This window comes from Neofelis nebulosa, chromosome X (assembly GCF_028018385.1).
Source record: "Neofelis nebulosa isolate mNeoNeb1 chromosome X, mNeoNeb1.pri, whole genome shotgun sequence".
In the NCBI taxonomy this organism is placed as follows: domain Eukaryota; kingdom Metazoa; phylum Chordata; class Mammalia; order Carnivora; family Felidae; genus Neofelis; species Neofelis nebulosa.
In genome coordinates, this window is record NC_080800.1 from 118,093,743 (window position 1) to 118,237,921 (window position 144,179).

Consider the following 144,179-nt stretch of genomic DNA (forward strand, 5'->3'; position numbering starts at 1 on the left):
CTCTCTCTCTGCCCACCCCCCAGTTGTGCTCGCTTTCTCGGTCTTTGTCAAAGTAAAGTTAAAAAAAGAAAACCACTATATGCCACTCACTCTTCCCAGGCACTTTGACAACTACATATCCCCACACGTTCCTCTCTTTTCTTCTCTTTTTTTTTTAAGTGTATTTATTTACTTTTGAGACACAGAGAGACAGAGAGAGAGAATCCCAAACAGGCTGCGCACTGTCAGCTCAGAGCCCAACCTGGGTCTCGAACTCACAAACCATGAGATCATGGTCTGAGCTGAAATCAAGAGTCCATCACTTAACTGACTGAGCCACCCAGGCACCCCTCTAGTCTAGGTCTTAGTATCCACGTAAAATGTGACCCTATTCCTCTATCGTCCATTAAACACCCTGAATCTGGTTGACGGTGACCCACCAGCACCCCCACCGCCCGTGCACTCTTCCGTTTCCCACTGGTCTGGCCCTTGTTCCGTGCCGCTGTGTGGTGGTGTTCTGTGCGAGCGAATGTTGTCACTACCCTCTGGAATATCCTTGCCTGACATCTTCTGCCTTCCAAACCCTTCCTTGTCCTCAGCCTCCTTCTTCAGGAAGCTTCTCCTGACTGTAAGCCCGTGACAGGGCCCCTGCTTTCTCACGGCACCGTGTGCACCTCCGTCTTGGCACCACTCACGGTGTGATATGCCCGCCTGGCTCAGTAACTCTGCCCCCCGCTCCACACGGAACTCCCAGAGGATAGGTTTCAGTTTAATTTGCTTTCCCGTTTTGATCTCAACACTTGTCACAGACGCTGCTGCTTTATCAGCTCTGTAATCTGCCATTTGGTTGGCCTCGTATGGTGCCAGAACTCACGTGTTTTCGGCTTTGCAAATACACCGAGGATCCTTTTGCCTATGTTAAAAGGATGATTCTGATGCCTAAATATAAGATAAAATGGCTTCATCCCCCTATAGAAAGTTTTGGTGGAGGGGCAGAGGGTTGTAACGTGTCGAATAAAACTAATGTTTCGAGCTCCTCTAACATGAACTAAGTATTACTACTTTTACACATTGTTGCAACACACACACACACACACACACAACAACGGAAACAACAAAAAATCCAAAATTTATCTTATTAATCCTTATTAAAAGAGAGAGAGAGAGAGAGATTTTAACGTACTGGCCCACACAACCGCAGAGGCTGACAACTCTGCAATTTGCAGGGCAGACTAGCAATGTAGACGATCAGCGAACATTTGATGTTGCAACTCAAGTGCAGAAGCGGTCTGCAGACAGAGGGACCTTGGTCTTTTTCTCTTAAGGCCTTCAACTGATTGGATGAGGCTCACCCACTTTATGGGGGTAATTTGCTTTAATGATTTAAATGTGTGTGTGTGTGTGTGTGTGTGTGTGTGTATATATATACATATATATATATACATATATATATACATATATATATGTGTGTGTGTGTATATATATATATATATTCTCAAGTTAGCTAATATACAGTGTAATCTTGGTTTTTGGGAGTAGATTCCAGTGATTCATCACTTACATACAACACCCAGTGCTCATCCCAACAAATGCCCTCCTCAATGTCCATCATGCATTTTCCCCACCCCCAACCCCCCACCCCCATCAACGCTCAATTTGTCCGCTGTATTTAAGAGTCTCTTATGGCTTGCCTCCCTCTCTGTTTTTATAATGATTTAAATGTTAACCACATCTAAAAAATGCCTTCATAACAACATCTAGACTGGTGTCTGAGCAAATACGTGAGTAATGTGGCCTCGCCAAGTTGACACATAAAATTAACTATCACACTAGGTAACACCAAAGAGTAAATCCTAGCACACTCATTTTTTATAGGACCTCTTCTAGGCACCTCTTTTATCTTTTGACCTTAAAAAAAAGGTTTTGGGGCACCTGGGTGGCTCAGTAGGTTAAAAGTATCCGACTTCGGCTCAGGCCATGATCTCGCTGTTCGTGAGTCTGAGCCCTGCATCAGGCTCTGTGCTGACAGCTCAGAGCCTGGAGCCTGCTTCGGATTCTGTGTCTCCTTCTCTCTGCCCCTCCCCCACTCACACCGTGTGTGTGTGTGTGTGTGTGTGTATGTGTGTGTGTGTGTCTCAAAAATAAACATTAAAAAAATAAATTAAAAAAACTAAAAAAAAAAAAAGGTTTTGTGATATGAGCCTACAAATTCTGAATCTCTACCTGGGCCGAGATAGGGAGTGTCTCACTATCAGGCAAGGGAGCGGGAGAGAGACATGAGATGGGCCCTCTGTGGGGGGGGGGGGGGGGGGGTGGGGAGCAGGACAAAGAATGGGAGAAACCCTCCCCACACCCTCATGAATTCCTAGAAATTCCCCCTTTCTGAACCTCCTCCTCTTCCACTCCCTGTCCTTGCCTGAGACTCATGTGAAATTCAGCGACCCATTAGGATAGGTTTTGAATGCATCTAACACCCTGTGTGATTTGCCTAATAGCCACATAATCTCTCCTAGTTACGCCCCAACCTTTAAAACTATGGAAACTTGTTCTTCTCCCAATCAGAATCCGTGTTCTTCCTTTGCTCCTTCCAGAATATATGCTAAGAGAAAGCAAGAATGTTCCTACAGAACATAAAGAGACCCCTACTTGCCCTTTATCCCTCCAGTATAAACAATGGACCTGATAATACGTGCTACGGTTGCCAATGTGTGTAGCTCCTTCACATTCATCATCGTACATGACCCTCAAAAATTAGATAAACAGGATAACGGCTACTGTCATTTCAGACTTCATATATAAAGCTCTAAATAGCAAGTAAGTTGAATATATTATATATTATGAAGGAGAAAAGAAATAATCTAATTTTCTTTTGTGGCCCAGAATTATTCATGAATATTGTTACTCTCTGAATCACAGGCCTAGAGTAGACACAAACTTGGATGACTTCCCAGGTCACAGAAATTTCCCCCGAGGTCTTTGCCATTGCTGCACCCATGCTCTTCTTTGAAGGAACCACTTCTCCCCCTTTGCCCCAACTCGTAGTCACCCAAATGGGAACTACTTGACCCTATCTCCAGAACCTCCAGGGCTAATACATTGGTCATCTTACCACCCTCCCCCAACCCAGTGATTAGCCCAAGGGAGGGACAGAAGCCTCAACGTGTAGTAACTGAGAATTTTCAAAGTGAAGATTAGAGAAGGAAGCGTGGTTTCACCTCTGGCATGGGTAGGTAAGACTGCAAACCCAGAAGCTAATATGGACAAGATTTCCACCCTACAATGATAGACGGCCTGAATGAACAAAGCTATTACTAGAGACCGGCAAAGGCATGAGGTGGCCAGAGAGGCTGAGGAAATCACGAAAGTGAGAGAATCCCTGTTCTAGCTCTGTCTCCTCCTCCTGCTTAGTTCATTGAGCCTCGGTTACTTACTTACTTTGCACCTAAACCAGAAACCAAAGGAGGGAGTTCTTTGAGAAGAACAAAAAGTTTCTTATCGATTATCTACATACTCTTCTAAGCAACTGAAGATAAATCCCTGAAAGTTTTGTTAGCTGATTAAAATTACACATACGTCGCCAGACGGTTTGCCTCCTGAAATTGTTTTAGTGGAGCTATATTATTTTACCCCTTCCCATCCAATATGCAGAAGTGTCCATAACAATGTCAATTTCTTTGTAGGAAATGTTTTAACTATATGGGCAATTTCTTAATAAAAACCAAGTTGATTTTATAAAGCACCAAAGTATTTAGTTAATGTAATATTAAACAGCTAATTCTGAAGGGAAGCATCTAAATGGTAGTGTGACATTGGAGACTTAACAAATAATGTTTATTTTTTCTTTGAATAAATTTCTTTGGCATTATTAATGCAATACTTGTGTGTAACAACAGAAAGCCAAAGTTGTTGGAGGACTAGTGATTGGAGAAAATGAGTAATGGTGTGACACTGAAATAACTACTGTTGGGGTGCCTGGGTGGCTCAGTCGGTTAAGCAGCCGACTTCGGCTCAGGTCATGATCTCAGGGTTCACGAGTTTGAGCCCCGCATCGGGCTCTGTGCTGTCAGCTCAGAACCTGCAGCCTGCTTCGGATTCTGTGTCTCCCTTTCTCTCTGCCCCTCCCCTGCTTGCACTCTGTCTCTCTCTCTCTCTTTCAAAATTAATGAATACATTTAAAAGAGTAAAAAGAAACAAATACCCATTGATGACCGATGTAAAAAAATGGAGATTTTCCAGGTAGGTTTCTAACTGCGCATTTGTTTTCATTCTAACAAAATGTCATCAAAAGCAGCAACACCTTCTGCCACCACCACTACCATTATGTTACTGAGCTGAGACAGAAAATACAAACAGGAATGGAGAAAGAAGCCCTGTGGGATGTTTCACAGAAACTGCACTGCGGAAGAGTACACCCCCTTGTGTGATAGCATTTCATATATGTTAGAAGTCAGAGCTAAACCTATAGAAATATGGGCGAACAACTGAATAAAGAGAAGAAGAATCTTCTGCAAAATCAGCTCTGATATATGGACATCCAGAACAATGCCAACCAGCACGGGGCGCGCAGAACAGCGTGCGACCCAGAGGCGCATCAACAGACCACACAAACATGGGTCAACTCTATACGCTATATATAATTCTCATTCCAAAATCATCCTCTTGGGACGCCTTTGTGGTTGGTATAAAGTTCCAATTTAAAGAAGTCCTCCAGGTAATATTGAAGACAGGGGCATGGATTGGTAGACCAACTAAAAAGAGTGAAGATGTTAATGTCTAGGGAGAGCACAGCAGGTACAGGCCTCCATTCGCCATGGCCCCATCTGTAGGTTCGGCGTGCCACCATGCATAATGTAATAGAAACAATGCTTTCTTTTAAGGTTGAAATGAAATCTTTACCTAATAAATTAATTGTTTTCACCTATTTTCCAATCAGTTCCAAGTTACTAGCTATTTATAAGGCCTTCCCCCATAGCATAGGGCCTATACAAAATGTACTTTTTATTGTTTTGCTAGGCTGATGGGAAGTACAGAAAATACCGAAATAGCCAGGAAGAGTAAATAACAACCACAAGAAAATGTGAGCTGAAACCTAATCAGAGAGCAGTGAGCAGACACAAAAGATCTGGGGTGATCAGCAAAGGAAGTGGAGAAGGTTAAATGAACCTGAGGCTCCTTGATTAAACTGGGGAGCTTAGCAGGGGCCTAGAGTGGTGCCAGGTTTGTAGCTGCCTCTGGTGATGGCAGACACAATGCAAATCGTGTCTGGAGGAAACCTTCCTCAACCGTGATGGAAGAAAACAAAGATCTCAGTAAATGGAAAGACATACCCCATTCACAGTACTAAAGCACTCACAGTATTCATAGTAACACTCAGTATTGGAGACTCCAAATTGTGAAGACACTGACTGTCCTAAAATTGACACACAGGTTCAACTATATTCCTTTTGATATCCCAGCAAGATTTGTAGAATGTAGACAAATTTATTTTATAATTTCTACAGAAAATCAAAGGAACTAGAATAGTACAATTTTGAAAAAGAAGAATAAAGTATAAAGGGTGTAGAACCAGCCTATTCAATTTCAAGACAATACATACATAGCTACAATCATCAAGAGTGGGTGGTATTGGCAGAGGAATAGATATACAGAACCATGAACTTATTTGACAACTCAGAAATACACCCATACAAATATGCCTGATTGGACTTTGACAACGAAATCCAATAAATCCATTTTTACCAAGCAGTGCGGCAGCAATTACATGTAATAAGCAAAAACAAAACGAAACAAAAAAACCCCTACATGGCTTAGGTATCACACTTGCACAAATATTAACGCATAATAAAATGCAAAAAGTAAAACTGTAATGCTTTAGGAAAAAATAAAAACTTCAAGACCTAGGGCTAGGTAAAAAAAATTCTTAAATTGGAAACCAAAAGCACAATTCATAAAAGAAAAGGAGAATAAATTAGACTTCCTCAATATTAAAAGAAAACAACTTTCCTCTGCAAAAGATCATGTTAAGAGATTACAAAGACACGCTAGGGACTTTCAGTTCCAGCTTGGACATGTAAAGACCTTGGAAGTCATCACTCCCATGAAAAATGTTGAACAAACTGAAAATCAACAACTCTTCTTAGATCCATCAAAGAATTAAGGCCACAGAGTAAATTGTTACCCCCAAATCAGAAGAGATAGATGAAGACAGAGAATTACAGCTTACCAGGGTACAGAAGCTTCTGTAGGCAGTAACAGAGTAGGAATACCTAAACAAGTTATTTGAAAATTGTTCGAGGTTGAATGGTGCCTATCTTGAGGGTTAAAAACTCCTGGGGACCCAGTCTTAGAGGTGTCCCACATTTTCAATAGCTTTACCTCTAGGAACCCCACCACATTCTCATGGTGAAGACTGGAGCAAAATTCCCTCATGACTCCATCAGGGGAAAGGAAAAGTAACTGTTTTGAAATCTGACCAGGGCATTCTGTTCTCAGTCACAAAGGCTCATCTCAAGGGAAGCCACATTACCAGAGATTGATCTGATGTGGGATAAGGTCAATTAGACAAGGAGACCTGCCTCTAGCTTTCCTATCGTAAAGGGAGAGAAAAAAAGCTAAGAGACTCTTTTCAAGGTCACAGTCCAGAAAAACAGTCCTACTAAAAAAATCTCTGAGATTCAACCTTATGATTCATAGAGAAACTCTCTTCTACAATACTTCACCTCCACATCAGCAGGGCTCCATTATAATAATAGTGAATTAAAACCAAGAGAGCTATAAGACACAGACTTTGAGAAGTAGTTTCTAGGGAAAGCCAAAGAAAATAAGACAGAGAAAAAAAGATACTAGAGGAAACCGAAGACTTTGACAACAAAGCTATAGCAAGTTTTAAGCACAGCCTAAGATTTAGCTAAATAAACATAAAGCCTCATACTAAAGACTTATTTATTTTAATTCCTATGACTCCATACACTGTTATGGGATTTCAACAAAAAAAATCACAAGACATGTTAAAATGCAAGAAAAACTACAACCTGAAGAGATAAAGGATCAGAAACAGAAGTAGATATAGCAGAGATTTTTAATGCTCAGATTAGGAATTAAAAAAACCAATTAATATGCTAAGGACTGTAATGGAAAAAGTAGACCAATGCAAGAAAAGATAAACAATATAAGCAGAGAGAAATTCTATAAAAGGCACTAAAAGAAATGTAGAAATCAAAAACACTGGAAGAGAGACAAACAATGACTTTGGCGCACTCATCAGTGAAACAGACTCGGCTGAGGAAACCACACTGAGATTGAAGATACATTAATATAAATTTCAGCAACTGAAAAGCAAGGAGAAAATAAATGCAAAAAAAAAAAAAAGAGAACAGAATATCTAAGAACTGTGAGGCAATTTTAAAGCATGCAACATATGTATAATTAGAATATCAAAAGGAGGAGAGAGGGGTGCTGGGGTGGTTCAGTCAGTTAAGTGTCTGACTCTTGATCTCACCTCAGGTCCTCAGCTCAGGTCCTAATCTCAGGGTTGTGAGTTCAAGCCCTGCATTAGGCTTTTTGCTGGGCATGGAACCTACTTTAACAAAAAAAGGAGGAGAGATAAGAGAAAATAAATATCTGAAGTGATAATGGCTGACTTTTTTTTAAAGTTAATGACAGACACAATACCACAAATCTAGGAAGTTCACATCCAGGAACACCAAGCAGGGTAAATACCAAACAAACTAAACTTAAGCACATGATATTCAACCTGGAGAATATAAAAAACAAAAGAGAAAATGTGGACAGAAGCTGGAGTGGTGGAGAGGGGGCAGATACCACACCTGTAGAGAAACAAGGGTAAGAATTATACATAACTTCTTTTCAAAACCATGCAATCAAACAGAGAGTGGCATGAAACATTTAATGTGTTAAAGGAAAAAGCTACCAACCTAAAATTCTGTATCCAGTGAAATTATCAATCAGAAGTGAAGAAGAAATAAAAACTTCTCATACAAACAAAAACTGAAGGAATCTGTCACCAGTAGACTTACTTGCCTTACAAGAAACGTTAAAAAAAGTTCTTCAGGGGCACCTGGGTGGCTCGGTCAATTGAGCGCCCAACTTCGGCTCACAGCATGATCTTATGGTTTGTAAGTTAGAGCCTTGCCTTGGGCTCGCTGCTGTCAGTGTGGAAAAGGACATGAGGGAGGCACTGGGAATATTCTGTCATAAAACAGCTGTATTTCTCATGAAGAGATACAGTGCTATCTGATTGTGGACTTAGATTAGTTGACATGTTTACTGAAAACTCTATAAATAATGTTTAAGTACAGCTGATTAATAGAGAAGAGAAAGCAGAATCCTATAAAATGCTCCATTAAAACCAGATAAGACAGAGAAATAAGGGGGGGTTGGGTGGAAATAAAGAACAAGCACAAAACAAATAGAAAACTGTTATGAGTACAGTAGATAAAAATCCAAAATTACCAATAACCACTTTCAACATAGGTTAAATATACAATTTTTAAAAAGAAAGACTAACAGTGAATTAAAAATAAGACCTATAAATAAGAACTATATGTCATCTACAAGCAACTCATTTTAATGACAGAGATCAATTAAACATAAAGAGATGGGGAAACATATACTATGTTAACACTATTCAAAAGAAACTTGGAGTATCTATATTAATTCCAGGCAAAGCATACTTCAGTACGAGGAATATTATGGGGGATAAAGAGGAATATTACCTAACGATAATATCGTCAATTCTCCAAAAAGACCAGACAATCTTTAATGTGTATGCATGTAACAACAGAGCAGGAAAATATGCGGGGCAAAACCCAACAGAAGTGCAAGGAGAAACAGACAAACCCAGTACTTTAATTGGGGACTTTGACACCCCTCTATCAGTAAGTCACAGATGAAGCAAGCATAAAATCAGCAAGGACATAGTGAAGCAGAACAGTGCTATCAATCAAAAGTGTCTAATTGACATTTATAGACTACTTCACACAACAACAGCAGGACACACATTTCTCTCAAACTCCCATGGAACATTCACCCAGATACATACTGCGTTCTAGGCCGTAAAACACATTCTGACAAATTTAAAAGAACAGAAGAGCATATGCTGTCAGACCACAGTGTAATTAAACTAAAAGCAAATAACCAGAAAGACAGAAAATAAAGAATACTTGGAGGCGAAACAATCCACTTCGAAATAATCCATGAGTCGAAAAACGTCTCAAGAGAAATTTAAAAACGTGCAAAACTAAAGAAAAAGAGTATCTAACGCTGTGGGATGCAGAACAGCAGTGCTTAGAGGGAAATTCAGAGGGCAATGGATGGCACTGAATTCATATATTAGGAAATAAGAAATATCTAAAATCATTAACCTAAACTCCCAGCACAGGAAACTAGGGAAATAAGAGCAAATGTAAACCAACTACAGATGAAAGAAAAAAAATAACCATCAGAGCGAAAATAATCAACGAAATTGAAAACAGGAAAACGGGAGAGAAAACACACCAAAACAAAAGATGATTCTTTGAAAAGATCATGACATTGATAAAATCTCCAGCCAGGGTTACCAAGTGAAAAAGAGAGAAGACACAAACTCCTAATATCAGAATGGAAAGGACGCATCACCACCACTGATCCCACGGACACTAAAAAGAATAAGGAAAAAAATATCATAAATAACTCTCTGCCCACAAATTTGATAAAGCAGATGAAATAGACCAATTCCTTGAAAGACATAATCTAACAAAACTCATAAAAGGAGAAATAATCTGAATAAGCCTATATCTATTAAATAAATTGAATTAATAACTAATTGTCTTCCAAAAAAGGAATGGTGAATTCTACTAAACATTTAAGCAAGAAACGATGTCAATTCTCTACAATCTCTTCCAGAAAATAGAAGCAAAAGGAAGTTGCTGTAACTTATCCTTTTTTTAAACTTTTTTTTTTTTTTTGAGAGAGAGAGAGAGAGAGAGAGAGAGACAGAACGTGAGCGGGGGAGGGGCAGAGAGAGAGAGGGAGCTAACAGAATCTGAAGCAGGCTCCAATCTCCGAGCTGTCAGCACAGAGCCTGACGCGGGGCTCGAACTCGTGAACCGCAAGATCATGACCTGATCTGAAGCTGGATGTTTAACCAACCGAGCCCCCCAGGAGCCTCTGTTCTAACTTATTCTATGAAGCCCACATTACAGTTATACCTTCTGGTACAAAAACATTATAGGAAGGAGAACTGCAGACCAATTTTGCACAAATGGAAAAATCCTCAAAAAATATTAGCAAATCGAATCCAACAATGTGTAAAAAGAATTATTCAACATGACTAATTGGGTTTGTTCCCCCTAGGTATGCAAACCTAGTTTAACATTCAAACATCAATTCATGAAATTCATCACACTAACAGGTGAAAGAAGAAAAATTCTTATGATCCTATCAATAGTTCCAGAAAAAGAATTTGACGAAATTCAGCATCCATTCTTGATTAAAATCTCTGCATAAACTAGGAATGAGGAGAACATGATTAACTTGAGAAAGAACATCTACAAAAATCCTACAGCTAACAGCAAACTTCATGGTGAGACACCACACACTGTCTCCTGAAGTTCAGAAACAAGGCAAAATATGTCAACCCTCATGACTCCTATTCAATACTGTACTGCAAGTCTTAGCCAATGAATAAGACAAGAAAAGGAAATTAAATGTACACAGATTGTGAAGGAAGAAATAAAACTGTTTTTGTTTGCAGATGACATGATTGTTTATATAAGAAAATCACAAATAGAAAATAAAAAACCTCCTGGAACAAATAAACAATTATAGCAAGGCTGCAGGTTACAAAGTTAATACATAAAAAAAAAAATTACTTTCTTATATATCAGAAGAGAAAAATTGGAATTTTACATTATAAACTCAACACCATTTATATTGGCATCAAAAATAAAAGAAATACTGGCCACCTGGGTGGCTCAGTCAGTTAAGCGTTCCACTTCGGCTCAGGCCATGATCTCGCGGCTTGAGCCCCGCAATGGGCTCACTGCTGTCAGCGCAAAGCCCTCTTTGGATCCTCTGTCTCCCTCTCTCTGTACCTCCCTTGCTCGTGCACACACACTTCTCTCTCTAAAATAAATATTTATAAAAATAACATAACTTAGATATAATAAAATATGCATAATTTCCATATGAAAAAAATCTATGAAGTATACAAAAATCAAAGATCTAAATAGAGACAGAGTCCACGTTAATGGGCAGGAAGACTTATTGTTAAGATGTCAGCTTTTCCCAACCTGATCTATGGATTCAATACAATTTCATTCAAAATCCCAACAAATCATTTTGTGGCTATTAACAGACTAATTCTGAAGTTCATATCAAAGGCAAAAGACTCAGAATAGCCAACGCAATACTGAGGAAGAATAACATCAGTATGCTTGTACTACCCAACTTCAAGGCTTGCTACAAAGCCTAGGAATTAAGACAATATGGCATTAGCAAAAGAATACACACACAGATAAATGCGCGTATCATACAAAAAAGGGAACCCCAGAATAGATCCACACAAATATAGTCCACAGACCTTTAACAAAGAAGCAAAGGTAATTCAACGGAGAAAGGATAAACTTTTCAGTAAATGGTACTAGAACTGGATATCTACATCCAAAAAAGTTAGTGAATCTAAATAGGGATTTCATACCTTTCACAAAAAATAGCTCAAAATGGACCACAGACCTACATATAAATACCTGACTATCAAAATTCCAAAAAAATTTAACGGGAAAAATCCAGGTATCCTTGTGTGTGGTGATGACTTTTTAGAGGCAACACCAAAAGCATCATCCACAGACTGAACAATTGATAACTCGGATTACATTAAAATTTTAAAAATCTGCTCTACAAAAGATACTGTTAAGAGAATGAAAATACAAGTTGCTGACTGGGAGAAAATATTTGCAAAACACATATCTGATAAAGGACTTGTATCCAAAAATATACAGAGTACTCTTAAAACTCCAAAATAAATGAAAGAACAAACCAATTTTAGAAGTTTAACTAAACTGTGTATAATTGTCAAGTTCAAAATATAAGGAGACTGGTGGAACAGCAGATTAGATGCAGCCCACGACTGAATTACTGTTCTGGAAATACAGCTGAAGAAATTATGGAGAATGAAGCATAGAAAGAGAAGTAGATGAAAACAACAATAAAGAGGTAATACATAAAACAATTATAAAGACTAAAATATGTCTATACATCCTTACTGGGAAAACAATGGATGCTAATGGAGACACATGAAAAGAAACCCACAGACTTTGAAACGTGGTAGTAAAATTTCCAAAATTAAAAAAAAAAAGAAAAAAACAAGGCAGGGAGAAGGGTTTAAAAGCTGCTGAGAGTAAAAAGAGGGAGGCTGTGGGACTGAACATGGAAGGAGCTCATGGGTGGTTGCAACAACATGGCTAATGATCCAGTTGTGAGCTGGACAGTGATTTCATGGTTATGCTTCATAATTTTTATATGTGATCAGCACTCTGTACTATCAAAAAGTACATAGTAAAAATCATTTTAAACTCTTTCCCACACATTATTTGTTTACTATACCCCTCTGAGGCAAGATTTCCCCACTTTATGGTAGGGAAATTGAGACATGTTGACACTTCCAAATGTTACAGATCAGGTAAATAGGGAAGCGAACCCACAACCAAGTATCCAGACTTCTTGTGCAGTTAAACTTCTTGTCAATTAAACTGCATTGCCTCCCAGAGAGAGATCATAAGAGAGAGAATTCTTTGCCTTCTACCTCCATATTCAAATCTCCAATAAACATACATTGATAAAACTGACTGAAAGGAAAAACAGTCATTCCGGCTACAACCTGACACTCAAATTCTCCATCCTATTAAAGTAAATTATGTTCAATGTGCTGACACAGCCATAACTGTAGCAACGATATCTCTGCTTTGAACGGTATTCCACTTTGACTAAGAATTAATGGGCTGTGGAGAATGAATTACAATCTAAAACGTGCACCGTTGGAAAACCTGAAGAAAAAAATGTAGAATCATTATTATAAACAACAAAGCAAAATAATTCAGCTTACAAAGAACTTAATATCCATTTTTATTCACTTTTTTTCATTCTTAATTCACTGAAGTATTTACCTACACATCTTCCATTTGTAATCACACATCTAGGGAATGGCAGAGTTAGATTCAAGGTAACACTATGGAATGTTGGCAGTGTGGCTCCTACTTAGGTAACTTTCTTTTGTGCTTCTCTAAGGAGCAAAATATATATATATATATATATATATATATATATATATTTTTTTTTTACTAGTGGTGGTGTTTAGTAGTGATTTTTCGTTATAATTAGCTTTGAAAACAACACTCCTACTCCCCTACCAGATAAAAGCAAAAGCATTTTGAGAAGTTTTGTCCTTCTCACATTTGTGAAAATTCTTAATTCTCCTCCAGAATCCTGGTTTTGAAAGGAGCTGCGGTTATATCTATCAACACAAAACAAGGCTGACTTTAAAAATAAAGCAACTCAAATTATAATTCTAAAAACAATTCATTGAACTGCATCAACCAATTGATAGCCATTTGTTCAAGAAGCCCATATTTTACTTAAAACTAATTAGTGAGTGTAGACACAGATAAGTAAATTTGACATTATTAATTATCCCTTGTACTTTATCTCAGAAGAGAAAATGTAGTGAACACTGAGGTACTCAACAGGCTGAATGATTCCATGCAACACACACACACACACACACACACACACACACACACACGCTGAAACAGGAGACTGTATCTTTTTTAAATAGCCTAATGTGATAAGGAAAAATATGCTTCAATTTTCAAAAGATTAAAATCACAATTAAGTTCATGTTGAGGCTTAAACATTTCAAACTTATCATTTAAGGGATCGTCAGTTGATTCAAATTAGAAAAACGTTTAGTCCTTTAGGTACTTGTGTTCTATTCTCAGGCTTAAAAACAAGCCAAGGTAGAAAGAGTTTATAAATTAAAGGATGACCCTGAGACAACACTAATCCAGAAACCATGCTACCTCATAATTTTACCTTATAGAAATTCCTAAATAAAAAGCAAAAGATTCATCCATAAGTTAATTTTGTATTCCACTGAGTTACACATTTGCAATTCAATATATACAGATTAAACTGATTTTTTGGAGCTGTGCTTTATTTAAGGTATTATGTTAGATTTTTAGAATCGGCTTTTGGAGGTATTGTTAATATGGCATTATGGCATCACTTTACTAACACAATATCAATCACAAACAGCAGACATTCGCCACTAACATTTCTTAACCAGTATATCTGTTGCACTTTGCATTTGACTTAATGAAGGTGGATAAAGTGGAGATATGGAAAGAGCAAGTCAGAGGGCTTATATTCAAGCTCTGAATGTGTTTCTTACTTTTCAGGGCTTGGGAAAGTCATATATCTGTATCTCCATTTCCCCATCAGTGAAATTGGACTAATCACTAGCTACCCTTGCAGTCACCAAAGTTGACACATAAAGTCACGAATGTGAAAATACGTCAATAAAAGAAAAATTATATTCAAATACATCACAATCATCAGTTGCAGTATCTGATTGTCCTACCTTTACTTCGGGGGGAAAGTATTTATGGGATTTGGAAAAATATGAAGAACCTCAAACGCCATATGCGTTTGGGAAAAAATTGGCACTATTACCACTTGCCTGTAACCATGTCCCTTCAACGTGACTTTCCAGCACTTCTTATCAAGGGATGAAATCTGATTTCTCCATTTCTTGAAGCCAGGCTGGCCTTGTAACTGGCTTTGGCTAATAGACAGCGGTATGCTGATAAATGGTCAATAATCCACTCTGCTAGGGAAAAGAAGTCTTCATTTGTACCATTTGCTGGTTTCTGAAGTATAAATATTCCCCTATGACCGATTTCAAGGTATCCACATATCCTTAGTGCTTCCGCAGCAATTGATATGATCATATGATTTTTTTCTTTAGCTTGTTAATATAGTAGATTACATATCCGCTCTCAGGATTTGGTATAAATTGGCTCCAGTATGCCAGTGCAAATGGAACATGGTGGAAACGATAGTGTTCCACTCTGACCCTAAGCCTAAAGAGGTCTTATTGCCTATTACTGCTCAAGTTTTTTGGATCCTGCCCCACTGTCATGGTAATAAGCGGGGAAAACCTTCTACAGGAAGAGAGACAGCTGACCCAATTTCTCTCATTGCCCCAGCCAATAGCTCACCCATCTCCAAAGCAGACACCTAGCTGACTTACAGCTGACTGCAGATTTATGAAGGAACTCAGAGTAGAATAGAAGAAACACTGAGCTGAGACAATCCCCAAACACCATGAACCCACAGGCAACTATTCCAAAGAAATATTTGTTGTCTTAAGCCACTAAATTTTGGTGTGGCTTGTTACACGTCGATAGACCCACACTATTATTGAATATTACTTCACGGTATTGAGGATCAGCTTCCTGTACTCTTCAATTATGCAGATAACCTAAAATATGTACGTGTATAACTTGAGCTAATAGCACATTCAATAGTGATATATACACTTAAACCAGAAGCCCATCTTTCAGTTAGGACACATGGATACTAGAGTATTTGCCATTACTTCTTTCTGTTGACTATTCTGCAATAAAATATAAATGACTGTAAAACACTAAAGAGAAAATAAAATATGGTAGCCAAGGGTGTCAGAGGGTAGCTCTCCTAATTTTCTGTATACTCTCTCCAACTCTAAGAGTTGACAACTAGCTGTGAGAACCACTCAGCTCAAAGATATAAATGATCACATGGAATTTATTCAAAGAATGAATAAATGAAAATGAACTCTATAACCAAACAAAGCATATGTTTCCATAAAGTTTTCCAATAGCAAATGCTTAGAAAATATTCACTTTCTCTCTGTCAACGATATGGTAAAAAATGGATAAAAGTCTACTTTTGCTTTTTTATTCCTGGGAATACATAATACACAAAAATTCTTAGAAAGCTTTTTAAATTGGGTTGGCAAGCCAGCTTCAGAAATTCAGTTTGGTGGACCTTTGTTCCAAAAGAGAAAAAACTAGTATGCAACTTTAATATCTATTGATATGTTTTTCATCTGTAATATAGAGACCTTTTGAGTGAAGACTTTCTTTGAAAATTACCAGGATACTTTTCTTCCCATATACTAGAAATGTTAAAAGATATTGCCACTTAAAACAACCGGTTCAACATGATCAAAGTGGACATTTTTGCCTTGTGGCCAGTCTTAGAGGAAAAGTCACCAGTAAGTACAATGGTAGCTGGCTGTGTTTTTTGTAGACAATTTTTTAACAAGTCCAGGAAGTTCTCTCTATTCCTATTTTTATGAGAGTTTTTATCATGAATGAGTAAATTTTGTCAAATGCTTCTGATTGGTTGATATGATCATAGGATTGTTTTTCTGTACCTTGTTAATATGGTGGGTTACATTGAATGACTTTTGAGTGTTGAACCAGCCTTGCATCTCCAGACGAAACTTCAGTTGGTCATAGTGTATAATTCTTTTAAGGTATCACTCAATCCTATTTGCTAATATTTTGTTAAGAATGATCATGTCTAGGGGTGTCTGGCTGGCTCAGACAGTTAAGCAGCCAGCTTTTGACTTCAGCTCACGTCATGATCTCATAGTCATTGAGATGGAGCCTCACGTCAGGCTCCATACTGGCTGTGGAGCCTGCTTAAGATGCTGTCTCTCCCTCTCCCTCTCCCCCTCCCCCACCCAGGTCTCGCTCTTTCTCTCTCTCTCAAAAACTAAAATGAGGGGCGCCTGGGTGGCGCAGTCGGTTAAGCGTCCGACTTCAGCCGGGTCACGATCTCGCGGTCCGTGAGTTCGAGCCCCGCGTCGGGCTCCGGGCTGATGGCTCGGAGCCTGGAGCCTGTTTCCGATTCTGTGTCTCCCTCTCTCTCTGCCCCTCCCCCGTTCATGCTCTGTCTCTCTCTGTCCCAAAAATAAATAAAAAACATTGAAAAAAAAATTAAAAAAAAAAAAAAAAACTAAAATGAAAGTAAAAAAGAATGTTTATGTCTAATTCATGAGAGCTATTCACCAAGCTCACAACTTTGCTTGTTTTGGTACTGCCTTTGTCTGGTTTTGGTGTCACTGTAATATAAGCTTCATAAAATAAATTGGGAAATATTTTCTCTTTTTTCTAGAAGAGATTGTGTAGAATTGATGTTAATTCCTCAAGTATCTGGTAGAATTCTCCAAGGAACTCATCTGGGTCTGGAGATTTCTCTTTTTTTAATTAAAAATTCAATTTCTTGGGGCGCCTGGGTGGCTCAGTCGGTTAAGCATCCGACTTTGGCTCAGGTCACGATCGCGGTATGTGAGTTCGAGCCCCGCGTCGGGCTCTGTGCTGACTGCTCAGAGCCTGGAGCCTGTTTCAGATTCTGTGTCTCCCTCTCTCTCTGACCCTCCCCCGTTCATGCTCTGTCTCTCTCTGTCTCAAAAATAAATAATTGTTAAAAAAATTTTTTTAAAAATTCAATTTCTTTTCTATTTATAAGGATATGCAAACTATGTATTTCATATTGGGTGAGTTGTGGTAGCATGTGCTTTTTGGGGAATTGATTCATTCACCAAAGAAGATATACAGATGGCAAGTAAGCACATGAAAAGATGTTCAACATCATCAGCCATCAGTGAAATGCAAATTAAAACCACGATGAGGTTATCACTTCACACCTATCAGAATGACTAAAATTTAAAAAAGCAATGACAAAACCAAATGCTGGTAAGGATGCAGAGAAACTGGATCATTCATGCCTTCCTGGTAGGAATGTGAAGTGGTACTGCCACTCCAGAAAACAATCTCTCAGGTTCTTAAAAACCAAAACATGCAACTTCCATATAACGTAGCAATTGTATTCCTGGGCATTTATCTCAGAGGTACGGGCAAACAAAAACCTGAATGCATATATTTACAGCAGCTTTATTCATAACGGTCCCAAACTGGAAGCAACCCAGTCATACTTCCACGAGTGACTGGTTAAACAAACTGGTACATTCACATCACAGAATACTTCCCATCGATATAAAGGAAATAACTAGTGGTACATGCAACAACTTGGATGAATCTCTAGAGAATTATGAGGAGTGAAAAAAAGCCAATCCCAAAAGATTACACAAGTATGATTCTGTTTATATACATTCCTAAAAAGACAAAATTGTAGAACACATTTTGGGCTTATCAGAGCTTAAGGAAGCGGTGGGGGCAGGAGGGAATTTGGTGTAGATATGAAAGGGCAACATGAGGGATCGTTGTGATGATAAAAATGTTCCATGTCTTGAATGTACCGATGTCAAAATCCTAATTATGATGTTATAGTATAATTTTGCAAGATTACCACTGGGTAAGGGTACAAAGTATCACTCTGTATTATTTCTCACAACTTTATGTAAATCTATAATCACATTAAAATAATAAACATTTTCTAAAACAATAAGACTGGTTCAATTTTGGCATCAAAATTGGCAAAGATGAAGTCAAGCTGTCACTCTTTGCAGATGACATGATACTCTACACAGAAAACCCGACAGACTCCACCAAAAGTCTGCTAGAACTGATACATGAGTTCAGCAAAGTCACAGGATATAAAATTAATGTACAGAAATCAGTTTCATTTTTATACACCAATAATGAAACAATAGAAAGAGAAATAAAGAAACTGATCCCATTCACAATTGTACCAAGAATCATAAAATACCTAGGAATAAACCTAACCAAAGATGTAAAAGATCTGTATGCTGAAAACTATAGAAAGCTTATGAAGGAAATTGAAGAAGACACAAAGAAATGGAAAAACATTCCATGCTCATGGATTGGAAGAATAAATATTGTTAAAATGTCAATACTACCCAAAGCAACGTACACATTCAATGCAATCCCAATCAAAACTGCACCAGCATTCTTCTCGAAACTAGAACAAGCAATCCTAAAATTTGTATGGAACCACAAAAGACCCCGAATAGCCAAAGTAATACTGAAGAAGACCAAAGTGGGAGGCATCACAATCCCAGACTTTAGCCTCAACTACAAAGCTGTAATCATCAAGACAGTATTGTATTGGCACAAAAAAAGACACACAGACCAATGGAATAGAATAGAGACCCCAGAATTAGACCCACAAAAGTATGACCAACTCATCTTTGCCAAAGCAGGAAAGAATATCCAATGGAAAAAAGACAGTCTCTTTAACAAATGGTGCTGGGAGAACTGGACAGCAATATTCAGAAGAATGAAACTAGACCACTTTCTTACACATTCACAAAAATAAACTCAAAATGGATGAGGGACCTGAATGTGAGACAGGAAACCATCAAAATCCTAGAGGAGAAAGCAGGAAAAAAAAACCTCTCTGACTTCAGCCGCAGCAATTTCTTCCTCGACACATCTCCAAAGGCAAGGGAATTAAAAGCAAAAATGAACTATTGGGACCTCATGAAGATAAAAAGCTTCTGCACTGCAAAGGAAACAATCAACAAAACTAAAAGACAACCGAAGGAATGGGAAAAGATATTTGAAAATGACATATCGGACAAAGGGCTAGAATCCAAAATCTATAAAGAACTCACCAAACTCCACACCCGAAAAACAAATAATTCAGTGAAGAAATGGACAGAAGACATGAATAGACACTATTCTAAAGAAGACATCCGGATGGCCAACAGGCACATGAAAAGATGCTCAACGTCACTCCTCATCAGGGAAATACAAATCAAAACCACACTCAGATACCACCTCACGCCAGTCAGAGTGGCCAAAATGAACAAATCAGGAGACTCTAGATGCTGGCGAGGATGTGGAGAAACGGGAACCCTCTTGCACTGTTGGTGGGAATGCAAACTGGTGCAGCTGCTCTGGAAAACAGTGTGGAGGTTCCTCAAGAAATTAAAAATAGATCTACCCTATGACCCAGCAATAGCACTGCTAGCAATTTACCCAAGGGATCCAGGAGTGCTGATGCAGAGGGGCACTTGTACCCCAATGTGTATAGCAGCACTTTGAACAATAGCCAAAGTATGGAAAGAGCCTAAATGTCCATCAACTGGCAAATGGATAAAGCAGATGTGGTTTATATATACAATGGAATTCTACTTGGCAATGAGAAAGAATGAAATCTGGCCATTTGTAGCAATGTGGATGAAACTGAGAGTATTATGCTAAGTGAAATAAGTCAGGCAGAGAAAGACAGATACCATACATTTTCATTCGTACGTGGATCCTAAGAAACTTGATAGAAGTCCATGGGGGAGGGGAAGGGGGGGAAAAAAGTTACAGAGAGGGAAGAAGGCAACCCATAAGAGACTCTTAAATACTGAGAACAAACTGAGGGTTGATGGGGGGCTGGGGGAGAGGGGAAAGTGGGTGATGGGCATTGAGGAGGGCACCTGTTGGGATGAGCACTGGGTGTTGTATGGAAACCAATTTGACAATAAATTATATTTAATATAAAAAAATAAAACTGGTTCAAACAAAATACATTTTTTTAATGTTTATTTACTTAATTTGAGAGAGAGAGAGAGAGCGCGCGCGCATGTGTAGGGAGGGGCAGAGACAGTAGAGGGAGAGACAGAATTCCCAGCAGGCTCCACGCTGTCAGTGCAGAGCCTGACCCAGGGCTCAATCTCATGAATCATGAGATTGTGACCTGAGCCAAAGTCAAGCGTCGCACACTTAATGGACTGAGCCACCCAAGCATCCCCAAAATAAATTTTTTATACACACCCAGCAAATTGTTGGCTACTCTGATAGAGACATGTGAAATGAATAGTCCAACAAAGGCAAGACCTCGGCCCTGAATAAACCATTTAGGGTTAAATTGTTTATCACCTACTCATTCAATCATAAAACCTTACATTAACTGAGTGACAAACAAGTAGTTACTGTAATTACTGTAGTTACTGTAAGTAATTCATTGTAATAAAATATGTAATGATATTATGACTTAAATTAGTGATATTAGATATCGTTTATCATTTGTAATACTGGATAAGTTCATCTGACATTAAAGGAACTTATGATACACAAGTACTACTTTACTAATCTGTTCACGGATAAATGAAATGCTTCCTCTAACGTATTTCAATATGGCTTCCCATGTGCCAGGGAAGTTCAAATACTAGGTACCAAGGGCTCACAGAGGACAGTTTTAATGAGCTATGGTGAAGATAAATGGGATAATCAATCAGAGATGTCTAGAACCAACTAGACTAATTTTCAAATGAATTCTGAGTTAAGTAACATTTTTGAGTACCTACTATGTGTCAGGAATTGTACAAAGTGTCTTCACATATTCAATTTCATGGCAGTGTATTATGTTATAGGTGAGCGAACTGGGGTTCAAAGAGTCAGGTGTCCCCTAGCTTAACAGAACACTTATAGATCTCAGAATGTGGCCTGATTTCTTGCAGCCTTCCCCCCCCCCCCAATTTAGCGACCTTTGGGGGATCCTAATGAAAATAAACATATATATATACCAGTAATTTTCAGCCTAGAAAACAATAATTGCTTAGCAAATAATACAGAAAATCTTTCTTCTACAGAAACCTATGACTCTCCCACAATTATTTATTTTTTTTTTCAACGTTTTTTTAAATTTATTTTTGGGACAGAGAGAGACAGAGCATGAACGGGGGAGGGGCAGAGAGAGAGGGAGACACAGAAGCGGAAACAGGCTCCAGGCTCCGAGCCATCAGCCCAGAGCCTGACGCGGGGCTCGAACTCACGGACCGCGAGATCGTGACCTGGCTGAAGTCGGACGCTTAACCGACTGCGCCACCCAGGCGCCCCGTCTCCCACAATTATTTATATATCTAAACTGCATATACTCCCCTATTCCATTTTTTCACCATTAGGAAGCCACTGAAGCAGAGGAAAAATGTGACTGACATTGATAGGTGCCTGCAGAACAGGTTTTTCTGGAAAATTATAATGTCTCTTTCTTTTTGAAGAAAGCATCTGGGAATTATGAAAGATTGATAGCCTTGATGGCTAAAATTTTTAGCATATTCACCAAAAATGCAAGAAGGGTTATATATTTCTTGGAGCTCTCCTTAAAAGCAGTTTATTTTGTTCTTCTGTCATCAGGTTTCATTAAGAGGTTGACTGATGATTCAATAAGCACGGCATTAATACCACCAATTGTTCCCGAGGCCAGATCTATGTGTTCAAAACAACCAGAAGAATATGATGAAGGCAAGCGAAAGACTCCTCCCATCAGAGGCATAGGTGGGCATCCCTGCTGGGCTAATACGACAATAGATATCGACACGATTATGAGAAGAAGTGCAAAAGTTCCATAGATCTGCCTGGGGGGCTACATGTATGCTATGTCTGTGATACCAAATTCTAAATAAAAGTCACAAACTTTGAAAGGTATTCAGATGCTCTGTCTACACAGCATAAGCATCTCAAACTTCAGAAAACTTTTTATTGCTTATATTATCAGTCAGCTTCATTCAGTGACCCATAGTAATACAATGGAAACTCAGCATCCCAACTTGGTTGTTCGGAGCCACTGAAGCACACTAAGTACCCTATCGCTAATACACATAGGATCCCTCTAGGGGAACTAGTAGTTAGATAATACCTGGTGAGGAAAGGCAGGTATTTATTTCTCTCTAATCTTTTTTAATGTTTATTTATTTCTGAGAGAGAGGGAGAGAGAGTGAGCACGAGTGGGGCGGGGGCAGAGAGAGAGGGAGACACAGAATCCGAAGCGGGCTCCAGGCTCCGAGCTGTCAGCACAGAACCCGACGCGAGGCTCGAACTCATGAACTGCGAGATCATGGCCTGAGCCGAAGTCAGACACCCAACCGACTGAGTCACCCAGGTACCCCTTTATTTATCTCTCTATGGGTGCCAACAGATGATGAATGAGGAGAAGAGTCTGTATTTCTCCCAGATGGAAAGAAAGCCTACTTGCATAGTAAACATAAGACTGTTTTAGCCAGGGGCCTTACTTCTGAGCTCCATGCCTCTACCACGGAGGTTCCACCTCAGATGCCAGTGGAAATAAATTGCCTAGGAATACAGAATTTGGAGATGCTGTCAGAAATAGAAGGCAGCAAGGCAGCCCATTCCTCTGGTTTGTTTGGTTTTTTCCAGTAAGTCATCTGATACACTTAGGAATAATTTCACTGATTCTGAATGGATCTCACTGTATTACAGCTGACTTGATCTGACAAAAAAAAATAGCTGGGTCCACTTCAGTTAGGTGTAGTCAGGAACCTAGAAATGTCTACTTGAACCATTCAGGTGACTCCCTTCTTAAGAGTAGAATGAGGGGCGCCTGGGTGGCGCAGTCGGTTAAGCGTCCGACTTCAGCCAGGTCACGATCTCGCGGTCCGTGAGTTCGAGCCCCGCGTCGGGCTCTGGGCTGATGGCTCGGAGCCTGGAGCCTGTTTCCGATTCTGTGTCTCCCTCTCTCTCTGCCCCTCCCCCGTTCATGCTCTGTCTCTCTCTGTCCCAAAAATAAATAAAAAATGTTAAAAAAAAAAAATTTTAAAAAAAAAAAAAAAAAGAGTAGAATGAATGACACCTAATAGATATATATCGGAGAAAGAAAACACACGTGAGCAGGGAAGAGGGGCAGAAGGAGACAGAATCTCAAGCGGGCTCCATGCTCAGTGTGGAGCCCAATGCAGGGCTCAATCCCACAACTCTGGGATCATGACCTGAGCCAGAATCAGGAGTCGGAAGCTCACCTGAGCTGTTGGCACCCCAAAAGCCAATATTTTAATGGTGAACTATTCTCACAAATATCTGACTTGCCATTGCTCTCATAAAAATCCAAACTCTTTACCATGACTTAGGGGCCCTAGATGGCCTAGCTTTTCCCTGCCTCTTCAGCTTCATTTTCCGTCATTCCTCCTGCCGTTCTTTCCACTCACATCCACAGAGAAGGCCTTCTTAGAGTCCCCAGAATCCTGCCTCATAAACTCACCTATATGATTTTTTTAAGTTTATTTATTTAAAGAGAGTGCATTCACATGCAGGGATAGGCAGAGAGAGAGAGAGAGAGAGAGAGAGAGAGAGAGAGAGAATCCCAAGCAGGCTCCACGTTACCAGTGCAGAGCCCGATGTGGGGCTCAATCACATGTGTCATAGACTCTGGGTCTGGAATTCTCTCTTGTCCAGCAAGAAAGTGGGACGCAGGATTAAAAATGCAAGAGAGGCTAATGTCCGGGAGGAGACAAGAGCCTCCAGTAAGGGTCTTTGCTCCATTTTTATTAGGATGAGAAGGCTTACAAACGTGGTGATGGGCATGCACAAAGAGACAATGAAACCGTGAACATTAACTCATGGGCATGAGGGAAAGGGGGTTTTGAAGATATGCGGCATTAGGGGTTTGGGTCAATACAAAACAGGATTCTGGAGCCAGGCAGAAGGTTGTTTACAGCAGATGTGAAGCCCCACCTCTGTTCACCGAAACTGGCCTAGGGGACATGAAAGACAGAGCCTGCTCCCTCAGGGTCAACAAGGCACCTTTCTTTTGCTAATCAGCTTCCCTCTGGACCACTTGCCCTGCTGTGGTCTATAGCCCTATTTACCTGTTTACCTAATATGGTCCTTCCTTCCTGTGAAAGCAGCTTTCTGCTACTGTCCTATGACTTTGTCCTATACCGGGGGCCTTTGCCCCATTTGTCCTATCCTGGGGGCCTTTGCCCGTTTACGTAATCTTGTTTACCCAAACTTGGGTGTGTACATCCTGTGGCTTTCTAATTATTTATGCCTTTTTAACCCATGGGCACAAGCTCAGGGAATGCCCAAGCTTATTCCCCACACCCATCAAGAGTTGGGTACTTAACCAACTGAGCCACCCAGGCTCCCCTTACCTGCATGACTTTAATCTTCCCCTTTGGTAATGTTACCACATTTGTTTAATGTCCACCCCCTCCACTAGATTATAACTTCCTTAAGGCCAGAAACGATATCTTAATTCCCACTGTCTCTTTAGCAGCCAGTGCAGAGACTGGCACATAATAGCTCTTTGGTAAATACTTCCTGAAACTGTAAATGAGTGAATCCATGAAGAAGTGAGTAAAATTGAGTTCTGCTTTATTTTAAGAGCAAACAAGAATATAGGGTGACAAACCATCCTGGTTTGCCTGAAATTGAGGGGAATCCTAGAAAATGGATCTTTCAGTTTTCAAATGGGAACAAACAGTTCCAGGTAATTTGGGATGAGTTGGTTACCGCAGACATGACCCTTGATTTGTGAGGGTAGAAATGTTGAACAGACACTCAGATTGTTGTATATACATTCTTCACAGATGTTCCCGATTGTTTGCCCACACAAAACCTAAGTGAACCAACTAAACAACCAAAAAAAAAAAAAAAAGAACCAAAGAAACAAAAACAAACAAAAAACCTGGTTTTTCCTTAATAGCGGTTACTTTGACGTCTTCGTTTCCTAAGTAATTACAAATTAAGCAATCAGTCATTCTTCATCTCTCCTGGATAACAGTAAAGATTTGTGACTATCTACTTCGTAATTCTTTCAGCTTTATGCTCGGATTCTGTGGAAATCTGGGGTTGGAGACCCATTCTCATTTTGTCTCCACACTGACCTAGCTTCTATGGTATTGGAAATCACAAAAGTCATTTTCTGTCAAATGTGTTAAAAAGTGACTGGCTTTTTTTTGGTCTTAGAAAAAATAAGCTATATGGATCGATAATACAAAATCACTTCCTTAAACCATCTTTCTGGCAAAAAGAAGGCAAAATAAATGGCAATTTTGATTTCAAGGACTCTAACTCTACAAGTTCTCAGACAACAACAATATATTTTCTGAAATTAGCTAAAATATTCTTGACCCATAATTTTAATTCATTTTAAAACACCCCTGTTTTACTAGTAAAATTATTTGCTGCTATTCTATAGATTTTAAATTTCCTCCAGTAAATCGTGTATGATAGGTTTCAGTAGTCAACTTGGTTTAGGTTGAAGAATTAGATTAGTTACATTACTTAAAGTAAAGTAATTCTGGAACATTTTAAAAATCTCACATGTAGAGAAGCAAGAGGAACATTCTTAGCCATCAATTAAGCCATCAAGGATAAATTACAATATGCTTCATTTTACATAGTAATTCTAAAAAATCGTAATTTGTAATTGGAAAAAACCAATGGTAATATGATCGAATAAACTTCTAAGGAGAGTTATATTTATAGTCTCCTTATTTACTACTTAAAACTCCAAACTTCATGAGGCAAATATCTGTAGTCTTTTAGTTGTCTTTTTCTGGGCCGTAATTCCAACAGATTTAAAGCTTCAAGGGTAAGATTAAATACTGTTATCAGGAGACTTTAAAAAACTGAAAATATGAAAACCTGCAGGTAATAAAGCATGTTCTTCAAATAAAAGACAGAAACCATATCATTCTTTTTTTTAGAGTACATCTTAGAAAGAAATGCAAACAGCTGCTAATTATCCAGCAGTTAATCCCAATATTTGCTACAAAGCAGAATTATGTGGCGAACATGTTGAAAATACACATGCCTGGGTTCACCCTAGAACCCCTGAGTCAAAATCCTTAGAGCTACTGTTAATGTGCGCCCCTGGTTAAGCAATACTGCTCAATACTGCAAAGCCCTGGCCTCTGTGAGGAAGGAAAAAAAAAACCCAAAACACTGAAAAGACAAAAGAAAACAAACAAATCAAAAAAGCAGGTCAGTAATGCGTTTAAACAACCAAGTTACTAGCCCATTCTTCTCTGCTCAGTGGTCTTCGTTGATCATCCTAAGCAAAGGAGTGTAGGATGATGAGAACTGAGAAACCTCTGTTAGATACATAATTAAGAAGCCTTCTGCCACCTTGAAGGAAGCAGCTTTAGAAATTGATGAGGGCTGACTTCCAATTGCAGAGGACAAGAGATTCAACGGGAAGGGAAGAGGTAGGAGGCAGCGAGAATAAACCTCTAAGAAAGACAGAAAACAAAGAAATAAGCTCAGAAAGGTTTCAGGGCTGAGAGAGTTGCTTTTTTAGAATCATGGAAACCAAACTCAAATCTGTTTGTCAGAATAAGGAAGGAAAAGAAAGGCAGGCAGGCAGGCAGGCAGGCAGGAAAAGGGTTCTGAATGTTGGAAATGCACTCTGGAGTCAGGCCCTATCACCAGTAGCATCAGCTATATGGCTTTCAATAAATTACTCTCTGAGCCTCAGTTTCCTCACTTATAAAATGGGATTTAAGGCAGCATATGTCACGTGATGTTGATATGAAGATGAAATAAGGTCATTAATGTAAAATTCTTAGTGTAGCGCCTGGCACATAGACATCACTCCATAAATGTTCGCCACTCTTATAAATGTTATTGATGTCGCTCTTGTTCTGGTCTCGGTGAGTATTAGCACAGATCCTTAGCTATCTCTGAAGAGATACGAGTTGAATAAGTAAGTGTGAACAACCAGCCCCGTCAGAGTGACTTCTTCCCGCTTTGAAACAAAAGGATAAGAGCCCCTTAACTTAAAGAAATGCTGTGAGAATGGGTAAGACGATTTTTGTGAAGCCCTCAGCATAGTTCACAGATGTAAGTGTCGACTAAATATTATATACCATTACTATTATAAACCCAATCTTTTCCACGTTACTCTGAAAAGACTGTTTAAAGAGCTGTTCAGAAACCTATTAGTAGCTATATTTGGTCTGCTCCTTTCCACAGCAACACTAATATATTCAATGATACTAATATACTGATAAAGTTATTAGAGTAATATGTGAATATTCACACATGTATACCCACACATAGAACTCAACATAGAGGTGAATAAATGAATATATACATACATTTCTCAGGCTGATGGTTCTCAAACACACATAGGAACGATCTAAAGAATTTATTAAAAGTATAGAAAGTCTGAAACACGTTTTGCAAAACTAAAATTCCAAAGAATACTGGGGAATGCAATGTTTAGTTGATTGAATCTTAACTTAAAATACTTATCCCCTCGGGGCATCTGGGTGGCTCAGTCAGTTGAGCCTCTGACTTCAGATCAGGTCATGATCTCACGGTTCAGTTGGCAAGTTTGAGCCCCACATCAGGCTCGCTGCTGTCAGCGTAGAGCCCGCTTTGGAGCCTCTTTTGTCTCTGCTCTCCCCCTTCCACTCTCTCTCTCTCTCTCAAAAAAAAAAAAAAAAAAAAATTAAAAAAATACTTATTGGCTCAGTTTACTCCAATTCCTTTTTTCTGTTTTTCTGTTTTGTTTGTGAAGGAAAGTTAGGTTTGCCATGCTGCGTGTCCAGGATATTACTATTATTACGTGAGCTGATTCCAAGGATTGCAAATAACCTAGAAAATGTTTGAAAACATTGCCAGACTACTCCCTGCTGAATATGTTATCAGAGGCTCTAAAAACAAAACTGGGCCATGCAGACATTTAAGACTCCGTATGGCCCTCAGTTTGTTTACGGAGGTGCTCTGCTATGACAGTTAATTCATAATTTGAATGTTAATGAATTTTGGCATAAATTCCTGATCTTGGAGAATAGATGTCATGTTTCCTTATTTCTATATTCACATGAAAATGCATTCTTGCTTCTTCTGCTCAAATCGTGATGGGAAATGTGCCTTGAAGCACTCCAAACTACATCGGAACTGAACTCAATTGACAGTTGAATATTAAATAATAAGGAACCCAATGTTTCACAAAATGGCCTCATTGGTGGCTACTGTTTATCCCTACAAACTGTATTTCGGTGCATCTGTTCTGCTACCTTGGTTGCCCCCAAAGACATCTCATTTAGACCAATTTCTCTTTTTGCAATGGACCCCCTCAAAAACGAATGAAATATAAAAATGATTTTGAAATGTAAGTGTTCTTAAAATCTTGTATCCTTCAGTATTTCCTGCTACCCTCTGAGGTGTCTCCTCCACCTCTGTGACCCATAAGTTTGGGCAACTTGAACTAAGAAGAGTGCTTCCTGGGACGCCTGGGTGGCTCAGTCGGTTAAGCGTCTGACTTTTGATTTCAGCTCAGGTCGTGATCTCACAGTTAGTGGGTTTGAGCCCCACATCGGGCTCTGTGCTGACAGCATGGAGCCTGCTTGGGATTCTGTCAATCCCTTTCTCTGTCTCTCCCCTACTTGCGCTCTTGCTCTCTCTCTCTCTTTCTCAAAAATAAATAAATAAACTTTTAAAAAATTAAAAAAAAAAAAAGAGTGCTTCCTTCAGGACAGAAGGAACAAAGAAGTCAGTTTCAGAGTTTCAAAAGCAAGACAATGACCTAAATAAGATTTGGGAAGACATGCTTTGGTATGTCCGCCCACCTGCCCACCTAGGGAGTGAGTCAGTGGTAAAGTTCAAAGAAAGCTTAGACGAGAAATCAGTAGGTGAATAGGAAAGTCTCAAGGCCTAGAGAAGCAGCAGGACTCAAGTGGTCATGAAGTCAAGATACAGGAGCACAGAAGATGGGGCGCCTGGGTGGCTCAGTCATTGAAGCGTCTGACTCTTGATTTTGGCTCAGGTCGTGATCTCATGGTTTGGCAGCTTGAGCACTGACAGCACGGAGCCTGCTTGGGATTCTCCATCTCCCTCTCTCACTGCCCCTCCCCCCCACCAAAATAATTTTTTTTTTTTTTTTTAAAGGAGGACGGAAGCAGGGATGAGGATGTGTCAGTACGTGCCAGTGTTCAGAGGGCAAAATGCAGAGCTGTGCACACCTCAGCCTCGCTCTCTTGGCACAACATAAACTCTCTGCCACTTAGATGAGGAAATGGGGGAAACCCCAAGTACACTTTTCTGACTCTGCTGAATAGGGGCTCACAGTAGAGAGTGAAAGAAGATTAAAAAAAGCTCCCCTTATTTTGTGGAATTGAGACTATCATCTGTTAAAATCAAATGAGGGAAGTCTTTTCTCAAGTCTTATAACAAAAAAAGCACATAAGAATAGTGCCCAAGAGTTTCCAAGTCCTCTCCGGTGGCAGATTTTAAGAATGATTTTATGTTAAGTGTATTCTTTAAATTGCAAATTTTAAAAAGAAGATGTAAAAAAGGCCAGTCTCCATGATATTTCATGTCCCTTTTGAACTTGAATTAATGACTTAGCCATCTGTAAATAACTTGGCAGCCTGGTGTTGTAAAGAACAAATGCTTACATTAGCTATAAAGTGGTGTGAGTCGACCATAGAATTGTTAACTCCAGTTTTAAAATCTGTTCTGCAAGTTTGAGCAACAGAAGCTTAGACTTCTAGAGGATATGATGCTTCTGATTCCAAAATCCTTTATTCCCAGTCTTTCTGCTTTCCCAGTCATATCCATTACATGCACTTTTTTTTTTTTTATTACATGCCAGGGGATGGTTTGTGACTAACAAATTATTCTGCAGTAAATATCACATTTAAATGATAGTTAACATAAACCTGGGTCAGATGCAAATAATTAAATTCTCTTCCTTGTCCTCATCAGTTCCATAAGTCACCTTCCCTGTCCACTGCCTTAATGGGGCTTAGTGGAGCCCCTGGGGCTGTACAGAACACATCTTAAAAAAAATAGTGCTCTAAATTTCACTTTTAAAAAAAGAGAACAATATTTTCAGGGGCATACCATAACTCAAATTAGGAAAACAAAATGTTGCTCTGTACAAGTCCCTTGGTGAATATATAAAGCTTTATGTAATATATTCTTTAGGCAGATGACTTCATGTAAAAAGCTACCTGGAGAGTGGCCAAGGATACTGGAAACAATCTAGTCACTTCAACAGTTTCAACACTATCCCTCTTCCAGAATTTCTAGGCTAATCTTTTCTTCCTAAACTCAGTCCAAACATTTTCCAAAAGGACTGCTGTGATTTTATAATCCAAAGAGGCAGCTTTCTGCTTTTGCGTCTAGAGAACGACTTGTATTTAGAACTGGGCTCCACTAGTGGGGTGCCAAGTGGCTCAGTTGGTTAAGCATCTGATTTTTGATTTCGGCTCAGGTCGTGATCTCACGGTTCATGGGTTTGGGCCCCACGTCGGCCTCTGAGCTGACTGTGCAAAGCCTGCGTGGAACTCCCTCTTTTTGCCTCTCTCCATGCTGGCTCTCTTCTCTCTCTCAAGATTAATAAACATTAAAAAAAAAAAAAAAAAGAACTAGGCTACATTATCAACTGTACTTAATACAGCTTAAGTTGTCACTCTTTCAAGTGCTCTCAATTAATAACTAATCCCAAGATTAGATTCTATTTAGAACTCACTGATATTTCCATGGGTAAAAACAACGAAAACAAAATGCCGGTTCACAGCTTACCACACAGTCGGCTTGACAGAGGTACCTGCAGGTTCTCCTTCAGGCATAAGGGTGACAGAAATTTCCCTAGGGGCCAGCCGCTCTAATGAGAAAGTAGCCCGAGTATGGACAATTAGGATTACTTGATGAACAAAAGCCAGTAACTAGGAGTAGCCACTGGCTGAGGGGTGGGTGGGAGAAAAAGGACGTTGTTGTTTAATATGGATGAAGACTCAGTTATATGCCGAAGGAATAAATTCTGGAGATCTGCTCTACAACACAGTGCATAGAGTGAGTGATGTAGGATTATGCACTTCGAAATTTAAAGGGATGTATCTCATGGATTTTTTTTTGCCTGTAATTCATTTTTTCCAGATTTACTGAGATACAATTGACATATAACACTGCATGAGTTAAGGTGTACAACATGATTTGATATACATATACATTGTGAAATCATTACCCCATTTGACATACGGATACATTGTGAAATTATTACCCCAACTAGGTAAGTTAACATATCCATCACCTCACACACTTATCCTTTTCTTTGTTTTTCTTTCTTTCTTTCTTCCTTTCCCTTCCTTCCTTCCTTTCTTTCGTGAGAATATTTAAAATCTGCTGTCTTAACAACTTAACGACACTACAGTATTATTAACTGTAGTCACCCAGAACTTACTAGCCTTATAACTGGAAGTCTGTATCCTTTGACCAACATTGCCCCATTTCCCCCACCCTCCATGCCCTGGCAACCAACAATTTACTGTTTGTCTCTCTGAGTTCATTTTTTTTTTTTTTTTTAACTTCACAGGTATCATACAGTATTTGCCTTTCGCTGTGTGACTTATCTCACTAGCTCAGTGCTCTCGAGTTTCATCCATGTTGTTACAAATAGCAGGATTTCTTTTTTTTTAAGTTTTGTTTTTTATTTATTTTGAGAGACAAAGACAGTGTGAGTCAGAGAGGAGCAGAGAGAGGGAGAGAGAGAGAATCCCAAGCAGGGTCTGCACTGCCAGTCCAGAGCCCGATGTGGGGCTCAAACTCGTGAAACTGTGAGATCGTGACCCGAGCTGAACCAACAGTCGGACACTTAACCGACTGAGCTGCCCAGGTGCCCCAGGATTTCTTTCTATTTAAAGGCTGAATAATATTCCACTGTGTATACGTACCACATTTTCTTTATCCATTCATCTGTCAACTGACACTTAGGTTGTTCTGTGTCTTGCTATTGTGAATAATGCTACAATCAACAGAGGGGACAGATATCTCCTGGAGATAGTGATTTCATTTCTTGTGGATAAATGCCCGGAAGTGGGATTATAAAGTCATATAGTAGTTCTATGTTCAATATAATGAGGAACTTCCATACTGTTTCCCATAGTGGCTGTACCAATTTACATTCCTACCAGCAGTATACAAGGGTTCCCTTTTCTTCATATCCTTGCCAACATTTGTTATCTTTTTTTTTAATGTTTTTATTTATTTTCAGGAGAGAGACACAACACCAGCAGGGAAGGGGCAGAGGGACAGGGAGACACAGAATCAGAAGCAGGCTCCAGGCTCTGAGCTGTCAACACAGAGCCCAACATGGGGCTAGAACTCACGAACCATGAGATCATGACCTGAGCCGAGGTCAGGCACTTAATGGGACTGAACCAGCCAGGTGCCCCTATCTCTTGTCTTTTTTAACGACAGCAATTCTATCAAGTGATACAGGTGATATCTCATTGTGGTTTTGATTTGCGTTTTCCTGATGATTAGTGATGTTGAACACCTTTACATATACCCATTGGCCATTTGTCTGTCTTCTTTGGAAAAATGTCTATTCAGGTCCTTTGCCCACTTTTTAGTCAGACCGTGGTGGTTGTTTCACAATGGAGTTGTTAAGAGTTATGTATTTTGAGAATGTTTCCTACTATTCAGTTTTTGGAAGAGTTTGACAAGGACTGATGTTAATTCTTTAGATGTCTGTTAGCATTTACCAGTGAAACGGTCTGGTCCTAGGTTTTTCTTTGTTGGGAGGTTTTCCGTTACTGATTCTATCTCCTTACCCTTTATTGGTCTGTTCACATTTTCTGTTTCCCATGATTCAGTCTTAGTAAGTGGTATATTTCTAGTAACATACCCTTTTCTTCTGGGTTACCTAATTTGTTCACATATAGTCATTCATAGTAGCGTCTTATGGCTCATATTTCTGTGGTATCAGTTATACTGTCTCCTCGTTCATTCATAGTTTCGAGTTCTGTCATTTTTGCTTGGTTAATCTAAAGTTTTGTCATTTTTATCTTTAAAAAAACCCAATTATTCGTCTTGTTGATCTTTTCTATTTTTTTTCTATTCTCTCTTTCATTTATGTCTGCTCTTACGTTTATTTCCTCCCTTCTGCTAACTTCAGGTTTGGCTGGTTCTCCTTCCTAACCCTTAAGGTGTAAATTTAGATTGTTTATTTGACATCTTTTTCTTTTTCTTCATGTACGTGTTTACAGCCTTAAAATTTCCTCTTATAACTGCCTTTGCTGCATCCTGTAAGTTTTGGTATGCTGTATTTACATTTTTATTTGTCTCAAGACATTTTTTTTTCTCTTTTATTTATTCTTTGACCCATTGGTTGCTTGGCAATGCATTGTTTAATTCTACGTGGACGTGGATTTTCCAGTTTTGCTCCTGTTATTGATTTCCAGTTACATACCATTGTGGTTGGGGATGATAGTTGATGTCATGCCGATCTTTTTTAGTTTGTTAAGACTTGGTTTGTGGCCTAACATACAATCTGTCATAAAGAAAGTTGCATGTGCACTTGGGAAGGTGCATTCTGCTGCTGCTGGATGGAATATTCTGCATACGTCTATAAGGTCCATTTGGTCTATAGTGTTGTTCAAACACGCTGTTGTCCAAATTACATGTTACGTTTTATTACTACAATAAGGCAGAAACAAGAACAAGGAGACATAAGAAAATTTTAGGAGGTGTTGTACGTGTCTCTTACCTTGACTGTGCTGATGGTATCGGGGTGTCTGCATGTGTCCAAACTTGTCAAACTGTACACATTAAATATGTGCTGTTCTTTGCATATCAATTACACCTATATCAAGCTGTTAAAAACAGTAATTATTCCTGATCCCTAGCGGACTTCCAACACAAAGAAGTATATCATCCACTCTGATTCAAAACTGAGAAAATGTCACCTCCATACACATCACGGCATAATACAAGCTGAGGCCCAATGTTATGATGGCCACAATTTCCTTACCTTTTCTGTTTCTCACTCTGTCCTTCGCAATACTACTGTTTCCTAATACTCTTCTCAGAAAAGAACATCTGATTCATGGCTGCCCATTGCTCTCCCCGCCCCAGCAACATGTGCATTTCTATTGTTGCTTTTATTTAAACCAATCTGTCTGCTTCCGTTAAAGTTCACTAGCAATTTATAACTTGATTCGTAGTCACAACCACACCACTCCACTCGGGGGCTTTGCCCTTTTTCCTCTCCTGAACTTTCAAAGCATCATTTGACTATACGGAACAAAACATATCCCCTTTGAGACAGACAAAAAGGACAGTGGTGTCTCAAGTCCTCGCAGCATGACAAATCCCAAACTGACGGAGGGCAGACTAGGAGGGTATAGTGTCTGAATGGGGAAACAGAGGCACTACCCAGGCTCAGAGCCAGCCAGTGAGGCCGACCGGCCAGCAGTGTTGGGTGGATTTATCCCTCAAGCAGGAAAACAGGTTCACGGGCAACTGTGAGAAGAGCCGAGGCCTCTCCAGAGAGCCTTAAAGGCAGAGGGAGCTCACCTCCTGATTGATACGGAACAGGCGGAGTGGCCATTTGTGGGACCTGAATCAACGAGTTCTTCAGTGGTCTCCCATTTGTTTTCCCAGGTCCGAACCCTTCCAGTCGCTGCCACACTACTCCTCTGGCTCCAAGGCAATGTCAGAGCTGGACAGTGACTATTGCAAAGCGTCATCTTTTGCTAGCCAGTACAATTTCACACGTACCACCTAATCCAACTTCTTTGTGGTTCACTCATTCTTTAACGATCACAGAAAGTCCACTCTGCTGATATCACAAGGAACTAGATTGCTATTAAGTATGGGTTCATCGCTGAATGCCAATATTTCAGTCCTGGAGCCTCAGTTATTCTAAACCATGTGGTTCTCCAGATAGCTGAAGGCCTCTTACTTGAAGCTCAAATACTTGGTTTTGATCATTTACTATATAAATACTATGAAACACAGTGTACTCTTCCCTGTCTTTGTAAAATAAGAAATCGGAATGGAAGTTAACCATTTCCCACCGCCTTAGGGTGCTGACTATGTACCAGTTATTACACTTGAACGCAATATAATTTGAGCCCTTGTAGGCTACTGATACATATAGAGGGTCATTTGCCCTAGATAGCGTTGAGGTATGTCTTAATACTTTTCCCACATTCTGTTCACTAACAACTATCACTACCTACTTCAGTCAACATCCCAACCTTTAGAAACTTTTCTCATTTCTAATTTTGTGCCTCTAATGTAGGGTGCATTCAGAAATGGTAGATAACCCACATTTATCACTATTGTCGTCGAAATAAGATAAAGAGGTACTGAATACAGACAAGAGAAACTGTACTATCAGTGAAATTCATTAACTCTGTTGGATATCACAACCTCTCTTTTGGCCCCTTCTAAGTCCTTTTGCTTAGTGATGGGTTCCTGACCACAATCCCCCATAAGTGAGATTTCTAGTTTGGTGAAGTGTTACTCTATTTTCATTTATCTTGGCATATTTCAAAGATTAGGTTTTGTTTTGTTTTGTTTTTGCTTTTGTCATTCCAGGTGACACCTCTGATCTATTAATGAAAAATACCAAGAAATTTGATTATTGTGTGTACTGGCATAATTGCTTATATTTTAAAACAATTCTTGTGAGATATTAATGTTTAGGAAATGACTAATGCAAAGGCCTTTTTTCCTTCCATCACATTTGATCTAATCAAGAATCACTGATCTGAATTAAGAGATTCATGCTAAGTGAAATACGTCAGACTGAGAAAAATACCATATGATTTCCCTCATATGTGGAATCTAGAAAACAAATGAATACACAAACAAAAAGCAGACTCAGACCTATAAATACAGAAAAGAAACTGAAGGTTGCCACAGGGACGGAGGGTGGGGGGATGGGCAACATAGGTGAAGGAGAGTGAGAGATCTAGGCTTCCAGCTATGGAATGAATGTCACGGGAATAAAAAGCACAGCATAAGGGAATAGAGTCAATGACACCGTAATGGTGTTGTGTGGTGACAGACAGCTACACTTGTGGTGAGCACAGCACGATGTATAGAGATGCTGAGTCACTATGTTCTACACCTGAAACTAACGTAACATTGTATGTCAACTGTACTAAAAAAACATTTTTTTTAAGAAAAGAAAGTGCATTTTGCTGGCAACGGCTTTTGCTATTTCTGAGCTAGTTAAAAAAAAAGATATATATATCACTCACTTTATTCTCAATGGAAAATATTGTACAAATCTAGTATTTTAATTTCCCTTTTTTTTACCCATAATATTATCTTATAGAACTTGTTTTATCAATCTTTTTACATGATCTCTCTCAAACCATAAGATTCTGTGTATCTAAAAGACACAAAACAGAATTAACATTTTGTTATCATTTTTCTTTCTTAGGGACATAAAGATAACTTTCAAATGGAAAGATACTAAAATGAAGATTTAACAGGGGCACCTGGGTGGTTCAGTTGGTTAAATGTCCAACTTTGGCTCAGGTCATGATCTCACGGTTCATGAGTTCGAGCCCCACGTCGGGTTCTATGGTGACAGCTCAGAGCCTGGAGCCTGCTTCGGATTCTGTGTCTCCCTCTCTCTCTGCCCCTCTCCTGCTTGTGCTGTCTCTCTTTGTCTCTCAAAAATGAACAAACATTTAAAAAAAAGTTAAAAAAATAAAATTAAAATGTAACAGATTCTTCTATACTTAACTGCCCAACAACTAGAATAATGATGATATTGGTTTTTATTTCATGATATCAGATTACAAACTTTCCTTTTTTTTTCTAATGGCCACATTCTTCCATCCATACGTGTGTGTGGATACGTACGTGTTGCATGGGAGGTATGTGTGAGGTCAGAGTTTGGATAGGATTTCTGCTAATACCAACTCCTATATAGCTGTATTTAGAGGTAGAATATTATGTGAGAAAGAGTAGGTTTTGGAGACAGCTAAACCTGGATTCACATATATCCACTATCCGTATATTAGCCGTGTGACTTTGGACAGCTTATGTGATCTCTCTAAGCCTCACTTTTGGATCATCTGTGAAATGTGGATAATCGTGCCGTGCAGGATTTGGGAGAAGATTAGAACTGATATGTCACACAGAAAACACTAGATACATAGTAATTACTATGGTCCTCGCCATCATTGTATCTAACTGGGAAACCAGATAAAACTCAACTCAAACCTCAGCTGTTCTACCTACTAGCTGTGTGATCTAGGTCAGGTTAAACCGAACATTTATGCGCCTAAGTTTATTACCTGGAAAAAGATTATACTTCTTTCTTAGTCTTCTCATTATGAAGGTTAAATGAGATAATGTATGGCAAGTGCCCCTTACGGTACCTGGTTCTGGTTCAGCTCTCTCAAAGAATTAGTTTCTTCTCTACTCTCTTTTGAGGATCAGATGAAGGAGGGATTAAGACTGGATGTAACCAAGGCCTTATCATCATTGCACGTCTAGAAAGACGTGTGCATCTTGCTCAAGGTGAAGAGCCAGAGAGATGGTAGGTGTTATTACATCAATGGATTTACCATCATTACATTTATATCACACAACAAACCGACTAAGAATCCTTTCAGTGCTACAGTCCTTGACGGCATCAGAGATTTCCCCAGCGAGAGGCCTCAAGAAATTAAAATGAACTCCGTAGCTATGTCATATGGCATTCCGGGACAGCTCAGAATAAACTAGTCACGGCAGCAAATACGCCCCAGAAAACAGACATTCTTCCAGAGAAAACATTCATCTTGACCTCTTGCACACTCTTTTTTTTATTACATTTTTTTTAATGTTTATTTGTTTCTGAGACAGAGAGAGACGGAGCACGAGTGGGGGAGGGGCAGAGAGAGAGAGAGAGAGAGGGAGACACAGAATCGGAAGCAGGCTCCAGGCTCTGAGCTGTCAGCACAGAGCCCGACGCGGGGCTCGAACTCACAAACCGTGAGATCATGACCCGAGCCGAAGTCGGTCGCTCAACTGACTGAGCCACCCAGGCGCCCCGACCTCTTGCACACTCTTATGTTCATTAGTTTAAGGAGAGTTCAATTTTCTCTCCGCCAATTCATTTGGAGGTAGCTGCTTAACTGCTGTTTGCCTTAAAAACTTGGCATTACTCGTACTTTTAAAAAATTAGACATGATCCAAGAGAATTGTAGGAAATCAATGGTCTCCTGCAACCATTTTTCCTTTCTGAAGCTATTTCATTGCTGTAAGCTGTGTACCGTAGTTTAGGTTTTAGTGGCCGAAGGAGCTGAAGATGTCTGTTGAACCCCGTTAAGTCTCAGTTTTCTGTGTGTAAAATCAAGATAATAATACCTATGTGCGGAGCTGTGGTGAGGATTTGAGGAAACCACAGAACACTAGAGGGCACTTCAAAAAATAACACCAGCGAGCACTCAGATGAGAATACTATTGTTGTGATGCTGGTGGTGTTATTATTACATGCTGCAAAGGAGCACCTGCTTTGAGCCCATTTCAGGAGTCAGAAGTGAGGACATGCTGTAATTATGACAATGCTCTCTGATGATTCTAAACTCGGAACCAACTGACTGGTGAAAGTCGGTCACAAATTAAGCAACCGAAAGGTGGAAGAGGAGATCTGATATGGAATGAGTAGAAGGGAGACATGCAACAATGTGGATTACGTGCTGGCGAGGGTCTGGACAAAGGGAATAGTGAAGAATGTGGAAGGAATACTAGACTGTAAGAAAAACTTTTTATTTTCGGTGCCTGGCCGTATCACCGTATGTGTGATTTCAGCAGGCATGCCTCCACGGAGCTTCCCCACACAATCACGGGAAGCTCCAAGAACCCCTTTCTTCCTGCTGCTTGAGGAGTCTCGGGCGATGGAGCTTTCAAGAAATTGCTAGGACACAGCTCAAAGAGAGGGCTGCTCTTGCAAAACATCGTTTGCTGCCTCCACGCAACTGGTCAGCACCACAGCACCTACCGTTTGGGCGAGTGTCTCCCTCGGGAGCCCGGAGGCTTTTCAGCGCACCAAATATGAAAAGGCCGTACGCAAGCTTCAAAACGTGTGTTCTCTTCATTAACAAAATGCGTCAAGCAGATCGAAAGTCCAAGGCAAGCATTTTTGTTCTACGTGACATGAGAAGTCACTTTTTATAAAACCCCGCTTGGCAGACTCTGGTTTTGCATCGTCTCAGGTGAAGAAGGACCCGGTCAAAAGTGGCTTTACTTTGCCACTGACCTTTTCCCGTTCTGAAAAAGCAACATCTGGCTTGCAACCGTAATAACAGTATGTTAATTAGTCGGCAAAGTAGCTTTTCCACAGATTGCGCTTTAAAAAGTATTCCTTTCTGTTTCACTCATTTGGAAGACTTTGGACTGTGAATGCGATCGCACAATAGGTTACTATTGCCTTTAAATCTAAGAGCTGTCGTTAAATTGAAATACTTTCCATTGACTGTAGAAGTTATCTTTGCTGATCATATATTGTGTGATGGTTTTGTTTCCTGAAAAACGGAGTGATTTAAATATATATGCAGTGGTGTGCTAAAGGCAGCACTTACTGTTTCGTGAGACTTGGCTGTTATTATTGTACCCAAACCAACATTCAGAGTCATCTCGGTAGCTTGAAATCGGTGATGTCAGGAATATTTACACCATGACAATCAGCAAATGCTACAGATCAGGACTCACCCACCCAACCCCCAAGCCAGGTGCTACACATTTGCCAGCACATCATCCATCATTTCCTTTTCAGATCTGTGATAAAATGGTACACTGAAATTCACTAGACATTGATGATTTAGCAATTGAGATTGAGCCTTGCAATGTATCTCCTAGGGATCTCTAATGCCTGGATTCCAGAGGTAGGTAGGTGACTGTGTAGAGAAGGAAGTTAATCCCCAGTCTTCTGTAGCAAACTGCTATTTTCGTCTTCAACATAATACACTCTGATATCAGTTATGGTGAAAACATTTGGCTGACATAAATGTGATCTGAGTGGTAATATTCTTTATTTCGGATTGCCCCGAGCAGAGCATATCACAATAATAAGTAATGTGCATGTTGCCACATTATTTATGTTCAAATTCCCCAACTGGGTTTAGCAAAGCTGCAGCAAACAGGCTTCCCAAATATCGGTAACAACTCAGAGAAAGATTAAGAACGAGGCTCTGAGCAGGGGAAAGGTACCGAAAGAACACAGAAGACTTGTTTGGCATCAGCCAGTACTTCTTAAACTGCTAATTAGCTGCCTGAGATTGGGAGGCAGGGTAGGAACTCAGGCAGGGGCATAGGGAACATATCAAACAAGAACGCTTCAGCCTTTAGAAAAATCTGAACTCTTGAGTCACTGATATATTAAAGGAATTTACCAATCAAAGAAGACAGTGATGATTTAAATGGTTTCAACGTGGAATAGTTTCCAAAATTCCTAGTCAATTATTATTTGGCATAGACGATTAAGGCCCATGAAGTGATTTTCAACAAAGCAAAGATTAAAAGGCTGATCAAATCTGAGAATAAAAAAACAGGAAAGAAAAAAAAAGCAATAAAGAAAACCTGTACTGACCATAAGAGTTCTTAAGTCCTGTGGATGCTAAGAATTGCATCTAAAGTCATTTTCTCCCAGAAAACCAAAACCAAAAACTATCCCTTGCATCTTTATTTTGGGAGTGTGTTGAGACAGACAGATTAAGGTCGTTCGGCAGTAATTCAACATGAGGACACTATTCCTCAACTTTAGTTAAGCCCATAAAAAATTCACTTAAGACAATAAAACATTATATTAAAAGTTAGACAAAGTGGAAAATTCAATAAATTACAGGGTCAGATTGAATAGAATAGTCAGGTTTTAAAAACTAAGCTAAAAAATGAAATGATGTTAATTTGTGAACCTGTGTGTGCAAAGTTAGTGACGTGCATTTATCGTATGGGGACAACAGTGTCATTTATTAAGCTGTATGACACGTACTATGTACTTAGCATACCTTTGTTATAGCATGTGATCCTCATAATAAATATAGTACAGAAGGCATTATTTTCATTTTACAAAAGGGGAACTTGAGGCCCAGAGACATTAAGGAACTTATTCAAGATCACACAGCTGGCAAAGATGTAAGAGCTTAGTTTTGTCTGACTGCTAATCACAGCTTTTTCAAGTTTACCCACTACTGAGCCCTTTTAAATGTATCCCACTTTTTGTTAAGGCATTCATAGAAACAGAAAAAGATCACAAATTAAGAGAGCTCTTTTTGGAGCTCAAAAAAACTGCATAGTAAAATCAAAATATGACTTGTTTTTGTGAGAAAAGAATCATCACTATATATAAGACTACATGGGATTGATTAGTACTATCAGCCTGCGTGTAGTGAATATTAGATCTCTTTTTCTCTATCTAGCCCCCTTCCTTTCCGGGGTAAATCCCCCAGTGGATGTAGTCCCTAGGTGATTCTGTGTTTTTCGTGCCCTCTAAATTGGGAACCAAAGTGGGGCACTGTTGCCATTTTCAGTTTCTGGCAATGGCTTTGTGTACATAGTAAGGGAGGGCTAGTTGGACATTTCCATCTAAGACTCTGAATCTGGCGGGGCTCCTGGGTAGCTCAGTCAGTTGAGCGATCAACTCCTGACTTCGGCTCAGGTCATGTTCTCAATGTTCATGGGTTCGAGCCCCGCGTCAGGCTCTGCGCTGACAGAGAAGAGCCTGCTTGGGATTGTCTCTGCCTCTCTCTACACCTGTCTCGCAAAAATAAAATAGACTTTAGAAAAAACATTAAAACAAACAAACAAAAAAACCCTCTGAATCTGGAGCGACACAAAGGTGAAAGTTCAGTTCAGATCCCTTCCCGATGAATGCTGTGATGTCCCACTGGGAGCATCAATAATGACCAAGAGTAGGAGAGTTTGACATAATGTGAGGGGATGACAGTAGATGTGCTTTCTGCTCACCGGCTCTTCCATAAATGCCTTCTTGCCTACCATTTCCCAAGTTTGGTCCCCCTACATTTTTAAAAATTAATCCTATGAACCCCCGAGATCCTCCCAATGACTTTCTCTCCCTCTCCCTCCCTCCTTCCCTCTCTCTCTCTCTCTCTCTCTCCCCCCCCCCCTCTTTTTAATTGAGAGTCAGCTTTTGTTGCTTGCCATCGAGAAACCTGCCAGACACATTATCCTTGAAGTAGAAAAGCAGGTCTTAGATGATTATGATATTCACCAAAGAAAGTCAATTTTCTTTCTCCTGGTTTCTAATCTGTGCTTACACAGAAACAGCATGTGACTAGGATAATTTAAAAGATAGTCCATAAATGAGGCTCCCAAGTTTGCAAAGTACAAATGACTCTTTTTCAGAGACTGCAGCCCAAATGCCATCAGTGCTGACAAAACCCACAAATTAATGCTATATGAGTTGAAAACCAGAAACCTTTGTGGAGGAGATAGTTTGATACTCATTTTACCTTATAATCCAACAGTCCTCTTCCTAGGTATCTATCCAAAGGAATTGAAATCAGGGTCTCAAAGACATCTCTGCACCCCCGTGTTCACTGCAGCATTATTCTCAATAGCCAAGATATGAAAACAGCCCTAAGGGTTCTTTGCCAGAAGAATGGATAAAGAAAATGTAGGATCTCTCCTTCTCTCTCTCTTTCTCTATCCCTCCCTCTACCCGATCATATATTATTCAGACGTAAGAAGAAGGAAATCCTGCCATTTGTGACAACATGGATGAAACCTGAGGGCATGATGCTAGGTGAAATAAGCCAGAGAGAGACAAATACTGTACGGTATCACTTATATGTGGAATCTTAAAAAAAAAAAAAAAAAAAAAAGAGTCGACGCCAAAGAAATAGAAGAATAGTGGTTGCCAGGGGCTGGGAGGAGGGGAAAATGGGGTGAGGTAGGTCAAAGAGTACAAAGTCCCAGTAATGAGAAGAATATGTTCTGAGGACCGAATGCACAGCACGGTGACTACGGTTAATAATACAATATTATATACTTGAAAGTTGCTGAGATTAGGTCTTAAGCATTCTCACCACACAAAAAAATAGTTAACTATATGAGGTGATGGATTTGGTAGTTATCTTGATCTTGGTAATCATACCACAATATATAAGTACATCAAATCATCCCACTGTATACTTTAAATACACACAATTATATTTGTCGGTTACTCCTCAACAAAGTTTTAGAAAGTCACAGATCTTTAAAGAATATAGAATTTGTGATTAATAGTAAGATAACTTAGATTATTTGGGAACTGCATGCTTTGAGTTCTTTGAAAAACAAAAATCTATCAAGCAGTAGGGGAAAAGAAAGAAAAAAAGAAAAAGAAACACACCTAAGGAAAATACTCTCAACATATTCTATATCTGAGCGACTAAATTACCTGACTTCATCATCAGGAAACTTTGAATCTTAGTACAATAACAAGGAAGTTCCATTCAAGTGTTCAATGTCATTCATATAATAACTACAAGTAAAAATAGTGCCTAGTTTATAAAATGACAGTACTTACTGAAGGCAAAAGCCCGTGGCTGACAGCCAGCAGATGGTCTATCAGAGTGAAACTGATGGAAATGTCCCCAACTACATTACTTGAAAACAACTTTGCCTGAGAGATCAGCTTCTTAATAGCAGAAGGCACATATACTAACTGGTCTAACTCTGGATCGGATTCCACAATCTTTGTTTAAAAAAAGAAATTAATTCATGATTTTCCTGATTCTTTTTGGTTCAGGAAAGATCACTCAATTCAAAGGTTAACATTTATCAGATGCACAGAAAACAGGTACATGGCAGGCAGCTTCTAAGATTAAGACAAATGTGTCAGGCCAAGTCAGACAAAGTTCAAGTTTCACCCCTCCCAAATAGGGAAGTAATGTGTGAGCCTTCTGGTCCTCTTTCTGGATCCACCATCAGACTGAGGGAGGCAGCCTGGAAAAGCAAAGCCTGGGAAAGCAAGAACCCTTTTCTCAAAGGCCTATGGTACAGTTGGTATACACCACCAGTCAAGGGCTCCTTGCTCCGGGTCCCCCGCCCTGGTCCTGCCAGGCTGTCCCAGGATGGGGGATGTGGTAAGAAGTAAGCGTCGGGAGGGCCCAGCAACAAATTCCACGCGTGAGACACAAATAGCTCATCAAACAGTGCCAAGCAATATGGACGAAATACAGGATTCCGATAAAAGAAAAAAACCAATTGAAGCTAAGCTACCAGACACTGCAGGGACTACGAGTGCAAGCTCGCGAACCGGGAGGTGTAGATTTCCGTAATTTTCCCATCTGTCAGATGAAGATAATAGCACTTAGCGCGTAGAGTTGTTATTAAGATTAAGTAACAGACAAAAATCACTTTGAACGGGTTTGGCACATAGTAAGAACTCAATGAGTATATTCTCTCTGAGCCTCAATTTCCCTACCTCTTAGGGCTGTTATGAAGGATTAACCGGGACAATGCGGGCAAAGCACTGAGCACTCGGCTTGGCAAACAGTAACTGTTCGGGAAGTATCTAGTGTTGTTAATTGTTGTTTATAATCCCTTTTCTTCTCCCACTAGATGTCCTACTGCCAAGCACACTTCCCGCCCTTCCCGAACCTCATTTACAACTCCTCTTCCCTTCACTGGCCCGCTACTGGTAAAGGTAGAGGCCAAGAAAATCTTGAGGTTTCCTTGGGGGGGTAGGGTGCACGGCCAACTCTGGCTCTTTCGTCCTGTTTAAATCTCAACTGGCGTCAGAAGAAATGGTCTTCATCACGCTGACAAGGGGAACAAAATAGGGAACAAGTCAGGAAGGCTAGAAATAAGGGATTATGCTTGTTCCTAATGCAAATACGCATCCATGCCCTCAAAAGCATCCACTGAAGAGTCTCAGAAATGAGACTCTCCCATGATTTAACAAATAAACTCCTTAAAGCTGAAGATCATTTACATGCCAAGATAGCAGCGTTGATAGCACTGCATAAAGTAGAAAATGTCTTCTAGACTAGCGGATAAAAAAATGAACCGTACAGTGGTGACTGAAACAGGTCACACTTCTGAGGTCTGGCAAGCAACGATTGGGTTCTGAGGCTGTATCTGTAAAATATATATTAGGGACGTTTGATCCTCGAGGTAAAATTCATCAGTTCCACGAACACTTAAGAGCAGCTTCGTCCTTTTCTTCTAAAATTTCCCTTCCAAGTGGAGGAAGAGGAAGGGGGCCAGGAAACACAAGGCATCCTCATAAAAAGGAAATTAATCCCACTCGGCTGGAGTAAACAGTACAGGGTAGGACTGAGCCAAAGCTAAGGCAGGAAAGGAAGGCTGGAGTTGGACTGTGAGCGCCTTCAGCACCATGCTACGGAGGATGTGTTTTCAAATATTTTGAGCTGGTGTGTTAAGCAAAGCTTATGTTACATGTATGTTTTGACCACGTTGGAGTTAGAGAACTTTGTAAATGCGTCTGGAGAAAAAGCTCTATTTTTTCCCCAATAGGTCAATCATTTCATTACACTTTATATCTTCAACCTGGCAGATATTTGATCCGAGAAAGGTGTTGCCTATGTACATTCCTAACTGATTCACCCATTTTATCCAAAAGCTTCTTACATTTTCCGTTAGGCGTGATGCTAATTCTGCCTCTTAGAGTTCTCTATTCTAGATCTGGTTTTGTGCATTGTTTTCAGGCTATTATTTCAAAGCCAAATGCATTGTCAGAGTACTCCTTAGAATTCCCTTGGAAGCATTTTAAAATCTAAAGCTGCATATTTAGAACGAACGCTTGAAATGCGTAAGTTTAAAAAAATCACTTAATATGTGGACTTTCGCTAAACGTAATCAGGTCTTAGTGTTTAGAATTCTTAACGATAAAACAACAGAAGCACCCATATCTAATAGCCCGGGAGACTAATTAGTTTAGAAAACAAACATTCTCAAGTCCCTCTCGCCATCCCCACCCCAACCCGGGGTCATTTTTATTTACTAGGTTTTAAACTGAAGAGAATATATAAGGCTAAATTGGAAACGCTTTAAACTACCCTTTCAAAATATGGACGGACTCTTAATTATGGCAATAGTATAAAGAGAAAAGTGCCCTTAGACTATGCGTCACTTTTACAAATGCTCATAATGAACTCCTTTAAAGAACCATACCAGTGTAGAGCTAATGGAACTCGGTTTTCAATTAAAACTTAAGAGAACTGCAATCTACTGCCTACAATCCTTTTCTCAAATACACTGCAACCAACTTTCATTTTAATTATCCAGGAGTTTGTTCAGAAGAATAGCGCTAACTTTAGGAAAGAATTAAATAATCTGCAACTGCATGTTACGAGCAATCTCATGGAGGATCCGGGTCATTACAGCCATGAAAAGCCAGTAACAGTTCACTTCCGTTGAAAACGGTGTGGTGTGTGTTTATGTGTGTGTGGGTGTGTGCATGTGTGTATTGTATGAGAATATACACCCTGTCAGATCATGGTTATAAAGCAAAAGTTGGCAAACTATGGTTCTTTGGCCAGATCCAGATCCCCACATGTATTTATAAGTAGAGCCGTACCGGAGCAGAACCATGCCCGTTCACTGATGTATTCTCTGTATTTACTGTTCGGCCCTTTGCAAAAGAAGTCTGCACGCTTTCTTAAAGGGACAGACTTAGATACCACTTACTACACAACTCTACTCAGTATAAAAAATACACACATGCAAGCAAAATGAAGACATTAGGCAAGCAATCTCTCCGGCGATGGATTACAGTTATCATAATCGCCAACACTTACTGAATATTCACAGGCACGTCAGTGAGAGACAATATACACAGAATCAAGGCAGCATCTTCTGTGACTCTTTTAGATATAGAGACTCAGGAGAATTCATGAATCACCTTTGTCATTCTGCACAGTGTTCTCTGGATCCATACACACACGGGCTGCACCTGCACAGTGTATGCTATACATACGTTCCAGAGAAAAATTCAGTCAACCGGGTATTTTTCATATAAACTAGGTGAACCTAATTTTTATTGGACTTCTAGAATAGTTTGGCATGTTCTGACAGGCTACAGTGTGTCCTTGAACAAAAGGTCGGTAGTCAGTCGATTCAAGCTTTATAGACAGTTGGAAGGACTCAGAGTCAGCTTTATGTAGTAGGTAAAACACACAGATTTACCCAGAAAGAGCAAACCTCAACTCCTGATTATACTTCTTACCAGTTGTGTAACCTTGAGCACGTGGTTAGTCTCCTTGAAGCATGTTTTTTTTTTTCATCTGCTGATACCTACTTTAGAAGGTTGATGTAAGGATTAGATGAGACACCACATACATTATACATATTACAACACCTGGCACTTAGCCAACTATCATTAAACCATAGCATCCCTTCCTTTTCCAGTCGTTCTTCAGATGCATAAAGAATTACACTGGAGGGGCGCCTGGGTGGCTCAACAGGCTAAGCGTCCAACTCTTGATTTCAGCTCAGGTCATTACCTCACGGTTCATGGGTCCAAGCCCTGCATCGGGCTCCACACTGCGAGCACGGAGCCTGCTGGGGATCCTCTCTCTCCCTCTCTCTCTGCCTCTCCCCAGCTGGCACGCATGCACGCTTTCTCACTCAAAATAAATAAATAAACTTAAAAAAAAAAAAAAAAGGAGCACACCGGAATTAAAATTGTCTTAATTGCATTAGTATCAAATCACTATGTTGTACACCTTAAACCAATGTAACATTGTGTAGCAGCTAAACTTTAATACAAAACAAAAATTGCATTGATAGGTTAAAAAAAAAGAACTACTGAAACCTAAGTGAGCGCATTTTGACAATTATGATGATTCAAAGATGGGTAAGATTGGTGGAGTCAACCTGAAATAAATCTAAGTCCATGGGAGGGAGGGCAGGGGACAAATACTGTCACTAGAAAGGGATGTCCAAATAGAATTTTCACAGTACCAACTGCTTACTTTATCAATGATACATAGCTGCTCCTTCTTCGTCAATTTTTTTTCTTGCTTGAAATAGACTATACATCCAGACATGTCATTAAAACTGCCATCTTGCACAAAGCTGGAGGTATCACACTCCCACATTTCAAGATATACTACGAAGCTTACAGTAATCAAAAAAGTATGGTATTGGCACAAAAACAGACACACAGACCAATGGAACAGGATAGAGAGTCCAGAAAGAAACCCACAGTTTTATAGTTAATCAATTTATGACAAAGGAGGAAAGACTATGAAATGGTAAAAAAAAAAAAAAAAAAAAAAAAAAAAAAAGTCTCTTGAACAAATGGTGCTGGGAAAACTGGACAACTACAGGCAAAAGAATGAAACTGGACCATTTTCTTACACCATACACAAAACTAAACTCACAATGGATGAAAGATCTAAATACGAGACCTGAAACCATTCCTAGAAGAAAACACAGGTAGTAATTTCTTTGACAGCAACCGTGGAAACATTTTTCTAGATATGTCTCCTCTGGCAAGGGAAACAAAAGCAGAATTAACTATTGGGACTACACCAATATAAAAAGCTTTTGCACCGTGAAGGAAACCAACAAAACATAAAGGCAACCTACTTAATGGGAGAAGATATGTGCAAGTGATGTCTCTGATAAGGGGGTAATATCCAAATTACATAAAGGACATATATAACTCACCATCAAATAGACAAATAATCTAATTAAAAATGAGCAGAGGACCGGAACAGACATTTTTTTCCCCAAAAAGACATCCAGATGGCCAACAGACACATGAAAAGATGTTCAACATCACTCATCATCAGGGAAGTGCGAATCAAAACCGCAATGAGATATCACTTTTACCTGTCAGCACAGCTAAAATCAAAAACACAAGAAATAATAAGTGTCGGCGAGGATGTAGAGAGAAAGGAACCCTCATGCGCTGTTAGTGGGAATACAGGTACCATGGAGAACAGGATGGAGACTCCTCAAAAAATCAAAAACAGAACTACCATATGACTGGGTATTTACCCAAAGAAAATAAAAGCACTAATTCCAAAATATATATGCACCATATGTTTACTGCAGAATTATGTACAATAGCCAAAATATGGAGGCAGCCCAAGTGTCCATCGATAGATGGAGAAAGAAGATGTGGTGTCTATGTGTAAATCTATACACGCGCACACACACACACACACCAGGATATTACTCAGCCAGCAAAAAGAATGGAATCGCACAATTTGCAACAACATGGATGGAGTTAGAGGGTATAATGCTAAGTGAAATAAATCAGTCAGAGAAAGACAAACACCATATGATTTCACTCATATGTGGAATTTAAGAAACGGAACAAATGAACAAAAAAATAAAAAATAAAATGAAGAAAAAAAAAGAGATAGACAAAAAACAGACTCTTAAACACAAACTAGTGGTTGCCAGAGGGAAGTGGGTAGAGGGACACATGAAATAGATAAAGGGGATCAAGAGTATGCTTACCTTGATAAGCACTTAGAAATATACAGAATTGTTTAATCATTATATTCATTACCGAAAACTAATATAACACTGTATGTTAGTTATATTCTAAGGGGGGGGAGGGGAAGAAAAAGCCTACCATCTTGCCCTGTGATCGGCAAAAACCCAACTGAAACTACTTTTTAGATGGAGTCTGGTTGAAAGAGCAAGAAGAACGATCAGCATAATGGAGGTAATTCTAGAAATAATTTGGCTAATGGTGGGTTTTAAAAATTTGACATATACTTTAATAATATACAAGAGCAGAATTGCACAATTTTCAAAATAGTGCATGGAGTGAGAAAGAGCACAACAATATTCGTGTCATTATTTTGAACTTACAAAAAAACCACTATAGGACTAAAGTTATTTTGAATGAATAGAAATATCAAAAGAATAAGGAGAAAAGAATCCCCAATAGTATATACTTATGTCAACATCTCTTGAAATAACTTTTCCCATTTCTACTACCAGACAGACATTAATGTATTCTTTTTTTTTTTCCCTAATGTTTATTTATTTTTGAGACAGAGAGAGAGCATGAATGGGGGAGGGTCAGAGAGAGGGAGACACAGAATCGGAAGCAGGCTCCAGGCTCTGAGCCGTCAGCACAGAGCCCGACGCGGGGCTCGAACTCACGGACCGTGAGATCATGACCTGAGCTGAAGTCGGCCGCTTAACCGACTGAGCCACTCAGGCGCCCCCATTAATGTATTCTTTGATTGGTGAATCAGAAATGCAAGAGAAGGGGAGTTTTCATTCATTTCACTCAATTATTGGAGGGTAACACAAATAACATCTTTGGGGACTGAATAATTTGATGATTATAAAGGCAATTTCAATTGCCTGTTCACAATCCATATTCATTTCATATCCATTAAGGACAAATTATACCACGTACTTACCAGAAAAATAAAAGAATGAGGATGCTTCCAGAAAAATTACAGCCCTCACGCGTGGCCCCTTTTATTCAAGTACAATCAAATGCGTGTGTGTGTGTGTGTGTGTGTGTAAGAAACAGCAAATTCATGAATTAATGTTTAAGAAGACATAAACAATGAAGGTTAAGGTACAAAACACAAACTCTTTTCAGCTGGACGTGGGGATCTAACGTTCCATTGTGAAAGGAAGATTTCACCTGGGGCCTTCGTTTTGAGATGTGGTTTAGAAAAGCAGCTTAAATGTGTCTGCGCAATTGATGTTTTCACAAATCAGATACTTGGAGTCATGACTCTATTTTTATATCATTATGAGAAAGATAAAACATCTGTCTCAAATTAAAATCAGACTTGCGATTCCATTGTTGAGCATTTGGAGTACCTTCCCGTCCCTTCCTTCTTGTTGAAAACGTCCCTATGCACAATGTTCTAATGAAGCCGTTTACTCTTCTGGCTCCCATTCCACAAAGAGGCGGGCAGAGCACAAGGGGGGTCAGAGCACAAACTTCGCAGTCGGATGAGCCTTTGGATGAATCTTCTTTCTGCCCTCCTCTTGGCTGTGTGACCTTGGTCACCTCTGAAGAGGTAAAAGAAACCTTAAACCTTTAAGAAGCCTTAAACCATGGTTTCTTCTTCTGTAATACAGGGACAAAACAGATCCATGGTATGGATGGCTGTAAAGGTTTACAAGTATATTACATTATTGTAACATATGATACATTATTTACAAATGTAAAAACTGGGTAGAGTTAACTACAATGTGATGTTTATGTCTACACAAACGGCAAATGCACACCGTACACACAGGAGACATAGGTCTCATGTATGTGCTTGTCAGTGCGCACACGGTGTTGGAGTAGGATTTAGCACATCCTAGATTTTACGGGCAAAAAGTATGTGAGGCCCAGATATATTGAACTTCAGGTAAACCACAACGTATTGGTCATCCTGTATTTTATCTGACAACTGTAACTAGGTTGCTTTATTGAGGCTAGAGTGTTTTCAAATGTCCCCACAGGTTAATAGTTGTCAACAAATTTACCTTCATTTCCCAAGTTAAATTAGGGTAATAGCCAGTTATTAAATGGCCTTGAATATTCCCGTGCCAATTCTCATCAATCTGCTTCTCCATATTTTTTTCTTATTGTTCTTTTTGTTTTGAGAGAGAGAAAGAGAGAGCGAGGGTGCAAATGGGGGAGGGGCAGAGAGAGAGAGAATATCCCAAGCAGGCTCTGCATCACCAGTGCAGAGCCCAATGTGGGGCTCGAATTCATGATCTGTGAGATCATGACCTGAGCGACAACCAAGAGCGGGACACTCAACGGACTGACCCACCCAGGCGCCCCTGCTTCTCCACCTTTTCATAACACCTCTTACAGACCCCATAGGTCTCTAGTCACTTGTAAAAACCATCTAATTTTCAGATGCTGGGTTCTATTTAAGATGACTCATATCTAACTACCTCTAAAACATCACCTGACCAAAGTAACACTCACACATTAGTGACACACCAAGAGGCTGGACAAGTTAGCTGCCCCACTGCTATTATGGGACGCTACATGTCGAAATTGTTACCTGACTGGATTTACGCACGAGACTGCAAAATCCAGGGAACGCTGGTCATGCTGTCACCATCTGACAGCCGGGTAGCATACAGTGAGGAGCTCACAGAGTTTCCGCTGCCCCACCAGTGTTCATATGAGGGGGACCGTGAGCTGACTTCTTACAGGCACATGTAATCTCAGGAACCATTTTACCTGGTTTGGGGACAGGAGGAAAAATGTCAAAGCCTCATCAGCTTCTACAAATGCCCTTCAAACAATTCTGTTTTAAATTTCTTTTCTTTGGGGCCCCTGGGTAGCTCAGTCAGTTAAGCAACCGACTCTTGATTTTGGCTCAGGTTCATGAGTTCGAGCCCTGCATCAGGCTCCATGCTGACAGTGTGGAGCTTGCTTGGGATTCTCTCTCTCTCCCTTGCTCTCTGCCTCTACCCTGCTCACACACACACTCTCTCAAAATAAAGGAACTTCAAAAAAAGTGAAATTTCTTGTCTTCTCTGAAACAAGCTAGAGGCAGATGGTGATGGTTGGACTTGTTCTTTTAGCAAATCCTACATGGACGTGTCTAGCACCTTTCTTTAGAATATACGGACACCATTGTACATTGTTCTCAGCTTTGGGGCTTCAGCCAACATCTGAGACAACAGAAAAAATTTCATTTAACATCCAGATACATTATTTAATCCACATTGACTAACAGAACTAATTAACTACAAAATGCCAACATTTTTCGACTTCATTAATAAACATCACACATGTTTATTGGCAACTTAAAAACTATATTCAAGATGAATGTAGACTGTAATCATTTGATCTCAGTGAAACCGTCATTTAAAAATGATCAACTGTTTTGATATTACGTGATCTATGATATTCTGATTTGGAACTCTGCGGGACAACTTTTAATCACTTTGGGTTTCATATGTTATCTCCTTTCTTGACATTTAACTTAATTAATCTCTAAATTCCTTCTCTGCAAAGTCCTTAATTTCGAGTTAACGCAGACCTATCTTGACTAGCAGTCCTGTCGTTTTCATTCCTTTTTCTTCATGGATTTTTTTTATTCCTATAGTTAACAATTCCACTTAAAAGTCTTAAAATGCTTCAATCATTCCAATATTAAGTACCCCTCTGAAGAAAATACTCTTCAATATAGAATATAAGCGTGATGCACAAAGACAGCCTCTGTGACACTATTCGAACAAAAAAGGCCTTTACCATGTCTATGCAGAGAGGATTAGGAAAGCAAATCATGACACATATATTGAATATTTCGTATGGCTATCTTAAGTGACATATATAAAGAATTTGAGAACGTAGAAAGATATATTTTATTTTGCATTAAGCGAAAAATTACATGTAAATCTATATGCTCTATGAGCATTACATTTAAAACACTCATAGTAATAGGAATAATAATAATAATAATTTTATTTATTTTTTTTTAGACATTTAGAACTTTATTTTTTTTTAATATGTGAAATTTACTGTCAAATTGGTTTCCATACAACACCCAGTGCTCATCCCAAAAGGTGCCCTCCTCAATACCCATCACCCACCCTCCCCTCCCTCCCACCCCCCATCAACCCTCAGTTTGTTCTCAGTTTTTAACAGTCTCTTATGCTTTGGCTCTCTCCCACTCTAACCTCTTTTTTTTTTTTTTTTTAATAATAATAATTTTAAAAGAACAGCAACAAATAGGCCATGGAAGCCAAGGTTGACTTTGGGTGGTAGGCTACAGGTGATATTTTTTCCTTCTCAACATCCTAATTTCCCATTTCCCCGATTTTTCTGTAATGAGTATACAGTTCTATAGGATAGGAAAAAACAATTGCTTTTAAAAACAACTTTTCAATAAGCCTTTGGGAAGCTTCCTTCTTCCTCTTCCACAAATCAAACAGATGAAACAACTTCCTCCTCTTCTTCCTCTTCCTCTTCCTCCACCCCTTTCTTTTGGTTGGACGTTAAATTCAGTTTGACTTCAATTAAAACCACAAATCGTTGAACAAGTGTATTCAAATGGCTGAACAAATGTATTCTATTCTGTTATTATTTTTTTTTAAGGGAAGAGATTTTTTTTTAATATTTTTAATGTTTATTTATTTTTGAGACAGAGACAGACAGAGTGTGAGTGGGGAGGGGCAGAAAGAGAGGGAGACACAGATTCCAAAGCAGGCTCCAGGCTCCGAGCTGTCAGCACAGAGGCCGACGCGGAGCTCGAACTCACAAGCTGTGAGATCATGAGCTGAGCCGAAGCCGGACACTTAACTGACTGAGCCACCCAGGCGCCCGTATTCTGTTACTTTTTATCTGATGACTAAAATTTAAACTTTTCCACCAGCTATTTTGGTACCATGCAGAGACAGTCATAATATACCCAAAGATGAGGAAGCTGTTATGTACTGTCATACGTTCCTCATTCTAACAAAAATTAACTCTTAATCTTTTGTATACAATTTTATTTACTTATTTAAAAAAATTTTTAACGTTTATTTATCTTTCAGAGACAGAGAGAAACAGAGCATGAGCAGGGGAGGCGTAGAGAGAGGGAGACACAGAACTTGAAGCAGGCTCCAGGCTCCGAGCTGTCAGCCCAGAACCCGATGTGGGGCTCGAACTCAAGAACTGCGAGATCACGACCTGAGCCGAAGTGAGACGCTCACTGGACTGAGCCGCCCGGGCATCCCTTTTGTATACCATTTTTAAAGTGCCTTTTTTCTTTAATAGAAGATAATTAACTGTAGCCAATATATTATAGCCATCTATTATTACTGTGCTAACCAGCATCGTCTACTATCTGTGGAGTGGTTTCTCAGCTAGACTATTGAAATTGCCTTCTGATTGGCCTCCCTGCTTCTACCTTGGCCACACAACGGTCCATTCTCAGTGAGTATCCGAAGTCTGATTCTGTGACATGTTTCAAAACATGCCAGAACGTGTCATTCTTCTTTTTCAAAACCCCCCAGTGACTTTCTACCTCAGGGTAGAAGCTAAAGTTTTTACAGGCAACTACAAAGCCCTTCATGATCGGGTTTCATTATCCTCTGGCCTCGCCTCCTACCTCCCCTCCACCAAACCCAGCTGGCTTTAGCCACCACTGGCATCCTTGAACTTCCTGAAAATGTTGACCATGCTCTTTGCTCTGCCTGGTGCGCTCTAGCCAGTACACACAGCTTGCTCCTTCATCTCCTTTAGGTCTCTCTGAATCGGTCTCCATACGAAATAGGATCCCTCTCCTCAGACCCTGTACGTTTGATCTATACGTCCTCCGATGATTTACTGGTCTCACGGAACGTGCCACCTTCTGACATAGTTTACTTGTCTGCTTAGTGTTATCTTTCCCACTAGAATGTAAGTTTCGTGAGACCAGAGATTTGGTTCTGTTCACTACTGTATCCCTGGTACCTAGAACAGTATCTGGTATAGAGCGGGTGCTGGGCAAATTCTTGGTACAGGAAGGGTAGGAGCAGGGAAGAGAAGGAAAAAAAAGTTTTACGTACTCATTTAAATCTCCCAGCACTGGGGCACTGGGGCGGTTCAGGTGGTTAAGCATCCAACTCTTGGTTTCGGCTCAGGTCATGATCGCATGGCTTTGTGGGTTCGAGCCCCACATCGGGCTCTGTGCTGGCAGTGTAGAGCCTGCTTGGCATTCTCTCTCTCTCTCTCTCTCTCTCTCTCTCTCTCTGCCCCTCCCCACTGTGCTGTCTCTGTCCCTCTCGAAATAAAATATAAATAAATAAATAAATAAATAAATAAATAAATAAATAAATTTTAAAAAGTCTGAAAATTTCCCAGCACTTCTGTAAGGTGCTAGTATTATTATACAACTCATGAGAAAACTGAAGTCTAGAGAGTTAACTTCCTCAAGATCACACAAATCGCACCTGCCAGAGCCGAGACTAAAACAAAGTTCATCAGGATAGTCCGTTCCCTTAACCTCCATGCTTTCCAGGTGACATTAACGAACCAAAAAGGATGCCAGACTTTCAGATTAGCCTCACCTAGGGGTGTGCAGCTGAACTGAAAGAGCCTTCAAAATAGTCTTGGGAAAACCTCCATGAGGCCAGATCCAGAAAAAAACAAAAACAAAACAAAACAAAACACTCTCTGGGTGTCTTGGAAAACACGTCTGAGCTTCAACCTCATGTGTAGAATGTGTATGGAAATCAGTCTCTCCAGGATTTTTAGAAAGCGTTCGGCCCTATGGTGAAGTGTTTATCTTCTGCACTCAGAAAACACCAGAAGAGAATTTCTACTAGTCTGCGAACTACAGGACAGCTGAACCCTAGCATCTACTCCAGTTTAAAATAACATAATAAAACAAATGGTAATTGTATACAATCTGAACAGGGCCCTCCAACTTCAAGCTGGAAGCCGTTTCCCTCTTCTCTGATGCTTTCAAAAGTCAAACTATGTAAGTATACAGAGGCCGTGAAATCACTGTTTACATTTGAATCTTCCCTCTAGTGCACAGTACTGAGCACTCACCGTGCAGGGCTCTGGGCGAGTCAGTCAAAGAAGGCATGATCCCTGCCTTTGGGTCACTCACAACCTGGTAAGGTAGGAGCGCCTCCTGCGTGCGGCCTGCTTCCGTGGAAATACCGTGTAGCTGCGGGTAGTATGTGTGCACACTATGCACACACACACGGTATATACATAGGTGCGAATATACATTTGTACCCACGGCACGTGTATGTGTATACAGCGCACGTACACTTGACCCTTGAACAGCGCTGTGTTTGCACTGTGCAGGTCCGCTTACACATGGATTTCTTTTGGACCAAATACAGCATAGGACTGTAATGTATTTTCCGTGTGGCTTTCTTCATACCATTTTGTTTTTCTCTAGCTTACTTTATTGTAAGAATACAACATATAATACACATAACGTTAAAATATGTGCCAATCGCTTATGTTATCGGTAAGGCTTCCGGTCAATAGTGGGCAACTCCCCTATTAAGTTTCAGGGGAGTCAAAAGTTATACACAGATTTTTGGGGGGCACCTGGGTGGCTCAGTCGGTTAAGCATCCGACTCCTGATTTCAGCTCAGGTCACGATCTCACGGCTTATGAGATCAAGCCCCACATCCAGCTCCGGGCTGACAGTGTGGAGCCTGCCTGGGATTCTCTCTTTCTCCCTCTCTCTCTGCCCCTCCCCTGCTTGCTCTCTTTCTCTCTTTCTCTCTCTCATTCAAAATAAATAAAAATTTAAAACTTTTTAAATAAAAAATTTAAGAAAGTTATACACAGATTTTTGAATACATGGGTGTGGGTGCCCCTAACACCCATGGGGGGGGGGGGGGGGGGGGGTGTGTGCACACATGTGTGCAATGTGTGTGGTGTGTCCATTTGTTGCCCATTATTTTATTTATATTACCAAAACTAAGGGGAAATGATGAAACCTAGCCAAGGAATTTAAATTAAATGCTTGGATACTAAAATGTCTCTCCCAAATCTGTTGTAGGGAAGAATATTCGCTTTTATTCTTAATTTTACACTATTAAGTGTAAAATGGTCTCAAGTGTACTATTCATCCCATAGAATTCACGTGTCTTTGGTGTTGGAGGAAAATCACCCCTACTATTGGCTGTCAGAGATGCTCAGTATAAAGACCTTCTGTCCAGCATCAAGTAGCAATAGAATTTTCCTTTACTCTCTCTTCCTTCAAATTGAATCTGAGTGGAAGTCCAACCTTTACCAAGCTGCTGCAGTTTCTCCTTACTCCCTCATCTCTTCTTTAAAGTCTACATAAACATGCCTGGGCCTGCCTGTTGCTGTTACCATGGCAACACCCCCCTTAGGTTCATCTGTGAGAATATTCCAGGTTTCAGTTAAGCCTACAATGATGTTACGTGGGTCAGTTAGCTCTGTGGAATCCACAATGAGATAACCTCATTCACAGTAAACTATTAGCTTTGAACAATCAACTGCTCACTTATTTCCCCCAAATAAATCACATCACTCATTGTTCAGGCTGAGCAAATAGATGCCAATGTTGACAAAGTTCATTTAACTTTTTGAAATGACAAAACAAAAAGTTGTGAGGGTGCATTATTTATAAATTGGTTTAAAACTGTGCTTGGTGAATAGACAGTTGCGTTTCGTAGTATTCTGAAACCGTCAGGAAATATTCAGAGCCCAGACACAGGGGCTCTTTCCAAACAGGATAGCCGAGAGCTGAGAAAAACATTTAGATGACTGAATTTTCCTACTCTTCTTCCTGATATGCAACACTCTGTAAACTGATCATTTTAATAGATGCTCGCCAATTCTGGCACTCAGACCCGATCGAGTTCTAGCAAGAGTACTTTGTATCTCTCCTTTTAAAAATACTGACTTTGCTGTCCTGATAATCAATTAACTAGAGTCCACTAAAACACTGCTAGCTCCAACATCATTACAATTTTCAAATGCTACTCAAATATCCTTTTTTGAGATATTCACTGTTGACATGTTTGTACTCAAACACTTCCAATTTTAAAACAATCGGGAAACTGAAACAGTTGGTTGAATTAAACATAATGGAAAAGTCATTTTGTTGTGTTTTCACAATAGCAAAACAGATCAAATGGTCATTTTAAAGTTGCGTCTTCACAACGAAGCAGGTTAGACGTCTGCACTGTGACCGGTTAAGTCACTGAGCATGTTATCTCTTAGTAACCACCATCTAAATCTTCAACAATGGCCGAAGTCCTTAGAAAATAGGATTTTTCCCTGGCATGTGATTGCTGTAGTCTGCTACTATGTTTAAGTTAAGACATTAGGATCTGCCCTCAGAATGGTTACGTATCAAGAAAGCTCTCATGCAGATTTCATATTATTCACACCAGGCCAATGCCATGTAGCACCATATTGAAGCCTGAGGCAAAAGGAAAAACCAGTAACATTGAACCTGTCTTTTTTTTTTAAATATTGATGTTCCTAGTGGATTTTCTGCATTAATTTTGATTTTTTTAAACCACTACATTAAAATATTCTTTACGTTGATTACGGAAGTTTTTGGCACTCTTAAATTCTGTGCCAGAAGCAACTGCCTCATTCACCTAACCCTAGTCCTGGCCATGCACCAGTCAATAAAAATTTGAATCCCTAACCTCAGGCTGTCTGGACTCCAGAAGACCTTTGGGGCATATGAACGCAGTTTGATTTGCAACCACTAGATGGAGACCTTTTCATTAGGTAACACGGACCCCCTCCCTCAGTCTCTACAGAGGATGGCAGCTGTCAAAGAATATTCAGATTAAACAGAACTGAATTCTCAGTGAATTTTTAAAATGTGTTAGGGAAAAAAATGGCAAATAAACAAACAAACAAACAAAAAAAAGCTGGTATTGTCCCTGCCAGAGTCTGAGTTGAAGAGTCCTGAGTTTGACTCCCACATCTGCTGCGTTTAATAGCAGCTATGTAGCCTCTCTGAGCCTCAGTTTCCTTATCCGTAAAATGCAAAGAGGGTCCCAACCTCCTCAGGTTGCTTTACATGCACATATACATATGAAATCTCCTAACAAAATGACTGGTCATCAATAAATATGTTTCCTTTCTCCTTTGCTTCTATTACAGAAGAATCGAAACAGAGGAACAGTCTACTAGCACCAAAGGAACTGCATTCAACATTATGCCCCTTTCCAGTCACTGCGATTTTAAAGCAGGTTTAGCAGGACAAAGCTTCAGAAATTCCACGAAAGCTGACAGTGCGTGTAACCTCAGTCTCGAGACCAGCTCCTGTCCTTCTTCTAAGTCAACCTACTTGCTATGAAAATTGACAAGCTCATTTCCATCCGACAAATGCTTATTGAGTACCAACTACGTGCCCAGGATTCTGCTAGGCACTGAGGCTATGAAAATAAGACAAAGCACTGTTACCAGGAGCTCACAGTATCTAAATGAGGTGTGAGGTTAAATAATGTAGACATTACAACTTACTCAATTTTACAAATAAATGTTGAAATTGTAGAATCTGCAAGCACTGTATTGGGCACTGACACTCATGCCAGTAACTAGCCAGTCAGAAAAACACAGCCCTGGTAGAGGCAGAGAGACTAGCACTGAAACTGACTGCTTCCTGGTTATGTGAACATTTGCAAGTCCCCAACTTTTCCGAGCTTCATTTACTTTTATCTGTAAGTCGGAGCCCATAATAGTCATTATGTCATGTGACTGTTGTAAGGCTATACGACATACCGCATGATCTACCGCATACTGCATAGTGCTTGGGACAAGATAGGACACGTGGTAAGAACTCAAAAAGCGTCACTCATTATTAGTACTAATAGAAAATGTTGCAATACACCAATAAGCTGTGTGCTGTGAGACTTCCTGGGTAGAGGAATCGCTTTTCTGTCATCTCCTCTTCTCTTAGCACATTTTCCTGCCAGTTGGGAGAATGAGATGAGATTGCTTTTTCTGATGAGCCTGTAGAAGCTCCCCTAACGAGGAAGACTCCCAGGACAATCCTCTTCACAACTGAGGACGCAGAAAGGGGTAGCGTATGAGTAAACAGGTTGAGGGCAGGTGGTGGTGGTGCTATTCTGTAGCCTTCGTGGATTTCTTTGCTGGGCGTAAATACTACTCCCATAGCAGATTGCAACCTACCAAAGGCTTAATAACCAGTCTGCAAAATGTTTGAAAATTCAATAATCGGTTCTCCTGCTCTACTTTGGGCGAGTTCCAGCACACCACTGACAGAAAGCTAGAGATACCAAATGACCTTGTTTAAGCCACGGAGGACTTCTTAACCAACAGAGCCTAAGCGCTATTTTCAGATGTATTTTTAACTTTTTTATTAAAGATTTTATTTTTAAGTAGTCTTTACACCCAACGTGGGGCTTGAACCCTGAGATCAAGAGTCACACACTCTACTGACTGAGCCAGTCAGGTGCCCCTATTTATAAGTTTTAAATGAGGATTCTGAATCTTCATTATAGGACTTCCCGATACAAGGGCCTCTGTCCCTTGTATTTTATATTATTATTTTTTTTAATTTAATCTTATTTTATTATTTTATTGTTGTGCTATCGGCACGGAGCCCAACGCAGGGCTCGACTTCACGAACCGTGAGATCACGACCCGAGTGGAAATCGAGAATGGGCCGCCTAACTGACCGAGCCACCCAGGCGCCCCTGTCCTTTGTATTTTAATACTGATATGAACACTATGTAGTTTTCTCAGCTCACTGGTTGTATTTTGAAGAAAGGATCCTGAACCCTTCACTTGGAATAGTGTTTACCTCCTCTATATCTAGCCTGTTTGTGTAGTGGAAACGGTCTACGTTCTTACTGACCCACCATCAGTAAAAAAAGAGCAGGGATGGTAGCACGCTGTTTCCCAGGTTCCCCTGTCTCTCCATTTCAGAAGCAAACACAAATCTGGAGGCTCCTTGCACTTAAAGCCCGGGGGGTGGGAGTAGCTACGTTTTCAGAGGCAGGCAAGAGCTGACTCTGCATTTCTAAGGCTGCCCCCGAGTGCAGAGGGGACCTGCGATCGAATTTCTTACCGTATGACTGAACAATTCTCCACAACTGAAGCATAAACCCATGGGAAATTAATCTGATGACCGTTTGTTACGTTAACATCACGCTGGCTTTTGTCAATAAAGACTTAAAGGTAGAAGACAGTCCGTTATGGGCCTAATGAATGTTACCACTTAGTCAAAGCCATACAGTGACTATTATTCATCGGGCGATATATATACACACACACACGCAGACATACATACGTACATATACCTATATATGGATACACTCATTGCATTTAACCCTGACACAACTCTGCATGCTTTATCGAATTCATATCACCATTTTACACATAAGGAAATGGCGGTCAGAGAAACAAAATCACTCACATAGGAAAGAGAAATCAGGATGCAAATCCAGTCTGTGTTCGCAGAGGTCTGGGCACTTTGCACGGCTTTGAGTATATAAAGACAAAAAAGAGAAGATCCCGACCTTAAGCAGCTTACGGTCCAGCAGACCCGCAGAAACACCTGTCACGTACCCAGGACAACGAGGCATCTGTCGGCCAAGCCACGGGCAACAGTCTGGGAAGATGGCCTGCACTGCCACACCACAGCGGCGCCAAGCACACGTTATCAGCGCACCTGCCTTCCTCACCGATTTGAGAGGGCAGAGCCCCTCGGGCTCGGGTGAGACAGTGCTTGGGGGCCAGAGAAGGGTGGTCGGGAAAGCGACTCAACACTCTGCGGACCAATCCTCATGAACTGAGCCATTCAAACGTGTACTTTTCACCAATCAATGACAAATAAGGTGAGGAATCCACACTGGCCATGACGTCAGGACTCTCGACCTAAAGGTCTAGAAACCTAAGTGAACTGGACTGAAATGCCTCAAGCAGGATTGTCGGATTACAGGACACCCAGTAAACCCTGAGGTTACAATAAATGATGACTATTTTAGCATGAACATATCTCAGATAGTGCACGAGATATACTTATGTTGAATACACTTACTTCTAGTTAGTACTTACACTGAAAAATTACCCATTTATCTGAAATTTCAACTTAACCGGGCATCCTGTACTTTAATGAGCTAAATCTGGCAGCCCTAGACCCAAGAGAAAATGGGTTGACTGTTCCAAAACTCTATTGCTCCCATCCTTATCTTTGTCCTTCGAGTAGCCTGACCTACTGTATACGGAGGTGCTGAGACACACATAAAAGCTAGCCACTAGCATCCCCCAGGCAGAAACAAAACGACCATTTTCCCAGGATACCCTTTCACTTCCCATTGACTTTACTCCTCTCCCTTTCGAGCGCTACGTCTCATGCACTGTGTACCAAGTGGATCAAATGGAGTCTTCCTCATCTCCCTCCATCCACAAGGGATGGCAGGACGCAGGCAATTCAGAAATACTTGATTTTCTCCCTGTAAGTGCTCCTGGAAAGACAGTAGGCTTCAGACGTTTTTTTCAACTGAATCCTTGCCAAATACACTGGCCAAGGAAGCATGACCCTTCACTAGGAGTAAAGTGACAGGGTCCCCCCTTGTCCTGGCTTAGTCATTTACGAAACCAATGACCCAGGGCCCTCCCTGAGCCTCACGCATAGAAAAAAGAGAATCAATCTCGCGCTACTTCCTCACACGATTCTTATAAGGACCAAAGGAGATCAGGTTGGAGAAAGTGTTTGGGAGACTCTAAAGTGCTTAAAGATAGTAACCACCCTCTGTATTCTTTTTTTTTTTTTTTTTTTTTTAAATTTATTTTTGAGACAGAGAGAGACACAGCATGAACAGGGGAGGGGCAGAGAGAGAGGGGAACACAGAATCGGAAGCAGGCTCCAGGCTCTGAGCCGTCAGCCCAGAGCCCGACGCGGGGCTCGAACTCGCGGACCGCGAGATCGTGACCTGGGCCGAAGTCAGACGCTTAACCGACTGAGCCACCCAGGCGCCCCCACCCTCTGTATTCTTAACAGGCTTCCTGGGTGATTTGGGCAAAGGGTCCTTTTGTAATAAAAAACATTCAAAACACAAACACCCCATTTTGCTGAGCTGTAAGTCCATTTTTACACCAGGTTTCCTTAAAGCAAGATCTGTTTTCAACTATACTAACAAACAACAACAACAACCCCACAGAAAACAAAAATCAAACAAACAAAAAGGCTCTCTTAATCAGAAAAAAATGTCAATGTCACGATGTGGGTATCTCAGTCTATTAGGAAGGCATTTTGGTAGATTAGACTCGTTTTGAAAGTTGTTTGTGAAACGTATTTAATTGGTTTGTCTGTTTTGATTTTGAGTGTGAGCCTCTGTAGCTGTCCATGTAATTACGGCAGTTTTGCAACACAGCACAGAAAAAAACCAGTTGTTTGGTCTGAAGGCAAGACAGAGATTCTGTGTGTACGTTGTACATAAAGCCTTCTGGCTGTGAGTATTAAACTCTGGGATAATGAAGACCTTGTATTTCTTGTCTATGAGGCCAGAACTCTTCTTATACTGCCAGGGATCCGGCATCCTCTAAAGGCTGGGGATAGCTGCTGCCAAAAATGACTGAGTATCATGAAAGCCCTTGTACTTTACAGTATGATCGTGGACAGGGTCCATGGGAAAGACCTGGATTTGTAAATCAAATATTTACAGTCCATCTGAGTCAACCGAGTAGCTCCTAACAGCCGGATGCGTGTGCGCACGTGTGCGCACCCACGCGTGCTCGTGGTGATGCTGTGGAGATCCCAAGTCCAATCGAAACGCAGCAGATGTATAATTTATACTGATCCGTTCCATGAGAATTGGGACGAGTGAAAGCTTTGGAGGCCTTTCTGTCTGAAAACAGCGGATACTGTTTGTTAAGGATACTGTTTTATTTCAGATACACATCATTTGGCTGTTCATTTTCTGCTCTTGTGTCTTTAGGTTTTCAGGTTAAACTCCTTGGAAAACATTCATGGCTTTCAATTTCCCCCATCGCTGAATATAATTTTTCTTTGATTCTCTGACTCCCTAAAGATTCGTCTGCCATCTTGATTTGGCCAAGTGAGATATCAAAAGAGATATGCTAAGGCTTCCAGTTATAGAATGAGTAAGTCACAGGGATGAAAGGCACAACACAAGGAACATGGTCAATGGCATTGTAATAGTGTGACAGAGTGACAGATGGTGGCTACACTTGGGGTGAGCACAGCATCATGTACAGACTTGTCAAATCACTGAGCTGTACGCCTCACACTAATGTAACATCGTGTGTCAACTACGCTCAACCAAAGGTATACTAACATTCTGACTGTTTACCATGTCATAAGTCATCACGGCCTAAGTGCCTTTTATGTACACTAGTTAAATCCCTCCAGGAGCCTGTGAGGTGAAGACGACCAGTACTCTCAATTTACAGGTGACAAACGTGACGCTCGGGTGACAAAACAGGTGATCAGACATTTTCCATTACTAATGGTAATTCCCTTTTATTTTTGCCTTTTGAGAAGAATTACTCCTTTCCTCTCTCCTTACACCAGATGAGGTCCTTATCCTTAAAAGCCATTATATTTTTGGAGGCATCATTAAAAGAAACTTTGAAAAAAAATATCTTCGCTTGCAGTCTCCCAAATCAGCTTAGAGGCTCCTCATTCAGTCCAGATTTAAGTACGGCCCGACCGAAGACCAGAGAATGGATAAAATGGCCTCCCTGGCACACGTACAGTCCCTTCGCCAGGCCACGGAGCCACCCGCACTCCTCGAGCTCGGGCTTGCTCGCTCCCTCACTCAGCACTAAGGATGTGCTGAGCTTGTTGTCTGTGGAGTCACTCTGGAGACACAAAGGAGAGACTGCAAAGAGCAGGGGCAGACCTGCTTTCCTCATCTGTAAACGAGGCCACAGACGCCCACTTCACAGGGTACTCGCACCGTGTCAATTACAAAACCCACCTGAAATGCACTAGTTTCCTAAGTGCCGGAAAAAAACGAGAAATGAAAGTCACTCATTTCAACCAGGCAGCCGTTTTATTCAAAGTGACCTATCTCAAGGTCTCATCTTGACGCATTTTTTTTTTTTTTAATGCCTCTACGTTTTTTCAGACAAATCTAAGATCCGGCTGACTGTTTTTTTAAGTTTATTTTTTTTATTTTGTGTGTGTGGGTTAGAGAGAGAGAGAGTGAGTGCACACAAGCAGAGGGGAAGGGAGAGGCAGAGAGAGAGAGAGAGAGAGAGAGGGAGGGAGAGATTGGGAATCCCAAGCAGGCTCCACACTGTCAGCGCAGAGCCCCTCGAGCCCACGAACCGTGAGATCATGACCCGAGCCGAAACCAAGAGTCGAAGACTTTACCTACTGAACCACCCAGGAGCCCTCTGGCTGACTTATCATAAATGTTGAACATAATATCTTCCTAATGAAGTAAAAGCAGATTTTATTCAGTTAGGCAGTTATGTGAGAAATTAAGATATATTCTTTACGTATATAACATATGTTAATATTTAAAATAATTAAAATCTTGACACATATTTATATATATAATACATATATAATATATATACATATATATATATTATATATATATATGTATATATATAAAATTGCTTTCAACATTCACTTTGGAAAGCAATATAGTATTGGGTCTATTAAATCTAATCTCTGATTTGTCTGATAAATTTGATAATCTTGTTAGCGAAAACTTACAGTATAAATTATCTTCTGTTGCTCCTGTATCTTGTAGGATAATAGTCATTATAATTATTTACATTAACAGAGTACTTATAATGTGCCAGGTACCATTCCAAGAACTCTCTGTTCATTATTTCATTTAATTCTCAAAACCACTTGCTAGGCATTGATTATTATCCTCATTTTCCAGATGAAAAAGGAAGTTTAGAGCAAGCTACATGAGCCAAAAGTCACCCTACCAATAAGTCGCAGAGACCTAAATGCTATTCTATAAGATCCTAGAACCCATCAATGAACTACTAGAACTACTAGGCTCGCTTACAACTGATGAGTGGGCTCATCCATAATTTACAGCCCTTAAGTATCAAGTCCCTTACCTCTCAGGCAGGTCTTTGTTATTGTCTACAAATTGAAGTCGAGAGGTTTACTAAAGATCAAATACAATAACTTCTTCCCAAACATTTGTGGAAGAAATAAACTGAAGAGGCATGAATCCTTAAGACAGCATGGGGGATACATAGCCCATAGAAGAGAAGACAGCTAAGGGAGATATGGGGTCCATGGGGATACGTGGTCCAAAAGAGAGTATGTGGCCCGTGGGGGTTATGTGGCCAAGGAGAATATGTGGCCCAAGTGCCAACAGCCAATCCATTCCCATGTCCATGGCCAACACTGTACTGTGATCATGAAATTTTTCCCACTGAGTCTGGACTTAACCTCAAAATACTCCTAAACCTAGTGCCCCAAGTCAGAGCTGCTGCTCACTCGTTTACATATTAGGCACAGAACTAACTACCAAGTGTACAGCTCTCTTCTCAGAGTCAGCATGTGAGATGGAACTCTTTGCCCATCCCTTACCAAAAAATGAAAGTTGACAGAAGCAAGGTACCCATTTCTAAGTTCCAAAGTTTTATTCCAGAGTTCTAAGGAAACTTGTACTTCATTTATGGAGACAGAACTGAAACATCTTCTAAAGAAGAGAGTGAATTTGATCGTTTCTTTTAAGCAATACGATACCTGTTCGTAAGTTCTTGTTACCTCGCACAAAGCATATGGATACATTTTCTTTGGTCAGTTCGGTCTCTCTCTAGATTTCGTCCCTTTGGGACACTGGAAAACCACTTATCAGTAAGTACACGCCCCTACTTCTGTACAGGGATTCGTGAGGTTCAAGAGGTAACTTCCCGGATGAAAGCTAAGCCCATAACAGTTCTCCAGATGGTACTGGAGATATAGTCCATAAATGTTCCAAAATTGTGTTCAAATTTTTAAGAAGAGGACCTACAGCTTCACAGAGAGCCACGTAAGGTTTCTGTCTCCATCCCACACGAAGCCCAACAATATTTGCTGAGCAGATACTAATAGGCACCGCAGCTGGATCTAGGCACAAAGATGTCCACAAAACAATCGCCAGTCCGAAGGAATTCACAGATGTCCAACTCTCTGCTCTGCGGAATCTGATGCCCTGCTGGCCATCAGTTGTTTTATCCATGAGGTAAGAGTTTCCTGGAATCATGTGCAGTCCCCTAGCCCAGCAGCCTAGCCTGGCCCGCAGAGACATTGTGCTGAGAGCCACTCTACTGCATCTCTCGTTGGAACACACAGCGCTAGCTGCTTCTCCTGGGAAATGGAGAAATGCCTCTCATCAATTCCTGGTGAGTTGCGGAAGGGAAAAACCAAGCACTGGGTGATGGTGATTTCTCAACAGGTCACCCTGCTACGTGAAATTCTCAACAAATCATGCCGTTACACTTACAAAGATCACAGTTTGAAACAAGGAGAGATCTGAAGCACAGAGACCAGTTCAGAGGCTACTGTAGCAATCCAGGGAAGAGATTATGAGGGCCTGAAACAGGGGAGTGGCACCAGGGACAGAAAGAAATAGAGGGATTTTGAGAGCTATTTTCCAAGGTAGACCTGGCAGGAGCTGTGAGAAATGAGGCTCAAGACACGGGCCTGAAAGCACTCCGAAAGGACTTTGGACGCCACATTAAGGGACTCAGATATGATCCTAGAGCACTCAAGTTGCGAACCGGTGATCCATCATCCCACTGGCCTTCAGACCTGCTTTGTTGCCCCACCCTCAAAGGATTAAGAAAAGGAGTTAGTCGGCCAACATTTAAAAAATCAAGAGATTTAGCATACAAGTCCGGATTTATCATTCCTCTTGAGGAGAAAAACAAGGAGGTCCGGAAAAAGCTCACAATTCTGCACGACACCACCAGGCTGGAGCTGGTCGGCTAATAGGCCGTGGACTTCTTGGGCCAGCCTCGCTCGTTTCTATTGCAGGTCTAGACAACTGATACTGTGCCTTGTGCTGTAGGTTACGAGAGTTCCTTGAAATGTTTAAACTGGGAAGTTTCATGAGCATTTTTAAAAGACAGAGCACCCGGGTGGCACCATTGAGTCTGGACTGGAAAGGAGACAAGATCAAAGACAGTGAAGGAGTTGAGGGCAGCGCCCTCCTGCCCCCAGGATGTGCCACTTTGGCATCTGGATTATTTTGAGCTGAAGGCACTTGAGACCCTACGGGCCAGAGAGAAACGTTTGCCTCTCCCTTAACCACACAGAAGAATCTAAATTAGGGGTCTTTCCCAGAATAAGGGTTATTAGCAGAGATACATTTCATCTGAGTGACCTGTCCGTATGGCAGGGCACACATCGAATTACCAATATCTGCTCTTCTCATTGCCCTGTGAAGTGCATTCCTTTCCTCCGACATCCCAGACCCCTGCCCCCTTCTCCTTAGTTCAGGATGCCACAGAGACCGCATTTTGCCTGTCTTTGGAATTCCCACGTCTATGTGGATTCCCCATATGTACGCCTGTTTAATTTGATTTTCTCCTGTTCATCGGTCTCATGTCAATTTGATTATTAGTCTAGCTAGAAGGATCTTTGAGGGGGCAGGAATTCTTGCTCCTCAACAACGGGAAGACCAGTTTAGACACTGTGGCAGTAAAACATGTAAGAGAGGAGGAGGCCTGAGCTAATAAGGCCACCACTGGGAGTCCCAATGGGCAGGAGAGGGCAGCTTCCATAGCTATTTAAGGAATGGAACCAACAGGGCTTAGTGATTGATTGGGAGTGGGAGTAGCCTGCAGAGGACGGGGTAAAGCAGAGTCAGGACGACGGACTCTCAGGGTTTCTGGCTATGAGCATCTGGGTTTAGGTGAAAAACATGGAAGAAGAAGCTAGTTGAAAAATGCAAATTCCTCCTAGGTTGCAATACGTTCGTTATTTTCTGAGTGAAAATGGAGAGCTGCTCAATGAGTCACGGACTATATGGAAAACTAACCCAAGATGCTATCTGTCACCCCAGAAAACAAACGTCAGAAAACAAAAACTGACTCCAGGTACAACTGGATGCATAATCAATCCCTTCTCCTTCCATGGCCATAAAATCTGCCCCATGGCGGCCAAGGTGAACGTATGGACTTCACAAGCTAAGTGAAGGAGAACAAGACGAACAAGCATCAAGTGAGAACACAAATCCATCCCGCTACTCCCGTTATTCACAGTTCACTAAAGAAGCCGTTCTGTACCATACATTCGGTGCCTGTGGATGTTTATTAAAAGATTATTACAAAGACTTGACGCGTAAACTTAATTCCATTCTCTTCTATGTTAGCAAAGTCTGCCAGTGATAATAAATGTTGTCCTGAGGGGAAGGGGAGAGATTAAGGCAAATGAAATCACCATTAAGACATTTCTTCTTTTCACACACACAATAATATATATAGTTCACTGAAGAGGAGAGTTCGCAATGATTACAGAAGTGTAAATATTTACCGACATTGCGATTTAAATAGTCTCAAATTAGATGTAAATAAAGAGCCTTCAATTCGTTATCAAAAGAAGATGAATCCTGATTTGCATTTTCATCGTTATCTACTATCAATTGTAAAGCTACTGTGGAGGGAGGAAGCGGCCATCTAAAACTGGGGGATTTTGCAAAGCTGCCTCCAAGTAAAATAAAATACCCTCTTTATCATGACCCATCTTTCCGTTTTATTCACCTCTCAGAGGAGGAGATGCATGGAGGTAGACTTGAAAGAAATTCAACAGATGAAGACAACTTGTAGGCAAGTTGCAGACGTCAACCCTTGATCATTTTATATTAAAAACTAACACTTATCAAATTCTCTTTCCAAGTCAAATAAGCAACCAGAAGGAGGCATTACTAATTTGTCAAGGATACTTCAGACTGAATTACGGTATGTAGCATGAACTGAGAATCTTATTATGGTAAATTTGCAACTCCTGTCTCCAAATCACATTTGCCTCTTTTCTACTAGAAATGATGTATTTTTTATCTAATAGCTCTTTTTCCATATTATCGATGTCTAGATGCTGTTCTTCCATTTATATATTGTGCTGCGTGTCAACAGTTTACATTCCCAGAAATCTAGCCCTTACTATCACCACCACGATCAACATGATTATACTAATTATATTGCTGTTAGACTCCATGGCATCAGACTGAGGTGATGTAATTATGGCTTCCGAGCAATGACTTTTATAGTTTCCTTCTTCCTATATACCGTATTTCAAAACAATGTGCTCAAGTGAAATGAGGCCTCACTACTGACCCTCATCTCACATAGGGTTACTTAACTCCAACAAGTGAAATATCCCCGCCAACGTGTCAAGACTGATTACATTATTTTCCAAAGTTAACTGACTTGGATCCACTTTAAGTGCTCGGTCCCACTTGAACCGCATTGCCACAAACAAACCTCTTCATATCCTTGGAATAGTGACTGTCGTGCACCGACGCCCTCATTTTCCCAAATTTCAGATCTAATCCCAACCACAAACAAGATGGAATCGGCGGACACAGAGACACGTGAAAATTTTGTTAGGCTTTTTTTTTTTTTTTTTCTCCTGTTGCATTCCACACCACCCATCAAACCATCACCAAAGTCTAAGTGGATGTGATTTGAGACATTTGGGGAAAACAGTCCCTTGACGGTTTTCATTTTATCTGAAACACACATATTTATCTTCTCCTAGGATGAGAGGAATCTGCCGCATGTCATTTAAAAGTTCAGCAACTTGGATTTCTCTCTGACCAACACTTGTCCCTTGTTTCTAATTTACGAAGAACATTCCAAGGAGCTTTTCTCCATAAAGAGAACAGTTATACAGTTATATATAGACTCAATGAATGCTTTTTTTTTTTTCTTAGCGTTCCATTTACTGAGGACAACAGATGGACATTCTAAACCGTTAATAAATGCAGACGAAAGATGATATGCTGGCTGGCTGGCTGGCTGGCACGTTAGCAGAGTTTTCCCAAGAAGAAACAATGACTTAAGCTAAGATGAATGCTCCCCAGTTGTTTAAATAGATGGTTCACCACTCGTTTTACTAGGTAGTAAACACATGCAGTGTTAACTGGCAATTTACAAGCATTTAATAATCATATAAATGTATCATACATTGATTTCAACATCGGACAGTTTATTGTTATCCTCAATAAAGGGCTTTGGAGGCAGAACACATAATTATTTTGTAATTCCATTTAAAAGGGTAGAGAGCTAATCAAGCACGTTGCTAATAAGAAACAATCAGATGAAGAGACCACACAGCTGCTAATTTCCATAATCTATACTGCATATTCCTGCTCAAATCCTAGGCCACAACTTTATTCCGAAAGCCTATATATCACAGTGGCTTCACCCAATCTTCCGTTTTGGTCACCACTTTCCCAAAATATTGTTAAGGCAAAAATGGAATGTACATCCAGACATAGCCTTGGACCAATACGGATCATATAAAAAGAACGACTGTCTAATCACAATCTATACAAGGTTAACAAATTTAGGCATGCCTGCTGTAACTGGGTACTTGGATGCCAAATTAATGTAGCCATTTTCAAATAAACTCGGGAATGAGAATCTGAAGTGTTGGACGGTGCCTAATGAGCCATCGTCATAAGCAATAGAGTGTTAAAACGGAAAGAGGAAAATACTGTTTGAGATGCAGTTTTCCTGATTATTTTTAGATTTTCCACAGTAATATTTCTCTAATGCAAGTGGCACGGGAATGACTACTTCTTCCTAATTTAGCTCTAAAACTGATGCACTGTGACCAAAAACCAGACATCACTTTTTGTCCAAATTCCTTGATCCCAAATACACATAAGAATTTTAATACTTGTCCATATTCAGTGGGACTGATTGTCTGGCGGGCAGCAAGGCCACGCCAGGAAGCCCTGCGTCCCTCTTACTTCGCACATGTAGGTAAATGCTGAAAGTTACGTGAAAGAAGCCTTTACACGGAAGCTGATGGCGGCTATGAAGAATTTCACTGATATTTCTAGTCTGACCCGAATTATTCAAAATCATCCAGAAGCGTCTTTCCAGTCAAGAGCAGGATCCGGGGCGGGGGCTCAGTCTGGGCAAGGCTGCCGCACGCGGCGTTAGATCTTGCATCAGATGCCAAGGGCCCCGCCCCAGAGCCACGGTGACTGATGGGCATCCCTGCTGGGGACGCCCCCGCAGAGGCCCCCATGGGAATCGGAAGTCGAAACTGCATCGGGACAGCCCGGCCTGGTAGAGCAGGCCGTCAGTCCACAGCGAGGCAGGGTCGTGATCTCCGTTTGGCTTGGTGTTTCCTGCAGTAGCTGGATCTTGGCACTCTCCCCTTTTGCTCCTTGTTCCTAGAAACAGCCACTGCTCTGTCGGACTGGATTTCATGACATCTTTTTTTTTTTTTTTCTTTTTTCTTTTTGGTCTGTTTTAAGCCATTTTCTTAGTCCCTGAAGACCGTCAGTGTAAAAGACTAAATGAAGAGATGCCCCAACATTCACTAAACACGGGATGATGCCATCAGGTTCAGTGGTCTCAGACCTCTGACTTCTGCTCTTCTACTGTGGGACCGTCATACTTTTGCTCCTCCTCCCCACCCAGGACTGGCAGAGTTTAACTGGCATCAGAATTCATTTCCTAATGCACGTTCTCGGCCTTTTCTCTTTTCCTGTACACGACGCTACTCTTCCCGCAGTTTTGCAAATGTCCACCTGATACCTCATGTTCCCTTGCCCTAGAATCCTGACAACATCTACTTTGGCCCAAAGTCACAACGGACTGGTTACTAGGGTGTTCTAAAGCAAACAGGCTTTGGTTAGGTGAATTCCCCATAGGTAAACAAAATGTATTTTCCATGGTAATCCTTTTTTAATCCAACAAGAGAGCGTTTGGCAGAAGCATGTCAATCAATTAAAAAGGCAAATATCAGAGAACTACAGAGTGTCAGAGCTGGAAAGGCACCTGCAGGCCATCCAAAACAACCCCCTCCTTTTTTTCATATGAGGAAACTGAGGCCCAGTGAGGGTGAGTTGCCACAAGTTTCGCCAAGTTAAGAACAGAACTGGGGGCACCCGGGTGGCTCAGTCGGTTGAGCGCCTGACTTCGATTCAGGTCATGATCTCACCATTCACGAGTTCGAGCCCCATGTCTGACAGCTCAGAGCCTGGAGCCTGCTTCAGATTCTGTCTCCCTGTCTCTCTCTGTCCACACCCCCCCCCCCGACCCTTCTTGTGCTCTGCCTCTTTCTCTCTCTCAAAAATAAACACTAAAAAATTTTTAATGAAAAAAAAGAGCAAAGCTGTACGTGAAGTACGTAACTGACAACGTAATGATTGTCTGTAACTTAGTATGAGACTCACCCCAAAATGAGACGGACTGACAGAGGGACAGGTATGATAAGTGCAGTACAATATGAATGATAGGATCTAGGTGGCAGGTTCGTGACTGCTGGCTGTGAGTACATTTAGTACTCGTGTGCGTGCTTGAAAACTTTCATCATAAAACACTGGGCATGTGAGCATTGCAAACGCCTCCCGCAGCTGTAAGTCACAGAGACTGGGGACAGGTGCTTCGTGCAAGGCTTGATGTACGCACGAGTTGAGTGCCAGTATCCACGGTCGTGGTAGATAACCCAATGCACACTCTTCCTTACAGAATACACTTCTTTAGGATGTTGACTCTTACTTAGAGAATACACTTCTTTACGATGCATTAGAGGGATTCAAAGAGTTAAAATCGTTTTGATTTAGTCAGGACTCTTGCAATTTCAAGATGAAAGAAAATCACCTCAGACTGGCAATAGAGGGTCTACCCTGGTTTCCGTAAATGAAAGGTCTCCGGGTAAACCCGTCTTGCTTGAGTCTCCACCTCCTGGCCCTGCTTTCTTGTGCATCAGCTCTATTCTCATCCAGGCTTTCCCTTCCTAGTTGCAAGACTCTGCATACTCCCTGCTGATATCCTCCTAGGCCCGAACCCAGAAAAAATGACAGCCTGCCTCATTCAACAGTAGAAGCAAAAGTCCAAAGAGGGCATTTCATTTGCTCTGCCTGAATTATGTGCCCGTCCCTAAACCAAAAACTATTTGCCAGGACACCGCAATGCTCTGACTCAACACGTCTAAACTGGCACGTGCATAGGGACTGTCAGGAGGAGAGGCTGATGGCCCAAAGGAAGCTCCAATTTGTATTCCCAAAGGTCTAGGCTTGGATAACAAACCATTAAAATGACACGTCCTACCACAGGTTTGCTGTCAGAGTTATCTCTCAGATTGCTGAGGAAGTCACCTTAAGGTCTCTGATGGCAACAAGGAGTGAAGGTCCTGGATGTGAACCATCTTCTAGTAGATTCCACAGTGTGTTTGTGATCTGACGAACCTCTCCCCAAAGGATCACAAATGCAAAGGGTGAAGGTGGCCCATTTCAAGAATGCACAGAGCTGGATTTGGGACCACGAAGAGTCTCTTAGAGAATAATCTAGGAGTTGGTGAAAAAGGAGCTCGAGCTCTTGGTACACATGGATTCCAGGTACACGGGAGAAATGGTAAACTTTGGGTATCAAATAGGACCCTTAAAGTCAGAGATACTCTTGGAGCCACATCCTTCGGAATCTTAGCATTTTTCACAAGTAAAATTGGAAGGAAATCCAGTGACAGTTCTTATCTCCAATTTAAGTTAATTTCCAAATAAACTTAAAGAGTAGGTGTGAAATCTCTCATTAAATTGGGTTACATTAACTGGGCTAGTTATTCTGATTTGGTGATTATATCATCAAATATACTGTTCAATCAAGACCAGTTTTATCTTCATAATCATGAATTACATTAAGCAGAATTATAAATGCTCTAAAGTTACTAGAGCTGTGTCTCCATTCCCCTTCCCAGGGTGGAAGTTGCTGGACCCAGCAGCGCTGGTCAAAAGGGCCAGGCTGCCATGAACGGGGCAGAGTGTTGCCTACAGGTATCGTGCGTGGAGCCCGAGGGCAGTGACCAGCCTCCAGGAGAGCCCTTCCAGGTTACTGCCAGAGGAGTAAGTTCTCTAACGGGTCACGAGAACTAGCAGGGCGGGAAGCCAAAGTCAGAACCACCATAGAGCCAAAGGTTTTAGATAACGCAGGAAGATTAAAGCAAGAGACTATGAGTCGTGACTCACAGAGGAAGATGCCCTGGACAAATCCTAGCGATACGGCTGCTGGCAGCAGACTGAGTGAAGTGGTTCAAGTATCCAGGGTGGGGAAATATACTGAGCGGTTTCCAATGTCTGGCGGCGTGCTCACAAATCTAACTTGATCCGTGTAAAAATAGCCCTCCAGTTACAGCCTGACCTAAGCAGTTCTTTCTAAATGTAGAGTGCTACCTAGAAAATGTCCGAAGAGATATTTAATGTGCAAAATCGGGGGGTTTGACCTGATACTCGCATCTGCGTGATGTCTCGGTAGAGATTGTTAAATTCGCTTTTTCTACATTTTCCTCAGCCATCAGGATGGCAGGGGCCATCTTGCATTCCAACGTGACCACCAAGTTGACAGACATGGTAAATGCACAGAGGGCAAAAAAACACACATTTCCACTCGTTCGAGAATTGTTTTCTAGGGTACCTCCTGCATGCTAAGCCTCATGCTAGGTAGTGGGACTGCAATGGTAAGCACAAATAGACACAGCGATGAGAAGCGTCTGGAGGTGGTGCTGACAGGTCAGCAGGGGCCAGACCATCTGGAGCTTCATGGGTTACACTGAACGGTTTGGCCTCTATTCCAAGAGCAATGGAGAGCCTCTGGAAGATCTGGAACTGGGAAGGGAGCTGTTGTGGGGACGCCAAAGATCACTCTGGCTGCTGTGCACAGGGTAACTGGAGAGGACAAGTGGGGACACAGGAAGATCCGCTAGAAAGGAGGTCACTGTGATCGCTCAGGGAAGATAAGATGACGGTTTAACCTCAGGTGGTGATTGTGGAAAATGAAGTAAGATTTTAGAGGCAGAATTTGCAGGATTTGCTGATTAATTAGACATCAGGGGTGTTGATGCAGAAGAAAGAGGTGATAAGGATAGCATCCACGGAGTAATCTAGAACTTGACTTAACAGCAAATTCACTCCCTCTGTAGCGGCTCCTGTATCAGACAAACAGAACAGCCCAATATGTTTCCTCCACGTCTTACAGACTGGTGACATATATATGTGTTCACATCACTTTACAGACCATTCAGCGTTGAGAGAAGGTCTTTGTTTTGCAAAGATCACAAAGGACATTCTGTGCCAACGTAAGAGAAATACCAGGTATGCCACTGAAGAAGGTGTAGTACTTTCTTGATGTCATGTTCAAAGGTTCTAATTAAACTGCAAGAAGCCCTAAGTCATTAACCATTATGGATTAATTATCCATGGCTAAATCTCAATTCCTGCTAAACCTATTTCAGAAGCCACAAAGCAGGGAATGAGAAACGCAGGATATCGGAACCCACGCAACATCTTTTAAGAGAGAAGTATTTTATTTTAGTTATCTAGGCATGGAGAAGGCAGCAGGCTGTAGAGGAACCACAACGTTGGGGTCAGGCAAAGCTAAGCTAAAATCTTGGTTCTGCCATCTAGTGACCTTGGAGCACATTATTTCTGCAAGTGTTTTCTTTAAAATTCATTTGGAAATCTTTGACTCAGATTGGCCTGAGGAGGACTTAGATAACTAAACATACTTTTCTCGAACACCCATAATGAGTACAACAGTACCTACCTTTCAGGATCATTGCTGGGTTGAAAGATAAAGTAACAGATGTGAAATGTATGGCACACAGAAGACACTCAATAAATCAGAGCCGTTAGGAGAAAGGGAAACCCTGGGTCTGTTCTACATAACAATATAGGAAAAATATCACTGAGAAAAATTATTTATCTCATTATTAAAATAAAACTGATATGAAACTACTTACTGCCCCTTCGATGAAATCCTACTTTTCTTCAAACCAATATTGGGTGCAGTTTTAAAAATGATTTATTTTTTAAAATATATTTTCATTTATGATGTAGTCATTTAAAAAATAAACATCACTCTGGACTACCTTACTGCCATGATATAAAATTCTCAAATTTATTTCAAATTTATTTATTATTATTCAAATTATTTATTTATTTATTTATAATAAATAATTTATAATTTATATTATATTTATTATATTATTTATATTATATATTATTATTATATTTTATTATATTATTATATTATATATATTATATATTATTATATATAATTATAATATAACATATTATTATATAATTATATATATTATATTTTTATTATATATAATTATATAATATATAATAATAAATAATATTTATATATTTTAATATAAATATAAATATATATTAATATAAAAATAAATATATAATATAATAAATATAATAATATAATTATATTATATTTATTATACTATATATATTATATATATAAAATAATTTATAATAAATAATTTAATAAATTATTATTTATTTATTATTATTCAAATTCTCAAATTTATTCTCTTATTTCAAATGGCACCTTATCAGAGAGAGCTCAGGTTACCCTACATACACTAGTACCCCTTCCTCCATCCAACTCACAGTCATAACTCCATTGCCGTGCTTCTCCTCAACACCCCCCACCCCCATCCTTTCTTTATTGGTCCCCACAGCACCTACTGCCAACATCTGACATGCAGGGTCATGACAGATGGTCCCCGACGTACAATGGTCCGACTTAGGATTTTCTGACTTTTCCATGGTGTGGAAGCGATACGCGTTCGGGAGAAACCGTACTTGGAATTTTGGGTTTTGATCTTTTCCTGGGCTGGCGATATGCAGTGCCATCATCTCTTGTGATCCTGGGCGGGGCGGGGCGGGGCGGGGGGTGGGGGTGGGGAGTGAGCCTCAGCTCCCAGTCAGCCACGATATCACGAGGGTCAACAACCAATATGCTGACAACCATTCTATCCCCATGCAGCCATTCCATTTCTCACTTACAGTACGGTATTCAGTTACATGAGAGAGTCAACCCTTTATTATAAAGCAGGCTTTGTGTTTGCTGATTTTGCCCAAGTGTAGGCTCATGTAAGTGTCCTGGGCACCTTTAAGGTAGGTTAGGTGTATTAAGTGCATTTTCAATTTACAATAGTTTCAACTTACAGGTTTATTGGAACATAACTCGATCATAGGGTGAGGAGGAACTGTACTTTGTAACTTGTTTGTGTTCTTTCTCCACTAGAATGCAAGTTCAAGGAGAGCAGGACTGTTTTGTTGTATTTTTTTTTTTTTTTTGAGAAAGAGAGGGAAGGAGGGTGCAAGTAAGCGAGAGGCAGAGAGAGAGAGAGAGATGGAAAGGGAGAGAAAGAGGAGAGGAGGAGGGGGAGAGGGGACGAGAGAGAGAGAGAGAGAGAGAGAGAGAGAGAGAGAGAGAGAGAGAAGCGGGGCTCGTGTTCACCCAAAACGGGGCTCGAACTCATGAACCATGAGATCATAACCTGAGCCAAAGTCAGATGCTTAACCGAGTCACCCAGGCACTCTGTTTCGTTTTGTTCACTGACCTGTCCTTGGCATCTAGAACTACACCTGGCACATAGTGGGCACCAATAAATATGTGTTTTTAAATGAATAAAAATATTTGGGTACACTTATCCAATGTGTACATCTAATATGAAATATGATAAATAGCAAAGCTTTTATGCAATCTGCATGTACTCTAACCTTTCTTTTTGGCTCACGTTTCCTGTAAGGAGGTTAGGGAAGGCTTTCACTCTACTTTGCTGCCCAGCTCCACATTGCTAATGCATGATTCCGTCCCTGAAGCCCAATTCTAGAAAAGGCAGCTACAGTTGCCGCGCCACAAATGCAGAAGTCACTTGAAATATGCAAAATAACAGGGTTCAGTTTGTACCTGTCATTTAACGAATTGCTTACTTTCTAGTTGGAATTTCAAGTTTCTTGTATTAATGAAAGTATGCAAATAGTGACTTTTCCCACACTCTGCATTACAAAGGTTAAGGGCAAAGAATGAACACCTGCTGTGTGATATTGCTTTTGTACGGATAAAGCAAAGATTTGGAGCCTGATTTATAAATACTTGCATAATAACAATGCATGATCAACCAAAAAAGCCTGGCTTCCTCTGACAAAGAGAAACAGCAGCATACTATGTTTGATAGAGATCTGTATTTTCCCCTTCACCACAGCAAATGTGCTCTGGAGGTGATTTCTGGCCACTGGTATCTTATTAAGGCCCACCCTAGAAAAACTGGGGAGTAAGCAGACTTTGGCTTTTGTGTGTTGTCTGTCCTTCCATGCCGCCACCACCACTGGGATTGGTCCCAGGCAACAGGCTTCTTAAAATAGTCCCTTTCATCTCCTCTTGAGCTCACCCTCTGCCAAATGTCCAGTGTAGACCCATCCCTCCGCTCTGAAAAGAAAAATAAGTTGAAAAGCTAGTTTATGCTAAATTAAGCTCTTAATAATTCCAGAAAAATTTTGGATTCAGATCTTAGTGAGAAATCAGGCTTCACCAGTTACTATCTATCTAGCCTTGGACAAGTTATGTAATTTCTCTTTGCTTCATTTTTCTCATCTATAGAATGGAGACAATAATAGTATGTACCTCACAGGTTTGGGTGAAGATTAAGAGTGTGTGTGTGTCTGTGTGTGTGTATCAAAGGGCCTGGAACTTAGTGTTATTTAAGTAGTTACTTAAAGACAGAGCTCATACAATGTAGTAAAATAAGTGCCAGATCCAAATTTAGATCTGACCAATTTGGTTTGGTTTGATTTGATTTGACCCGGGGAAGTTACCTAATTTCTCTGAATCTCACTCTTTCACAAAATGGGAACACTCCCTACCTTACAAAGACAGATTAAGGATTGCTAATATCCTATATAAAAATCATCTAGAATATTATCTGATGCAGAGAAGATACCTTGTATAGTATTAAAATTATTCTTTGCAACTTAAAAGGCGATAGTGGGATGTACTCTTGTTATTCGAAACTAACCAATGGGGGTAGTCCTCTCAAGGGAGTGCTTTCACTTAAGAATGAGGCCTTTTAGGTAGCTTTTAAATCACATCAGCATTAATGACAGAAAAGTTTGGTTTTAATGCCACAGGTAGCAGATTGTATTTCCCAAGGATTATCACAGTAGTATCTCCAATGTCACATGCTCTTCTTCCTATGCCAACTTTGATATGTCTAGAATGTAGAGGTCAGGTATATGTCTCCTCCCCTTGAACCTGGGCCTTCGTGATTGCCTTCACCACGAGAGATGCTCTATGACTTCCAGATCTAGGTCTCGAAAGTGCCACGCGATTCTGCCTCACTTTTAGGGGACGCTCGTTTGAGGGAACGCCAGCCACCATGTCACGATGGCACCACCCTGAGGCTGCCATGCTGAGGAAGCCCAAACTAGCCCACGTGGAGGGACCTATGGAGAGGCCCTAAGACCACATGATAGACCCTAAGCCGGAATGGCCCAGCTAAGCCTTCCCAAATTCTGGAAGCTCAGAATTTGGAAATAATAGTAATAGAGAAATAAAATAATAAAATGGTTGTGATTTGAAGCCACTACGTTTTGGGGTGCTTTGTTATGCAGTTTTAGATAACAGATTCACTATGGCACGGTTTTACTGCGATTTGTTGTGTGCAAAGGTCTTTTACTGTATCTTGTTGTATCTTATTTGACACAACGGTCTCATGAAAAATAGATACTGTCGTCTACTTTATGGCTAAGGAAATGGAAGATCCAAGAAGTTAAGTGACCTTCCAGAGGTCACAGAGCCAAGAGTACTGGCAGAGGTATGCAAACACGGATCCTCCAATTTCAAGCGAAAAAGTTGCTCTATCCCCACCACCCACCTAAGAGTAAAGGACTTTGAGAAGAATGATATAATAAAAACTGATGATGATGCAGCTTTTTCCTGGGTTCCTGAAACCCTTTTTAAACAGAGACTGTAGAGGCAGATGTGATTTACTTCAAATCTTGCCTAGTGTTTGGCTGATGGATTTCCGTAGTTTGTACCATAATTATGAGTTAGTGTTGTTTTTAACTACTTGAAATGAAAAACTGAAGCATGTTCGATATTTACATTTCATTTTAGTAGATCTCAGTCATTTTATTGTGATTCGATTTCACATTGTAGTTTTATGATTTCTCACTTGCATGAATATTAATCGGAATGGGAAATGTACTTGGTGATTTAAACGCATGTTTTTTCAAGTATTTGGGGGAAAAAATCTAATTAGGGCAATATGTCCTGAAAAAATAATCTTTCCACAAAAGTGAAAATTACTGTCGTGTCATTGTGTTCTCTGAAAATGCACAGTGAACAAAGATGGCCAATTAAAAAGTATGATAACAGCTCTCTTGAAATTCCTACAGGTAATTAAAAACGCCATGCTTTTATTTCATTGTGTGTATTTTGAACACACAAGTGCTTCTTGTTTCTCCCTGGTAATTCTGACCGCTGTGTGTTTCTGATCGGTCACGGTGACTGACGGCTGTCTAAAGAGCACTGTGAAGCGAGCATCAAGGATCATCTCTCTTCCATACACTACCCTGTGTCACAGGCACTCTCTATGGTGACAGCCTGGAGTGCCTCAAGGTGAATGCAGCATGGAACCAAGGACTTCATTTGATTTCTCCTCCTAAAGGATCCCCAATTCAGAATTCTATTACTTGGGTACCCTGGGTTTCTTTCCTTCAATGACTGTTGGAAAAGAAACGTTTTTGGAGATCAGTAGAGATTTTGGTTTTATGGCTATTTTTAGCAATCTTTGACAGGTCACTTCCTGAAATTCAGATTGACATTATCGCCAGCTCGCCTAGGATTATGGGATATCAGAGCCGATGGAGCCCCGTGAGTTCGTTTGGTTCACACTCCTTGACGAATAGGCCAATTGAGGATCCCAGATAGGAAGGACTTTGTCCACAGTCACACGGTAAACTGGTGGCTGCCTCCCCCCATAGCCAGCCAGAGCCCTCTTGTGCTGGATTTCCTTTGCTCAGTGAGCCCCCTTTGTCAGCTTTTGCCACTGGGAAAGTTTTGCCCCTGCCATCCCACCCGGCTTTATCATAGATCAACATGACAAGTACCAAATCTATGACCCCTGTTTCTTTCCCATGCAGCCCACGGTCCTTCAAACCCTTCAAGAGCCACATTGCTGCAAGCATTATGGGGCAGACAGCCATAAGACTGGGCAATTTCCAGACTGAACTCCAGGATGACTGAACTTTGAAGATGTGCTAGTCCTTCCTTACGCAAACACTTACTTGCCCGCTGAAAACTCCTTGACCAAACTGTGACCAAACTTGTGAGTACTTTAACTATTTTCTTCTAAGACTGAATGCTTTAGAATGTCCCCCAAACTCTGCCCCACCCCAAATAGCCACACACACCGAAGCAAGATTCCTTTCCTATTTGCCCCTCGGGCCATTCTCAGCGGAAGACCAGGAAGGAAACAACCATTTTCCTCCTCCTGGGCCGATATTTCCTTTGATGTTCCCCTTTGCTTCCTGACCGGCCTCTTTTGTTTTCAGAATGTCTAATGCGAGCATTTCCTTGGCTCAACATACGCTGTTGTCAGTCTGGCCAGATCCACTCAGGAATGAGTGAGAGCCCCAGGATCCCACTTGCTAGGGGAAGAAATTTAAACATTTCTAAACAGAAGGGAAAAAAATCAGCACTGTAATTAAAGCTATTAGCTTGAGTTTTAAAAATATTTTCACATTACAAATAGAAATGAGTCATTTTTGTACAAGTTAGTTTAGCCTTTGGTCTGATCTATGTGGGACAAATGAGAATTTTGAATCATAAAATTAACTAGGTAATTCAGGAAATACAACTCGGATGTGGGAAGAACGAAGCGCTGACGTGGCTCCAGGCAAGGTGTCAAGTCGCCCTCCACGAACCCCAACGCGGGGATAAACTGCCAGGTAAGCGATGGTCCCAGGCCGGTCCTCAGTGTGAACATGGCCACAAAGGGGGTGTAAAGTGCCCTTGTAAAATGGAAAACACTTAATTAAGCAACCAACCAACCCCAGAGCTCTTCCCACATTATAGAGAAGCCCTCCAATGCAAAAACGACCTTACCGGAAGTTTCTCCCTGTGCCCACCACATAATAGATGCCGTGTATATACACTGTGTTGAAAGCAAGGAAAAGAGAAGAAATAATCGTCTCAAATTTGGCAGTTAACATGTATCGGTTTAAACACACGCATATCGTGTATTCAAGACTGACACAACAATTTTATCAATCAGGGTTCTCAAACTTTAAGGGACGTGGGAATCACCTGGGGAGCTTGTAAAAATGCAGGTTCGGATTCCGTGGGCCGGACACGGTGCGTTAGAAAACAGGCTCCCAGGGGCGCCTGGGGGGCTCAGTCGCTTGAGCTCGGCTCAGGTCAGGAGCTCACGGTTTGCGAGTTTGAGCCCCGTGTCGGGCTCGGCGCTGACAGCGCGGAGCCTGCTTCGGATTCTGCGTCTCCCTCTCCCTCTGCCCCTCTCTGCTCAAGCTGTTTCCGTCTCAGAAATAAATAAACATTTAAAAAATTAAAAAAGAAAACAAGCTCCCGTGGACACCTATGCTTCCAGGCCAGAACCTCTCCAGCAGTGTGACGCTGGGCTGCACTGACGACGGACCTCCACCTCCTTGGGGCAGCTGGGCAGGAACCGCACCTGAGCCTCCGGCAGTGAAGCTTCTGCCGGGGGGTGTACAAGTACTACCGTTTTCTGTGTGCACCATGACCAAGGAAAAGTTTGGAGGCACATCTCTTAAGTAATCATGGAGGTTTACCATCATTCCCACCAGCAATAAGTTATTCTTAAGAATCATCAGAACGGTAATAATAATTGTCATTTCTTGCACATTTACTATGTGCCAGGAACGGTGCCAAGTACCCTCCAGGGCTTACTCATGCCATTCTTACGACAATCCTCAGAGGTACATGCTGTTATTCGCCCCTAGATGACTTCAACTATCCCCACGGCTTTGCACTTCAAGTATTATCTGTACACTGATGATTATTCTCAAGTTTATATGGGCAGCTCTGACTCGTGCCCTGCACTCCAGGCGTGTCAGCCACCTGCCTACCCGGCTTCTCCGCTCACTCCTCTCCCAAGCTGCTTCTACGTAACTGCTCTAGCTACAAAGCGAAGGGTCATTTTTTGGACTTCTCTTTCCCTCAGCCCACATACCCGTGTAATCCATTAGGAGATACCGTCAGCTCAACTTTCAAATGAAAATCCAAGGCAGTCTACTTCTGTCTAGCTGTCCGCTCTTCTCCGGGGAGCACCTCCGGTTGCCTAGAGCCACGTGGCATGTTTGCAAGTGGCCGCTGGTGACGCTGGACCAGCGGACTTCAGCAAACACACCTACTGCACTCACTACCTTCCAGACAACTTTCTGAGTCCCTTGCGCAGGATAACGCGTTGAATATTCCCAATAAGCGCATGAGTCACGTTCTGTTATTATCCCCACTTTACAGATGAGGACACTAGTGGATAGAGAAGCCAAGTAACTTGCCCAAGGTCACCCAGAGAGTGACCAATGGAGCCAGGATTCGAACCAGGGCAGGAAGTGATTTGAACTCCTCTGCTCTATCTTCTCTACGATAGGTTCTGTGGGTCACACTGAGGCGTACGCATGGGGACCCGAAGGCCAGGGAAAGGAGCATGACAATCAGCAAATCCACTAAGTCAACTGCGTGGTCTATTTGCCTACAGACAGGCAAACAAACAAAGTCTGGCAAATGGTTACTTTTTAACTCAATTGATAATCGGAGTGAACTGAATTAAAATAGTTTGCTTAAGCAACCAGGCAGTTTCCCTTGGAAGTTGGGGATATTGCTAATTCTACTGGTCTACCATATCCATGTGAAAGTGTCCTTAAGGAACCCCAGTTGCTTTAGTTAAAGAACATTTGTCTGATGCCCCCATATATTTAGACCAGTATATATTTTTACACTTTTTCTCAATGTATAATTCTAGGTCTGAATAAGAAGTAGAAGAGTATGAATACCAATCTCTTTTGCAACTGTAACAATACCTTGCCTATTCTAAAAAACATCTCTCAAGAGACTTGGCTTATACTTAACTCACCTCTTAGAAAATAAAACCTGGAATGTCATTCAGTACATCTCTGGCAGCAATCAGTCAATGCGCTATGCTAATAAAAAAGATCTGTTCATGTCTATCACTTGCCTTAAGGGTTTGAGAGCAAAGCCACATAGTAGAGCAGGCACATATTCCCATGGATCCCTGTGCATGTGACTCTTTAAGCACTGACCACACTGCACCACCGTGATCTGCTTCCTCGGCCACCTCCCCCAGTCAGACTCTAAGCTCCTCCAGGGCAAGAACCATATTTTGTTCAGTTTTGGATCCTAAGCACCCAGCACAGCGGGCAGAAAAGAGTGAGCCCTGAGTCAATGATTACTGGATAACTAAAGTGACATTTCACAAAGCTGATCACTCCTTCCTTCTTAAATACCTTTCTAACTTGGTATCTGGATGCTACCCTCTCCTATACTGGAGAGCTGGTGGATTCTCTCCTATACTTAACCGGCTATTCGTTTTCAGTCTCCCAAGGTTCTACACTCACTCCTTTGTTGCATTTCCTGTCTTGTGACATCTATCGGTTTAAATGCCATCTATCAGTTGATGATTCAGACATTTTTACCTTCACCCAGAGCACTCACCTAAACTCTAAATTTACGTAGCCAAGTGCCTGCTTCACATTTCTACCAAGATGTCTGAACGCAAGCCTAATATATCCGACGTCTAACCCTCGATTTCTATTTCTTAACCATCTACTCTCACGGTCGTCCCCATGTTAGTAAGTGGCAACGTCATTTTTCCAATAGCTCAAGGCAAGAAATGAGAGTTTTATAGCCATGTCCAATCTGTCAAGCAAGGCCTATTGCCTCTCCTTTCAGACTCTATCCCTGATGTGTTTTTCACCAGCTCCGCTGCAGCCATGCTAGTTCAAGCCCGCAATATTGTGATTTATAAGAAATATACATTTGGCCACTAGATGACCAAAATATCTCTCTCACATATAGTTGGTCTTTGGCCACGGTTCCTGGCTCACAACTCCCAAAGGCCATGGAATTTCCTCAGCAATGAGAATTTTGCTATATCTGGTCTCTTGTCCCCGTTTCCAAAAAAAAAGAAAAGGTTTCCGAGCCATAAAGGTGAAATAGATGTAGATGTAACCCAACTGGGTTTATGTTAATGAGGTGACTTTTAGAAGGCACCTAAGGATGGAGCTGCTTGCCAGGGGCACCAACCTTGATCAGAGGGTTGCAATTTTCAATCCCACCCCCTGATTTCTGGGGGAGGGGCCGGAGGCTGGATCAATCACCAGCGGCCAATGATTTAATCAATTGTGCCTACGTAATGAAGCCTCTCTAAAAGTCCAAAGGGAGGGGATTTTGAGAGCTTCCAGGTTAGGGAACCAGCACACTTTTCTGTGCCACAGGGCCAGGCTCCGAACTCCACAAGGACAGAAGCTCCTTTGTTCAAGATCTTACCCTATGTATCTTCATTTAGCTGTTAGTTCTTTTTTCCCAATATCCCTTGTAATGAACTGGCAATCTAGTGAATAAATGGGTTTCCTGAGTTCTGTGAACCAGTCTAAAAAATTAATCGAACCCAAGGAAGGGGTTGTGGTAATTCTAAATTAGAGCCAGTCATTCGGAAGTACAGCTAATGACCTGGGCTTGCTATTGGCATCTGAAGTGGGGCGGGGGGGGGGGGGGGCCAGTCCTGTGGGACTGAGCACTAACCTGTGGAATACGATGTTGTCTCTAGGTGGTGTCAGAAGCGAGTTGAATTGTAGGACAGCCAGGTAGTGTCTGGAGCACTGGTCTTTGACAGAGGAGGAAATCCCTGCTCTACGAGTTGAATTGGGTCTAAAACCCAACAAGCCACCGTCAGTCTCTTGCCTCACTTATTGCAAAAACTTCCCAACTGGTTTCCCAGTTTCAACCCTTGCCCCGCTACAATCATTCTCAATAGAATATCCAGTGTAATCACTTCAGAACCTAAGGCAGATCATATCACTTCTCTGCTCAAAACCATCCAGTGGCTTCCAAGCATACGTCCAGAATAAAATCCAATTTCTGTACAATCCCTTACGGGCCCTTCACGGCCTGTTTCCACCCTTCTGACTTCCTCTCCATGTCTTACTGTCCTGTCTCTAGGCCGCAAGCACCATGAGGGCAGAGACTCCTTGTATTTCCAGTACTTAGAATAGCACCTGGAACAGAGTGGGAACCCAATGGTTTTTTCTTGGGGAAAAAAAAAAAACACCAAAAAGCAGATGAGTAAAATGACGGATTCTAGAGAGCAAAAAATAAGTTGTGATTACACTGTAGCTGGTGAAACCAATATCGAATCCCCCAGAATCCATGAGTTCAAATTACACTCCTCATCTCACTTTGTGACCAGCTGGACCACTGACTCTGTCTTTCACATGTCTGTATTTCTAATGCCTAGCATAGACCGTGGGACATGGAAGGTACTCAATAAAAGCTGAACGGATGAACGTATTTCACCATTGGAGAGGAAGCCTAGCTATTTGAGCATGTGCCCCCTAGGTTGATTTGAGAGAGGTTTGTTAAAGATGATTGTAAAATACCTCACAATTGTCAGGCATCGGGAGCATGCATGGTAGCAGTTGGAATTTCATTTGAAGGGGAAGCCACGAGCACTGCGGTTAATTCAGTGATCTGATTTGGCCACAAGGTCTCCTTCGTGTGGCTCTAACAGCCCTTCCCTTATGAGGGAATTAACCTGCGTGACTTTGCAGAATAGGGAGACACAGGCATTACAGATGAAATCGGAGCACTGCTTAAGAGTTGTCATGTAAAGCTTTATATTTACACCAAGCTACAATCATCTGGGAATGACCTGGAATCATGAAGGCTATTCTAAAAAAAAAAAAAATGAAATTATGGATGAGTATCAGGGAAACTCAGTTAACATACGAAAATGCTTATTTTTTTTTAATTATTCATCCACATTGAAAAGTCTGTGCTTTTAAAGAGCACATAATACTCATTTATTAGATTTGTTTATTGCAATTTGTTTTTAATTCCTTGAATACATTTTCTTAAACTTCAGTATTTCCTCTATATAACAGTGACTATCAAATGTGTTATTCAAACCCAACACTTTGGGTGAATGGGGCCCCTAATGATAGTTTTCACTTACCACAGGATCAAAATGACACTGCCTTAGACCATCTGCAACATGGGGTCTCTCTGTACAAATGTCAGTGAATGAGCTCTGCTGTAGATAAATTTCATTTAAAAAATCCAGATTTCTGGTCGTCTGAACTAAGTTCAGGTTGTAAAAATAAAGTACATGGTCAATACAATTAGCCCAATAACCCATATCATATATATATTTGTGTTTTTCTCCATGTCATTTCCTCAGTGACTCAGAAACACTTGCTTATCATTTATTTATTTTGAGAGAGAAAGAGAGCGCAAGCAGGAGAGGGGCAGAGAGAGAGAGAGAGAGAGAGAGAGGGAGAGAGGGAGAGAGGGAGAGAGGGAATCCCAAGCAGGCTCTGCACCGTCAACTCAGAGCCCGACGCGGGGATCGAACTCACGAACCGTTGAGAACATGACGTGAGCCGAGAAACCAAGAGTCAGACACTTAACCGACTGAGGCACCGGGAGCCCCTTGCTTATCATTTGTGCCAGAGGAGGAAACCAAGAGTAAGCAACCAGCTCAAGACCCCTGCTGCTCAGTCAAGAGAACTGGGATTCAAACCCAAGGGTCTAGACTCCCACAGTTAAGATAAAAACACAGATATGTCTTCAGAGCGCATGCTCTTTTCACCCTGCCCACAGCAACTTTTACTAATCCTTTCTAACTAGGTGGGGTACAGATAAATTAATATTGTTCATGATGAATATTAAAGCTGGACAATGGATAAGTGGAGGTTCGTTGTATCACTCTCTGTAAGTTTTGTTTGTGTCATTTTCCATAATAAAAAACATGCTTTAAATTCCTTTCCTTAGGGCGCCTGGGTGGCTCAGTCAGTTAAGCGTCCGATTTCGGCTCAGGTCATGATCTCGCAGTTGGTGAGTTCGAACCGGGCATCAGGCTCTGTGCTGACAGCTCAGAGCCTGCAGCCTGCTTTGGATTCTGTGTCTCCCCCTCTCTCTCTGCCCCTACCCTGCTGGCGCTCTCTGTCCCTCAAAAATAAATAAATGTAAAAAAAATTTTTTAAATCCCTTTTGTTCCTTGTACAACACAAACTTCAACTTCCCTTGGATGCTAGGTTTAAGAATCAGAGTGCATACGCTGCTGTTTCTTTAACCTTTTATGATGACAAAATTAATACGTGTTCATTTAAAAGATTCATAAAGTACAAAAATATAATGTAGAAAATAAAATTCTTTACAATCCACTCACTCCAAAATGAATATTTTAATATACTCCATCAGTGAGAACTAGACAAGCCAAGTGGATGTGAAGTGCTTAGGCTCCTGCCTGGCATATATTGAGTACTCAATAAACTTACAAATTATTGTTTATATCCACCAAGGTATTCCTTCTCTGAGCACTTGATCCTGGAGTATCAAGGGAGTTCAGTCAACACTGAAAGGAACGTGATCTCTGACTGAACTGACCGGGTGCATTCACATCAGTCAGCCAAGCTCTCACTTTGTCAGCTATGTAAATACTTTAAATGTCCTAAATTACTCTAGTGAATGTAAGACATCCGCTTCAAAATGGAAAACACTTGAGACAATCACCCAGTCTGCTTTTCCCAAGTCCCCTAACCACTCTTAGGAGCCTAAGACTCGAAGGCCCTTATTTGAATTTACCTATGGTACAAGCTTGCAGAGTTCAGAACCTCGGTCCTAGGGTCTATCAACCCCAACCACCCTGCCTTGAGAAAGATGGAGAATTTTCATCTAGTTTCACAAAATAACAGTGAAGTCCAAAATCGTTCTGAAAATATCCAAAACAAAGCTTTAGAATTACTCCTGGCAGTTATCTTCTTGTGAAAGCAATACACCGCCACCAATATTCAAAATACAATAACCATATTCAAAAGTGGTAACACAAATGCATTTCTACTCTGGTGATGGCAATGTAAAGTGTGGCACGATCTTCTGAAAAAATAATCTACAGTCTCTGTAAGCACCAGGAAAGGCTGTATTCAATGAGGTCTTACCGACCACTCCCTTTTTATCCTACCTCATATGGGGCACGCACACCCTCTGAATCCAAAAGATATTCAGGATTGGCTTACGTAGAATAGGAAATGATCATCTCACTCACCAACAGGAAAAGAATTAAATACTTAAGGGAAAAGAGTATAAAACAATGAAAACGGCATATCTATGGTGTCTTTAGCAGCATGGGAAAATGACTGGTACAATGTCAGGTGGGAAAAGTACTATGCAAACTAAGTAGTGTTTGGTGGCTTGTTTTTTTTTTTTTTATGTTTATTTTTGAGAGAGTGCAAGCAGGAGAGGGGCGGAGAGAGGGGGACAGAGGATCCGAAGCAGGCTCTGCACCGTCAGCTCAGAGCCTGATGTGGGGCTCGAACTCACGCACCGTGAGATCATGACCTGAGCTGAAGCTGGATGTTCAACTGACCGAGCCACCCAGGTGCCCCTCTAAGCAGTGTTTTAACTACGTAAAAAAAGCACACATATTTTCAACAACTGGTGGTGGGCACAGAAGATGGAAGGGCTTAGCATAATGCCTAGACTGTAGCAGATGTCCGATAAAGGCTGGCATTATTAGTCTCATTCCACACCTTTGCTGAAATACACTGAAGAAACTATGCGCTCGTCACGACGGACACCACTACTTCGCTGTAAATGGACAGAACGTAGCTTCCAAGATTCAACATACTGAAAACGGGTCAATGAAAGATGAAAACTTTTTTAAGAGAGAATACAATCTTATGAGAGAATAAAGAAGTGACGACAGAACATGCCTGAAATAACACAACTACAAGTGGATACTGATGTTAGCTCTAGCTTTTTTTGGCAAGGAAAGTATAAATATTGTCACCTTGGTTTTCATAGTCTATGCTGTCTGACTGCACCACACATACACTCTTACTTTGTGAAGCTAAATTTCACAAAACTCACCTCAAAGAAGACTGTATGGTGTAAATATTTAGAGAATGTCTTCAACGCGGCATCTGCAACCGAAATGTATACACTGCCCAAGCAGACGAGTTTTGTGGCCGGGCCATGTGGAGTTCAGAACCACCAGGCGCAGCGAAGGCATCTCACACACTGCTGCTCCTGGTAATCTCACGTTCAAGAAATCCTTAAGGAGAATATCCCAACTTCCTATATAGTTACAATTCAGATCAGCAATTTTGAAAGTCATAGTAAATATAAAGGGACTTATTTTTTCTCAGAATGTAGGATTTTCATGTCCGGGGCAGCTATTAGAAAGAAAAAAATGAAAGGCTATTCAACAGTCACCAGAACAAGACTCCAGACAGATAAGTGTGTCGTCCCACGGGCACAGGAGCTCCCGTCGCAAATTCCGTTTTTCTCGAAGTGAGTATTTGACCGAATCTATTCCTCTAGAAACTGAAAGAGTTTATAGGAGAAAATAAGCATGGCAGACTGTGTTTTTCAAAGATGGCCAAACCAACATATTCATTTCGTCTCACGTGCCCTACTCACCAGTGTGAGTGACACCCCTCCCACTGAGGCAGGGTCTATACTCCGTGCCCTTGTACCTTGTGGGAGCTTGCGACCGCCCGAACAGGAGCGTGCCAGAAGCGATGCCGTGACCTCTGACGCCAGGTTTAACACGCATGAAGCTGCCACTTGGTTCCCTCTCCGGGGACATGCACCCTCGGAGTCCAGCCACGGTGTTACGAGTAACCTGGGCTACGTGAAGAAACCACCCGTAAGTGGCAACCACTCCCGCAAAGGTCTGAGCCTACATGCAGCACCAACTGCCAGACAGGTGAGCGAGTAAGCTCTCAGAGGATTCCAGCCTCTATCTGTTTAAGCCTTCCGGCCGATGAGGCTCCAGACACGCAGCAGAGACAAGCCGCACCCACGGTGCCCTGTCTGAATACGTGAACCGCAGGTACCGCGAATACAACAGATGGTTGTTTTTTCACCACTGAGTTTTGGGATGGTTGGCTATACGGTCATAGTAACTGCGACAGGAAGTCAAAGTAGGTTGTAGTGGAACACCTTCCAATTCTTTGATTAGCCAGTCCCCTTTACGTGTATACCGCCTATTGAAAGGTGCTCTTTTTAACGGCATATGAGCTGGCTGAAGGTTGGCTGAGAAAATCAACAAGCGGCTTTGACTCAGGAAGGCAGTTTTCCAGAAGGGCAAACTTGAAACTAACAGGTAAGGGAAGCCCAACGAATGTAAAAGTAGGTTCAGATTCTCCTACAAACAACAATCTCCAAGTACCACGATCGTTGCCAAAGCAGTACTCTACAGATTGTTTTGTTAGGGACAACATAGTTGAAACTGGATTTGGAGAACACTGCGACCTCATGTTCTAGAGTAATGCTCACCTTCTCCTCAACATACTTACTTTCTCTTCATAGCCCTCCATCCCACTCCTGGCCTCTTGACTGTCTGCTTTATTTCCCTGCTTCCACGAGGACAAGTTCATTCAGACCGATGTGTAAATTCGGCCGATAACAAAAACGGGTGCATCTTTGCTGTGGCTTGCCACCAGATCCCCCTTTCAGAACCGATATACTTATTTCCCTCATCACCACAGTGCTGGCGGCTGACAGTTCGGAACTCAGTCCATCCAGATAAATTACTTTTCCAAGTCCAAGGTCACGGCTCTTGCCTTGCAGGCAGCCCAAATACAGAGACTGTCTGGTGTGAGGATACAAAGTCTTTGCCTCATTTCAGGGTACCTCCAAGGTACTGGCCCAGCTCTAGAACTCTCTCTGGGTTCAACTGCAACCTCAGAGGCAACTGCGTCACACTTCAACTTCTCCCTCCGTCCAATCCTGTTTCCCCCCCCCCTCCCTTACGGATGTCGTTCCTGAGAACACTCCCCCTTACACCTCCTGCACACAAATCTGTCTTGGAGTCCATTTTCTGGAAACCCAACCTGCAGCACACCCCCAGTAGGACATTTAACAAAGGTCAAAGACCAAAGCAGAGTGAAGCCTTAATCATGGAGTGTCCGGTATTAGCTAGCAGGTGAAGTGGGAATGAGGGTGAATATTGGGAGAGGCCGTCCCAGCAGAATGAGGGTTCAAGGGTTCCTCCCTTCCTGATAGTGGCTTTCTGGAGTATATACTGAGAAGGACTTGAGGCAAAGACAGTGCTCGGGGAAGGAGATATACTATGATCAGCTGATTATGGTACACCTTGAACAAGAGATGGGGTGAGACATCACACATGCCAGACAATTGCCAATTTAGTGGTAATTATTCAATAAATAGTATTTTGAAAGTACATAATTTTGTTGCGTATCCTTTTTTATTCTCAAGGTAAATTCACATAACATGAAGTGAATTACTAACCCTTCAAAAGGAGACAATTCGGTATAATGAAGTACATTGAGAATGTTCAACGATAACTTCTAACTAGTTCTAAGACATTTCACCACCCCAAAAGGAAACCTCAGAAGCGTTAAACAGTACCTCCCCACCCCTTCCCCTGCCGGTCCGGGCAACCACTAATCTACTTTCTGCTTCTCGGGATTGACTATGCCTTCTGGGATAACTGACCCTGTTATCATTATGTAATACTCCTCTTTACCGCTGATAATTACTTTTGTTCTCAAGTCTGCGTTGCCTGAAATTAACATAGCTATTCCAGCTTTCTTTTATCTAGTGTTAGCATGGTATATGTTTCTTTAGCCCTTTGGTTTTAAGCTATGTATTTTTACGTTTAAAGTGGGTTTGAGGTTCCTCGGTGGCTCAGTCAGTTAAGCGACCAACTCGATATGGGCTCAGGTCATGATCTCGGGGTTGTGAGATTAAGCCCCATGTCCATGCAGAAAGTAGAGCCTGCTTGGGATTCTCTCTCCCTCTCTTTCTGCCCCTCCCCCATTCGTTCATTCGTTCATTCGTTCATTCATTCTCTCTCTCAAAATAAGTAAATAAACATTAAAAACAGACAAAAATGCAAGTGGGTTTCTGGTCAACAACATATAACTGGGTCTTATTTTTGATCCACTCTGGCAGTCTCTGCCTCTTGGTATATTTAGACAACTATGGTTTAAGTGGTTGCTGACAAAGCTGGGTTAACACCTACCACATTTGTTCCTGTTTTCTATTCACTGCACTTATTCGTTGATTCTATCTGGCCTCCCACTGTATTTAAGCCTTCCGTACTTTGAGCATTTGATGTGATGCCATTTAGTTTATCAGTTACACTTTTTTAAAACTGTTTTTAGGGGTGCCTGGGTGGCTCAGTCGGTCAAGCGTCCAACTTTGGCTCAGGTCATGATCTCACAGTTTGTGGGTTTGAGCCCCGCGTCGGGCTCTGTGCTGACAGCTCAGAGCCTGGAGCCTGCCTCGGATTCTGTGTCTCCCTTTCTCTCTGCCCCTCCCCTGCTCGTGCTCTGTCTCTCTCAGTCTCTCTCAGTCTCTCAAAAATGAATAAACGTTAAAAAGAATGTAAAAGAAAGTTTTTTTAGCAGTGGCCTTAAGTTCTGCAATATCTACTCATAGCTAATGCAAGCCCATTTTCAAGTAACTCTGTACTGCTTCAGGAGCAATTAAAGTATTCCTAACTCACCCTTCCTACTCCTTGTATCACTGCTGTCGCTCATTTCACTTATCCATAAACTAGAGCCACTGAGTTCATTGTTGCTATTTTTTTAATTTAAATCCAAATTAGTTAACATAATAATGATTACACTTACATAATAAGTGTAACAATGATTTCAGGAATAGAATTTAGTGAGTCATCACATACAACACCCAGTGCTCAACCCAACAAGTACCCTTCTTAATGCCCATCACCTGCTTAGCTCATTCCCCGCCCGGCCCCCCCCCCAAAACACCCCTCCAGCTGTCTGTCTATCCAGTTATCTATTAGGTCAATTAAGAATACAAATAAGTTCTTTTGCCTTCACTGACTCTTGTTTATAATGCTCTTCCTGCTTGATGTAGGTCTGAGCTATGTAATTTTCCTTTGAAGTACTTCAACATTTCTCACAAGGCAGACTTACGGGCACCAAATTCCCTCAATTTTTGTTTACCGAGGAAAGAACTTACCCTTCACTTTTGAAGGATCATGTCACTGGACACAGAGGTCTAGACTGGTAGTTTTTTTCTTTTTTTTTCTATCAACACTAAATATTTCACTTTACTCTCTTCTTGTTTGCATGGTTTCTCAGGAAAACTCAAATGTAATTCTTAACTTTGCTCTTCCATAGGTAAGCTGGCTTTTTCCACTGGCTTCTTTCAAGATTTTTTCTGTATCTCTGGTTTTCGGCAGTTTTAATACGATATGCCGAGGCACAGTCTTTTTTGTTTGGTTGGTTGGTTTCGGTTGGTTTGTTTTAGCTTTCATCTTCATTGGTGTTCTCTGAGTTCCCTGGATCTGTGGTTGGTGTGTCTGATGTAAGTTCAAGGAAATCACCAATCATTACTTCAAATACTTCTTCTGCCCCTTTCCTCGACTTCTGGTATTCCCGTTATCCATATGGAACACCTTTTGTAGTTGCCCCACAGTTCTCAGATATGCTGTTCATGGTTTTTGCAATCTTTTTTTCTTTTTCACTCGTGGAAGTTTCTTTTGACATATCCTCAAACTCACTTGATTCTTTCCTCAGCTATGTCCAGTCTGCTAATGAGCCCATCAAAGGCATTCTTCATTTCCGTTAGTGTTTTTGATTTCTAGCATTTCTTCTTTATTCTTTCTCAGGATTTCTATCTCCCTGATTACATTACCCATCTGTTCTGGCATGCTGTCTGTTTTTCCACTAGAGCTCTTAGCATATTTAGTTATTTTAAATTCCTAGTCTGATAGATAATTCCAGCATGGCTGCCATATACGCGTCTGGTTCTGATGTTTGCTCTGCTTCACATTGTGTTTTGAAATTTCCCTTTAGTATGCCTTGTAATTTTTTGTTAAAAGCTAGACATGAGGTACAGGGATAAAAGGAACTGTGGTCAAGAGGCCTTTAGTGGTGTGCTGGAGTGCTGGAGGGGGGTAGAGGTCTACGGGGTTATGACAGGTCTCAGTCTTTGAGTAAGCCAATCTCCTCAGGCTGTGACCTCTTCAAGTGTTTCTCAGTCTCACACCCTTTTAGGAGAGTAAAAAGGCTGAAGAGGACTAGAGATGGATGGTTCCCATCCCCCAGGCCAGTTAGGCTTTCATAACCCCCACTCCCTGCCCCGTATGTTAGACTAGGATAAAATAATCTCCAGGGCAGGCCTCGTTAACAAGAACAGAGTGCTCAGGGCACATTCCAAAATGGCTGCTCCTCCTCCCCACCCCTAACCCTACCCCACAGCCCAAAGCCAGAGATTTTCTTCCAACCTTCACTGTGTGAACCTGATAGGGCTCCTGGAGGTAAAACTCACAAGAATCCCTTTCAAGATTGTGCACGGCTGGGGTCTTTTCTACTCTCCTACTTGTGCACACACAGCGTCCAGCAATTCCTTAACTACAGTTTAGGCTTCTCTACCTTGGGGAAGGAATGCATATTTTTATGGCCATTTTTTCTTGCCCTTTGGCTTTGTGAGTGGGTAACTCTGGCTGGTATGAAATTCTTTACTATGTCAGGAAAGTTAACTCGGGAGAGGTAGCTCCCCTCTTCAGCCATGGGTGCCTTTGGGGAAAGGGGTCTTTAAATCTGTAGCAAGTGCCCCTGATTCCCTCAGATACAATTCCCTAAAGCGTCCTCTGCCCACAATAATTGTTAACGGGACCCTGAACGACTTCCACCCTTCTTTGCAAAATTGACATGTAAAAAAGAACCTCCTAGGGGCACCTGGTTGGCTTAGTAGGTGGAGCGTGGGACTCTTGATCTTGGGGTTGTGGGTTTGAGCCCCACGTTGGGCAGTTTACTAAAAAGCTTACAATAAAAAATAAAGAACCTCCCAGCCATTACTGGCAATACCAATGGTCACACATTAATCTAAGAGACTGATATATTCTCCCCTAATCCTCGGAGAAGTGGAGACAAGAAGCAATAGCCCCGTTATATAGATAGAGACACCAAGTCTGAGAGAGGTGAAATTATTTGCCCAAAGTCATGACCCCAGGTGTGCCACTCCAAAACTTTAGTTGGCAAATACTGCACTATAGGTAATATACAATGCAAAAAATATTTTTACTTACTAAAGGGACTATTGTGGGATAAAAGAAACTTAAAGAAGGAAACTTTCTCTGATTTTTCAGCATCCTTTCCTCTGTATGTATGTGAAATCCAAAGGCCAGATACCCTCCTCTGTGTCTAATTTGGTCTGCCTTGTGTTTTCTATTAATTTTATATACAGGCCAGGCCCTAAAATGTTATCACAGGTCGTTAAAAATAAACAATGAAAATTTACTATGATTATCATTATAAATTAAGAAATGTCTGATTTAATGCTAGCCCTTCAACTAGAGCAAAGGCCTCACCGCAAGTGGGTCCTACAAAAGTCCACAATTTCAAAGTGCACAGGAAAAAATATGAAATCCCTTAAAAGAAGAATACCTTTTTCAGAGCCAACAATCGGGAAGAGAGGAGCCCCACACGTGAAAGCACCAGACTGGAAGGCAGACAGGCCCTGTGATGAATTAAGCCCCTTGTAGGATGTCCTAAGTGTGAGCGTGTGCCACACACTCACCCAGGTGCACACTGTTAGTTGACAGCTGGTGCTGAAACTGGTTTCAAGTTATCTCCATCGATTCATGGTCATTGTTCTAATTTAACCCAGCTGCTGCATTCTGTAAACGAACTTTCCAAACGCATACATATTTTTGCTAAGCAGTATCTGAAATGCATGAACTCATGTTTAGAGGTCAATGCCATAAAAGGGAAAACTCTGTAATGCAGTCTCTAAAACTGAGTACACAATCGTAATACCTTTGAATTCGTATTATAGCAAATATGCATATTTTGCCCTTATGTAACCGATGAAAAGTCAAGTGATAATAAAATTTATAATGAGTCAAGAGTTCAGACTCTTTTTTTAAAGCGTATTTATTTATTTTGAGACAGAGAGCATGGGAGTGGGGGAGGCACAGAGAGAGGGAGAGGGAGAGAATCCCAAGCAGGCTCCACACCAACAGCACAGAGCCCTGACGTGCGGGGCTTGAAGTCGGGAGCCATGAGATCACGACCTGAGCTGAAGCCGGACGCTCAACGGACTGAGCCACCCAGGTGCCCCAAGAGTTCAGACTCTTACGATCGCCTGGGTTTGAATCCCCATTTCACTTACTTACCATGTGGCCTCTCTTCCTCATGTTCTAAGGATGGTCATAGCAACAGTACTAGGCTCATAAGTTGGTTGTGAAGGTTAAATTACATTACATATGTGAAGTGCTTGATATTTAATAAGTGCTATCAATGCTAGACATATAGACACAATTATTTGAAAATGTTACGTGTTATTAGTATTTGTGTTCCTGTCAGTGAAACATTTCCATCCAAAGGAATTATTCTTAGTTTAAATGTGCATTGGTTTGAAGCTTACTAAAATAATTATTTGGGGTCTTTTAAATACTAAGCTGGCTTGGGGTGCCTGGGTGGCTCAGTCGGTTAAGCAGCTGACTGGCTCAGGTCATGATCTCACGATTCGTGGGCTCGAGCCCCGCGTCGGGCTCTGTGCTGACAGCTCGGAGCCTGAAGCCTGGAGCCTGTTTCGGATTCTGTGTCTCCCTCTCTCCCCACCCATCCCCTGCTCATGCTCTGTCTCTATCTCTCAAAAATAAATAAAACATTTAAACAAAATTTTAAAAACATATTAAACTAGCATGATATAAAAACAAGAATCTAAATTAAAATAAGTGTATCTACCGTCTCTACCTAGAACTTTCCTTTGGGTACATATCAGCTTCTGTGTTCTCCTGAAACCTCAGCTAAAGAGACTTCAATCTATCATCTTGAGTATTTTGGATGTTTCCGAACCCCGATTAATACGCTACATAGGAGCTAGAGACCCCGACTTTTACTGACTACGTCTAGATACGAAGAAACAGGTATCCGGATACCCTCTTCGAAGGCACATATGTAACTAGCCCAAGATTATATCTTCAGTTCTAGCTAGAGCTGGGACTAGAAACACATATAACATGAGACACTATCTTAAGTCTTTCTCTCCATTACTCTGCTATTCTTACTTCCCACACTTCTACCATCACTCAGCAAATATTTACTGCTTGTCCATTGTGTCAGGCTCCATGCTAAGTCCTGATGATGGCATAGCGAACAAGACTGAGGAAACTGGTGGTCAGGCCACCCCACCTCCTTGCTACTGTTCAGGTTTCTACATTGAGTAACTCTTCTTTTTCAAGTGCTATCACATTTAAAAACGCAACTTTGGGGCGCCTGGGTGGCGCAGTCGGTTAAGCGTCCGACTTCAGCCAGGTCACGATCTCGCGGTCCGTGAGTTCGAGCCCCGCGTCAGGCTCTGGGCTGATGGCTCGGAGCCTGGAGCCTGTTTCCGATTCTGTGTCTCCCTCTCTCTCTGCCCCTCCCCCGTTCATGCTCTGTCTCTCTCTGTCCCAAAAATAAAATAAAAAATGTTGAAAAAAAAATTTAAAAAAAAAAAAAAAAAAACCGCAACTTTGTGATTTCTGCCAGGGGAAATATCGTTGCAGTTGTTGGACATTTTGGTGTAGGGAATGACTGGCACGGTAAGACATTCAAGCCCACAGGAAAGAGCAAACTGTCCGTAAGTTACAATTGAACATTCTGTAAATGGCTTTCCAGGACAAAATCGTCCGGGTCAATTGCCTGACGGAATTATGCCACTTCCCCCAAAGTTCCTTATTGTGATACTGGTGATCAGAGTGATGACACAATTCCGATCGTGACCCCATGTCGGAGAGCTGAACAAACAGTTGGCTTCTCTCGTTTTACTTCTATTTATTTTGACAGAGACACAGCATGAGCAGGGAGAGGCAGAGAGAGAGAGAACCCTAAGCAGGCTCTGACCTGTCGGCACGGAGCCCAACATGGGGCTCAAACCCACAAAACCATGAGCTCACGACCTGAGCCCAAATCAAGAATCAGATGCTTAACCTACAGAGCCACGCAGGCGCCCAGCCAGACTCACCTTCCACTCTTCTCCACCTGGCCCAGCGCTCTGCCACGTGTGAGCCACAGACTCTATCAATGGGCTCTCTTGTCTCCGGACTTCCACTTACTTTTTTATCAATGGGAAACCCCTGAAGACGACTGGAGGGAAGGAGGAGAATGAAGTCAGAATGCTTATTCCTTGGCAGCCTTTTATGCAGGGTTTTCCGAGTCCTGTTTCATCTCTTAGAGCAACACACCGTTTCCCCCCGACAGGTCTTTCCGCAGAGCTCTCTCATTCTCCGGGTTCCAGTAACCATCTCCTCCTCCTCCAGTCCCAGGTTAGGTCACTGCTTCTTGTCGTTTGCCTACACTCTTCCATTCCTTTGTAATCAATGCTTTATTAAACCCTTCTCTCGTTATCCTATTTGAATACAATCTGTTTCCTACAAGGACCCTACCTGCTATAGTTCCTTTCATTATTTGTCTTTCAAAAAATTTCAAGTCCCATCAACAACTGCCTCGCTTTCTTCTAGTTAATACTTAATTTTCCTCTATTCTTCTTAAAAATATAAAGCCCACTACTGGAAATAGTTCTCAAAGTGTGACCTTATCAACACAGAGCAGAAGGAGAACGTCGCCTCTCACCTGAGGTACTACATTTCCATGAACTTAGTCAAAATTACCAGTTGCATTTTGGCAGCCTTGTCACACCCTTGGCTCAGACTATACTTACTCTCAATTAAAATCTCCAGGTTGACTTTTAACACTACCGTTAAACCATACGTTTTCTATCCTATCCACGAGATACTGTGTTCAGGACACCAAGATGTGAACATGCCATTTTTCCCTAAGCTTTTCCTTGTTTGATTAGAGCCATCATTCTAACGGTCCCAAGTCTAACCTACTGAAACCCTTATTGGATTTAGAGTCTGTTATGAAACAAATATTCCAATCCTGTGTTATTTTCAGACTTGATACATAGTCTATATCCTTGCTGTAAGCCATCATCATGCCCCTGACCAAAAAACAGGGCTGAGAACACACGGATGGCAATTAAGCACATGAAAAGATCTTTAACCTCTTTAGCTGTCAGGGAGAAGCAAATTAAGGCCACAATAAAGTATCACTACACACTTATCAGAAAGGCTAAAAAAAGCAGTGATGAAACCAAATGCTAGTGAAGATGTGGAAAAACTCGTTTACTTACACATTGCTAGTGGGAATGTGAAATAATACACCATGCTAGGAAACCGTTTGGCATTTTCTCATAAAACTAAACACAGAACTACCACACTACTCAGCAGTTATGCTCCTGGGTATTGATTCCAGAGAAATTAAATCTATGTTCACACAAAATTTTGTATGTGAATGATTATAGCAGCTTAATTCTTTATTATTATACTAGAGAGAGAGAGCACGATCAAGGGAGAGAGAATCTTAGGCAGGCCCCATGCTCGGCACAGAGCTCCATCCCACGACCCCGGAATCAAACCTGAGCCGAAAATCAAGAGTCAGATGCTCAACCGACCGAGCCACCCAGGTGCCCTGCAGCCTATTGCTTAATAGGCAAACACTGGAAACAGCCGAGTTGTCCTCTGACAGGTAGAACGATTAAACAAACTATGTTACATCTTATCTATGCCATGGGATACTGTGCTAGGGATAAAAAGGAACGAAGTATTAATACATGTGGCAACCTGAGTGAATCCCTGGAGATTTCTGCTGAGTGAAAAGAAGCTAATCCAAAAGGGTACACAGTAAATGATTCTACTTACTTTTTTAAAACGTTGATTTATTTATTTTGAGGGAGAGAGAGTGCACGTGCGACCTGGAGAGGGGCAGAGAGGAGAGAGAATCCCAGGCAGGCTCCGCACGGTCAGCGTAGAGCCTGATGCGGAGCTCAACCCCACAAACCGTGAGTAAATGACTGTATTTATAGAATACTCTTGAAATGACAAAATTACAGAAGTAGAGATAGTGGCGGCTAGGAATTATGAACTCAGGAGTGGCAGGGAGGGACTAAAGGGCAACACGAGGGGCTGTGTTGATGAAACTCTTCCATACCTTCACCACGGTGACCGTCACAGTAATTTCCATGTGTGATAAAACCATCAATACACACACATACACACACAGATGAGCAGGTATAAAGCTGAAGTCTGAATAAGGCAGATGGAGTGCAGCAGTGTCAATTTCCTGGTTGCAATATTGTACAATTATATCAAAGTGAAAAGTTTAATTTAAAAAAATCAATCACATTTATATATACTAACCAAGAAATACGTGGAAACAAAAATTAAACACATGATATTATTTACAAGTCACTCCAAAGAAAATGAAAACATTGAGGTATAAATCAAACAAAACATGTACCAAGGGATAGGTGCAAATATTAAAAATCCAAATATCTTTCTAAAGTTTATAAAATAAGAAGAATTTATCTGACACATTCATTTACAAGGGAACAAAAGACTAGACACACTCATAGGAACACGGATGGATCTTAAAAACAAGGCTCAGTGAAACATTAAGAAACACTGATGTATAATATTAACAACAGATACATAAATAAACAGCAAATGCCCAGGAAACAATACTACACATTTCATTATCACTCAAGAAAAGTATAGGCATCCAATGCATTAGAACAACTGCCTATGAGAAAGAGAATAGGGTTGGAAGGGAGAAATAAGAGGAATGAATGAATAACAAAACAGAAGGTCCTGAACAAGTCATTCAAAGAATGTAATTAACTCAATCCTTATATTCGATACCAAAACTGTTCTATCATCCTTCTCTCTCTCGCTCGCTCTCTCTCTCTCTCTCTCTCTCACACACACACACACACACACACACACACACAGATTTTTATTCAAGGGAAGAATAATCACTGACATTAAACATACTAAACATACTAAATGTTAGACTAAACATACTAAAGTGTGTTGGTGATAACATAAAGACCAGCTTTTACTTGATTTTATTTCTGTATTAAATTCTCTGCACACAATGCTTCCCCCACCCTTTACTGACCATGAGGGTGGGGATAAACCACTCTGGCTGAACCACCCTTGGTAGGTCACTGCTCTACCCCAAGCTTCTTAACAAGAAAGTACACTAGTGTTGATTTTTTTTGGCTTCCATATATCATGATTTTAGTGTGTGGAGGTGTTGTCAGTGACTTTCTGGAGGGTAAGGTTTTGGACCTGAGGGCTTCAGTTCCTTATAGCCTAAGATGGGTTACAACACACACCACTATAAGGTAGGTGGTCTGAGGGCAATTTTGTTGTCTGCCATTTTGAACAGAGTGTGAGTCATTCCACACCCATTACAACTCTCCCCATCTCCTTCCCCCCCCCCCCGACGACACACACAAACTTCAAGAAATACCAACTCCTTTTCCTCCTCACCTGTGAGATAAAATGTTAAGAAGTAGATCTGTCTCCAGTCTTTCTGGCTGACATTTTGGTATGTCTCCCAACCCTCCAGGGCCTCATCGCCTCCATTCTCGAATACCTGCCTCTTCCCTTCCTTCCCTCCCCCACATCATCACAAAACCTACAGAAACACACATCTCTTGTTCAGAACTGGATTTTATTGTCATCATCACCCCTGGTATACCCTCTATTTTCCTGATTTGTTCTCTCTGTAGTTGACAATTCTCCACTGCATCCTCTCGAGACACAGGAGACAGGTCCAAATCTCTGGCCCCCGCCACTCACAGGGCATTACTTGGATCATCGGAACTCTCTGGGGTCTCTTTTTTTTTCTACTCCAGCTGATTTTGATTTATTTTCTTAGTCATCCTGTAGCAACAGATGATTATTGTTGGCTTTTTTGCTATCTTCGTTTTTTCGAAGTCTGTTGAAGGCCTAACGTTACCCTTATGCTTACCTTTTGCACCTGGTAGAAAAACTGATGGGGGCGCCTGGGTGGCGCAGTCGGTTAAGCGTCCGACTTCAGCCAGGTCACGATCTCGCGGTCCGTGAGTTCGAGCCCCGCGTCAGGCTCTGGGCTGATGGCTCGGAGCCTGGAGCCTGTTTCCAATTCTGTGTGTCTCCCTCTCTCTCTGCCCCTTCCCCGTTCATGCTCTGTCTCTCTCTGTCCCAAAAATAAATAAAAAACGTTGAAAAAAAAAAATTAAAAAAAAAAAAAAAAAAAAAAAAAAAAAAAAGAAAAACTGATGAAGTCTTACGGACGTTACTTTGCAGGAAGAGGATGGACGGTGGATGGCCGCGGGGGAGCTTTATGAGAAGGGGTGTGAGTTGGGGAAGGGCTTTTTGCTACAACAAGGGCAGGGTAGCACTTATGGGATGGGAATCTAAACAAGAGGAGAAACATGGATACAGTCATCTTACCTTGTCAATTTTATTGTTGTTGGATTGACAGGAAATGTTCTGCTCCTTCCTTCCTTTGGTGCACGGGGTTGGCCGTTTCATTCTCACGGTTGGTTGTTCTGCACTTATGCTAGGCTCTTTGGGTGTGCAGATCTCATCCCTGTAGCTAAGCCTCCCAGTGATCTATCCCAGGGCTCCTGACCTCCACGTGCATATATACACATACCCTCCCTCAGGCAATGAGGAGCCACACACCCCTTGGCTTTGGTCATCAAGGCACTGTTCCAGCCAATGGTAGCCCTGGGGTGACTTCAACTTCACAAAGCACTACTTCTGACATCTCTATGGGTGGGGGAATACAGGGTTGATGCTGTGGTTGTTTCTTTAACACCCCTAAAGATAGGTGCCAAAATGACCTGCCTTACTTCTTTATCTCCCATGTACAATTCTGACGGCAGAGACGACACAGAGAGGCAGTTTCTTCCATCCGTGCTCCATGGACACCCTTATTCTGCAGTTCATTCTGTTCTTCCCCACTCTTCACCATTACCTAGTATTTTGAATTTTTTTTTTTTAGTTTATTTATTCTGAGAGAAAGGGAGATAGAATGAGCAGAGGAGGGGCAGGGGGAGGGGCAGGGGGGGAATGGGACAGAGAATCCCAAGCAGGCTCCATGCTGACAGCAGAGATCATGACCTGAGCCAAAGTTGGACACCCAATCGACAGAGCCACCCAGGTGCCCTGCATTTTGAATTTCTTAGCTAAGATTTCTCCAAATAGGGCAATTTTAAGTCCATGAGGACATTTATTTTGTTGTTGTTTATTTTAATCACCCAGTGCTCATCACAACAAATGCACTCCCTTATCCACATCGCCTATTTCACCCATCCCCCCACCCACCTCCCTTCTGGTAACCATCAGTTTGTTCTCTACAGCTAAGAGTCTCATCATCAGGAAAATACATATCAAAACCACCGCACACCCATAGAATGGCTAAAATTAACTCAGGGAACAACAGATGTTGGGGAGGAGGAGGAGAAAGGGGAGCATTTTTGCACTGTTGGTGGGAATGCAAGCTGGTGCAGCCACTCTGGAAAACAGTATGGAGGTTCCTCAATAAACTAAAATAGAACTACCCTATGACCCAGCAATCACACTACTAGGTACTTATCCAAAAGATACAAAAATGCTGATTCGAAGGGGCACATGCACCCCCATGTTTATAGCAGCACTATCGACAACAGGCAAAGTATGGAAAGAGCCCAAATGTCCATTGACAGATGAATGGATAAAGAAGATGTGGTATATATATATGGAATGGAATATTACCCGGCAATCAGAAAGAATGAAGTCTTGCCATTTACAACAATGTGGATGGAACTAGAATGTATTATGCTAAGCAAAATCAGTCAGTCAGAGAAAGACAAATACATGATTTCACTCGTGGAATTTAAGAAACTCAACAGGTGAACACAGGAGAAGGGAAGAAAAAATAAGAGAAACAGAGAGGGAGGCAAACCATAAGAGACTCTTAAATACAGAGGACAAACTGAGGGTTGCTGAAGGGGAGGTGGGAGGGGGGATAGGCTAAATGGGTGATGGGCATTAAGGAGGGCACTTGTGGGGATGAGCACTGGGTGTTCTATGGCAGTGATGAATCGCTAAATTTACTCCTGAAACCAATACTATACCATATGTTAACTAAGTTCAATTTAAATAAATTTTTTAAAAAAGAGTTTGTTTCTTGGTTTGTCTGTCTCCCTCCCTCTTTCTCTCTCTGTCTCTGTCTCTCTCTCTCTCTCTCTCTCTGCAGTCTATGAGGAGAACTGAATCATCCCATTTCCCTACTACAAATCCCCCTTATGCACCTTGAAGACCAGTTACTTCTTGGCTATTACCAGGCAACTTTTCCATCCACCTCCTTTTCCCCAGTGTCCATGTAGATTTCTTCAGTTTTTGGTTTCCAGTCTGAAATGACTGCCTTCAAGCTGTCAAGACCAGTGACTAACTTTCTCCACTGGGTATCCTCATCTTGTTTTCAATCTGAAAGCCATGTTCATGTTAGTAGATGTAGAATCGTGACCTGGGTTTTGACCCGTGTAGAGGGAAAGAGGCAGGTATTCATAGGACAAAAGCTGTTGTGTGTGTTTCAAGGCAAAACACTATAAGCTGAAACGGACTTGTGCCCCCACAAGTCAGTGCTGGAGGTTCTCCCCACAGCAACAAAAGAGAAAGACACTCAGATTGGGAAAGGACTAAAAAGTGTCCTCCAAAGACTAGGCCAGTTTATGTACGAAGTTCTGTCAGTGAGAAAAAAAGCTTCTACAACTAATAACTGAGTTTATCAAGGTTGCAGGATATAAGATCAAGGCACAAAAATCAATTGGATGTTTATATATTAATAAACAACTAGAATTGTTTATTAATAAACAGTTGAAATTTAAAACTGTGATTTAAAATATCACTAGAAAGGGGCACCTGGGTGGCTCAGTCAGTTAAGCGTGCGACTTCAGCTCAGGTCATGACCTCAAGGTTCGTGAGTTCGAGCCCCGCATCGGGCTCTGTGCTGACAGCTCAGAGCCTGTGTCTCCCTCTCTCTCTGCCCCTCCCTCTCTCGCTTGCTTGCTCTTGCTCGCTCTCTCTCCGTCAAAAAAATAAACATTAAAAAATAAAATATCACTAGAAAATATGAAATACTTGGGGATAAATTTGACAAAAGGTGTAAAAGACCTACACACTATAACCTAGAAAAACGCTGTGGAGATAAACTAATGACATAATGAAGTACATGGAGATATATACTCTGTTTATGGATAGGAAGACACAATATTACAAGAAGTCAATTCTTCTCCAATTCATCAACCTGATACCAATCAAAATCCTAGAAAGGCTTTTTAATAGAAATTGACACAGTTATTCTAATATTCATATAAAAATGCAAAAGACCTAGAATAGCCAAAACAACTTTTATTTTTTATTTTTATTTTTATTTTCTTATGTGTATTTGTTTTTGAGAGAGACAGAGACAGAGAGACAGAGAGTCAGAGCGCGAGCAGGGGAGGGGCAGAAAGACAGGGAGACACAGAATGCGAAGCAGGCTCCAGGCTCTGAGCTGTCAGCACAGAGCCCGACCCAGGAGCTGAACCCAGAAACCATGAGATTATGACCTGAGCCAAAGTCGGCCACTTAACCGACTGAGCCACCCAGGCGCCCTGCCAAAACAACTCTTAAAATGGGATGAATTCTGGGGCGCCTGGGTGGCTCAGTCGGTTAAGCAGCTGACTTCGGCTCAGGTCACGATCTCGCGGTCCGTGAGTTCGAGCCCCGCGTCGGGCTCTGGGCTGACGGCTCGGAGCCCGGAGCCTGTTTCCGATTCTGTGTCTCCCTCTCTCTGACCCTCCCCCGTTCATGCTCTGTCTCTCTCTGTCTCAAAAATAAATAAACGTTAAAAAAAAAAAATTAAAAAAAAAAATGGGATGAATTCTGAATAAACTCTGTGGATCGAACCAATGTCAATGTCCTAATTTTGATAATGTACTATGATTATGTGAGATTTATCACTGGAGGAGGCTAGGTTATACACAGGGCTCCCTTGTATATAACTTTGAAACTCCTTTTGAATCTTAAATTATTTCAAAATTAAAAAATTAAAAGACAGCAAGAGCGAGGCAAAGGTAGAAGCAACATGCCCCTAGAGTCCTCCAACAGCAATTCACACAACTCCATCATGAGGAAAGAAAAACTGGACTAGAGCCTTGGTTCTTGATCCAGTTTTCATCCAACATATACATCTTCATCTAAGATACCAGAACATCAAGAAAGACCTAGCAAAATGCCCTGCTGTCTTCCAGACACAACAAGTTTATAGCATTCCCATGACCACAGACTAAACGCTACTAAACAAAGAGAATGCTATCACTAAGGTATACCTTTCTCTTAGTGGAACTCCACATGATGTCTAGCGATTACCACTCCATTTATTAAATGCTCCCAAGCCAATTTTGGAGGTTTTTCTTTAAGCCTTGTCTGCAATTAATAGTGAGAATACCACTTCGTCATGTGATGATATACATACGTTAAAAAAAAAAAAAGATCAAGACACTATATCAAATAGAGGTCAAAATGATTACAATTGCTGAAAATAACCTCCTTCCATTTTCTAAAGTGACTGTTTTCTAAATCTGCTTACCAAAAATGTCTTGAAGGTATACTGCTACCCAATGAAAATTCATCAAAGCATCAGGAACATATTCAGTCCATACTTTGTATTGAAATATCGTAATTAACTTTATAGAATAACCCCTGTTGCTCTGTTTAGTGGTTCTCTTTTAAATTTTCCCCAAAAATGAATGAGAAAAAAATTAAAGGCCTCAGTGTACACTGAGTTCATTTGCATTCAATTTTTCCATTTCTGATGTGCTCAGTTTTCAAGAATGTTCCTCTTCATCATACCAGGTTGAGGAACACATTCAGACCCTAAGAGACTCTTAAATACGGAGAACAAACTGAAGGTTTCTGGCAGAGTTTTGGGTGGGGGAAAGGGCTAAAGGGGTGAGGGGCATCACGGAGGACGTTTGTTGGGATAAGCATTGGGTGTTACACGTTAAGTGATGAATCACTAAATTCTATTCCTGAAAAGAAAACAAAAGAATCTGGAGAGAAAAAAAACAAAACAAAACAAAGCGACTCTCCTCCCATGTCACACTGCAAGTCAAAGACAGATCCCAGGCCGAGGACCAGGGACTCCTATTTCCCTTTGGACTTCTTGTTTTCTGGGCCTTCGTATAAGTGGTATTGTAAAGGGACACCGATTTCACTACGACAATAACCCTCAACTACGTTTGCAATGACTTTCTTTACAGTGTTGTATTTTTCTTTTTTTTAACATAGGAGGCATGTTAAAAACGACACAGAACACCAGACACAGGATGGAATCTGCCTGAGAGTTTGCTTCATTCCGGCCACAAAGGGCAAGGTGTTAGAAGCCAACAGTTCATTTTCCTCTCCGGCACGGGCAGCTCAAGAGCAAAAGGCTGGGAAGAGTTGAGGACGATGGAAAGGGGGCACTTCCTACAAGCTTCGCACGTGATCTGCTTTGGAAAATACCAACCCCATCGCCTGCGCTGCAACCACTCCTGTTACTTAGAACACGGCCGCTACCACTAATGGCAACAGATTCCATGCTCCAAGAACCTACTACATGCCAAACTCTGTTCTCTCGGCATATAGTATCAGTCAGACCCAAACAGGAAACAGTGAACACAAACTGGAATAATGTGACAAAGAGGTGGATACGGGGAGACCATCAGGGAGACGGCAATCACACGGTGTTAGTAGCAGCCGCATTGCTATTACCTCAGACCTAAAGAGATGAGAAGAGGGAGTGGTTTCTGGAACCCGGAAAGGTCAATGATCATGAGCAAAAGCCGTCTTGAGAAGAACACTGACCTCTATCAAGACACTCAGCCAGTCCACGGTGACCGGCAGAGATGAAGACAGGAGATTAAGTACCCTGCCCTCATTGTCCTTCCTCAACTTCCTCGGGGCTCGCCATCAGCCAAACCCAGTGGACTCGTGAGGATCCCGGAGCCCCCTGATATAATCCACAGGGAACAGCCTCCCTGGACAGAGAGAGCAGGGTCAGGAAGAGCGGCGAGTGGATCTGGACGGGCAGGGGACGACGTCCAGCAGAGAAGCGGGACGGACAGCAGTGGCGGGAGTGGGCACCAGTTAGGGTTCAGGAGCGCAGGGGACAGAGTTAAGGCCCCGAGAACAATGTGCACAACGTTGGGAAACGGGATTTCTAACTCCCGTTCTTCAGGCCTCAAATCTCGTGTTCGACCTAGGACTCTGGGTACATGGTGTATCCTCCCTCCTCTTCAATTTCCCATCTACGAAACGAGGCAATTGGAATAAATGATGCGAACTTTTAAAAATACACTATCATTCCATACTTCTCATCTTTACTAATATTTTCATTCCTTTAAGCTTTTAATCATACTATGATTCTAGGGGCGCCCAGGTGGCTCAGTCGGTTAAGCATCTGACTTCTGCTCGGGTTGTGATCTCATGGTTTGTGAGTCTGAACCCCGCGTTGGGCTCTGTGCTGACAGCTCGGAGCCTGGAGCCTGGGAGCCTGCTTCGGATTCTGTGTCTCCCTCTCTCTCTGCCCTTCCTCCACTCACACTCTGTCTCTGACAAATAAATAAATGTTAAAAAAAAATTTAATCATATTATGACTCTAATCAACCAGCCTACAACCCCAGAGTATAAAACTGTGTGTGAGGCCATCCTGGCTTGAAGTATCCTCCCCTTCTTTCTGATTCGGTCATCACTGGAAGGCACCAGACCCAGCTGGCACCTAAGGACAACACCTTTGGTTGAACCTGGAGGATTAGCTCAATGACGGGGTGCCGTAGACAGAAGTGAGATGTAGAACAAAGACCATTACCTCAGTCAACAACCCTTGAAGAAGCGCACGTTCTGTGCTGAGAGCTGCGCTGGGCACGGGGACACACACACACGCCAATAAGACACGGTCCCCGTCACGCACTTTCTGAAGCACGTGCCTTCCCGTATGGAACGTACTTTCTCTGCCCCGTGCCTTCCCATATGGAACGTACACTTCCATATCTGGCATTGCGAAAAGTAATTTCCATCCTATTAGAAAATAAACCTCAACCCTTAAAATCACGCATTCTGAATTTTCAGACATTTTCTACAATGCTCAACATTTTAAGGTCTTTTCCTCTGAGACGCCTAAGGCTAGGAGTGTGGTCCTTTATTACTACGCCTCCTATGAAAAATGCTTTCGTGCCACATGGTAGGTGGAAATATTAGCTTGCAATAAGAAATACCTCCAACTGTACATATCGAGGAAAAACACCATTTTGATTGTTTTGTTTTACCCCATTGGCTGACAACTTGGCAGACTACCCTTTTATTCCACGAAGGCTATTCGGGGAAACTTCTCTAGGAAACAATGCGAGGTACTGAGGTATTTTGAGGGAGAAAGTCTGCCATGACAAGTTTGCCGTGTGTCACTTCTATCTCAATAAAAATTACTCGAAGTACAACTTATCTGTCTGCATGTAGGACGCATATTTTCCTTCCAATTTAATTCTGTCCTGCTCTCGGCGGCCACGCGGAAGCTAACGCAACACAACTCTAAGTCGCTAGCACTGTCGTCTGCCTCTCCATCCTTCCTCACCCCCACACCTCTCCTCAGGAGAAGAGCTTCCTGTTGCTCCCATGGTTTGCAATCAACTGTGTCTCCTAGGTCTTCAAAACCCTAAATGGAAAGGCACTGCCTCAGGGTCAGTTCAAAGACAGAGAACGTGACACGCACCGTCGCCACTTGGCATCCAGGGCGAACTCCCGAGGCGTCTTCTTCCTTGAAATGACGTGTATCCACCAAACGGCTTTTTCTTTTTTTCTTTTGACTACAAAATTAAACTGTTTGACATTTAAAAAATCATTTTACCCATTTCTACAGCCTTAATTACATCGTACGTTTCAGGAAATCATAATACCAAGCAGAAATGTCATAAAGCCAATAATAATCGCCAGGCCGGCATAAAAGATGAGCCCCACTGCTCCATGCATAAGCCACAACGCCACCGCGCTGTACGCATTCAGCTTGGAAAACGGCTCTTCGTGCTTCCCATGGCTTACTTTCCTCTTCCCAGCTGACGGCTACGGCGACTGCGCACTTCGCAGACATCCACGGATCGATCAGACACACTTCCTTGATTTGAGGCTCTTGGGTCCACCACCTCAGTAACGTAAACATCGTAAGATGCGCTGACGATTTTTACAATCGCCTTTCCAATCATTCCATGATACGCAGCTTTTTCCTGGTATTTACTTACATATAAATATAACATTTTGTCTCGTATAAGCTGTATATTTTCTAGAACATTTGTCCTTCACGAAGTACGTATTTCTAACACAGGAATACGGAAGCAGAGGAAGCATGAGGGCGGGGCCTTCTTTCACATCTACATTCACCGCAACAGGCGCTATGACGTGCGGCCGGTGAACGCACACAGGCCTCCATTTCTAACGGGGCCGTTCTGTCCCCGCCGCAGAGGACACATTCCATCTCTCATGTGCGACTCACACACTCCCTCTGAAGCCCTTTCATTTCAGTCAAAATCGAGAGCTATCATTTGCAACAGTCGCCAGGATGTCATATGGCGAACCACGGACAACACACGCTCCGCTGGGGGGACTCCAGGAGGAGGAGGAGGGAAGTCAAGGTGGAGAGTTCCAGATTTCCAAAAACTGGGCTGAGAATCAGCAGAGCTCTCACCTGGCTTGAGCTTGGCTCTGGGATGAATGACAACCACTGGCAATGACAGGAAAATAGGATTTTCACTAATAGTGACTTGTTTGGACGAAAGCGTGCAGTTCATTTATCTTGTCCTTACATGAGACGATGCTTGCATCTTGCCAGGATCAGTATGATCATCAGAAAACTTGTGGGTGCATTTCTGGACAATAACTAGGATTACAAATGGCAAGAGAATCCCATGAGGTCAACACTAGACACAAGTGATTCGAGTCCTGAAGACATCTGTACCCCATTACTGGACCTTCGGTTGCACTTGCAACAAGAACTCATTCTACCCCTAGCTAGCCCTGCATCCAACGCCCTCACCAGAGAAGCTTATGGGAACGGCACAGTCCATTTCATAACACTTTCCCAGTTGAAGTCCCCGATCGTCTGCTGAGCTCCCATCCCGGGCCGGGCACTGAGCTGCGAGGAACGTACCGATGAATCAGATGCGGAGCCTCCACGGAAAACCTGGTGTGCTACGGCATGAGCAAGGGAGAGCGGTTAGGAAGACATATGGGGTATCATCGAGGCTCCAGAAGAAGAGATCACAGAAGACGGACAGAGTCTATGAAGGGGGTGGAATTGGGAAAAGACTCCTATAGATGGAGGAGATACTCTTTCGTGGGGAAGAAAGAAGCCACTCAAGGAGCGGCTTAGGGGAACGAGGACCCTGGTCAGGCTGACTCTCTCCCACATCCTCATAGCACCGTGCATCCTTCCACTGATCACACCCCTGTATCATCGTCCGCGTGCTTGTCAGTCTCCCTCAGTCTTCCCTCCCGGGAACCAGCAGGTGTATTTCCCTATCCCCAACTCCAGCATAAAGCAGCCTATGGCAACTGTACAAAAGACGGTCATCAATGTTCGCTCGACCCACAGTTGCATCAGTAGAGAAATGAAGCTCCGAGGGACAAAGTGAGACGAGAGAAAAAGGTCGCCCACGCTCCTGAGGCGGTAGACCTGGGAGTCAAACACGAGTTCCACCAACTCCAGACCCTGAGGTGGAAAACACGACGTCATGCTAGACCGTGATGATCAGAGAGACGGGAAGGGAGAGAAGGGACAAAGCAATGCCTTTTCCTATCCCGTGCCCCAGAAATCACGAACGTCACACCATGTCATCTTCCACCGTTTCCTCATCATGGGGTAGGAGACGGGGCTGTCATAATCGTGCGGGCGGCAGAGGGGTGTCCTGCCACGGCCGAGTGTTCGTGTCCATCGAGTTCCGTGCCGTGCATCTGAAACGAAGACGGCACCCTGGGAAAAGCTGGGTGAAACCTGCAGGCGAGGGGGAGGGCCGGGCCAGGCGTCGAAGTCCACGGACCCAGGCTCAAACCCCGGGGAGGCCACTTGCTGCGTGTGCCCGGCAGCGCCCACTGACCTCTCCGCCTCTGCTTCCGCGGGAAGTACCATCTCCCGCGCCAGAGGGGTACTGTGAAGAGGCCCAGACGCCAGCCACGACCCACGCGGCCAGCCAGTGTCAGGGGTCATCGCCCAGACAAACACGCACGCTCTTCTTCGGCCGCAGCTCGGGAACGACGGCCGGGAGGGAGTCCCCGCGCGGGAGCCCATGCGGCGAGCACACCTGCCCAGCAGGCAAGTTCTGTCAGAAGACGTGCCACGGGGAGGGGTCCCACGCTGACCTGATCTGAGGGTCACACGTGCACAGGACCGCCCCGGGGAACACGAGGACTTAAGCAGAGCCTGGGTGCCCCAGGTGCCTGCTGGAGGCGGGCAGACACGGGGCCGTCCGAGGCACGGGCCGCTCGGGCAGGGCTGCTGCTCAGCCGGTTCAGACCCGTCTGGCCCGGCTCCGAGGTGCGGCCACGGCCACTCTGACCCAGCAAGGCCCGTGCGGCCCCAGGCGTCCCCTATCTGTCCAATCGCTCCAGCGTTCGGGACTGGCACCTGTGCGCTGACAAGCAAGGGGCCCAGAGCACCATGAGGTGGGCACCGGGTGTCCCAGAGCACCCTACGGATGCACAGCCTGGGGGACTGCTTCAGGGAGATGACCGTGACAACCAGGGCCGCAAGAGCCTCTAGAGTCTGTGATGGATGGAACACAGACTCCCTGCCCCTGACCGCGGGCAGCCACTTGCTCTTGACCTTTCCCCAAAGGGGTGTGGCCCAGTCTACACTGGGCTCTTCTAACAGTGACACGACTCACATCTCCTTATGGGGCCTCCCTCGGGGCCAGGCACCGTGCCAGGAGCTTCCAAGTCACGTGTGTCATCGCCCCCCCCCCGACAGTCCCTCGAACTAGGCGCTGTCATCATCCCCAGGTTACAGGTGAGGAAAGACACTTGGAGGGTACGCAGCGATGCAGATCAAAACGACAGTGACACATCACCTCACACCTGTCAGGATGACCATTACCAGCAAGACAAGAAACAACAAGTGTTGTCAAGGCCATGGAGGAAAGACACTCTGGTGCGCTGCTGGTGGGAACGCAAACTGCCGCAGCCGCTGCGGAAATCAGCATGGAGGCTCGTCACGAGGTCTCGCGTAGAACCACACGACCCAGCAATGCCACCGCTGGGTGTTGATCCGAGGGGAGGAGAACGCCAACTCAGAAACATATCCACGCACCCCCACGTTCGCTGCAGCATCGTTCACGACAGCCAAGATGTGGAAACCACCCACGTGTCCACCCACAGATGAATGGATTTAAAAAAAACAAAAAGGAAGATTACCGAGCCATCAGAAAGGATGAAATCTTGCCACCTGCGACAACACGGGTGACCTGGAGGGCGTCACACTAAGTGAAACAAGTCAGACAGAGCCGGACAAATACCACATGGTCTCACTTGCACGTGGAATCTTCACCAAAAAAAGGAACTCCCAGATACAGATAAGCAATTGGCGGTTGGCTACGGAGGGGAAGGGGGTCAAAAGGTACACGCTTCCAGTTATAAATAAATAAGTCACGGGGATGTCACGTTCAGCACGGCGACTATAGTTAACGACACCGTATCGTATATCTGAAGGTGCTAAGACAGTAAATATTGAAGGTGCTCATCACAAGAAAAAACAACGTGTGAGTACGTGTGGTGACAGATGTTAACCAGACTTACCGCGGTGATCGTTTGTTTGCAATATATGCAAATGGTGAATCTCGTCTTGCACCTGAAGCTAGTAGGTTACCCATCGGTCACGGCTCAGTAACAAATTTAAAAATTAAAAAACCACGGCCAGCCTCTCTGTCACCTGGTGCCAGGCACAGAGGCGCTCAGGAGACTCTGGGCGAGCTGAGCGCGGCTGAAGGAGCAGGCTCTTCACCAAAACCGGAGCCTCGAAGGCACCGGACCGCCTCCGGCTCTCGGCCCCGGATCTGACCGGCCGTGAGGTTCGGCCACCTCTGCCAGAAAGCCATCCCCGGAATCTCATCAGCCTTTCCATTCGCGTTGCTACAGCCTCCTATCGGGCTCGCACCACTCGCGCTCTGGCCTCGCCCCCGGTCCGCACAGAGACAGAACGAGATCCCAAATCCCCGGTCCCCACTTTCCAATCCCCACGGGAAGGGGCTCAGCACGGGAGCTCCAAGGCACACCAACCTGGGCTCCGGGCACAGGAGCCACGGCCTTTCCCGGAGACCTCGAACGCGGTGACGGCTCACCGCCGCTGCTCACGCCGCTTTTTCCACCTGTAACGGCCTTCGCACCCCCGCACCCATCTCACCTCTTTTGCCACCTGTAACGGCCTTCGCACCCCCTCACCCCTCTCACCCCTTTCTCCACCTGTAATGGCCTTCGCACCCCTTCACCCCTCACCCCTTTTTCCACCTGTAACGGCCTTCGCATCCCCGCACCCCTCTCACCTCTTTTTCCACCTGTAACGGCCTTCGCACCCCCACACCACTCTCACCCCTTTTTCCACCTGTAACGGCCTTCGCACCCCCCACCCCTCACCCCTTTCTCCACCTGTAACGGCCTTCGCACCCCTTCACCCGTCTCACCCCTTGCCAGTCAGAGCCCACTCCGCCAACCGAGATCTCCTCTGACCCCCGGGAAAGGGTCCATCAATTCCTCCTCCAAACTCCCGTAGCTATCTAAGTTTCTCATGACATTAGGAGGCAGTATCCTTGAGGAGGAAGAGTGGAGCCAGATGGGTTCTGTTTAAAATCCTGGATCTACTACTTTTTAGGAGTCTGACTTTGGGCACGTCATGTAACCGCTCTATGCCTTAATTTCCTTGCAACAAAAGTGTAGGATAGAAACACTCAAAGCGTATTTCCCTTGTTCATTCCTGGCGTGTTCCGTGTGCCGGTGTGCACGCTCTCTCTGCACACGCACACGTGTATATATATACACGTATATTATACGCATGTGTATATATACACATATATACCAGAGATAGAGATAGGTACAATGCAGGTACTCAATAAGTATTTGTTGAGCGAATAAAAATTAGGATATTCGCACTGAAGACTTCTCACTTGAACTCATTAATCCCACTGAACATCTGTACTCTGATCACAGGGTAGAGCAAAGGTACCAAAATGACAGAAATGTAATCACCTCTCACTTGCAGTCCGGCATCCACCAGCTCTGTGCCGGTCATCACCGCCATCATTCTCTTCCTGCACTCCTCTTCCTATGTGGCCTGGATTCCAAGGAGATACAAGCACCTAATTACCCTTCCAATAGTTCTATCTTATAATGAATCAAAACCGGCTGGGGAAGCAAGTGGAAAATTCCATTGTTTTCAAATTCCTTTCCTAAAATTGTCTGCAGAATGACTTGAGAAGAGTATCCATCATACTGAAGATGCAGATCCTGGATTCTAGAGATCAGAGCTGCCTGACTGAGGGTCTGATGGCTCTGGACACTCAAGGATGAGGCCTGGGGTACCTGGGTGGCTCAGTCAGTTGAGCGTCTGACTTCAGCTCAGGTCATGATCTCACCGTCTGTGGGTTCATGCCCTGCATCGGGCTCTGTGCTGACAGCTCAGAGCCTGGAGCCTGCTTCAGATTCTGTGTCTCCCTCTCTCTCTGCCCCTCCCCTGCTCACGCTGTTTCAAAAATAAAATAAACATTAAAAATTTTTTTTCAAAAAAGGATGAGGCCCATACTCTGTAAATGCTCAGTATCATAAGAGCAAATAAATACACAAGAGCCCATAGTTGATTCAATTCTGATGTTCATCATCCAACACATATGTCAAATAATTAGCAGCCAAAGACATCTTTACCTTTACAAAATAACTGCATATTTCTTGGTGAATGTAAATACCTCATGAAATAAAAACCAGGGCAGCACATAATGAGTCACTGAAAAGCTCATACCTTTTGTCTAAGTAATATAAATTCTCAGAGTTTCATACTCACAAAATCATTTCAAAACAAAAAAAAAGCCAATATGCACAGAAATATTTACCAAAGTTTTTTTTTTTTTTTTTAAGCAAACATAGGAGAACAATTCAAATGTCCAACAATAGGGAAATGATTACTTTTAAAGGATAAGTTATGTTCTCTCTCTAGGTCTCACTTTCCTTATCTACAAATTGGAAATAATATTTACTTGTTTTAGGGCATTAAGTTAATTAATACAGGTGAAGTATATGCATCCTAAATTGGGCTCCAAGAGATTCCCCTTATTAATAAATCCCCCTTTCACTTGAGCTCTTTGGCAAAGTTTCTGTTTCTTGTTCCTTGCAATCAAACGATCCTGGATTCAGAAGGGGAACAGTGGGGGAGACAAAGACACAAACACTGCCCTCTCTGTACCTGTAAGCATATGGAAAACTAAAACGAGTGTTTTATTATAGGTGACATAAATTACCAGATATGACACCAATACAAATTTCATTCCACTGTTTTGTACACAGAGATGCATGCTGACAATGGACCACCCACTGGTAAGCACCATATGTGCAAGATCTCATTAAATACTTATTTTTCCCATCTTAAAGATGAGGAAGCTGAGGCTCAGAAAAGTTACAGATTGTCAGTTGAGAAGATGACAGAGAAAGCTTTATATAGCACTGGAATCTCCTGCACGAGTGTGTGTGTGTGTGTGTATGTGAGAGAGAGAGAGAGAGAGAGAGAGAGAGAAAGAGAGAGAGAGAGAGACAGACAGATAGACACAGAGGCAGAACACAAAAGTGAACCAGCTGAGGGTGGGAGTTGGCTAAAGGACTGACTTGTTTTGAAGTGAAATTTGCCCAGAAAGCTACTGTTTTTACCCAGTGGGTTTTTTGTTTTCTAAATTCATTGGCATTGTTTGTAGAAGTTTCTTAAGATTCGAGTACTTGTCTTGAAGCTGTATCCCATGCAATTTGCCATTATTCATGCTTAGGTCTGTGTTCCTTTGGGGTGGGTTGTGAAGTACACAGCTGTTGAACCATCACATCTGGAAGGCTGAAGTTCTTACAAATCACTCTCTTCTCGCTGGCTCCCCCACTGATTAAATCCAGAATCACCCACATCTGCCAGACCCCCAAACCAAAAGACGTTACCACAAGGGTGACCTACCAGTAGCCTTTTACAGGGACAATACCCGTTTTTCAATCTTACGTTATTTAAGTATCGTGTAGTTTACAAAGAAGTTTTTGATCTGTGATCTTATTTTGGACCCAACTTGCCAGGAAACGACACTCTCATTTTAATGAGCCTGACTTAAAGATACCTTAAGGTAACGCAGATATCCCAGACCTCACCAGCCTGAAATGTTTTTATTTTTCATGAGCCAGGCATGGAGCTCAAGCCTCCACCGACCTGGTTGCTGGAAATCCAACCTCGATTTCAAAAATGTTCTGTCTGGATATCGTGGGTTCCTTTCCAAGGCCCCTCAAGAGACCTACAATGGCAGGCATCACGCAGGGTCAGCTCTGTACCTCCTCATCTCTCCCAGGTTGCTGCCCTCCAAGCCAGGGGGGGGAAGCCTTCCCCATTATCACTGTCCATCTTGCAAGGCCCAAGGTCCACACCAAGGCAGCCATACGCAGATGCTTTCCCAAGTTCCCATTACGGCACAGCTGCAAGAAAAGCCTCCAAGAACTTGAGTTCAGGGTCTCAACATGACCCTGGAGCAGCTCAACTTGCAGCCTGTCTCAATGCACACAAAGAGTTTTGAGGACTTTGGCTGGAGTCTCACCGCTTGCTCGCCCAGAATCTCGTTATCTCATAAAAACACAATTCCATAGATTTCTGGTGCACGAGCTTTTAGCCAGAGGGGCTCAAACCCATCCAAAGGGCTAGATGACACATCGTCTTTGAGTGGTTCTCTGGAAACAGATTGTGAGATGGAGAGTGGCTTACAGGAGGCTGACTGGGGAAAGCTCTTGAAAGTGCCAATGTGGAAGGAACTTTACCTGAGCCCTGGGTTCCCAAAAGGCAGTGGCAGTTAGGAACAGAACCACCACTCTTCTTTGCTGTGGAAATGGCTAACCACAAAGGATCACCTCCCCCTGGCCTACCTGCATACACCCAGATAAAACAATCTCTATCCTTCCCCTGGGCCTTTATAATACTCTTATATAAGGCAAATGACTCCCTTGTCTTTGGCCTTTATAAAACATCAGCGCTTTCGTTTTCTTGAGATGTTTCTCATTAACGAATATCCTACCTATTGCAATAGCCAGCATAAAAGCATCTCCTAACTGCCCCGTACATTTTTTTTTTTTAGCGTGATTTCATTTACGTCTTAGGTCCAGAAAAAGCAAACTGGCAGACAGGAAGGGGGGTTAGTGGTTGCCAGGAGCTGGGGAGGGGGCTGAAAAGTGACTACAATGGGGATAGGTCTTCTTTTCGGTGTGTTGGAACATTCTGGAATTAGATGGTGGGGATGGTCGCACAACATTGCGAAGGTACGTAACGCCACTGAGTTGTAAACCTTAAAATTGTTAAAATGGTTAAGTTTTTGTGTTACCTACATCTCACCGCAATAAAAGAAGAAGAAGAAGAAGAAAAAGAAGAAGAAATTTAACCACAAGAAGACTCAAAGGAGAATGGTTGTCACTTACAGCTGTTGAACTTCGTGAGGTCTGGTGCCACGCTCAGGAAGCTCGGGTCGTGCAGCGGGCTGGGGGTTCAAAGCCGCCGGCACCTGCGGTGGGACTCTCTCTGGAAGCCCGAGCTCCGCCCTCTTCAAGTTCAACTTGTAGGTCTCGTTGCGGGGCTCCAGCCCCAAAGCCCACCTGCAGCAGGCCACGTCTCAGCTTGAACTGGAGAGAGCGCGAGGCCCACGCCGCCGCGGGCTCTGCTACGGGACGGGTCTACGCAGTCGGCCGCTCACAGTCGCGCCGTCGGCTCGGGCCCCGTTACAGAAAAGGACGGCGTTGGCCAGGAAGTGCGCGGCAGCCTCAAACTTTCCTACTTTCCCTTCGGGGTCGGGGCGCCGTGCCCCGGCCGAGCGCTCCTCCGAAGGTGGAGTTGGCTCGCGAGCGCTTCACGTCCGGGGGGCATCTCCTTGACCGCGGGGGCTGTTTCAAATATTTCCGGAAGAGTCTGAGAGCGTGCGAGGCCCCTGCCTTCCGCCGTCAGCCCAGAAGCAGTCTCCGGGCGCTGGACTGCAACCTCCGAAGTCTCCTGGGCATCGGACGGGAGTCCCCCCAAGGGCCAGAGCTGAAGGAGCGGGCGTCGGCCGAGGCCTTCCCGTCGCCCACCTCGAGACAGGAAGAGACTAGGCCTGGTTTTCAAAATCTCTCAGGCCCTCGGCTGCGCGCCTGCGCACCGCGGTGCTGCCCCTCCCCCACCTCCGCGCTGCCCCTCCCCCACCTCCGCGCTGCCCCTCCCCCACCTCCGCGCTGCCCCTCCCCCACCTCCGCGCTGCCCCTCCCCCACCTCCGCGCACCTCCACTGCCTGCGCGGCAGCCCTACGTTTTGTCTTTGACGGACGATGGGCCTGTGAGGAGGTTAGGAGCGTAGAGCTGAGCAGTGGAAGAGGCCCACCTGCGATGTGGTTGCAGACGGGGCCTCAGGGGATTCAATGAGGGCTCCAGAGTCGTCCCAATTCAAGCAAGGCCGCCCAGCCGTTGTATCCCTGAATGAGCCAGTTGGCCAGCCCCCAGGAGCGGGCGTAACCCAGGCAATTCCCAATGAGAAGAAGCAACTGCGAGCTACCGGCAGCAGGGCTCCAGGCGGCTGAGCACGGTGCCCGCCCAGGGGATCAGAGCCAACGTACCCATTGCATTGATGGGAAACTGCCTTTGATCCTCTGCACTCCTTCCATCCCAGACCTCAAGGACAATGCCTCCCTCCTCAACTCAAAATCAAAAGCTGCCGTGAACATCCGTAAATCGAAAGGATGCAGACAAATCTGGGGTGGAGCTAGGATCCAAATGATAGGAACAATGGGGAAAACGGGTGGGCGTGCGTTTTTTTTTTGTTTGTTTGTTTTTTTATTTATTTTTGGGACAGGGAGAGACAGAGCATGAACGGGGGAGGGGCAGAGAGAGAGGGAGACACAGAATCGGAAACAGGCTCCAGGCTCCGAGCCATCAGCCCAGAGCCTGACGCGGGGCTCGAACTCACGGACCGCGAGATCGTGACCCGGCTGAAGTCGGACGCTTAACCGACTGCGCCACCCAGGCGCCCCTGGGCGTGCGTTTTAGAACTCTCGAGGAGTGTTTCTCACGCTGTGGCTCACAGACTTTCCTGGGCTAGTACCTTAATGCATTAAACTTGTGTTAGAAAACAAAATTCAACTGAGTACATCTGACGATCGAATTGGTTTTACTCAACGACTCACGAATCGGGCAGTATCCCGTCTAGCAAGCGGAAAGGAGTTCCATAGAGCTGCACCAAATGGAAGGATTTTATAGCCAGATACAGGCTGGGATGAGGAGATTATCGGCAAAAGAAGAGAAAGGGTTTTCAGGCAAGGTCACCTTCCCTTAGGGGGAAGGACGTGGGGGTCTTACCTGCAGATTACCTCATTAGTGCTGATCAGGAAATTTCAGATAGATTGGTTTGAATTTCCACTCCCGGGAGAGGCTAATGTTGCAATTAAGTTAGGTAGTAAGTCTTGGTGGGGCTTAGCAAAAGTGGCTCCATCTTGGGCCTTTGACTCTTTAACACTCCGCAACTCACTCTATACTTTTGTTTCTGAAATGAATTAGCAATATACTCATGAATATTTACTGAAAATAAAATTGAAAAGTCAACTGACACCATTTGTTGCTACTTAATCAATGTCAGCCCACGTCTCTCCATTCTTTCCAAGAAAGGTTTCTCTTACTCAATTCCATGTGAACTTGTACCAGCTTGGGCTCAAGACAGAAATATTGCCAGTAACTCTTTTGTCATCGTGAGCCTAATTCTTTGTACATCTTCCTTCCTTCTTCCCAGAAGAATTTACTGAGATCTATTCTGTGTCAGGTATTATTCTATGCCCTGTAGAGGAGACAAAACTTTTTTCTGTGTCTTTCTACCCTTGATTACTGCCACCATAAGACACAAATGACTTTGCTAGGGCAGTGTCAATGGTGAGGGAGAGGCAAAATACAGGCCACAGTTCACTGAGGAGCTAATGCCAATGAGCATGTGAAGACAACATTGTGCAAACTATTCTAAGTTCTAGAAACCTGGAACCGAGAAGCATTGTTGTTCTGTGTTGGTAGCTCAGTAGAGATACAGGATGGTGGGAGCACGCGTTTTTTTGGTTGGTTTTTGTTTTGCATTCTGTTCTAGAGTGGGAGAAACTGAGCATGTTTAAATGCTGGTAAGAAGGAACAAGGAAGCCAGCAGAACAGATTGAAGATAGAGGAGATTGGATCATTGACCTGAAGAGGAGTAAGAAACGGGATTTGCCTTATCCCCTTGAAGGAAGAGGACCTCTTCAACTGTGATTGGGGTAGGGAGAGGTCAGAGCAGGAGGCCAGCGCATTAAAGACAGTTGGACTGATGCGGAGTTATGGTTTTTCCAGATACACAGGACAGCGAAGAATCAAAGGAGTTGGAGGATTGGCCCATAACTAATTGAGGAGATACATGTAGCAGCTGGATTAAAATAGAAGAGGGGGTGAAAACCAAAGAAAACTGATGGTTTGGGAGAAAATGGAAGAGTCTAGAATTGGGAGACATCAAACAGGTTTTAAAAAGCAAGTGTTAGGGGCGCCTGGGTGGCGCAGTCGGTTAAGCGTCCGACTTCAGCCAGGTCACGATCTCGCGGTCCGTGAGTTCGAGCCCCGCGTCAGGCTCTGGGCTGATGGCTCGGAGCCTGGAGCCTGTTTCCGATTCTGTGTCTCCCTCTCTCTCTGCCCCTCCCCCGTTCATGCTCTGTCTCTCTCTGTCCCAAAAATAAATAAAAAAAAATAATAATAATTAAATAAATAAATAAATAAAAATAAAAAAATAAAAAGCAAGTGTTGGGGCGCCTGGGTGGCTCAGTCGGTTGAGCGACCGACTTCAGCTCAGGTCATGATCTCACGGTTTGTGAGTTCTAGCCCTGCGTCGGGCTCTGTGCTGCCAGCTCAGAGCCTGGAGCCTGCTTCTGATTCTGTGTCTCCCTCTCTCTCTGACCCTCCCCCCACTCATGCTCTGTCTCTCTCTGCCTCAGAAATAAATAAACATTAAAAAAAAAATTTTTTTTAAAAAAGCAAGTGTTGAAGGAGAAAGAAGAAACATAGTAGCAAGAGCTAACACTTACTATGGGCCAGCCATCATTGGAAGTAATCAATTCAAAAGAATCCTAAGAGGCATATTCTATCACTTTCCATCTTTTTTTTTTAAACGTTTATTTATTTTTGAGACAGGGAGAGACAGAGCATGAACAGGGGAGGGTCAGAGAGAGAGGGAGACACAGAATCGGAAACAGGCTCCAGGCTCCGAGCCATCAGCCCAGAGCCCGATGCGGGGCTCGAACTCGCAGACCGCGAGATGGTGACCTGAGCTGAAGTCGGACGCTTAACCGACTGAGCCACCCAGGTGCCCCACTTCCCATCTTTTATATAAGAGGAGACTGAGGCACTCAGTGGTTAAATCATGCGTGCAAGGTCACACAACTCAGAAGCGGTACGGCTGTGGTCGGTCTGGTTTTGGTCTCTGCTTTCTCTGCTTCCCAAGCAGAGAAGAGAGTTTGAATTTGTGATTTCAAGTCAGTCGCCTTTTGCGTGATGCTGAGGTCTAGGATATGGTCTAGCGTGTGGCCTGGTAACGTGCTACCGAAGTAGGATGGATACTAGACCCAGTCCCCAACAGCTCCTCTGCCCTCTCCTGCGGCTTCCCAAGGACCTTCTCCCGGTCATTGTAATTACAGCCTCACTGGCCTCTGACCAGCTGGGCTGTGACTGGGGACCCAACAGAGAAGGTGACTGACCATAAAGCCAACCCAACAGGAGCTGCGTGAGGAAGTTCAAATGGAAAGATCCATCCCTATTCAAGATGTAAGAGAACATGCCAAAACACACGGGTAAATCATAGCTCTGACCTACGCCGCATTTGCAAAAATCTTCACTGTGAGTTTTCTTTTGCTGGGTGTTTTCTGTGATTCCAGCTAAATGTTTGACATTGCTCCAAGAATGTCAGTCAGGGGCACACAACTAAAGCGGCCCTGCCTTCTGGTTGCATCATTAGGGGAAACCTAAAAAGTCTTAGTCACCCCAGCAAACGTGTGCTGCCCTGGGTTCAAAGTCCCAGACTTGAAATACGGCTAGAGAAGGTTGCTTTGTTATCTGTTTTCTCTTCAGAGCCCTGGTGCTAAGAAAACTCAGCGCGCAGAATCTCCTCATCTGCAGAAGCTGTTAAATAAATGCCTTAGAGCTTTCTGGCATTTCATTATGCCAGCATGGGGGTATGAAAAGAAATTGGGCTTGCATTCCAGCATGACACCTACCTCCGTAACCCTGCCCATGTTCCTTAAGCCGGTAGAGCCTCACCGTTCTCATCTGTAAGATGGAGACAGTAATCGTGTAAATGAGATGGTCCCTGAGGAGTGCTTAACCGAGCCTGGCTCACAGTAACATCGCATTCGTGTTGGTGGTGGTAGTGGTGGAGGTAGGAACAGCAGTTGCTGTTATACTTGTTGGCACCTTCCTCACTGCCCATCCACTTATTCTCTCTCCTATACCTGCCCCTCCATTGAAAAAGCTCCCACCCAAGTCATCACACCCAAGAAACGCCTTGCAGTTGGTATCTCCAATAGGGCCTCTTGCCAGAGGTCACAGAGCTAGTGAGTGATGGCCCTGAGACTCTGACTCAGACTCAGTGCTCCTCAATTACACTTGACCTGTGTAATCTTATCCATTTCCCTGACTCCAAAGGCCATTTTTAAGTGTTTATGATGTGTCAAGTACTATGTTACACATGTATATGGATGGATGGATGGATGGGTGGGTGGATGGATGGATGGGTTTTTTAAAAATCTCACCGACAACCTTATGGGATAGATACTATGATTCTATCATTATCTATATTTACACGGAGAAACTGAGGCTCAGGCAGATTTAGTTACTCAAGGTCACCCTGCCAATAAATGACAGAGTCTTGATTGGAACCCAAGCCTATCTAATTCGAAAACAATTGCCCTTGGCCGTTACATCACACTACAATAGAGTTCCCAAATAGTGCCCCCTCCAACTTCACGTAAGATTAAAATAAACTAGACCTGAATGGAACTCAGATACAGAGTTTACTGAAATATCAACGTACTCAGGTGTAACGTTGCAAGAGTGGACCTTGATGTGAACTGCTAGCCTCAAACGCTGGCTCTGAAATAATGAAGGCCATCCACCGACCTCCTTCATAACCACCAGCCTCCTAAAGCCCCGGTGGAAATACCAAGGCTTCATCTGTGAGAGGTAGGGGCAGGCAGAAAACTGGGGTCCTCGCGTTCATCCCGCAAACGAAATAAACTCTGGCCTCTGTTCCCTGAACATCAGGATACTCAATCATCTACTTCCTTCAGAAGGAGCGAAGGATGGGCTCTCCTCACCCTCAGCGTGGCCATAACTGTACCAACAACCCACCTATATCTACTAAGGCAGAAGATAGGGCCATTCAAGGGAATTTGGCAATGATTGCCACTGCCATAAATAATATCTACCATTTTATGATTCAGCGTTTCTCTCTGCATGATTCTTCTAAAGGGTATAAATAATTCACACTAAATTATAGTTACTACAAGGATATTTTAAGCCTAAAGTTGAAATTTATACAATTAGTGTCTAAAACCACCTTGACGGGAGAAAAGCAAACATTTTGACTATCTAAATAGCACTTTATAAGACTTTTAGGTAGCTTACTTAACATTCCTTAAATTAATAGTGATTTCTACATGAAAGTGAAATATGTATAATTTTTACATTAAAGTGAAATATTATAAAATATAATTAAGAGGCTTATCAGCATTCTCACATTTTGGGGGTAGAATGCCAAGGTATGAATTCAGAAGCTTATTAAACTGGATGACTGGTCGCTATATCTGTTTCTTAATTATGAAATATTTATGCCCCTGATGTCACAGACCATGCAGTATTTATGCCAGATGTGCAATGAAATCTATATTCAATATTTGGGCAACTTGACAGGGGAAAGAACCTATCCCCTAAATTGATTCTAAAATTATCTTCAATTTAAGGCATTATCTCAGAAGTGCGCATAAAGCTCTAAATTCAAGAGAAAGTAAGATTATTTTTACTTGGATTAACATAGAATTTGCTTAAGGCCTTTAGTCACTTTGCCAATAGAGATAGCCAGACTTTTATTAAGCACTTCTCCATCTGAATGATAATGGTCCTATAGACCCTTTCCCACCCCTACCCCCACTTGCCTATTTTTAGAAAGAAATCCATTTGTCCTTAAACATTAAAATACAACTGACTCTTTCATCACCAGTGCCAGGTTTGGAGGTCTTCCAACAGAGACCAGATTATAAACACGTGAAAAGGCAGCTTTCTCTAAGGGCCTTTGTTTTCTTTTGAAGCGGATAGGTGAAAATCAAATGAAGTCCTAAGGCACAGAGTTCTCAAACTATATCCTGTACAGAATTATCCGCAAATTCCTTGACTCACCCTCTGGATGCTGAATCAGGAGTAGGTGCAGGTTGGGACCCGGGAATCTGCATTTTAATGAGCTCCTTCATATGTTTCAGATGTAAATTGGCCCCGGATCTCACTTTGTATAACTTGCCCTAAGGATTCTTCCCCTGACACTCAGGGGTTATATATTTAGATGACCTACAGGTCATGTATAAAGAGAAAAGAGTTCGGGTACTGGGGCACATGGCCTGGGTTTGACTGTAGATTCTGCCATTTACCAGCTCTGGGGCTCTGGGCAAAATCACTGCTTTTCCTAGCCTCCTGGCTGCAGTTAGTGGGGCCCTGTAGCTGTGTTTCGGCCAGTGGAAGGTGACATATGTTACTTTGCTCCAGACTCCTCACCACGACCACTACCTTCTTCCTTTTGCCATCTAGATGTCAGTTCTCAGAGCGATCTTGAGAGCCATGCGTGGAACATGCTCAGCCTTGGACTTGAAAGACTGCTTGGAGCTGAGCCTCCTCTTTGTCTACCTGCACCGGACTGAAAACTGCACAAGAAGCAGCCTTTATTGGGTTAACCCACTGGACATTTTGGAGTCACTCGTTATTGTGGTTATTCTACTCTGTGAAATATAGTCACGTATGGATATGAGACGTGAAGTCAAAGGACAGCACGCATGGGGGGCAGTGAAAAAGCAGAAGTGATAGGCCAGGCTGGCTTTTCTAGAGTAAGTATTGGATCTGAGGAAGACGCTCCGCCCACAAATGCCTCTTCACCACATGTTCACTCATTCCATTGGGCCTTTTACTGACAGTGGATCCGAGAGACATAACAGGAAGCAGGATAGGAGAACAAAGACATTATTAGCAGCAGAGAAAAGCGGAGACCACGTAAGGGGACGTAGTGCCTAGCAGACTAGCCTAGCACAGAAGCCCGAGGGCTTTGAAATGCACCTTGGATTCAGGGGTCAGCCAAACATCCAGGCATCAGCGAACACACAGGCGACGAGTGTCAAGAAAGGCAGCGAAGCAGAAACTAGGTACTTTGTCCTGAGCCAACATACGTGCAGAAGTGAGTTATCGGTAAAGTATGGGGTTGGAGAGGACAGGTTCAAAGACCAAGGAGAAGACCGTTCTTTCACACCACTTGAAATTCTAGCCATTCTTCAGAACTCGCCTCAAATGCCCCCTCTTTTATACATACAGATTTTTTTGCCACCTCATTTATAAACCCTCCAACTGAATGAGGAATTCTCAGTCTGGAGTCCATAGACCCGAGGAGTATAAGAATGAACTTCCGAAGGGCTCTTGACCCTCTGAACTTAAATGCAAAACTATGTGCCCATACTTTGGGGGATAGAATCCTCACTTCGATAGGCTTCTTAAAGGGAGTCTATGAAGCAAAAAATGTTTAACCATCGCTGGTTTTGTGAACCCGTGAAATGCAGGTGTATGTTCTTATCCATCTCTTTACCCTCGCGCAGAGCACAAAGTAGGTGCTCAGTAAATGATCATTGAAGGGATACGAGTGTCTTTTCTGATTCTCCAAGTTGAAATTGCTCTCTCGGTCTCTGTGTTTCCCAAACCACTTGGTTTTTATTTCCCTTGTGGCATGTTTACAGACTGCATTTCGGCGAAGTTCATTGTTTACTTGCTGTTTTCCCCAACCTGTAATCACTTTAAGGGGAAGCAGAGTAAGATTCATCTTCATATTCCCAAACATTGTCCGAGACAACAAATATCATAATTCAAGATACCCATCGCCTCAGTTGATTTTCACAACAATCATGAAATCATATGTAGTGTCATCAGCACCATTTTACGGATAGAAAACTAAAGCTCAGAAAGGCAAATAGGTTTATTTAAGGTCATATAGACACGAAGTTGAGAGTCAAATTCTTGTCTGTCTGATTCTCATTTTTTTAATGTTTATTTTTGAGAGAGAGAGAGAGAGAGAGAGAGCATGAGCGAAGGAGGGGCAGAGAGAGAGGGAGACACAGAATCCGAAGCAGGCTCCAGGCACAGAGCCCGACGCGGGGCTCGAACTCACGGGGTGTGAGATCATGACCTGAGCTGAAGTCGGGTGCTCAACCGACTGAGCCACCCAGGTGCCTTTTGTCTGTCTGATTCTAAAGCCTTGTATTATGTCCATATTATATTATACTTTACAAGATTATCATATGCTGCTGTAGCTGTCCCTCAAGATTATTGGACTGGACTGACTTGAGCTGATATAAATTTTATGGATATGAAATAGGGACTATGAGGCAGTCAGAAACTCTCAATCTAGTCCAATCATCTCGTTCTACAGGTGAGAAAATAGACATTTTCTAGATAGAAAATAGGCAGGTGAGAGAGGGACTTGCCCAGTCAGGCAGCAAATAAGTGGCCAAACTGAGTGTCTTGCCTGCCCGATCGGTGCTCTTTCTTCCATTATGTCCTGTTCCTCCCTTGTTTCCTTGGTTCACGCTGCACTGGAGTGAGATCAGAGGGTCAAATCCAGGTAAATCTCTATAAAAAAGTATGACATGTCTTTGTAGCTTAATTTAGTTCATTAGATATTTTAAGATATCCTTTGACAGCTGGTAATGATCATGGTTCTTGATTAGACAATGCATTTTCATGCATCTAATTTTCTCCATTTTTTTTTCTTTCAGATATTCTTTTTTAAATGGAAGTAGAAATGTGCCAGATCTTATGATGAATGCGGTCTACTTAATTCATAGCAATTGCAGTCCCTCATTAGTAATAAATTAAATATTGAAAAGACCAGATCATTTCATGTGTCAAAAAGAGCCTTGTCACTTGGCATAATTTAAGAGGTCAAAGTGTGCATTCTATAATGATCAGCCATATCCAGTATTTCTGATTCAGCTCACTCAACATCTATGACTCATAGGACTTACCCAAGACACTTGTGGAGTTACAAACAGAGCCAAAAATGAGGAGCAAAATAGAATCATAATTTGTGTCTGAGAATTGTTGGGCAGATATTCAGAATTGATGCACATCATTGAACTAGGACTTTCACCAGGAGAAACTGCATTTAACTGTTTCTATGTGGCTTCGACACATCCCTTCATATTGGCAGCTTTAAGAAATCAGACTATTTTGGTAGTGATTTTACCAAAAACAATTCCATTGAGAAGCAAATAAATAAATATTTTCAAATCTCAAAATACCAATTCAAAGCCTTGGCTTATTTTTCATTTATTTTTGACATAAATACTTGATAATAGTACCATTTTTTGTCTCCCTTAACCGACTGAGGTCAACCAACTCCTGAGCTAGTTCAACCAACAGTGAAGTCCGTCATAAAAGATGAGTTTTGATAAAGAGAAACAGAAAAAAAAAAACTGTGAATTAGGGATCAAACACATATTGCCTTAGTTTAAACACAACAAATCAAGTCCCTCACATAATAAAAGAATATGGCGTTCTGCGAGAAATTTACTAAATGCTTTTTTGATCATTTTGTTACCAAATTTAGAAGAGTAGGGAGTAATAAGCAGTTCTTTAGCAGAAAGGCCAGTGGACAAATATTATAATAACATCTTTTCAATGATGAAGCCATATCATCAAAGGGAAAGGGTGTGATCGAAATGCAATGTAAGTAAAAATGTCTATATATAATATTCATTCATTCAGCACACACTGCCTCGCAATTGAGTGCAAGCCAACAGGCCCAGTGTGGCATAGATTGGAGAGTTGACTAAGACGAGAGTCCTGCCCTCCAGGAGCCTATCACCTAGTGGTGGTGATAGCAGTACAGAACTAACTGTAACAAAAGGTGCCTAAGGCAAGAGATAGATGAAACATAGTGGGAGTTCAGGGAAGGACAAGAGCAGTTTCGGCAGGGGAGATATATTTGAAATCACCTAGTACCTAGAGCTAACACACCAGTGAAGAGACAGCTTATCTTCTAGACATTCTATTCTAATGCGGTCTGACCATATTATGCCAGTGGTCTAAATGGAGTATTTACAGGAGCAGAGGGAGGTCTGGGAAAGATCTCGAAGAAAGTCCTATGTGAGCTGGGTGTACAGAGCAACAGAACATAAAGATGGAGAGGTCAGTCGAGACTTGATCATTTAAGGTCTTAAAGACCATATTAAAGTATTTCAATTTTGTCCTGTGGCCAATGGAGAGCCATCGAAGGATTTTAGGCAGAGGAGTAATGTAGTCATATTTGCACTTGAGAAACAGCACTCTGGCTACAATGTAGAAAATAGATTGCAGGGGAAGGGGGCAGGTAAGAAGGCAGGAAAATTCATTGAATTAGTTAAAAAAAATTTTTTTTTAAATTTTAGACAGCGGCGGGGGGGGGGGGGTGTGCAGAAGGGCAGAGAAAAAGAGGGAGAGAGAGTATTTTAAACGGGCTCAACACTCAGCGTGGAGCCCAGCACGGGGCTGGAGCCCACAACCTTGGGATCATGACCTGAGTCAAAATCAAGAGTCAGATGCTCAACTGACTGAGCAACCCAGGCACCCAAAATTGGTGTGGTTTTTTTGTTTGTTTGTTTGTTTTGTTTTTAATTGTTTTTAATTGTTTTTAATGTTTATTTATTTTTGAGAGAACGAGCATGAGTGGGGGAGGAGCAGAGAGAGAGAGGGAGACACAGAATCTGAAGCAGGCTCCAGGCTCTGAGCTCTCGACACAGAGCCCGACGTGGGGCTCAAACTCACAAACGTGAGATCGTGCCCCGAGCCGAAGTCGGACACTTAACCGACTTAGCCACCCAGGCGCCACCACCCAAAATTCTTTTTAAGTTAAAGATGATGAGGGCCTAAGAAGGTAGTGGTGGTCAGGCTGGAGAAAGTGAAATTTATTTGACTGTAGAAATGGAACAGAAATGATAAAGTAGAGATACTACTAGGTAGAATTGACTAAACATGATAAGTGATTGGGTTTGGGGGTATAGGAAAAAAGGAGTCAAAACTACCCCTTAGTTTTTAGCTTGGCTGACTATACAGTGAGCAATAACATTTTATTAAGATATAAAACACAGAAGGAACGCATTTCAATAGGAGTGGTGGCAGGGGTGGAAAACTGGGAAAAAGAAAGTTGGAAACTGATCAAACTCCATGAAACCATGGATTGCTCTATTTTTCATCATTATAGCCCCAGTGTCTGACTCAACAAATACTAGAATGAATGAATGAGTGAAATGAATTACTATATTTGAAGTGCCACTGAAGGTATTTGAATCTGTGAACTCTACTATAAGGTAAAAAGAAAACTTATTTCATTCATTGGCCTAATAGTCATTGAGCACCTCTTATATGCCAGGTAGAATTTTAGGTACTGGGGATATGTTTGTGAGCAAAACTGTAGTGGACCTGTTTTCATAAGCTTATATATATACACATATATATAATATATGTATATATATGTATATATATGTATATATGTATATATATGTATATATACATAATATATATTATAATTACATATTATATAATTATATATATTTATATATAATTATATATATATATATATATATATATAATTTTAAGTAGGCTCCACACCCAACATAGGGCTTGAATTCATGACCCTGAGATCAAGAGTCAGACACACTACCAACTGGGCCAGCCAGGCACCCCCATAAACTTATATTTTAGTTAGATATAATAAAGACCAACACATAAATATATAATTTCCCGTTGACGATAAACACTATGAAGAAAAATAAATCAGCGTAATGGGGTTAGAGAGTGATTGGATGCTTTTACAATAAAATTATCTGCCAGAGTCTCTCTTAGAAGATGACCCTTGAACAGAGACTGGATCAAAATGGTGTAGGAAATGCGGCCATCTGGGAAAAGAGCATTCCAGGCAGAAGGAATGGCAAGTGAAAGAATCCTAAGGCAGGAGCATGCCTAACAATGTTCATATTCAGAGAGTAGCAAGAAGGCAAATGTGACTTGGGGAAAGTGAGAAAGAGATGAGGTCAGAGAAACGAAGTATGGGGTTATGGAGAAGTTTAAAAGCTAGTGTAAGGACTTTGGCTTTTTCTCTGAACGGTATGAGCTCCAGTGGATGATTTTTAGCAGAGAAGTGACTTGGTCTGACACATTTTAACAGGATCACTCTGCTGTGTAGGGCACAGTTTATAGAGAGGCAAGAATGGAAGCCAGCCGATTGGCTAGGAGACTTGAGACTCTTGAAACCATCTAAGCAAGAGAGCATAATGGTTTCCGCAAAAGTGAAAGCAATGGAGATGTCATGGTAAAAAGGGGCTGGATTCTGTTTTTGTTTGGTTTTTATTTGATTTGATTTTAGTCTACTTTTTGAAGGTAAAACTGGCAGGATTTAGTAGAGTAAGAAAGGAGATAAAGCTGATCCCAAGGCATTTGGTTTAAACAACTGAACAACGATGACATTGCCATTTACTACTATGTAGTAGTTTGGTATTGCATGTGTTAAATTTGAAATGCCTCTTAGTGCGGACATATAGTTGGCAGTTATGCATACAAATCTGTAGTTCAGGTAAGAATTCTGGGCAGGAGATAAAAACCTGGGAGTCATCACTCACTCTATAGATGGTATTTATAGCCATGGGACTGGATTGGATTGGATTACCTAGGAAATGAGTGCAAACAGAGAAAAGCATAGATCCAAGGCTAATCCCTGGGATATTCCAATCTTTAGTTGGCAGCAGGATGGGATAGATCTAAGCAAAGGGCAAAAGAGATCAGTAAGATAGGAGAAAACAGTGAGAAATAGTGGTGTCCTAGAATCAAGTGATTCAGGATTTTACAAAGGAGAGGGCAATTAACATTCCAAATGTTGTGGACAGGTCAGGTAAGGGGAGGAATGAACACTGATCTTTATATTTGGCAAATAGGAAGTCACTTGTGACCTTGACAACAGCTGTTCATTGGAGTGGTTTGGATGTAAACATAATTAGAGTGAGTTCAGGAGAAAATGGGAAGAGAAAAAGTGGACACAATAAGTGGTAATTAATATTTCAAAGATATCGATGTAAAGGGGAGGACAGAAATGGGCGACCTGGTCAGAAATAGAGTGAGGTGTGCAAATCATGTAGGGTCTTGTAGGCCAGTATTAGGACTTTGGGTTTTACTCTTAGGGAGATGGGGAACCATCAACCTAGAAGAAAATGCTGAGGAATCCAAAGATTTAGAGATACGGGAGAGAAGAAGGAAACAGCATAGGAGATCGAGAAGCTGTTAACAAGGCAGGAAGGAAAACCAAGAAAGTATTTATGCAGAAGCCAAGACAGGAGAGGACAGAGTGGTCAACTATATCAAATGCTGCTTTGAAGTCAAGTGGGATGAAGTCTGTCCATTGGGCTTGAAAAAGACGGAGACCATTGCTTTCCTTGCCAGAGGTATTTCCATTGCTTCAATGCAACAGGAGGGAACAATATGATTTTATAGTGGGTTGAGGAAAGTTGAGAAGATCCAAGGATAACAGTAATCAGGTACATTGATCTAGGAAAGAGGAGGTCTGCTCCAATGACATATACAGAAGGAGAAAATTGTGTGTGTGTGTGTGTGTGTGTACCATAAAATGCATAATAGTTCTTTTAAAAAACTGCCACCACAGATTGAGGATTTAAAGACTTAAACACGGGCTTTAGGGAACTAAGGATGCTAACCATCAAAGAAGATTTGGATGAATGGCCAGTATAATTCTGACTTTTATAAAGGTAGGAGATTGGTGATTAAAACCAGGAATGAAGTGACTGAATTTGAAAAGTAAGTAGAATTCAGATCTTAAGGACTTCAAAGCTAAAATCAGTGCATAATTACAATAATTGTATCTTCCCCTTTTCCTGGTACAATTATCTCCCATCCCTCTTTGGGTTTGAACTCTTCCTGATATTTATTTAAGTCACCCTTTCTGAATGTACTTTTCCTATGAGTTTCTGCATAGTAAATCTCTTTTGGAAACATGCAACTACAAAGAATACATACCTTGGGAACTAGTACTGAGGTAGAAATCTTGAAGAGGAAGTAATCCTAACCCGTGTCCTACATAAGAATGGTTCTTGGAAAGTCTTCCAGAGAAGTGTTTGGTAAATGTGGAGCTGGCCCGAAGGTAAATTAGTGCTGAAGAATTTTAACAGTATAATTCAACTTTGGCAGACTAATGTATTAGGGGCTGACCTGGTAAGGAGAAGAGAACCTTTGTGGCATACCTTACTTCCCTCAACATTTTAATCTCCATTTTATAGAAGAGGAGATTGAGGCTCAGAGCAAAGAATCAGTAAGGTGTCGAAACAAAGAATTTCCATGTAAAGCCTGTCACTCTTTTCACACTTATAAAATACTTGATATATTTAGAGCTTACATTTTCCTTAACTCAGTAATTGCCAAAATGAGTTCCATGGTCTGTTTCAATAGGCATTGTTAAAAAAAAAAAAAAAAAAAGTTCCATTAGCAAATACTTGGGGGAATGCGGGGTTAAGAAAAACTAAAGAGGTATTTTTTTTTTCTATAGGTCTCTTCAATCCCTTTGATATGATAACGTACCTTTTGAAGCTCTTGGGAGGTGGGTATTTAGCAACTTAACGATGTAATTTGTTTTTCTCAGGGCGTCTTACCAGCAAGTGCATAGAACATACTTAGTCAAACTGCATAACTACATTCCTGAGCACATGTATACTCTGCTGGCCTTAATTAGATTGAAAGACAATCTGGTTTCTGTGTTCAATTAAAAGACACTGATCTTCATGGCCGAGATGCAGGACGTGGACCTTTCTCAACAACACCAAATCTGCATGCCGTTCGCTATGGCAAGTTATTTTGAAGATGTCCGATCGATATTTGTTCAGTTTTAGAGAGTGGTATTTTCAGATATTTGGGTCCTAAAGTTCTAGGGGGAAGTCTTTATTTGCAGGCATCCATGCCCTACATACTGACAACCGTCTTCAAGGGTGCTGACAATAATTTATGATATAATTTTTTGGTTTCTGTTTATGTAAACCTAAGTGCATACAGGCCACTCGCTTCTTCCAGAGGTGTCTCTGCAGTTGAATGAGTTACGTGAATAGTAACCAAGATAAGAAATAAGAATATTTAAAACATGGGAGGATAAGAATCTGATAAATATGTTTATTGGTTTTCATCACATTTTACCTCCACTAAGGTGACACCTAAAATGATACCTCCTTCAGTGATGACACAAAAGTGATTATAGTGATGAGGCGGTCTCAAGCCAGAAATTATGCCACATTCCTATTATGACATCAAATGGAGAAATGGTATTGTGGGAGAGCACTGACCCTGGAGAATCTACAGGAAGGTGCAACATCCCCAAATTATAAATAAATGTAAAAATGTATCGTGTGCCAGAAAAGAATAAGCTAAAATGCAAATGCTTTTCTTTCCTCAGGGAAGTCATTAGGCATAAAAGCCAATAGTCAGGTCATTGTGACATGTTGCCAAATTTTAGAGCTGTTTGGGAAAGAAGCAGACCTCTGTTTTCTTAAAAAGACCAAGCCAATGTCCTTAGAAAACAGATATGTTTTAGGCTTAGAAAGGAAGAAAAGGAAGAACACACACACACACACACACACACACACACACACACGTTTTGCACTTGGGTTCTTATAGCCTGTCACAGAATCAGGCAATCGTAGAATACCAGAGTTGGAAAAGACCATTCATCTATCTGACTTACCAATCCCACATACAAGAGGTCCCACAAGTTGATCAAATATTTGCATGAATGAGCCAATGAGATACTCTTTTTCATTGTTATAGAACTTCTACTGGCCATTTAGGAGGCCTTGTATTAGAAAAAAGAACACAGATTTTGGAAGGAGAATAGATTGAAGTCTGACTCTTCTGCTTATAGGTGTATCAGCCAGGATGGGCTAAGTTACACTACAGTAGCAAATAACTCCCAAGTCCCACTGACAAATAGGAAGTTATACAACAGAACGTGTACCGCTTAGACCACGAACATATAGTAAAGATATATATACATAGCAGCCCTCTCTTGGGTCTTCATGGTCATTGAGAATGGTTTATGTCTTACTTATGTTATATATCCAATCCCGATCGGCAGTCCCTCCCCTCTGACCTTGTTCCAGTTTGTCTCTGCTTCCTCTTAGAGTGATGGTCATATCTGAGCACAGTGTCCTACCCAGTTCTAGTCTCACTGGCATAGTACCAAGTTGATATAACAGGCCTCATTCCTGGACACCATGCTTCTCTTCATATAGTAAGGACATGTTTTGAAGTCATGTCGCACTCATAAAATCAAAGGATCTCATTGCTGGTGAGAAGTCATTTAAACCAGTGGTCCCTAAGTGTGTATCTGGGACCCAGCAACATTAGATTCATTTGTAGAGTTTTTCACAAAAAGACATTCACAAGCCCCACTTCTCTGGTTTCCAAGGACTCTTCAAACTGGTGCATGGACAAGTTTGATGACTTCTCTATAGCAGTTCTTTATAGTTTAGGCTCCTTCCAAATGTTCACCATGGAGCAAACGTATACTTCAGAACAAATGGAGCACTTGTTCAAAATGGTATCTAGAGCCTTCCTCAAAAATATAGAATTAGAATTTCTGGGAATTAGGCCCAGAAATGTACATTTATAACAAATACCTTAGTTGTGTCTGATGTGCAGTTAGATTTGGAACCCTGTGATCCAGTTCAACCTTCTAGGTAATATTTGAACTACCAATAACGTTTCCAAAAAGTTTTACAGAAAATATCACCTCGAGCTCAGTGAAGAACTTACACAGTAGGACACTTAAACAATATTAATTAAGCCAAGAACATAGGATAAGGATGCATATACCTAGCAGCCTTCTCTTGGATCTTCACAGCCTGTAACAGAATCATGGAGTGATATATACTCAGAGTTAAGAAGAGACTTGAGATTCAATTAGTCGAGATTTCCCAGAGTGTGTTCTATGGCACATGAGACTGTTAAAAAGAGAACTGCAAGTTAAATTAGACTGGGAAACACAGAACACTCCATCACGTGTCTTGGAGTATTAAAATGCACATTAGCACAATAAATACTCTGAGAAGTGCTGCAGCAGATAAACCTGTTTAACTTTAATAAAATCAATATTTCCCCAAAACTATTTGAGCACAGAACCTATTTACAAAAATCACCCCTCAGCCTAAAGAATCAGTGTTCCATGGAACAATTTTGAAAACAGTGATCTAGGGCATTGTTTATCTGATGCATGAATGTCCTATCCAACGTTCTGGCAGAACTCACTAAAATTGGAGGCTAATAATTCTATTTCTGACATCTCTAATTGTTCACACATGGATCGGCATCTTGTCTTCTATCTCTCTGATAACCTAACTCCAGGCCACATGCTTTGTATCTAGAGGCAACGTAACACAGTGAAACGCATGTGAAATTTACTGTCAGAAGTCCTGGGCTTGAATCTTGGTTCTACCAACTAGTAATTATTTGGCCTTGGATACTATTTAGTCTTCCTGAACATAATTTTTCTCATATACAAAATGCTACTCATCTCACCAAGTGTTGTGAGAATTAAATGAGATAATGCACGTGAAAAGCTGAGCACAGTGCCGGGAACACAGTAAGTACTCCAAAAATAGCAGTATTCATTTTATTTACAGATGAGAATGGAAAGGGAGTGCTTATTTCAATACTGAGGGAAGGAAATGCTGTCTTGTTCTCGCCCCGACGCACCCTGCCCACATACAAACCTTCTCCTTTCCTCAGTGCTTTCCCTCCAGATTTGTGTGACCTGTACAGGTTCATATCAGTCTGAAATTATCATCCTGATAAATTTTGTTTTCATAAAAACAATTCCATTGACCCTATTAGTCCCTAATATGTTATTTTCAGAATACCACGAAATGATATACAACGTGAGCATATTAATCTCCCCAGAAGACCTGATAAAGAAACACTGAAACAAAATAAATTTTGTGGGAATATGGGGAGGTGTTGAAAATGCTATTATAGGAACCAGTGTGGTTTGTGAGAAGACTTTTCTTGGAAATATTTCGTGGTGACTGTGGTGGGATTACTTACTCATCGACACTACACGTTTATAGGAAAGCCAAGTCCATAGGACATTCCACACACTGACGCATATGGCTGCCTTACAGGGAAGCAGAGTGTGGTATTAGCAAAGCAAAGATGGAAAGTGGTATTGTTTAAAAAGCAGTGCAGCTGTTCCCATTAGAAAAAGAAAAAGAAAAAGAAAAAGAAAAAGAAAAAGAAAAAGAAAAAGAAAAACAAGGAGGTGTTAACATTCCAGCTCTGTCATTACCTAGCTCTAATATAATGTTAGGAATTTAAATTTTTTGAGACTTGGTTACCTCCTCTGTAAAATGGGTGGTAGTGCAGAAGGTGTTTGGGTTTTTTTTTTTTTTTTCTTTAATTTGGCGTCAAAGTTCTAGAAACTTCCATACAATGGGATTGATTTAAGATAATTTAAAAAAAAACGATAGCTTTAAAAACCGCTCAATTGTCAAGAACATAAACAAGCAGTTAATATAAAAGGAAGTATAAATAGCTTATAAACATAAGAAAAGATGCTTAGCTTTAATCATAATTAAAGATATGCAAATTAAAATAGTAATGCGATACTGTTTTTCACATATTGGAATGGCAAATATATAAAACAAAATTAATAGTTCACAAAGGTTTTTGTGGCTGTTGGGAAACTAACACTCTCATACAATGTTGATGGGAGAATAAATTGGTATAACTTGTTGGAAGTCAGGCATTACAGATCAACATTTTAAGTGCATATCCACTTAAACCCAGCCATTCCTCCTGTCAAACATTATCCCAACAATACATTTGCCTGGGTGTGCAAACGCAGTATTTGCAAGGAAATCCCCTGCGGTAACGTTTTTAACAGCAAAAACCTGGAAACTACTTCAAGGTTCATCGGTAGGTGACTGGTTATATAAATTTTGGTTCAACTAATATAAGGGCAAAAATGTATATGTAAGGACACTAAAAAGAATGGCGGCGGATAGGGAGACTGCTCGTGGGCAAGCTGCTCTGTATACGTTAGATGCAAAGCAATAAAGAGGTAGACTGACTCGCATTTATTTTTTTTTTTTAATTTTTTTTTTCAACGTTTTTTATTTATTTTTGGGACAGAGAGAGACAGAGCATGAACGGGGGACGGGCAGAGAGAGAGGGAGACACAGAATCAGAAACAGGCTCCGAGCCATCAGCCCAGAGCCGACGCGGGGCTCGAACTCACGGACCGCGAGATCGTGACCTGGCTGAAGTCGGACGCTTCACCGACTGCGCCGCCCAGGCGCCCCCTGACTCGCATTTAATGATTACTTACCGAGCTACTGGAACTGGCTCCTTATTAATTCGTTTAGTCTTTACATCAACCCGTGCGAGGTAAGCTCTGTTGTCATCCCGATATGACAGATAAAGAAGTGGAGATACACAGAAGGTTAAGTGGCAGGGCCATGTTCAAGCAGCTGGTACGTGACAGAATCCTGATGTAAACCCAGGTGGTCTGGCTTTCAAGACTGCACTATATGAAGTGCTATGCTTTTCTGCCTCTTCCTGCAAAGAGGCCTGTGTATTCGTCCACTGGAGGAAAACATAACAGAAAATATGTACACATGCCTGGAAATGACTGAAAAAGGTCCTGGAAAGATATCCAAGAAAGTCTTAGCAGCCATTGACTGTGGGGCGGGGGTGCTGAGGCTCCAGATGGGGGAAGACTTGCTCTGGGTCAAAATCATCTCTTTGCTCTTGTTTGTTTGTCTGTTTTGTCTTTATCTTTTGCCTGAATGCCGTTTCATTGATAACTACAAAAGCAATTAGCCTTTGAGGGTAAAAATAAAAGAAACTAGTATCCTCATTGGATAGATTGGGAGACTGGGAACAAAGAAGGGAAGGGACCCACTGAGTTCAAGGAGGTAATTAATAGATGAGTAGGAAGCACAATCCTCATCTGTTTCTTTCAGCTTTCTGATCCCTCTTATCCCTGACCCTCAGAGACTCTGTGGGTCACAGATAAGAAAGAGACTTCAGTTTCATTGTTAATCTTTTTACCTTTTAAATATTGTCTATGTTTTGAATTAAAAACTTTGTTTAGAATTCCTTTGTAATACTAGCAAACTGAATTCAACAGCACGTTAGAAGGATGGTTCCTACACACCCATCATATACGTCTGGGATGAATTCCAGAGACACAAACATCGTTCAGCATATGAAAATCAATTAATGTGGTAAACCACATTAAGAGAACGAAGGGTAAAAATCACATGATCATCTCAATAAATGTAGAAAAAGCATTTGATTACATTTAACAAACTTCCATGATAAAAATTCTCAATAAACTAGGAATAGAAGGAAATCACTTCGGGGCTCCTGGGTGGCTCAGTCGGTTGAGCATCGGACTTCAGCTCAGGTCATGATCTCAGGGTTTGTGAGGTGGAGCCCGGCATCGGGCTCCGTGCTCTTAGCACAGAGCCTGCTTCAGATCCTCTGTCTTCCTCTCTCTCTCTCTACCCCTCCCCCACTCATTCTCTCTCTCTCTCTCTCTCTCTCTCTCTCTCTCTCTCTCAAAAATAAACAAACATTTAAAAAAAGAGACAAGGAAATCACTTCAACATGATAAAACCATATACGACAGGTCCACAGCTAATACCACGTTCAATAGTGAAAAGCTGAAAGTTTCTCCGCTAAGATCAGGAAAAACGAAAATATGCCGCTCTTATGACAGCCACTTCCATTCAACAGAGTACTGGAAGTCCTCGCCAGAACGATTAGGCAATAAAAAGAAATAAAAGGCATCCAAATAGGAAAGGAAGGAGGAGAAGCGTGTGCAGGAAGCCCTAAAGACTCTACCCAAACACTGTTAGAACTAATTAACAAATCCAGTAAAGTTGCAGGATACAAAATCCACATACAGAAATCCGCATTTCTATACCCTGACAACGAATTATTTGAAGAGGAAATTAGGAGAACAATCCCATTTCCAATTTTATTCCAAAGGATAAAACACTTAGGAGTAAACTTAGCTAAGGAGATAAAGAGACTTATATACTGAACACTACAAAAACATTGATGAAAAGAAAGCTTAAAAAGACACAAATGGAAAGATACCTCGTGTTCACGGATTGAAAGAACTGACACCGTTAAGATGTCCGTACGACCCAAACCAATCAATGAATTTAATGCAATCTCTATCAAAATCCCAAGGGCATTTTTTACAGAAATAGAAAAAGCAATTTTCAAATTTTATACAGCACCACAAAGGACCCCAAATGCCAAAACAATCTTGAGAAAGGAGAACAAAGCTGGAAGCATGACGCTTCCTTACTTCGAAACATATTACAAAGCTACAACGATGGAAACAGTATGGCAGTGGCATACAGACAGACCTACAGTCTGACAGAGCAGTGTCACTGAATTTTTAGAATCCTTGGTGCCAGAGCTATGTGGCCTTTGCACAGCATCCCAATAGACTAGACTTTTCTAGAGCTGCTGACACTTTTTCCCACCTTGACCTACCAGTGCCAACAAAGTGGCTTACTTCGCTCAGACGTGGGGATTTGCCAAGAAGGTGTTAGCC